The 143,028-nt window shown below is 44.7% G+C and overlaps 1 protein-coding gene across 5 annotated transcripts; it reads right to left on the reverse strand.

The window, feature by feature from the left end:
• Positions 1–30,680: 30,680 nt before the first annotated feature.
• CD164L2 (CD164 molecule like 2) lies at positions 30,681–115,985 on the reverse strand. Of its 5 annotated transcripts, none has more exons than XM_075850566.1 (6): positions 115,908–115,985; positions 70,754–70,795; positions 63,304–63,429; positions 42,104–42,154; positions 36,177–36,321; positions 30,681–31,581 (listed from the first exon to the last, which is right to left on the reverse strand). In XM_075850566.1, exons 1-6 carry the CDS (start codon positions 115,975–115,977, stop codon positions 31,563–31,565), a joined length of 453 nt encoding a protein of 150 aa, XP_075706681.1. In that variant the 5' UTR covers positions 115,978–115,985; the 3' UTR covers positions 30,681–31,562. The 5 variants fall into 5 exon arrangements, with proteins under 5 accessions (XP_075706681.1, XP_075706680.1, XP_075706678.1 ...); XM_075850565.1 differs by having other exon boundaries at positions 63,352–63,429; positions 70,703–70,795; XM_075850563.1 differs by having other exon boundaries at positions 70,703–70,795.
• Positions 115,986–143,028: the final 27,043 nt, after the last annotated feature.

The raw sequence follows: 143,028 nt of genomic DNA on the forward strand, positions 1-143,028 counted from the left end.
TATAAACATCCACTTCTAAGCAATACTTACCCTTACTCTCGAGCTTTTCAAGCAGCTATATGGGTGACTGGAGTTTGGCTACAGACTTGCATATTGTTCATTACTTTACACTAGTGTCATTGCACTTTGTTGCCTGTTAAATAACACCAGTTTGGAGCTTTGTGCAGACCATACAACAATGTAATCAGTCTGGTTGCTACATTCACTGGACTTTGTCCCCATTTTTTCTCGTACCTGTACTCCCTGCGATTTTTGAACGTTTTTATTTTTCATGCTCTGTATGACTCATTTTTAAATGTTTGTGATATATGTCAATAAAATTTATATTTTCTTCGCTACACTTTTTTGTGTTAATTGTACCCGAAAATCTATAGGTTATATACTAGTCATTGAGGGTCAATGCACCAAGTCAACTTGGTTTTACATATAGATCTTGCCTCAAATATAGCATTGTCCGCTACACTGCGTTACATTCTGTAGCAAGATCGTTTCCTGTCTGTACCAATAGGTGTTTTGTTTGTTAATGCAGGGATTATCGTCCGATTTGGTTTTAGGCCTTCCCTGGTTACAGTTGCATAATCCCACGTTTGACTGGAATTCTGGGGACCTTACCAAGTGGGGTAATGAATGCTTGACGTCATGTTTTTCTGTTAATTCTATTTCTCCCCCTGAGGTGGTGAACACGCTACCTGAGTTTGTTCAGGACTTCGCCGATGTTTTCTCTAGGGAGGCCTCCGAAGTGTTACCTCCTCATAGAGAATATGATTGCGCAATCAATTTGGTACCAGGAGCTAAGCTCCCTAAGGGTAGGATATTTAATCTCTCTTGTCCCGAACGTGAAGCCATGAGAGAGTATATCCAGGAATGCTGGCTTCTTCTTCGTAGGGAAGAAGGATGGTGGTCTTAGGCCATGCATTGACTACCGAAGCTTGAATAAGGTCACTGAAAGGAACCAGTATCCCCTTCCTCTGATTCCTGATCTCTTTAATCAGGTTCAGGGGGCCCAATGGTTCTCTAAGTTTGATCTACGGGGGGCTTATAACCTTATCCGCATCAGAGAGGGGGATGAGTGGAAGACTGCGTTTAACACGCCCGAAGGTCATTTCGAATACCTCGTCATGCCCTTTGGGTTGTGTAATGCTCCCGCGGTCTTCCAGAATTTCATAAATGAGATTTTAAGAGACTACCTGGGGGTATTTCTTGTAGTGTACCTTGATGGCATACTTGTGTTTTCCAAGGACTGGTCCTCCCACATTGAGCATGTCAGGAAGGTGCTCCATGTCCTTCGAGAAAACAAACTGTTTGCGAAGACCGAAAAATGTGTGTTTGGCGTGCAGGAGATACCATTTTTGGGCCAAATCCTCACTCCTCATGAATTCCGCATGGACCCTGCCAAGGTCCAGGCGGTGGCGGAATGGGTCCAACCTGCCTCCCTGAAGGCGTTACAGTGCTTCCTGGGGTTCGCTAATTATTACAGGAGGTTTATTGCTAACTTCTCGGTCATCGCTAAGCCTCTTACGGATCTCACTCGCAAAGGTGCTGATCTCCTCCACTGGCCTCCTGAGGCTGTCCAGGCTTTTGAGGTCCTTAAGAAGTGCTTTATCTCGGCCCCGGTGCTGGTTCAGCCCAACCAAATGGAGCCATTTATCGTGGAGGTTGACGCGTCCGAGGTGGGAGTGGGGGCTGTCTTGTCCCAGGGTACCAGGTCCCTCACCCATCTCCGTCCCTGTGCCTACTTCTCCAGGAAGTTTTTACCCACTGAGAGTAACTATGATATTGGCAACCGCGAACTCTTAGCCATTAAATGGGCATTTGAAGAGTGGCGCCACTTCCTGGAGGGGGCTAGGCACCAGGTAACGGTTCTTACCGACTACAAGAATCTGGTTTTCCTAGAATCTGCCCGGAGGCTAAACCAGAGACAAGCTCGTTGGGCGTTATTTTTTACCAGATTCAACTTTGTGGCTACCTATAGGGCTGGGTCTAAAAATGTTAAGGCTGATGCACTGTCACGTAGCTTCATGGCCAGCCCTCCTTCGGAGGAAGATCCTGCTTGTATTTTGCCTCCAGGTATAATCATTTCCGCTATTGATTCTGATTTAGTCTCTGAAATTGAGGCTGATCAAGGTTCAGCTCCCGGGAGCCTTCCTGAGAACAGGCTGTTTGTTCCCCTGCAATTCCGGCTAAGGGTACTTAGGGAAAATCATGACTCTGCACTATCTGGCCATCCAGGCATCCTGGGTACCAAGCACCTCATTGCCAGAAACTATTGGAGGCCTGGGTTGCCTAAAGACGTTAAGGCCTACGTTGCCGCTTGTGAAGTTTGTGCTAGATCCAAGACTCCCAGGTCCCGACCAGCGGGCTTACTATGTTCTTTGCCCATTCCCCAGAGACCTTGGACCCATATCTCCATGGATTTTATCACCGATTTGCCTCCATCTCAAGGCAAGTCGGTGGTGTGGGTTGTAGTAGACCACTTCAGTAAGATGTGCCATTTTGTGCCCCTCAAGAAACTACCCAATGCTAAGACGTTAGCTACCTTGTTTGTCAAACACATCCTGCGTCTCCATGGGGTCCCTGTCAATATTGTTTCTGATAGAGGGGTACAATTTGTTTCATTGTTTTGGAGAGCCTTCTGTAAAAAGTTGGAGATTGATCTGTCCTTCTCCTCTGCCTTCCATCCTGAAACTAATGGCCAAACTGAGAGGACTAATCAGTCTCTAGAACAATATTTAAGGTGTTTTATCTCTGACTGTCAATATGATTGGGTCTCATTCATTCCCCTCGCCGAATTTTCCCTTAATAACCGGGTCAGTAACTCGTCAGGGGTCTCCCCCTTTTTCTGTAATTTTGGGTTTAATCCACGGTTCTCTTCCGTTTCACCTGGTAGTTCCAACAATCCCGAGGTAGAGGTCGTTTAGAGTCTGAGCTCAGGTTCAGAAGAACCTAGAGGCGTCCCAGAGCATACAAAAAACTCAGGCAGATAGAAAACGTTCTGCTAACCCCTGGTTTATGGTCGGGGATCTGGTGTGGCTATCGTCTAAAAATTTGCGCCTTAAGGTCCCGTCTAAGAAGTTTGCTCCCCGGTTTATAGGGCCGTACAAGGTCATTGAAGTCCTCACCCCTGTCTCCTTCCGACTGGAGTTGCCCCCATCTTTTCGAGTACACGACGTGTTCCATGCCTCCCTCCTTAAACGCTGCTCCCCATCCTTGGCTCCCTCGAGGAAACCTCCGGTCCCTGTTCTCACCCCTGAGGGGGCAGAATTCGAGGTGGCCAAGATTGTGGACAGCAGGATGGTCCAAGGCTCCCTCCAGTACCTAGTCCATTGGAGAGGATACGGGCCTGAGGAGAAGACTTGGGTACCCGCTCGGGATGTTCACGCTGGGATATTGGTCAGGAGGTTTCACCTTCGTTTCCCCAGTAAACCAGGTCCACTTAGAAAGGGTCCGGTGGCCCCTCATAAAAGGGGGGGTACTGTAAAGGATCTGCCAGGCACAGCTTCGGGGTTAACGCCCATAGATAATCAGTCTGCACCTGCCTCTATGTCTGTGAGACTGACTCCATCTTCCACCACTCAGGGTGGCAGGCTTAGGAGTGGGAGAACCTATCACAGCCTGGCCAGACGGAGCTAGCTCCCGCCCTCTGTCTATTTATACCTGCCTTTCCTGTTCCTCCTTTGCTTGTGATTCTTCTCGTTTAATTTCCTGGCCCTGCTGCAGCTTCTTGTATTATTGTCCTTGCTTCATATTGACCCCGGCTTGCTGACTACTCTCCTGCTCTGCGTTTGGTACCTTGTACACTCCTGGTTTGACTCGGCTTGTTTACTACTCTTCTGCTCTGCGTTTGGCACCTCGTACTCTCCTGGTTTGACTCGGCTTGTTCACTTCTCTTGTTGCTCACGGTGTTGCCGTGGGCAACTGCCCCTTTCTCCCCCTAGCTCTGTGTACCCTTGTCTGTTTGTCTGTCGTGCACTTATTGAGCGTAGGGACCGTCGCCCAGTTGTACCCCGTCGCCTAGGGCGGGTCGTTGCAAGTAGGCAGGGACTGAGTGGCGGGTAGATTAGGGCTCACTTGTCTGTCTCGCCACCCCCGCCATTACAGTTTTTCATCCGTCTTGAAGTCCTGGTGTCGTTACTACGTTCTATGTTGGTATCTATATATATATATATATATATATATATATATATATATATATATACACACACACACATAGTATACACATATACTAGCACCTTTAGACTTGGATTCCGGGTTGGCACTGTGGAACCAAACTGAATAATAGCGATTAGTAAACTGTGGTGTATGGCCCACCTGAAAATGAGTCTCTTGTAAGAACAAGATATGTACCCGCTGTTTGTGCATGTTATACCGTACCTGTGAGCGTTTTTCAGGGACATTAAGCCCTCTAACATTAAAGGTACAAACTTTAAACTGTGCCATCTCCACCGCACTCAGAAGGATCAAGCCAATAAGACGCACTAAAGCAGCGAAGAAAAAGACAAGACAGACAAGGAAGGGAAACCACGACAACAAAAGACACAATCACCCACTCCTTAATCTAATCAAGGAGAAACAATCCAATATACACCGGATACAACCAGTGAGTCCCTAAGAGAAGTGTCAGGACAAGGTGTAGCCAGCGCCCCGCGCCCCCCAACCCAGCAATAATATAAAACATAGCTAAATGAAGATAGCAAATAAAAAAAGGAAAAGAAACCAAGGTATTTGGAATTATATCCCGAGATAAATGACAAAGGGTATATGGCATTATCAGGAGCATAGATAAACCCCAACAAAGAACCCCCTAAATACATTCATTGTCAGCATAAATGCACATACAGGTATATAAAAAAAAACTGGGTAGTTTGTTTGACATATCCGAAGGAATACCTATACAGTTTGATAAGTCGATGCCTTCTGTAGGAGGTATATGTCAGGACTCCTACCGATGTATACCTCTGAAGGAAGAAGGAAGAAAAAAACTTGGGTTCCCACGTAGCATAAACGCTGCGGAATTTCCGCAACAGAATTCCGCTGCATTTACAGTAGAAGCAAAGTGAATGAGATTTTGAAAATCTCATGCCCACGCTGCCAAAACAAAACGCAGCGTAAACGTGAATAAATTGACCTGCAGTGTGGAATTTAATGCTGCGTTTTTGTTACCTTTCTATTGCGGGTTTTACCCATTGAATTCAATGGGGATGCAAAACTCGCAACAGAAAGTCAAGTGTCGCAACTCACGAAAAAAAATAAAAAATCATAATTATCCAGGACTCCCTGCTTCTTTCTGCAGTCCAGCTTCCTGGAATGATGTTACATTTTTTTCGGACGGAAAGTGCTGCGGGTTCCAGGTCGGATACGCTGCGTAGTTTTGATATAGAGTATCAGACCCATGGGAACCCGGCCTTACACTCTATAAAAAGCTAGAAGAGAGTGTGCCTCTAGGTTTTCAGATTTTCTCCCACTCTTCAAAAATATACTGATAGTTTAATTGGCTTCCTATGAAATTGTCCCTAGTTTGCGTGTCTGATACAGGGAGATTATATTGTTATTTTTATGGGGGACAGGGACTGATACGGGTAATTAACTGTGTACAGTGTGTACAATATGTTGGCGCTATATAAGCAACAGGAAATAAATATAAGGGAACTAACCGCTTAATGACCTAACAATTTTTTTTTATCCTTACATTCCATAACTTTTTTTACTTTGTCTTTGATGTAGCTGTATTAGGGCTTGTATTTTTCTATGGCGCCATTTGGGGTATATATAATTTATTGATTCCACTATTTTTGCTTTTCATTTCCACTTTTTACTGTGCAAAAAAATATTAACTTTATATTACATGTCGGTACGAATGCACAATACCAAATATATATAGTAGGTTTTTGTTTTTTTTTACGTTTCGTACTCAAATGCACAATTAAAACAAGACAAATTTATTATAACTTACGCCAGAAAGCTATAGCAAACGTATGTGGGGCATAGGAAGGTAAAGGCCTATGCCGGACCTCTACCTTGCTTCGCACCAGTCTGACTTCCCCTGTCCCCACTTCCCCATCAGTCACATAAAAAAATAAATGTTTTATATATATATATATATATATATATACACACACACACACACATACTTACCTCACCGCTTTGCTTCTTTTCCCTCTTCATGCCACAGAGTCGGTACCTATGCAACGTAGCACTCGGTCATCAGTGCTGCTTCATCGCATAGGTACTGACGCTGCCCAGGGTCAGCACCTTGAATGAGCTGCGGCATGAAGTGGAAACCAGAGGGGAGAAACGGAGCAGTGAGGTATGTATTTTTTTTTATTTTATGTGATGCTTCATGGATGTGGCACGGTCATTATACCACAATTGTGGCACAGGGCCAGTGCAGATATGCGACACCGCCTCTTACTAAATGTTTTGCATCTTAAGTCAGCTAATTGGTTAATAAGACTGGCATATGAAATGCCAGTCTTAATAAATATGCCCCATTGTTTGAGGACAGATCTGCTGTAAGCAGGGGCGTAACTAGGAAAGACTGGGCCCCATAGCAAACTTTTGACTGGGCCCCCCCCCCTCTGCTGGGTATCACACAACCCCCCCCCCCCCCTTGTAGATAGTGCCTCCCTATAGATTCCACCACACAGCGCCCCCCTATAGATAGCACCATACACAGCCCCCTGTAGATAACGCCATACAGCCCCCTCTGTAGATAACGCCATACAGACCCCCTCTGTAGATAACGCCATACAGCCCCCTCTGTAGATTACGCCATACAGCCCCCCCCCAAAAAAAAAAGCGGCCTATAGTTTGTCCTACAAAAGACATGCATCCCCTATCCACAGGATAGGGGATACATGTGTGATCGCTGGCAGCGATAAGGAGACCGAAAGTTCCCCGAAGTTCTCCATGACTAACCTCGGACTTCTGGCGTCTGCGCAGTTCAAGAAAAATGAAAGGAGCGCTGGTCACGCATGCGCACAAGCACGACCGGTGCGCAAGTCATTTCCATGGAGCTGCAGACAGACTACGGAAGTCCGAGGTTTGCCATGGAGAACTTAGGGGGGACTTTCGGTCCCCCGTTCTCCTCATCGCTGGGCGTCCCAGCGATCCCACATGTATCCCTATCCTGTGGTTAGGGGATGCATGTCTTTTGTAGGAACAACCCCTTCAGTGGCGTCTCGCTGTAGCAGCCATAGCGGCTGCTAGCGGAGCCTGCGGCCATGGGAGGGGCCGTGCCGGCGGGTGGCACGGGCCCCCTCATGCTGCAGGCCCCGTAGAAGTCGCTACGGCTGCTATAGCGGTAGTTACGCCACTGCGCATAGGTTTGTACGGCATAAAACTACAGCTCCCAGCATGGCCGAAACAATGATAAGGATATGCTGGGAGATGCGGTTTCACAAAAAAAAATCATACCACCATCATCTCGCTGCAGATCATACAGTGACTACAATACTGATTAGAGGCAGAATAAACATTTACATTAAGTGACTCACCGGTGACGTCTCAGATTCTAGTTCTTTTCTTCTCACTCCGGTTCAGACATCTATGATGGATTTCTCCCGGCCATGACCCATTTCTGCAGTTTTCCGTTTAGATGTCTTCAGCTTCTCACTTTTAAAACATTTCTGCACCTGTAAACAAAGTTAAAATTCTCAACACCTCTAAATATAACTGTCACACACACACACACACACACACACACACACACACCGTGCCCCCTGTAGATAGTGCCCCCTGTAGATAGTGACCTACATAGAAGCCCCTGTAGATAGTGCCCCCTGTAGATAGTGACCTACATAGAAGCCCCTGTAGATAGTGCCCACATATGGACTCCAGAGCTGCAAGGCAATAGTGCTAACCACTGAGCCACCGTGCTGCCCTACATATAGCTTCCCCTATAGTTAGTGCTCCACGTATAGCCCACCTCTGTAGATATTGTCCCACATATAGCCCACCCCTGTAGACTGCGCACTACATATAGCCACCCTGTTGCTAGTGCCCCACAGGTAACCCACCCCTGTATATAGTGTCCCACACATAGCCCACCCCTATAGAAAGTACCCTAAAAAATAGCTCCCCTATAGATAGTGCTCTACATATAGCCCACCCCTGTATAGTGTCTCACATATACTGCCCCACATATAGACCCCCCTGTAGATAGTGGCCCACATCCCCACATACAGACCTCCCCTGTAGCTAGTGCCCCACATATAGACCCCCCCTGTATATAGTGGCCCACATATAGACCCCCCTGTATATAGTGGCCCCCACCCCCACATATAGACCCCCCTGTAGCTACTGCCCCACATATAGACCCCCCTATATATAATAGCCCACATAAAGACGACCCCCCCTGTAGATAGACCCCCCCCACTATAGATAATGCCATTCACATTTTTATGAGGAAAAAAATATATAAAGTTGACATACTCACATTCTCCGGTTCCCACGCTGTTCACTGGCGATGCAGACATGCTCTCTTCTGAGCATGTCTGCAGGAGCTGAACGAGCGTCCTCCAATGACGCTGATTGGCGGGGCAGAATGACTTGCCCCGCCAATCAGCACCTTCCAAGCATGGAAGCGGCGCGATGATGTCATCGCGCCGCTAGCCAATCATTGTCATTGTAAGGCACTGGATGGTCAGGCACGGAACATGCCCGGCCATTCAGTGCTAATACATGTATTTGGCTGCCGCTAGCACCGGGGCCCCCTCCGGTGCTAGCGACACCTACAGGCATGAGAGTGCCTGTGTAAGGCTCGTTGGCGCGGGCCCCACAGTAGCGGTGCTACCCCTGTAGCAGCCATAACGGCTGCTAGCGGCGCCACCGGGCATTTGGGAGGGCGTGTCGGCTGGCGGCACGGGCCCCCTCAAGCCCCGGGCCCCGTAGCAGCCGCTACTGCTGCTACCGCGGTAGTTACGCCACTGTCTGCAATGCTGTAATTGCTGCAAATGGAGCATTCTTTGACAAAAGCAAAGTTTGAAGGAGAAAATTATTATTTCAAATAAAAATCATTATTTCTAACCTTGTCAATGTCTTGACTATATTTTCTAGTCATTTTGCAACTCATTTGATAAATATAAGTTTGAGTTTTCATGGAAAACACAAAATTGTCTGGGTGACCCCAAACTTTTGAACGGTAGTGTATATATATATACAGTGAAGGAAATAAGTATTTGATCCCTTGCTGATTTTGTAAGTTTGCCCACTTTCAAAGACATGAACAGTCTAGAATTTTTAGGCTAGGTTAATTTTACCAGTGAGAGATAGATTATATTTAAAAAAACACAGAAAATTACATTGTCAAAATTATATATATTTATTTGCATTGTGCACAGAGAAATAAGTATTTGATCCCCTACCAACCATTAAGAGTTTAGCCTCCTCCAGACCAGTTACACGCTCCAAATCAACTTGGTTCCTGCATTAAAGACAGCTGTCTTACATGGTCACCTGTATAAAAGACTCCTGTCCACAGACTCAATTAATCAGCCTGACACTAACCTCTACAACATGGGCAAGACCAAAGAGCTTTCTAAGGATGTCAGGGACAAGATCATAGACCTGCACAAGGCTGGAATGGGCTACAAAACCATAAGTAAGATGCTGGTTGAGAAGGAGACAACTGTTGGTGCAATAGTAAGAAAATGGAAGACATACAAAATGACTATCAATCGACATCGATCTGGGGCTCCATGCAAAATCTCACCTCGTGGGGTATCCTTGATCCTGAGAAAGGTGAGAGCTCAGCCGAAAACTACATGGGGGGAACTTGTTAATGATCTCAAGGCAGCTGGGACCACAATAACCAAGAAAACCATTGGTAACACATTACGCCGTAATGGATTAAAATCCTGCAGTGCCCGCAAGGTCCCCCTGCTCAAGAAGGCACATGTGCAGGCCCGTCTGAAGTTTGCAAATGAACATCTGCAACAGTTGCCAAGCGACAGCCTCGAAATCTTAATGATTTACAGATGATCTGCAAAGAGGAGTGGGCCAAAATTCCATCTAAGGCTGGGTTCACACGTGGCGGAATTTCACTTAAATTCCGCTGCGGACACTCCGCAGCGTTAATCCGCAGCGGAGCCGTTTGTCCATTGACTTACACTTTAATTTAGCAGTGTTCGTTTAGACGAGGCGTAAAATTCCGCTGCGGAGCATAGGCTGCGGAGCGGAATTTGGTGTCCGCAGCATGCTCTGTCTGTTGCGGAGCAGTGGCGGACTCATGGCGGAATTTCTCCATTGACTTCAATGGAGAGTCAAAATTCCGCAATGAAGTCCGCAGATCTTATGTGTGCTGCGGAGCGTATTGGTTTTACTACCATGACATTTCTTCATTCTGGCTGGACCTATGTATTTCTAGGTCTACAGCCAGACTGAGGAAGTCAATGGGGCTCCCGTAATGACGGGAGCGTTGCTAGGAGACGTCTGTAAATAGTCACTGTCCAGGGTGCTGAAAGAGTTAAGCGATCGGCAGTAACTGTTTCTGCACCCGGGACAGTGACTACCGATCTCAATATACATGTATCTGTAAAAAAAAATATAAGTTCATACTTACCGAGAACTCCCTGCGTCTGTCTCCAGTCCGGCCTCCCAGGATGACGTTTCAGTCTAAGTGACGGCTGCAGCCAATCACAGGCCAAGCACAGGCTGCAGCGGTCACATGGACTGGCGCGTCATCCAGGGAGGTCGGGCTGGATGCCGAAAGAGGGACGCGTCACCAAGACAACGGCCGGTAAGTATGAAAATCGTTTACTTTCACTAGGGAAAGTGCTGTCCCTTCTCTCTATCCTGCACTGATAGGGAGAAGGGAAGCACTTTTCCCGCAGTCCGCAGCAGATAGTCCGCATCAATGTACTGCACATTTTGTGCAGATCCGCAGCAGAATCTGCAACGCAGATTCTGTGCGGCATTGATGCGGACAGTTGCGGAGGAAATCCGCCACGTGTGGTCATGCTCTAACATGTGTGCAAACCTCATCATCAACTACAAAAAACGTCTGACTGCTGTGCTTGCCAACAAGGGTTTTGCCACCAAGTATTAAGTCTTGTTTGCCAAAGGGATCAAATACTTATTTCTCTGTGCACAATGCAAATAAATATATATAATTTTGACTATGTGATTTTCCTTTTTTTTTTTAATATATAATCTATCTCTCACTGGTAAAATTAACCTAGCCTAAAAATTTTAGACTGTTCATGTCTTTGACATACAAAATCAGCAAGGGATCAAATACTTATTTCCTTCACTGTATATATATATATATATATATATATATATATATATATATATAGTGTATGTATGTGTGTGTGTATATATATATAATATATATATTTCTGCAGCAATTCCGCAGAAACTAGCAGAAATTCCGCTGCAGAAAAAAAGCACCATTTCCTGCGGTTTTTACTGGAGAAAATGGTGCGTATTTTGCTGCGTTTTTCACAATGTTGCGGAATGGTGACGTCTCAGCAATTCAGTCCACTATCCGCAGCAGGAATTGACATGATGCGGCAAGAAAAATACGCACTGCGGGACAAAATTTCTGGTCACTCACTTTGCTGCTACTGTATTCTGCGTATTTTCCGGGCAGAAAATTCGCAGCAATTCCGTTAAGTGTGTACAAGCCCTAATACAGTAGCAGCAGAGTAGATTAGATGTGAACAATTCTCATCACACGCTGCGTAAATGATAAGCGGAAGAAAAAAAAGCTCAGAAATTGACCTGCGGTGCGTTTTCTTATTCCGCAGCATGTCAATTGTATTTGCGTAAATACTGCTTATTTGTTTCGGGTTTTCCCCATTTAATTCAATGGGGAGGTAAAACCCGCAACAGATAGCAAATGTTATGTAAAAGCGCAATTTAGAAAAAATAAAAATCTTATACTTGCCCAGAATTCTATTTCTTCGTCCAGGCCGGCCTCCTGGGATGACGTTTCACCCCATGTGACCGCTGCAGCCAATCACAGGCCAATCACAGGCTGCAGCAGTCATATGGGATAAAATGTCATCCCAGGGCTGCAGTGTAGCAACGCTGTGTAGCACTATATACAAGTGGGGGGGGGGGAGCACTGTGTGGCACTATATATAAGGAAGGGAGCACTGAGTGCCACTATATATAAGGAAGGGAGCACTGTGTGGCACTATATATAAGGAAGGGAGCGCTGTGTGGCTCTATCTATTGGGGGCTGTGTGGCGCTATCTACAGGGGGATGTGTGTGTGTGGCGCTATCTACAGGGGGATGTATGTGTGTGGCGCTATCTACAGGGGGATGTGTGTGTGTGTGTCTGTGTGTGTGTGGCGCTATCTACAGGGGGATGTATGTGTGTGGCGCTATCTACAGGGGGATGTGTGTGTGTGTGTGTGTGTGTGTGTGTGTGGCGCTATCTACAGGGGGATGTGTGTGTGTGGCGCTATCTACAGGGGGATGTATGTGTGTGGCGCTATCTATAGGGGGATGTGTGTGTGTGGCGCTATCTACAGGGGGATGTGTTCGTGAGGCGCTATCTACAGGGAGATGTGTGTGTGTGGCGCCATCTACAGGGGGATGGGTGTGTGTGGCGCTAGCTACACGTGTGTTTTGTGTGTGTGTGGCGCTATGCACAGGGGGGGTGTGGCACTATCTACATGGGGGTTGGCGCTATCTACAGGGGGCACTGTGTATGTGGTGCTTTACTTTACAGTGTGTGACACAATTATAGTCAGGGGCGCAGTGCATGGTGATATTATATTTAGGGGCTGCAGAAATGAGTCATGGCCGGGAGAAGTCCTCATGAGTGCTGGATCGGATGGAGAAGAAAAGAGGAAAAAAACCACTACAAGAATCTGAGACCTCGTCACGCGTGAGTCACTAGATATATAGAGAATCTGTCACCTCTCCTGACATGTTTATTATAGGAAATCCTTGTATTTCACAAAGTCTTTCTGAAGTCCTGGACTGATAGACAATTCCCCTTGTCAGGAGGACGTGTCCCTGCACAGTGTGATACTGTCAGAATGTAGGGACACAGCCCTGTGACCAGGGCCGCCATCAGGGGGGTATTACTGGTACTCCCGTCAGGGGCCCGGCCACATGGATGAAGTAAAAGGGGCCCGCCGGGCTGCCGTCGCCCCCCCCCCTCGGACTGTTGCCCCCCCCCCTCGCAACGCTCACGGGCCTCCCTCGCAACGCCCGCGGCACCCCCCTAGCGACACCCCCCTAGCGACACTCCCCTAGCAACACTCGCGGCAGCCCCTGCATACCTGTTGTAGCTTCACTGGAGGGGAAGATGCAGCATGTGCTGAAGCTGCGTGTGGAGATCCCGCCCCCCAGCTCCTCTACACTGCCGACAGGACATGCAGGCTGGTGAGTATGTTCCCCTATCCATTCTGATTCCCATCCCCCTGACCCCATTTGTAGATTGTATAAAGTTGGTCAAAAAGTTTTTGGGTATTTTTTCGTTTTCCTAGCGCTTTTTTGCCGCGATTTTCATAATCGCGGCAAAAATGGCGCAGTTTTGCCGCGATTATATAAAAATCGCGGCAAAACCGCGTGATTTGTGCCGCAATTACGAAAATTGCATAAAAAAAAGATACAAAACATGAAAAGTGCTGTTAGGCTATATTCTCACAGTGCGGTCAAGTCACGTTTTTTTGCAAAAATTGTGGCAAAAAAATGGGATTTCATCGCACTGTGTAACTAGACTAAGGCCTTATTCAGACGGCCGCATTCGGTCCGTGACATACGGAGCGTGTGTCGGCTGTATCTCACAGGCTGACCCCAATTCATGGTGCCGGACTCCTAGCATCATAGTTATCAGTGTTGCTGGGAGTCCCTGCCTCTCTGCGGGAATACTGTCCCATACTGTAATGATGCTTTCAGTACGGGACCGGGGACAGTATTCCCACGGGAAGGGAGGGACTATGATCATAGATAACTGTGATGCTAGAAACCCGGCTCCCTGAACTGTGGTTGGTCCGGGAAATATGGCCGATACATGCTCCGTATATCACAAACCGAACATGGACGTCTTAATAAGCCACTTACTTGCCTCCTATTTTTGGTGCGGATTGTGCACTGAAAATTCACTACAAATGACAATATAAGGCCTTATTCACACGAACAGGTTATACGTCCGTGATACTTATTACGTCGCACGGACTTATGTTAGTGAATGGGGCCGTTCAGACTGTCAGTGAATTTCACGCAGCGTGTGTGCGCTGTGTAAAACTCACGACATGTCATATACTTGCCCGTGTTTCGCGCAGCACACACCCATTGAAGTCATTGGGTGCGTGCAAATCGTGCAGGGCACATGGAAGCACTTCCGGGTGACGCGCGTGATTCGCGCTACACAGGGCCGCCATCAGGGGGGTATTAGGGGTACTAGTGTAGGGGGCATGGCCAAACTTAATTGAAAGGGGGGCCCGGCAACTGCCGCGACTTGCCTTTGGTAGAAAAAAACAGGCCCCTGCAATGGGGCCTGTTCTTTTCACCAAAACAATGTCGTGAGCTGCGGGCCCACCTCTCGTCAAACACCGCCGTGAGCTGCGGGCCCCCCTCTCATCACCGCTGTGAAACACCGCTTGCGCGCGCGCGCGAACGACCGCAAGCTCGCACCCGCGCGCCCACGCCCGCAACACAAGTCCGATCTACGGGGAAGGACAGCCACACAGGGACAACGACGCACAGTTTACTTACCTGCTGGCCCGCCTCCGACTCCGCCTCCTCGTCCTCCGCCTCCTCGTCCGACTCCACCTCCTCGTCGTCCTCCTCGTCCAACTCCGCCTCGTCCTCCTTCTCCAGAGCGTAGCTGCGTAAGGAGAGGGGGAGGAGTCTAGTTGTTGCGCGGCGGCAGGAGTTCTACGATCCCCGCCATTTTCTGGAGCCTGGAGGTCAAGGACGACATCTGGACCGAAGACATCACCTGAAGAGGACTGGAGTGGGAGCAGCTCTTCTGACACGGTGAGTAAAGTGTCTCAAAGTGCTGTTTATGTATGGCCCTGTTCACACAGAGTATTTTGCAGGCCGAAAAAATCTGCCTCAAAATTCCTTAAAGAATTTTGAGGCAGATTTTGACCTGCCCACACTATCTTGCCGCGTTTTTTGCTGCGTTTTTTGCCCGCTGCGATTGAGGACAGCAGACAAAAAACGCAGCGAAAAATGCATTTTCTGCCTCCCATTGATTTCGATGGGAGGTCAGAGGCGGAACCGCGGCAAGAAAGGACGTGCTGCTTTTCCTTTTTTCCGCGACTGGCTCCCATTGATTTCAGATTAAATCAATGGGAGGTGGTTTTGGAAGTTTTTTGGTGCTGATTCTGACGCAGTGTCCGAGTCAATATCAAGGCCCAAAAACTCTGTGAACTGGGCCTTATTGTTAGGGCTTATTCAGACGAACGTGTAATACATCCGTGCAATGCGCGTGATTTTCACGCGCCTCGCACGGACCTATGTTACTCTATGGGGCCGTGCAGACTGTCAGTGATTTTCACTCTGCTGCGACTGTAATACGCTGCGGATTTTCCACAATAAAATGTGTTGCATAAAATCCGCAGTGTTCATGCCTAGTGTGTTCCTACCCTAAGGCCGGATTTACACGAGCGTGTGCTTTTTTGCGTGCGCAAAAACGTGGCGTTTTGCGCATGCAAAAGGTCCATAACAGCTCCGTGTGTCAGCAGCGTATGATGCGTGGCTGCGTGATTTTCACGCAGCCGCCATCATTATGACACTCTGTTTGTATGTTTGTAGCACGTGGTGCTTTTTTGTTTTCATTCATAGTTTATACGGCTGCGGAAGTGCTGGGCGTGATTTTCACGCACCCATTGACTTCAATGGGTGCGTGATGCGCGAACAATGCACAAATATAGGACATGTCGTGAGTTTTACGCAGCGGACACACGGACACACGCTGCATGAAACTCACTGACAGTCGGCACGGCCCCATAGAGTAACATAGGTCCGTGCGAGGCGCGTGAAAATCACGCACGTTGCACGGATGTATTACACGTTCGTCTGAATAAGCCCTAACAATTATGCCCAGTTCACAGAGTTTTGGGCCTTGATATTGACTCGGACACTGCATCAGAATCAGCACCAAAGAACTTCCAAAACCGCCTCCCATTGATTTAATCTGAAATCAATGGGAGCCAGTCGCGGAAAAAAGAAAAAGCAGCACGTCCTTTCTTGCCGCGGTTCCGCCTCTGACCTGCCATCGAAATCAATGGGAGGCAGAAAATGCATTTTTCCCTGCGTTTTTTGTCTGCTGTCCTCAATCGCCGCGGGCAAAAAACGCGGCAAGATAGTTTGGGCAGGTCAAAATCTGCCTCAAAATTCGGTGCGCAGTTCGCGGGTGCGCATGCGCGGGAGTTTGCGGGTGTGCGCGATCGGTCGCACGGGCGGCAGTGTTTGACGGCCCCCATGACGACCCCCATGCTACCCAGGGCCGCCATCAGGGGGGGTATTATGGGTACTGATGTGAGAGGCCCGGCCAAACCTAATTGAAAGGGGGGCCCGCAGCTCACGACATTCTTTTGGTGAAAAAAACAAGCCCCATTGCAGGGGCCTGTTTTTTCTACCAAAGGCAAGTCGCGGCAGTTGCCGGGCCCCCCTTTCAATTAGGTTTGGCCGGGCCTCTCACATCAGTACCCATAATACCCCCCCTGATGGCAGCCCTGGGTACCATGATATGGTGCTGGACGGAGTACCGTTAACAGGCGGTGCCACGGTAGGGGGGCCCAGAAAATTTAGCTGTAGGGGGCCCTGAAATTCCTGATGGCGGCCCTGCCTGTGACAAAGGGAATCGTAACACTCATTTGTTAATGCTTGCCCAAAAAGGTAGTCTTAAAAATAGTTACGGCGCGGCACGGCAGCGGTGCGGAAGGGGGGCCCAAGTTTAGGTAAAAGCCCAGGGCCCATAGTCTACTTAATCCGCCACTGGGCAGCTCTGTTCATGCGTTCGACAGCCAGCAACATAGAGGACCGGGTCTGTTGCCAGATTTGCAGACAGTCCCCAAATGCAGAGTCAGCAGCGGGTACCTGAGAAGTAGTAGACACTGGAAGAGGGACTCTAGGATGTTGACTGTATACAATGTAAAATTGACTGGAAGTGGTGGACTCGCTTGTGTGGTTGTTGTACGAGAACTCGGCCCATGGAAGAAGCTGTACCCAGTTATCATGCTTTAAGGAGATTAAGTGACGGAGATAATTCTCCATGATCTGGTTGCTCCTCTCGACTTGCCCATTGGGCTGGGGGTGATAGGAAGAGGAAAAGTCCAATCTCACATCCATGAGTTTACAGAAAGCCCTCCAGAATTTCGAGGTAAACTGAACCCCCCGATCGGATACAATGTGAAGAGGCAAGCCATGCAAGCGAAAGATGTGCTGAATGAAGAGACTCGCCAGTCGGGGAGCAGAAGGTAGGCCGGTCAGCGGGATAAAATGTGCCATCTTTGAAAACCGGTCCACCACCACCCAGACAGTGTTGCATCTTGCTGAGGGAGGAAGGTCAGTGACCAAGTCCATCGCAATGTGCTGCCAGGGGGCACTGGGTACAGGCAGAGCTTGAAGCAGGCCGGCAGGCTTGGAGTGAGTAACCTTGTTAGAAGCACACACCGTGCAAGAAGAGACAAAGTCCACAACATCCTTGGGCAGCGTGGGCCACCAGAAGTGACGGGCAATCAGGTCTCGGGTTTTACGAACACCAGGGTGCCCAGCCAGTTTAGCACTGTGTCCCCATCGGAGAATTCTTCTCCTGTCTGCCAACCGAACAAAAGTCCTCCCCGGAGGGTTGTCTCTAACCTGCAAAGTATTGACAGTGACAATGCAGGACGTGTCTATGATACTTTGAAGGGGCTCCACCGTGTTATCCGTCTCAAATGACCTGGACAGGGCATCGGCCATCACATTCTTGTCAGCGCGACGGTAGTGGAGCACAAATTGGAAACGGGTGAAAAACTGTGACCACCTGCCTTGACGGGGATTTAGTTGTTAAGCGGACTGAAGGTAGGTGAGGTTCTTGTGGTTGGTGTAGATCAGGATGGGGTGAGCTGCGCCCTCCAACAGATGTCTCCACTCCTCCAGAGGCAATTTGATGGCCAGTAGCTCCCAATCTCCAATAGAGTAATTGTGCTCTGCAGAAGAAAAAAGTCTTGAGTAGTAGCCACATACTACTGCCTTTCCTTTGGAGCTCATCTGGAACAGTAGTGAACCTGCACCAACAGAAGAGGCGTCCACCTCCAAAGAAAACTGCCGAGATACGTCAGGATGATGGAGGATCAAGGCTGAAGTGAAGGCTTTTTTTAGACTAATAAATGCAGACTCTGCCTCTGGGGTCCACACCTTGGCATTCACACCCTTCTTGGTAAGTGTGGAAATGGGAGATGTCAGTGATGAGAAGTTTGGGATAAACTGCCGGTAGAAATTGGCGAATCCGAGGAAACGCTGTATGGACCTCAGGTCTTGAGGATGTGGCCACTCCAGGACAGCTCTCACTTTCTCAGGATCCATCTTGAGACCTTCATCCGAGATGATGTAGCCCAGGAAGGGCAGAGAACTCTTCTCAAAGACGCACTTCTTCAGCTTCTCGTATAAATGATTCTCCCTTAATCGTATTCATAGTGCCTTTCTCGAGTGTTGAACGCCGTCTTCCACTCGTCACCTTGACAGATTCGGATCAAATTATAAGCCCCACGCAAGTCTAGTTTAGAAAAAATTCTGGCTCCTCGTATATAGTCGGTCAAACAGTTCAGATATAAGTGGCTACGGGTATTTGTTCTTGACCGTGATCTGGTTGAGACCATGGTAGTCAATGCAGGGTCGAAGGGATCCTTCTTTCTTTTTAACGAAGAAGAACCCAGCCCCGGCCGGGGAGGAAGATTTTCATATGAAACCCCTCTCCAAATTCTCCTTGATAAAGCAAGGAGTGAGGATATACTCGGCCACGGGGGAGAGAGGCATTAGGAACCAGTTCAATGGGGCAGTCATAAGCCCGATGTGGAAGCAGCGTCTCAGCCTCCCTTTTGCTGAAGACATCTGCAAACTGAGAGAACTGGGGGGGCAGTCCCGCCAATGACTGAGGCAGAAGAGGCTGGACAGGAAGAATCTGCATTAGACAACGACCAAGGCACTTGGAGCACCATTGGAGAACCTCTCCAGAATTCCAGTCCAGGACTGGTGCATGCAGTCGAAGCCAAGGCAGGCCCAGCAGAACAGGATTGATGGCTTTGGGCAAAACAAGGAAAGAAATTAGTTCAGAATGAAGGACTCCAACCTGGAGCTTCAACGACTTGGTTTTAGAAATTATGGGATCAGGCAGAGGCAGTCCATTCAATGAGGCAACAGCCAAAGGTATCTCCAGGGGAACTGTGGGCAACTGAAGATGATCCACTAGCTCCTTTTAGATGAAGTTTGCCGCAGAACCAGAGTCAAGATAGGCAGAAACTTGATGCGTCTTCTCGCCGGATACTAGGGTCCCAGGAATAGTCAGCTTGGAACAGAATGCTTTATTAGGTACCGTTCCACCTAGGGTTGTCCCTCCAACCAATCCTAGGCAATGGAGTCTCCCTGGCCTCTGGGGACCCAGACACACAATATGGCCTCCGAGGCCGCAATACAGACAAAGTCCAGAAGTGCGTCTGCGTTGTTTCTCCTGGATAGACAATTTGACATGTTTCATCTGCATAGGATCTTCTGGTGGGACGACTGAGGAGGATAGTAAGGATTGCTATAAAGTAGAATCCAGCCTAGGAAGTTCTCTGTCCCGGAGAACCTCTTGGGAACGCTCCCGGATCCTCATGTCAACCCGGATGGCAAGTAGGATAAGATCGTCCAGGGTAGATGGCAGATCGCGAGCGGCCAGCTCGTCCTTAATCCCTGAAGACAGTCCCTGCCAGAATGTGGCCACCAAAGCCTCGTTGTTCCAGATTAACTCAGCAGCCAGGATACGGAACTGAATGGCATACTCGCCCACGGAGAGGTCTCCCTGGTGTAGGATCATCAGAGATGCAGCAGCCAAAGAAACTCTCCCATGTTCCTCAAAGTTCGAGTGGAAGCACCGTAAGAAGCACTGCAAGTCACGGGTCTCTGGTCCCTGATGTTCCCACAGAGGTTTTGCCCATGCCAGGGCTTTGCCAGTAAGGAGAGAGATGATCAAGGCGATCCTGACGTCATCCGAAGCGAAGGAACGGGAAACACTAAGGGACCATTTGCAAGACAGACTTGGGAATTACTAACAATGCTCAGGCAAAGATCAGAAGGGCTGGGGCCTTCTTATAGTCCAGGAAATCATGTGTATTGATGATGATTTTCTTCATGTGCGCACGCTGGCCCTTTAAGAACGGGCACGAGCGTGCGCGTGCACCCAACAGGACACATCTCCTGGGAAGGAGATGGGGACCAGCGCTCACAGATCCATCGCTGTGGGCGTCAGGAGGTGAGTAGACCCGACAGCCCGCGGCCATGAACGCTACAAGCAGAAGGTGGAGAATATAATGACAGCTGCCATCTTCCGTTTTTTCCTTCAGAGTGTTAGCCGTATTTTTGACGGCTAGCACCCTGACTGTAAAGGATCTGCCAGACACAGCTTCTGTGTCAACGCCCATAGGTAATCAGTCTGCACCTGCTTCTATGTCTGTGAGACTGACTCCATCTTCCACCACCCAGGATGGCAGGCTTAGGAGTGGGAGAGCCTATCACAGCCTTGCCAGACGGAGCTAGCTTCCGCCCTCTGTCTATTTATACCTGCCTTTCCTGTTCCTCCTTTGCTTGTGATTCTTCTCTGCTGGTTTCCTGGCCCTGCTGCAGCTTCTTGAACTACTGACCCTCTGCTTGTATTTGACCTTGGCTTTACTGACCACTCTTCTGCTCTGCGTTTTTGTACCTCGCTCATCTCCTGGTTTGACTCGGCTCGTTCACCTCGCTTGTTGCTCACGGTGTTCCCGTGGGCAACTTCGCCATTTCCCCGGCTTCTTTGTACCCTTGTCTGTTTGTCTGTCGTGCACCTATTGAGTGTAGGGACCGTCGCCTAGTTGTACCCCGTCGCCTAGGGCGGGTCGTTGCAAGTAGGCAGGGACTGAGTGTGGGTAGATTAGGGCTCACCTGTCTGTCTCCCTTCCCCGACATTACACTGACCTATTCATTTCAATTGGGCCATGCACACTTCAGTTTTTTTGACGGTCCCGTTGTTCCGTTCCGACAAAAGTAGAGCATGTCCTACTTTGTTCCGAGATTCCGTGACAGTGGGGCCCATACAAGTCAATGGGTCCGTCAAAAAAACTGAAGGCACACGGAAGGCATACGTATGCCGTCCGTGTGTGATGGAGCCGTTGCCTATCAACGGCCGGGCGGGCAGAATTACAGAAGAGATATTGCACTGCACTAATCGGCAGCCCCATCTCTCTATCAGTGCTGGATAGAGAGAAGGGGCAGCCCTTTCGGGCAGAGCATCCGCAACGATAGAAAGAAAAAGCAGTTCATACGTACCCCGGCGGTTGTCTTGGTGACGCGCCCCTCTTCCGACCTCCCTGGATGACGCGGCAGTCCATGTGACCGCTGCAGCCTGTGATTGTCTGCAGCGGTCACATGGGATGAAACGTCATCCCAGGAGGCCGGACTGGAGGAAGAAGCAGGAAGTTCTGGGTAAGTATGAACTTATTTTTTTCTGAGTTGGGGTTTTTGTAGGAAACTTTAGAAATGTATATTGTGAGCGCCGCGCATGGTACTCACTGTCCAGCGGTAGCCACTGTCCAGGGTGCTGAAAGAGTTACTGCCGATCAGTGCAGTCCCTTCTCTCTATCCAGCACTTAACTCTTTCAGCACCCTGGACAGTGACTACCGCTGGACAGTGATTACCATGCGCGGCGATCGGAAATAGAAACACGGAAGTGTACACGGAGTTCACACGAGAACCACACTGATCCAATCACGGACACACGGATCCGTGAAAAACGGCTGTGAAAACGGCGATGGAAGGGTGCATGAGGCCTAAGGCCTAGATAAGGCAGGATAGCAACACTATAAACAAAGATAACACTCTGTATGCAGCTCCCCTTCCACTCTCCGGGGGAGCGGGCTGTACTCCATCACATGCTGGAGGCTGTAGTAACCTATAGCATTTCTCTCTTAAAGCGGTTGTCCGAGATAAAAAAAAATTGTACATTTAAAACCACATTGCACATATTTACAATTGCATAATATACTTACCCGTGCAATCTTGCTTTTGTTTTCCGCTCTGTCTGCTTTTTCTTTCTGATCACATGAGCTCTGACGTCACGTTTTTCAGCCTCATCCACTGTCGTGTCGTATCCCGATCACATGGTCTCGTACAAGAGAGACCTCGGATGGTATACGACACGCCACTTGTCACGTGGTGTATATCGGCTTGTTCTGCTTTACAGCCCGTAACGCGCATACGGTGTCACTGCTGTTCTCGCGGTCCCTGCTGTTCTCGAGATAACATCAGGGGCCGCGCATGCGCGTTACAACAGAACAAGCCGATATACACCACGTCACAAGTGACGTGTCGTATACCCGGCAGAGAATTCGAGATCAACAAAGCGGCAGAGCCAGATCAGAGAGTGACGTCGCCAGCAAGTTCCCCACGGCAGGATCTGAAAACGGGGCCGCTTTGGAAAACGTAAGTATATTACAAATGTATTTACATTTAGAACTTACATGCATTAAAGGGGTTTTTGAAAATATGATGGTATCTCGGACAACCCCTTTAATTACCGGCCATGCAATGCAGCTACCATAAAGCAGATACAACCTGCTGCACTGTATGTAAATTAAATACAGGAAAGCAGTGTGCACGAGATTTATTAACTCCTTGCTACCGCATTCCATTTTTCATATTTTTTCTTTTTTTTCTTACCTATCTTCCAAAATCCATGACTTTTACATTTTTGCATTGACCAGGGCTTGTTTTTTGCGGGACAAGTTGTATTTTATAACAGTCCCTTTTATTGTACCATGTGATTTAAAAAAAAAATGTTGTGGGGTAGGAAAAGTTTTAAACTTTATTTAACTTTTTTAATTTTATTTTACTGAACAAGCAATCATTAGAATACTTGTACAATACACTGCAATGCTTATGTTTTGCAATGTGCTGTGATCTTTACCAGCTCCTATTAAGCCATGCCAGGGCTTAATAGGGGCACCAAGATGGCAGACATGAGGGCCTTCATTAGGCCCCAAGGCTGTCATGACAACCATGGAGTGACGGAGGGGACTCCCGCCATCTTTTTAAAAGCTTAGAGTCCAAGGTTGCTATTGACCACGGCATCTAAGTGGTTAAACAGCCGGGATCGGAGTTATCTCAAGGTGTGAGCTGTAATATACAGTTGACACCCACGGCGTATGGAGCGAGCTCAGTCCATGAGCCTGCAACATGCTCCCCATCTACCAACTATGATTTACAGTTACATCAAATGTCAGTATGAGGTTAATGACGTGCCTGATTTTTTTTGCCACAAATGGTGTTAAGTTTGCCAACTCAGAGGTGGCATAAGGAAGAGAAAAGTGTCTAACATGATAGCTGGTTCAAGTCCCCTAATGGGACTAGTAGATAAAAGTAAAAATCAGTTAACTAATATTTATTATGTACAAAAAAAAAGAAAATATGAAAAATTGGAAAAATATATTTTCCCCCAAAAGCATTGTAAAAAAACTATAATAATAATAATAAACATAATTGATATCGCCATGTCCATAAAAGTCTGAACTATAAAAAAAAATTTAAAACATCAGAATCGCTGTTTTTTGGTCACCTCATTGGCCGCAAAAATTTTCCTTCTGCATCTTTAGAAATAGCGTTCCATTCCGACCGCTCGTTGCCCCTTCCCTGCAATGCGATCACAGGGTGCCAATGGCGGTCATAGCAGCCCACACAGAGGCCTGACCTCATCCCCATCAACCACCTATGGGATGAACTAGAACAGAGATTGCGAGCCAAGCCCTCTCATCGAACATCATTGTCTGACCTCACAATTGCTCTCCTGGATAAATGGGCAAAAATTCCCACTGACACTCTCTAAATCTTGTAGAAAGCCTGACCAGAAGAGTAAAAGCTGTTTTAGCTGCAAAGGGGGGGGACCAACTTCATATTAACCCCTTCCCGCAAATGGACATGCCCGATGCAATCCGATGTACTAGGCACATCCTTCAAGTCCCCTAGTAAGTGTAAAAAAAAAGTAAAAAAAAATGTCTAAGAAAAATAAATAGATAGAAGTTTTATGTAATAAAAACGATAATCGCTCTGTTTCCCTGATGAAGTCCTTCATAATTGGAAAAAAATGAAAAAACTATACATAATAGGTATTGCCATGTTCGGAACTATGAAAATATCATGTATGTAGTAGTTCAGATCGCACTAGACTTGTCTGGTGCACAAATAGGGTCCCAATCCAATCGTGATGAACAAAAGTATTCGGCACACAATGTTGTAGTTAGAAGAAAATCTTGTTTTATTAGAAATATGCCAATGACTAAGGCCCCATACACATGACCGTGCCCGCAATCACGGCCCGCGATTGCAGGCACGGCCGGCCGCCGACTGACAGCCGCATTTTTGGGCCGTGCTCCCATACAAAGTATGGGAGCACGGCCCGCAAAATGCAAAAGAACGGACATGTTCCATAATTTACGGAACATTTCCACTGCACGGACACCCTTCCGTAATGCTACGGAAAGGTATCCGCGTTCAATGAAAGTGAATGGGTCCGTTTTTGCAGACCGCGTTTGCGGTCCGCAAAAACGGAGGTTTTTTACGGTCGTGTGCATGGGGCCTTGGTGTGACGTTTCGGTCATTATGACCTTCATCAGGCACTGTGGAGACAATATGGATGATTGTAAGAAAAATATATTGTCTACATAAAAATATATACATGTCAAAACATAGTATAATAAACATGAACAGTACCAGAGCATGTACGCAGACATGCCTAAGCAGTGGCAACAGTTGCCATCAAGTTTAGATAAATCCAAATAAGGAAAATCAATAGAAAAAAAAGCATGAAATAAAATTTGATGAATACCTATATAGAACCAGACCCAACGATAAACGTTATAGTAAACGTCCACACATATCAAGGAAGAACAGACAGTAATTACCTATAACTGTATGTGAGGACAAATCAAATCTCCCAAAAGGGAAAAATAACACCAAATACAATAAGTGACTTGCAAAAAATATAAATTCTTTATTACAATATACATAAGAACATATTGGCCATCTGGACCTAAAAACCACAAACAATTAAAATATACAATGTGGAGAACAAGAGGCTACTCGGAATGACATATATTCAACATTCAATAATACCAAGCAGGGTCACTCTGACAGTCATGCTATAAATGTACAGTACAAGGATAACCGACACCACAAAATGTGTCTCCAAAAAGCATGCTGAAACAGAACAATGTAATACAGACCCTGTAAAAAATAGTATACAAGAGAAACTGGTAACCAACACTGAAATATCAGTGTAGATAGAGTGGTATAGAGACCAGGGTATCACCAAAAATCAGAGTAGGTCCCAGAAGCCATACCAACCCGTGTATTGCATATCAAGCCAAAAAATGTGCACCCCTTGAAAAAACTACCGCGAAACGCGCGTCGGGGCTCTTGCTGTGGAGCACATTTTTGGGCTTGATATGCAATACACGGGTTGGTATGGCTTCTGGGACCTACTCTGATTTTTGGTGATACACTGGTCTCTATACCACTCTATCTATACTCATATTTCAGTGTTGGTTACCAGTTTCTCTTGTATACTATTTTTTACAGGGTCTGTATTACATTGTTCTGTTTCAGCATGCTTTTTGGAGACACATTTTGTGGTGTCGCTTATCCTTGTACTGTACATTTATAGCATGACTGTCAGAGTGACCCTGCTTGGTATTATTGAATGTTGAATATATGCCATTCCGAGTAGCCTCTTGTTCTCCACATTGTATATTTTAATTGTTTGTGGTTTTTAGGTCCAGATGGCCAATATGTTCTTATGTATATTATAATAAACAATTTATATTTTTTGCAAGTTACTTATTGTACTTGGTGTTATTTTTCCCTTTTGGGAGATTTGATTTGTCCTCACATACAGTTATAGGTAATTAATGAAATAAAATTTGTTTGCAGTTGGCAGAACCAATCAATATGAAAAATATAGATTTCAAATGTACATAGTCAGTCAGGTATACAACTAAAGGGATTTAGTTATCAGAAATGTCAGAGCATATAGTGGTATATTGCATCATATCCAGTACATGGAAATTGGTGACGAGCAATATCTGTCAGATAACAGATTTAGGCACACGTGTACAAGTGTTGATAATTATTTGGTATGTATATCTATATCCTCATTCCATCAGTTGCCTTGGCATTTTCCTTATACCATGTATACAGATAACTAACGGATATGATTAAGTCGCCTGGCCTTGTATCCCATACACAAGCCGTTTTACCGACAGTGGACGGCCACACGCCATATATTAGTATCTGTAGGTATGCCCACATTTTTGCATTTTTTGCGTACTGCCAGGTACTATTGCCCTGTATACACCTGATCTCTATCGATCATTATGTTGCCTAAATGTGTTATCTGACAGATACTGCTATTCACACTGCAAACAAATTTTATTTCATGCTTTTTTTGCTATTGATTTTCCTTATTTGGATTTATCTAAACTTGATGGCAATTGTTGCCACTGCTTAGGCATGTCTGCGTACATGCTATGGTACTGTTCATGTTTATTATACTAAGTTTTGACATGTATATATTTATATGTGGACAATATATTTTTCTTACAATCATCCATATTGCCTCCACATTGCCTGATGAAGGTCATAATGATCGAAACGTCGCACTAAGTCATTGGCATATTTCTAATAAAACAAGATTTTCTTCTAATTACAAAATTGTGTGCCGAATATTTTTGTTCATTATGAAAATATCATGTTATTTTTACCGCACGGTGAACACCTTAAAAAAATTCAATATTGAACAATGACAGAATTTCTTTTTTTTGTCATCTTGTCAAAAAAAATGGCGCAAGTACCCCAAAATGGTACCCACCTAAACTACAGTTCGTCACGCAAAAAACAAGCCCACCCACAGCGATATCAACTGAAAAAAAAAAGTTATGGCTGTCAGAATATGGCAACACTAAAGTGTATTTTTATAGTGGGAATATAGTAAAATGTAAAAAAACACAATATAAATGTAGTTTCGCTGTAATCGTATCGACCCACAGTTAACTGTTTATACTGCACGATGAACACTGTAAAAAAGAAAAATCAAAACTGTGCTAGAATTCCTATTTTTTGGTTTCCTCGTCTCCCAAAAAATGGAATAAATAGTGATTAAAAAAAATGCGTGTACCCCAAAATAGAACCAATAAAAATTACAGCTCATTCCACAAAAACCAATCCCTCACACAGTTCCGTCAATGGAACGCAATGATGCAAAATGACGGCCCAGACAAATTTTTTAGGTCCAGTAGTTTTTCACTAAAAACCCCACAACATCATTTGCTAGACCCCACAGGTGGACCCCGTAGATGCAGCAGAGATGAGGAAACTTTAGGGCCTCGTGCTGCTTATAGGGCTAGTGAAGAAGTCAAAGATTTGGCAATAGTGGAGCGCAGATATTTTGTATAATACCCAAAAAACCTGGCCTATCCATAAAGTAATGGTTCAAAGGGTACCACACCAATCCATGGATTATTAATTTTATTAATCATTCACCCCATTATTACATCATCCTATTATGCCCTGATGCACTCCGTTCAGCTTACATATACCCGGATATACTCCGCACAGCTTACATATACCCTGATGTACTCCTCACAGCTTACATATACCCTGATGTACTCCGCACAGCTTACATATACCCTGATGTACTCCGCACAGCTTGCATATACCCCGATGTACTCTGCACAGATTACATATACCCTGATGTACTCCACACAGCTTACATATATCCTGATGTACTCCGCACAGCTTACATATACCCCGATGTACTCTGCACAGATTACATATACCCTGATGTACTCTGCCCAGCTTACATATACCCTGATGTACTCTGCCCAGCTTACATATACCCTGGTGCACACCGCCCGGCTTATATATACCCTGATGTACTCCGCACAGCTTACATATGCCCCCACATTATAAGCTAAAATATCAGTAAAACCCAAAACAAAACCTACTACCAAGCAAAATCTGCGCTCCAAGAGACAAATGGCAGTCCTTCTGAGCCTGACAGCAGTTTATGACCACATATGGGGTATTACTGTACTCTGGAGAACCCGCTTGGTGTGTGTCTCCAGTGGCACAAGCTGGGCCCAACATATTGGGCACTGAAATGGCATATCTGTGGAAAAATGGCAGTATTCAATCTGCAACATCCACGGTGCACTAATTTCTGCAAAACGCTTGCGGGGTCAAAATGGTCACGATACCTCTAGATGAATTCCTTGAGGGATGTAGTTTCCAAAATAGGGTAATTCTTTGGGGGTTTACACTGTACTGGTACTTCAGCACAATGCAACATGGTGTCCGAAAACTAATCTTGTAAAAACTCCACTCCAAAAAAAAAAATTGCGTTCCTTCCATTTAGAGCCTTGCTGTGTATCCAAATAGCAGTTTACAACCACATATGGGGTATTGCCTTACTCAGTAGAAATTGCGTAACAAATTTTGTGGTGCATTTTCTCCTGTAGTCCTTGTAAAAATGAAAAATGTTGACGTAAAACTACATCTTTTAGAAAAACTGTAGATTTAAAATTTCCCAGTTCCCAGTTCTAATAAAATCTATAAAACACCTGTGGGGTTAAAATACTCACTTACACCCCTAATTTAATTCTTTGAGGGGTAAAGTCTCGAAATGGAGTCACATCTGGGGAATTTCTACTGTACTGGTACCTCAGGAAGCTCTGCAAATGTGACATGTTGCCCAGAAACCAATTCAACAAAATATCCGCTCAAAAAAGCCAAATGGCGATCCTTCCCTTCTGAGCCACTCATTGTGTCCAAACAGCAGTTTGCGATCGCATATAGGGTATTGCTGTACTTGAGAAAAAATGCTTTACAAACGTTGAGGTGCTTTTCTCCTACAGTCATTTGAAAATGAAACATTTTGAGCTAGAACTACATCTTATTGTAAAAAGTTTTCTTTTTATAATTATAATAATTATATTTATATATAATTATATTATTATAATAATATAATTATATTTGTAGTTTATCAAATGAGGTCACCTTTCAAGGGTTTTCACTTTACTGGGCTATGTAAAAGCAACATGGCGACCAGGAATCAATCCAGCAAAATCTGCGCTCCAAAAGTCAAATGGCGCTCCTTCTCTTCCGAGCACTGCTGTGTACCCAGGCAGCAGTTTATGACAACATTTCCTTGTGGGGTGTAGTTTCCAAAATGGGGTATTTTTTTAGGTGTTTCCTTTGTTTTGGCACAACAAAACCTCTTCTAACCTGTCATGGTGCCTAAAATATATTCTAAAAAAAAGGAGGCCCCAAAGTCCACTAGGTGCACCTTTGCTTCTGAGGCCTGTGATTCAGTCCATTAGCACACTAGGGCCACATGTGGGATATTTCTAAAAACTGCAGAACTTGGGCAATAAATATTCAGTTGCATTTCCTGGGTAAAACCTTCTGTGGTACAATTTTTTTTTTATTACAAATGAATTTCAGAAAAAAAATTACATTTGTAAATATTACCTCTACGTTGCTTTAATTCCTATGAAATGCCTAAAGGGGTAATAAACTTTCAGAATGCTGTTTTCAATACTTTGATGGGTGCATATTTAAAATGGCGTGATTTATGGGGACTTTCTAATATATAAGGCCCTCAAAGCCACTTCAGAACTGAACTCGTCCCTGAAAATATAGCCTTTTGAAATTTTCTTGAAAATGTGAGAAATTGCTGCTAAAGTTCTACGCCTAGTAACGACCTAGAAAATAAAAGGACATTCAAAAAACTATGGAAACATAAAGTAGACATACGGGAAATGTTAACTAGTAAGGGTATGTTCACACACAGTGTTTTCAGACGTAATTCGCGCGTTTTACGCCTCGAATTACGCCTGAAAAAACGGCTCCATTACATCTGCAACATCTGCCCATTGCTTGCAATGGGATTTACGGTGTTCTGTTCCCACGAGGCTTAATTTTACGTGTCGCTTTCAAAATACGGCACGTAAAAAGACGCCTGTGAAAAAGAAGTGCATGTCACTTCTTGGGACGTTTTTGGAGGCATTTTTCATTGACTCCATTGAAAAACAGCTCCAAAAACGGCCCTAAATTATGCCGCGGAAAACGCAAGTTGCTACAAAAACGTCTGAAAATCAGGAGCTGTTTTTGCCTGAAAACAGCTCCATATTTTCAGACGTTTTTGGTCACTGCGTGTGAACATACCCTTACTATTTTGTGTGGTATTACTATCTGTTTTACAAGCAGATACAATTAAATTTAGAAAATGAAAATTTTTGCAAATTTTCTCAAATTTGTGGTGTTTTTCACAAATAAATACTGAATTTATCGACCAAATTTTTTGCCTAACATAAAGTACAATATGTCACGAGAAAATAATCTCAGAATCTTTTTGATTTATACACAAAACATATTTGGACCCTTCATTGCTTGTGATCTTCTGTGTATTGTGACACAAGGAAATATAATATGTGCCACCAGAAATATGATAAAAGTAAACAGAACAAACTCAGTCCATTTATTTGCAGAAATCGAAGTACATGCAGGAGAACAAAACGGCATTGTGTTTATGGAATTTTTGGAGGATTGGGCATGAAACATACAATAAACCAGAAGGCATACTTGTAGTTAGCCAGCTTGATATGAGACATACCTGCTAATCGGATTCCTTTTACAGCAAGACACTTCAATATGCCATCTTTTCCCACTAACTAACCATTTGCAGCCATTTAAAGCATAATACAACTAAAGCTATATTCTGAGATGTCACATCCCAGAAGATCACATGGTCTGTGAGATCAGAATTCCCCATTTGATATCACTCAGAGTTTAATCACTGGTATCTCTCATATAGATGTATGTCTGATCGGTGCTAAAGGAGTTTACAGGGGTCTGTATAGTTTTGGAAAATGGTGGAGGTCCAAACTGGTGCTTTACTTATCACTTCTTATCTAACACTTACTACATGGCAAATCTGCCATACTGAATCGGGAACTAGGAATCTATAATCAGTATATGGACCCTTGTGACTGGCAACCTATTGGACAAATGATCTATATGGTGATTATAGATGACTAGTAGCAGGATCCGGTACTAAAAAGATTTTTCAGCATGTGGATTGGCAGCAAAAAAGGCTCTATTGAACAGTGGGGAAAGCAGTACTGAGATTAATTAAACAAAGTTTTGTCTGAATCTAAAACTAAACTGTAGTCACACTGTAAAGTGATGTACAGATAAATACAGAATAAGAGTTTTTAGTGTTAACATATAGTTATGTTGTGTCTTCTGCTGTCCATCATATGACCAAAATGTTTCCTCTCTCTGAAGTGTAGAAAGTGACCAGATCAGATGATAAACAAGGATGTCCTACTGAGGAGTTTCCTCCCTGTCAAAACAAGAGAGCATAATAAATATAAGACATATCACATGACCTGATAATATTATAATAATGAAAACTAGGAAACCAAATGTATTCAATTGTTGCTCTTAATAAAACCTTTGTGCCAAATTCTGAATTATATACGAGGGAGTCACCAAACGTATTGGGTAGGCAAAAGAGGGAAATTTGTTCTGAGGAAGGTACTCCAAACACCACATTAACATTGGGGTGGAGAAACATTCTGCTGACAGTAGTAGTCCTCTGCCAGAATAAGTGATGTGTCCGTTCACAAAGAGAGCTATGCAACAGTTAGCTCCTTGGGGACACAGCTATTTTGGGTATGAGGATTCAGAAATTTTTTCAATTTTGTATCTCGGCAGTTCGAGACCCAAAATGTTTACATTTTTCTTTTGACGTATCTATATGAGGGCTTGTTTTTTTGCAGGATGAGTTGTATTTTTTATTGGTATCATTTTGGGGTACATATAAAGTATTGTTGTTTTTTTGTGTAGTGGGGAATGGAAGAAAAAACAGCAAACGCAACATAATCTGATCGCTCATATAATACACTGCAATACTTCAGTATTGCAGTGTATTATGCCTGCCCGTGTAAAACTGACAGGCAGCCTATTAGGCTTTCGTACATGGCACACCTGTTGGTCACTGTTAGGCCTATATATATATAATATATAGGCATATATATATATATATATATATATATATATATATATATATATATATATATATATATATATATATATATATATCTCAAAGGTGTGACTCCTTCCATTTTGAAATTCTATTCTCCATTCCAAAAAAGTGTTATTTTGCACGTAGTAGAAACTGCAAACTGCTTAAGTCAAGCGCAAGATGAGCTAAAGCTTGCTGAAGATTTAAAACAATATATTGAGATTGCTATTGTCTCATAGAGTAATGATTTCTGCTCTGACTGCTTTTTTTTGCTACTTCTTTTAATGTTTAAAGCGGACCTGTCACTAGGTAATATAAGTTGAACTGCTTAACTGTCATGAATATCGCTGTCTCCCTGATTCCATCGCTGTTTTTCTTTTTTTCCTGGACCCACCCCCCCTGTTCTAGAGATATGGCCCACTGTTGTGTTGGCTCCCTATATGCTAATTTGCTGTAGTTAGCCAATGGGGTGGAGCTAGTTTCCCTGCCTCTGATGTTGACCAAAAAGCGCAATGCAGCTTGAGGGTAGTTCATGACCTCTTGGCTAACTTCAGCAAATTAGCATAGAGGGAGTCAACACAACAGTGGGCCATATCTCTGGAATGGGGGAGCCAGGACAAAAAGAAAAACAGCGCTGGAATCAGGGAGATAGCGCTATTCAGGTCAGTAAACCAGTTCAACTTATATTACCTAGTGACAGGTCCTCTTTAAGGTAATAGACAGGATGTAGGTTTTAACTCATGACCGGAGTGTCAGTTAAACTTTGCTTAAAGAGTAAAAGATCTTATGGGGCAGTATTTCATTTATTATAGTTAGTGTATGTGCACACGATAACTGCATTTACGTCTGAAATTACGGAGCTGTTTTCAGGAGAAAACAGCTCCGTAATTTCAGACGTAATTGCATGTACTCGCGTTTTGCGAGGCGTCAATTACGGCCGTAATTTGGAGCTGTTCTTCATTGGAATCAATGAAAAACGGCTCAAATTACGTCTCAAGAAGTGTCCTGCACTTCTTTTGATGAGCCGTCTTTTTTACGCTTTGTCGTTTGACAGCGACGCGTAAATGACAGGTCGTCGGCACAGTACATCGGCAAACCCATTCAAATGAATGGGCAGATGTTTGGGGGTCTATGGGGTATGCGTGATAGCGCGACCCGCAGCGTACAGCACGGATGCAACTTGGATGTGAAAAACTGCCGTTCGTGTGAATCAGGCCTTAAGCATGCTCCTTCCTGTTTCTATCGCCATTTTTTTCCCTGCTCTCCCACTGTTCCCCCGTTCCCCCGTTCTTGAGTAGAATCCCCCGTTCTTTTGGCATCTGATATGGTAATTCACTGTAGTTAGCCAACGGGGTGTGAACTACAGTGACTTTCGCTAGGTGGAGCCATCTTCAGCGCAAGGCAGCTTATGACAAGACCACGCTGGGGGAAGATTTTTCAACAAGCACATCTGTCAGAAGCTGATTTGCGCTGATTGGACAGCGTCAGAGGCAGATGGTTCCTTCTGCAGAGAATCACTGAGGTCACCCTTTTATATTATTGAGCTAACTGCAGTAAATTATCATATCGGGCACCAAAATAACGGGCGACAATTACTCAGGAACGGGGAGGCAAAACAAAAAAAATGGTGATGAAAACTGAGGGAGCGTGCTTAAGGTAATATATGTGAGAGGTCTTCTTTAATTAAGTCAACAGTTTGCGTCTGCATCATTTTGTTCCCTACAATCCAAACAGAAACTCATGTCAAAACACTGATGGATGAAATTGGGTTTGGTGGATTCCAGGAGATATGCATACTCTATTTGATGGAGAAGGTATAATGGTCTAAAGCGGTTATCAGGGTTTGAACTAGGAGTCTTATTTCCAGTGAAGGGTAATGTTTAAAGGGGTTTTCCACTTAAAACTGAAAACTGATGACCTATCCACCGGATAGGTCATTAGTATATGATTGGTGCGTGTCCGACACCCGTACCCCGCGCTGATCCGGCCACCCCGGCTGCCTCCGGATGCTGGACGATTTTGCCGGAAGCAGATGGCTCCGGTCAAAGAATAGCGGCCGAGCTGCAGTATTGCAGCTGTGCTCCTATTCAAGTGAATAGGAGCACAGCTGCAGTTCCGCCGAACGGCCGCTATGCAGTGGTTGGAGACATTTTCTACTGGCTCCAACTACTGCATCCCATTCCAAACATCCAGTGCACGAAGGCAGCCGGAGTTGCGGATCGGTGCGGGGTCCGGATGCCGGACACGCACCAATCATATACTGATAACCTATCCGTGGATAGTTTTTAGAAATGGACAACCATTTTAATGGTACTGCATATAAAGACATCTTAGACAATTGTATGTTTACAACTTTGTTGCAGCTGCTTTAACTTCTGATCTACGATATATGGCCATTTTTATGGTTTGGGTAGAAATTCTCAACACCCATTTCTAACCGAGAAGGCTGATTCATGAAAATCATATATCAAGTCTAATAAATACAGATTATTGTTTCTGCCTTTTTGGCCCCACCCAGCCGCTTCCTAGCTTGTACCAAACTCTAGCAGCCAATCAGAATTTACTACAGGAAAGGAATGTAGCGTCCATGGCCACGGGCCGTCGGGTTTACTCACCCCCCGATGCCCGCAGCCATGGATCCGTGAACGCTGGTCCCCATCTCCTTCATAGGAGACACCAGCGCTCACTTCCGCTCCGGTCTGCTATGGCCCTTTAAAAGGGGGCACGAGCGTGCGCGCGCACCTGTAAAACAATCATCATCATCAACCACATGACTACCTGGTCTATAAGAGGGCCCCAGCCCTTCTGATCCTTGCCTGAGCGTTGTTAGTAATTTCTAAGTCTGTCTTGCAAATGGCCCCTTAGTGTTTCCCATTCCAGTTGTTACCCGTGCCCTGTTACCTATTCCTGTATCCCGTGCTTTGTTCCTGTGCCTACTAGTTGGAGTCGTGTCTACTGCATCTGTGTCATCCGCCATGTCCTGTGTCATCTGCCATGTCCAGAGGGATTCGTCACGACTGGAACAACCTGCGGATCTGTGTCATCCACCACGTCCTGTGTCATCTGCCATGTCTAGAGGGATTCGCCACATCTGGCGCAACCTGCGGCACCTGCTGTCATCTGCCACGTCTGGAGTTACCTGCTGCACCCATCTCCATCTGTGCCAGAGCTGAGGCCACTGTCTGGCCTATCCAGGTACCCTTGTGCGGGACTTTGTATTGCTGGGGTTCCCTGTTGTTTGGCCAGCTGCCTCCCCACTACGGCGGTACGGCCTAGTGGGTCCACAAACCCACATACCGTGACAAGGAACAAGATGAGCACTACCAATCAGATATCAGTTTCTGACAAATGTTTGAGATGTTTGAGCTGAATCCTGGATATTGGCTCAAACCTGGTGACTTAGACAATCTGGACATGAAGAAATTCAGAGTTCCCGAAGGTCATGTTCGAACTTTTAGAAGTTGCAGAGGATTTAGGCATGGATTTCCATGTCTAAATGCTCACCAACTCCGCAGACATTCTGAATCCAATGCAAGTTAATAGGTTTTTTGTAGCCTCTTTAAAATGCAGCAACAAAAATCCACATTATGTTTGTTATTTGTGTGGATTCCACTGACATATCCCTGGCAGAAATCTGAGTTTCAGTCTCGGATTTCTACCACCGATTCTTTGAAAAATCGGACACGTGTGAACATAGCCTAAGGCTTCTAGACAAAAAGGAATAACCTGAAAAATTCCCATTCCTCTTCATTGGGATAATAAATCGGTTTCAAATATTAGCAAAATACATGGGCATACAGGTAATACATTAATAACAGATACAATATTGTCCTTACTGAACCTCTACAACATCAGTCTACCATGGCCTTTTGAATATTGTTTTGCAAGAGAGAGATGAAAAATTGGCTCACATTGTCTGGTAGTCTCTTTCTGGTCCACGCAATTGTTTCAGAACTAGGTATCCAACAGCCTGTAATAGTATCACCAAGATCCCCCCTCCAATGAAACTGCCTGTGTGGAAAACTGGAGGGGACTCTGTCTTTGACTCAGGGGAATCTGAGAAGTAGAAACGCATTTATGAATAATACAATTTTCACATTTAGCGGCTATGATAATCAATGAGATAGTATAGGAGGGAAGCTATTCAAACTCCCAATGGCTTCCAATCAGCAGATAAGCTGTTAAATGGCTTCCTGGGGCAGAGATATCCATTTGTAGCAGCTGTAAAACTGGAGTAAACAAAGCTAAAAACCATATTAGGGTCTATTCACACTGTGTTTGCAGTGCATATTGGAGGTATACGTCACTAGTATTTCCTAATGTATACCTCCAACAGATGCCTCTGATGGATACCACTGTATAGGCATACAGTGACATCCATTGCCCATAGGCTCCCATGTTACAAAAATACCACAAAGTAACGTAACAGACTGACGCTATTCCATAAAGTTTAAAAAAAGGTATACCCACGAATACTAGCCCAATGGAGGCCAAAAGGACACTCTTTTGGACTCCGTTGGGTGAATGGGGGCCTATGATATGCCAAGCGGACACCTCAAATGCATTGAGAATTTAGAAAAACAATGAGATGTTTATATGTGCTACTCCTGCATCAGCAGCATCGCAAGTTAAGAACACATTGTTTTACTGTGTTTATTAAGCAATTCTATAGAAAGACATCACCGTTCTGTGTGTAAAAACTGCAATTAGATTTTTTAACATACATTTTTTATGTGGTGTTTTCTCCTTTTAAGTCAATGGAAAAAAAAACATGAAAAAAACTACTCAAAATATCAGCTGCATTTTGTAAATGTCATTTTTACAACCCTGTTTATTATAATTTAACATCTGGCCGCTGAGCTAATATCTGGCAGCAGCCAAAACACAAAAGAACCAATAGGTTTTAACATACCCTTGCTCGATACTAAAGAGTTGAGACACCTTTCACCATTTGAGGACAAGAACAATTTTGGCCTTTAAAGGGAACCTGTCACCAGCATTTCACCTATTGAACTTTACTTATCCCTCACTGGCCGCTGCTATAAAAAGTTCATTGATGTTATCCCCTCTCCTAAACTCCTCCTCCGACTGTAAATAACGGTCTACAGACATTTCGTGCCTTGTATCGTAATAATCCGGTGTCCCTTTGTGCGCACACACCAGAAGAGGACATCAATGCACAAGCACGGGATTTTGTGTGCTGGGGGAAGGTGAGGAGTTGTCAATCAAAAGTGAGGAGGCGGGGAAAACTCAGAAAGACTTGAGGAATGAATATATGACTTTTCAAACAGAGATATGACTCTTTTCAAACGAAGATTTGACTCTTTTATGCTCATTAGCATACGGTGTGGGAACACTAAAAAGCTGAATACTAAAGGAACAGAGCCGACTAAGGAGATAATTATAGGTTATATAGAAATTATTTTTCACCCACTTCCACCAGGTATTGCTGGTTTAATAGGTGAAATGCTGGTGACAGGTTCCCTTTAAGACATGAACAATTTTTTGATTTTGCTTATTTGCATTCCGTTGGTTATAACGTCCTGAGGACTTTATGCAGGTGCTATTAGGCAAATGCTAGGGCATAATTAAATTGATTTTCTCATAATAATCATTTGACACCTATTCACGGTCAGACCACCACTGATCAGAAATTTATCTTCTGTCCTGTGGATAGGTGATAAATCATGACTATAGGAAAACCCCATTAAGTATGCCTTATCAACAGGGAATATGGCCGGACAACTGTTTGTCTATACGGGTTCATATGGGCTCCGAATGTGGGGTTCCCTGTGATACGATCACAGGGGCGTCCCCCTAAATCTCTCCCTCTGTATGCTGCGAACAGCAGTGATCATGGCATACAAAAGGGTTAAACAGTGGTTTGTAGCTGTGCTACAAACATTGCCCCGCTAATAATCACATGAATAAATGGGCACAGTAGCAGAGCCCCCGTTATCATCATGACAAATAAGCTTGTCTGGATGCGGCTACTGCCTGGCGCTCATGATGAGCATACTCATCATGTGATGTCAAACAGTTAAAGGGGTTGTGTGAGAGTTTAAAAAATTACAGTAGGTGCAGGAAAGGTTATAAAATAAAAAACAACCAATACTCATCTGCTAAATCCCCTGCTGCTCCTGTGCCGATGTTCCGCTGGTTCCCGCCGGTCTTTGTTTATTTTTATGCAGCGATAACTGAGCTGTCATGTGGATGTATGGCATGTACATCCACTTGACAGCTGAAGCCAATTACTGGCCTTAGCGGTGATCAGGGCCGCAACCAGCCTGGCCACAAAGATACAAAAAATAGGGGTTCATCCGACGCCTTTGCCGCCCATCACTGCATATTTCTTAGAAACTTTGAGCAGCGCAACTGCGGTAGTTACTTTGGATTAAGGAACAGGCCCAGCAATGCAGTGGGGACGTTCCTTTCTCCAAGGTAACTACAGCTAGAACCTTTCTGACAGGGTCCTGACGCTACATACAAGGTCCTGATGCTGCACTAACGCACACAACGTCCTGACACTTGCCAGCGCCAGGACCTTATGAGCAAGGTGCCAGCAGTATGTACCTTGGAGAAAGGGATGACTCCATTATATTGCATTGTAGTTACCACTGGGGCCCTGCTCAAAGTTATGAAGTAACATGCATCAGGGGACAGCAACAGTGCAACACAGCAGTCGGACATTGGTGCAACTTCCTAAATACATTTTATTCCTCGTTGATGTATTCATGAAACAATGCTCATCATATATGAAGTAATATATGACATACAGCGATCTATGAAACAATAAATAAATGTTTCTTGCAAAATTCAATTTGTCTTCCTGTGTGTGCTGGGGTTCCAAGACCACATATTTCAGGGAATTCATCCCAATCCTACTACCACCACGCCGAGTATAGAGGAGTGCATCCCAAAAATTCTTTCTATTCACAGCTGCATTAGTCACCCACGGGTTCCCATGTTAAAAAAAAACGTATTCTACGCGGTCTACTACGTTACTTCAGGGTATGTTCACACGCATTGTTTTCAGCTGTTTTTCAGGCCATAAAACCAATTAAAGCCAAGCTGGAAGAGAAGTGTATTTAAGGGTATGTGCACACAGTTTTTTAGGCCGTAAAAGTCCCATAATATGGCTGAAAAATCGGAAGCAGAACGCCTCCAAACATCTGCCCATTGATTTCAATGGGAAATACGGAGTTCTGTTCTGATGAGGCATTTTTTAAGCCTCAATTTCCAGAAACGGCACGTAAAAAGACGCCCGCGAAAAAGAAGTGCATGTCACTTCTTGAGACGTTTTTGGAGCCGTTTTTCATAGACGCTATAGAAAAACAGCTCCAAAAACGTCCGTCAAAAATGCCGCAAAAAACGCGAGTATGATTAAAAAACACATGAAAATCAGGAGCTGTTTTCCCTTGAAAACAGGTCCATATTTTCAGACATTTTTAGTTAAAGAGGCTCTGTCACCAGATTTTGCAACCCCTATCTCCTATTGCAGCAGATCGGCGCTGCAATGGAGATAAGAGTAACGTTGTTTTTTTTTTTAAAACGAGAATTTTTGGCCAAGTTAGAACCATTATTATATTTATGTAAATGAGGCTTTCTAAAGTACAACTGGGCGTGTTTAACTCATTAACGCCGAAGGACGGATATATCCGTCCTCAGCAGCTGCTAGTTCGCGCAGGAGGACGGATATATCCGTCCTGTGATCGCGCGGGTACTGACAGCGTACCCATGCGATCAGCGGCAGGAGCCCGGCTGTTATACACAGCCCGGCTCCTGCTGCAACTGCCGGAATCGAAGCGCGCGCCGATTCCGGCAGTTTAACCCATTAAATGCCGCTGTCCATAGTGACAGCGGCATCTAATGTGTTTGACAGAGGGAGGGAGCTCCCTCTGTCACCCGATCGGCGCCCGCGCAAACAAAACGCGGGTCGCCGTCGGGTTTCCATGACAGCCGGGGGTCTAACAAAGACCCCCAGGTCTGCCTTCAGCATCTGCCTGTTAGGCGATGCCGGAGGCATGACCTAATAGGTTGCCTGTCAGTTTTACACTGACAGGCAATAATGCTTTGGTATACTAAGTATACCAAAGCATTATATATGCGATCAACAGATCGCATAGTGAAGTGTCCTGATGGGACTTAAAAAAAAAAATGACAATCAGTTAAATAAAGTTTGTGAAAAAAAAAATACAAAATTACAGTCAAAGTCAAATAAAACTACTTTTTTGGCCCAAAAAGTGGTTTTATTTAGTAAAACTGTCAAAACAAATCACAATACACATATATGGTATCCCCGCGATCGTAACAACTTGACCAATAAAATGAACACATTAATTAAACCGCTGGATGAACGGCGTCCAAAGAAAACGCAAAAAACAACGGCAAAATTCTCTCTTTTCCCCCATTCCCCCCATAAAAAATAAAATAAAAGTTAATCTAGAAGTCCTATGTACCCCAAAATAGTACTAATGAAAACTACACATTGGCCCGCAAAAATCAAGCCCACGTACGGCCACATCGACGGAAAAATAAAAACGTTACGGCTCTTGGAATGCGGCGATGCAAAAACAAGTAATTTTTTTCTAAAAGGGTTTTTATTGTGCAAACGTACGAAAAACATATAAAACCTTTACATATTTGGTATCCCCGTAATCGTGCCGACCCATAGAATAAAGTTAACATGTTATTTACGCTGCATAGTAAACGGCGTAAATTTATAACGTGAAAATCAATGCTGGAATAGCTGTTTATTTTCAATTCTCTCCTAAAATAAAGTTAATAAAAGTTAATCGATATATTATAAGCATCTAAAAATGGTACAATTACAAAATACAACTCGTCCCGCAAAAAACAAGCCCTTATACGGCTATGTCGACGGAATAAAAAAAAAGTCACGACTCTTGGAATGCGACCGTGAAAAAACAAAAAATAATCCAAAGGTCATTAACGTGCAAAATGGCCCGGTCATTAAGGGGTTAAAGTAAAGTACAACTGGGCGTGTATTGTGTTCGTTACATCGGGGCGTTTTTACTTCTTTTACTAGCTGGGCGTTGTGTATAGAAGTATCAGCCACTTCTCTTCACAACGCCCAGCTTCTGGCAGTGCAGACACACAGCGTGTTCTCGAGAGATCACGCTGTGACGTCACTCACTTCCTGCCCCAGGTCCTGCATCGTGTCGGCCACATCGGCACCAGAGGCTACAGTTGATTCTGCAGCAGCATCAGCGTTTGCAGGTAAGTAGCTACATCGACTTACCTGCAAACGCCGATGCTGCTGCAGAATCAAATGTAGCCTCTGGTGCCGATGTGTCCTCGCTGGTCCGACACGATGCAGGACCTGGGGCAGGAAGTGAGTGACGTCACAGCGTGATCTCTCGAGAACACGCTGTGTGTCTGTGCACTGCCAGAAGCTGGGTGGTAACGAAGAGAAGTGGATGATACTTCTCGTCAGAACGCCCAGCTAGTAAAAGTAGTAAAAACGCCCCGATGTAATGAACACAATACACGCCCAGTTGGACTTTTACGTAAAACATGCCCAGTTGTACTTTAGAAAGCCTAATTTACATAAATATAAAAACGGTCATAACTTGGCCAAAAATGCTCGTTTAAAAAATAAAAAAAAACGTTACTCTTATCTCCATTGCAGCGCCGATCTGCTGCAATAGGAGATAGGGGTTGCAAAATCTGGTGACAGAGCCTCTTTAAGCATGTGAACATAGCCTAAGGGTTATATTAACGCTCGTCTGCCCTATAATCGTCCTGTGTAAAACCCCCTTTACACTGACAGAATCCAATACCATTCTGGCCGCTAAATATTCGTCTCTATGCTCACCTTCAGGAGACACCTCCTCTGGCTCTGACGACCTGTTTTCAGGAGCCGACGCTGGAAAAGAGCAAGCAAGCAAAACTAAACTTAATACCTCTTAATATATATTTTTATTTCCTGATGTACAGAGATCACCAATCACATTAGTCCCTGTCCCCAATGGGGTTTACAATCTAATCTCCCTATCTAAGACACACACACATACACACTAGGGTCAATTTCATAATAAGCCAACAATCTTTTTTTTTGGAGTGCGGGAGGAAACTGGAAAAACCTCAAACATGCACTCCTCAACACTGAAATTGCAACACCAAGAAGGGCAAGCTGTAAGGTTATACAAATCTAGGAAGTAGCAGGCGTCGCTTAGGCTTCATTCACATCTGTGCCAGGGTACCGTTCCGATGTTCCGTTGGAGCTTTCCGTCAGAACGGGACCCTGACTGACACAAACGGAAACCAAAGGTTTCCGTTTCTATGACCATTGATTTAAATCCGGTGCCAATGGTTTGCGTTTGTCTTTGTTGTGTAAGGGTTCCGTCATTTTGACGGAATCCATAGCGTAGTCGACTACGGTATTGATTCCTTCATAATGACGGAACCCTTGCACAATGGAGACAAATGGAAACCATTGGCACCGGATCCGTCACCATTGCGATTAAACCTTTGGTTTCCTTTGGTTTCCGTTTGTGTCAGTCAGGGTCCCGTTCCGACGGAAAGCTCCAACGGAACATCGGAACGGTACCCTGGCACAGATGTGAATGAAGCCTAAGCGACACCTGCTACTTCCTAGATTTGTATAACCTTACAGCTTGCCCTTCTTGGTGTTGCAATTCCAGTGTTGAGGAGTGCATGTTTGAGGTTTTTCCAGTTTCCTCCCGCACTCCAAAAAAAAAGATTGTTGGCTTATTATGAAATTGACCCTAGTGTGTGTGCGTGTACCTATGGTTTCCGTTTGTGTCTGTCAGGGCTCCATTCCGACGGAAAACCTCAGACGGAACGTTGGAACGGAGCCCTAGCGCAGATGTGAACGAAGCCTAAGATCTGCAAATGATCAAATTTTCAAGCACTTAGCTCCAATCTGTGGCATGTCCGAGGGGCATAAAAGGCAAATCGGATAAAGTGGTGTGTGATGATTGTGCAATGCCTCCTGTTCGTCGACGTGCCGGTTATCGCCACTTGTCGCAAACTGAGAGGGACAGAATCCTTGAACTGAGAGACCTTGGTTTATAACACCGGCGGATCGCTACGCGCCTATGCCGAGATGTCAGCACTGTTCAACAATGCGTGTCCCGGAGGTTAGGAGAAGAACAACGAAGGGGAATGATAGCAAGAGGTGCGCGGAGTCGAACATCTGCACGGACAGAACGTCTGATTGGAAGAATGTCGCGCAGTGATCCAATCTGTACTGTAAGTGAAATTGGATGTCACATCCCAAACCTAGGGCGGCAACCAGTGTCAACACAAACCATCAGAAGGCACAACGTTGCATAACATTGGGCTACGAGCCAAACGTCCAGCTATAGGTGTTCCATTGACCACACTCCACCACTCTCAAAGGAGATCATGGTGCGCAGCAAGACGGCTATTGAGGCTGGAATGGAGATCTATACTCTTCAGCTATGAGTCCTGCTTTTATTCTCGGACGCAATGATAGCTGGAAATTGGTCTGGAGACCTCATGGGCAACGCCATGAAGAGGCCTTCACAAGGGAACGTCATACCGGTCCTACTCCCGGGATTATGGTGTGGAGTGGCATAATGTACGGTAGCCGGACCTCTCTAGTCTTCAATTTCACGTACACTAATAGCTCTGCGTTAAATTGATTTGGTCGTGGAACTAGTGGTACGGCAATTTCTCCAAAGTATCCCAGAAGCCGTATTTCAACATGACAATGCCAGGCCGCATGTTGCTCACGCTACTGTGAACAGCCCGCATGGACTTGTCTCCCATCGAGCATATCTGAGACGTCTTTGGTCAGCAATTGCAAAGGGAGCTGTCAGCAGCCAATCTTGATGATTTGCGTGCCCAAGTTCATTCAGCGTGGCATAACTTTCCTCAGACAACCATTTATAATCTCATTCATAGCATGACAAGGCGTGTAAGTGCGTGTATTTCTGCACGTGGCGCTCAGACTCAATACTGAATAATTAAAGATGTTTGAAATATTTTGTTTCCATTTCTTTATCATTTGCATATCATTAACATGTTTATCAATCCTGTGATTTCCACAATTCAAAATCTTTTACTTCCTGGTGTTGCAATTTCAATGTTGAGGAGTGTATAATGTGGAGATTATACAAACCCCATGCAGATGTTGCCTTTGTTTTTTTTTTGTTTTTTTGGGGGGGGGGGTTTAATGAAATTTCCAATAAAAAGTGGCCCTTTTCCGACAATCTATCTTTCAATATTTCCAGTTCCAAAAACCTAGATTGAACATTTACATACATATTTTTTATTTAAAAGGTTATTCTCATCTTCCCTCTTTATTTTTTTATACCCTAAATCTTTTTATCAAAAATAAATATATTACAGCCCTCCATTGTTTGATCTTACCCCCATAATAAAGTCTGCATGGTCCAGCACCTCGTTCCCTATAATTTCTGCTTGAGTGAGCAGTACAAATCCCTTTCCATTCACATAACCAGCAGATGGCGCTGTGAAAATATCACAGCACCCCATGCATTAGCATGCATGCTCCCGATGCAGCTATGTATTAACCTACATGCAGCATTGGGATTACAACATAGTGCCAAAATAACTTCTAACAGGTTTACTCGTTCCTCCCTCGTTATCATTCACTATTTGCTGTGTAAAAGTACAATGTCCTCTCCCCTCTTTCTCCAGTTCAGTGTTCTGGTCTCCTAAACATGTCCACAGTAATAAAAACACTTGTCGTTTGCTCCAAAGTCCATTCTGATATCTCTATATTTACATATAGACATAACAGAGCTTCAGAGCAAGCACAAGTGTGAGAGCCCTGATAATGGCTCTGCTGTAGTAGTCTTGGCAGCGATGTGCGGGGAACAGCTGAATAGGACAGCTCTCAGGCTACTGCGCATGCCAGAGAGCTGTCCTATTCACGTATACTGTAAAGGAGAGAGGTGACCGGGCCGGGAGTTTCTGCGCATGCGAGACCAAGGCGCGCTCCTGAGAACCCGGTCAAACAAAAAGAAAAATGTAGATGCGCATCTGCGCAAGCGTGGCCACTGCTGCAGGATCCTGGTGGAGGTCGTATCTATTGGAAACAGACAATATACAAAGAAGAGGACATTAGATCCAAGTGGAGGAATATCTCAGAAACGGTGAAAAAAATAAAAAATATGGGTAATTGCTAAGCTTTATTAATTTACATAAGGAACCTATTGAAGTAAGATCTTCAACTTGGGAATACCCCTTTAAGCTCTTTTAATACTGTAATAAATGTAAAAGCTAATTTTTGTAACATTGCCTCACCTTTACCTTTTTTTTATTGTTTCTGTTTTTACTTACTTATTCTTCTGTTCTCTTTACATGTACTGAAGGGAATTTATGAAGTGTGATGATACTCTGCAGACCAGCTGTGTAGAACTGATATCGGACAACTATATAGTCACTGTATGGTGGTATTATTGGTTATATTGATCTTTGTATAGTAGTAGTGTATACTTGTGCCTGACTGTAAGAGCGAGTGTATACCTCTCCCCAGGGCTGCACTGTCGATGAAGCAAGGTGAGCATCTTGCCTCAGGCGGCCTGCTGCCTCTCTCAGGGGGTGGTGGTGCCACTGAAATCAGCCGCCGCCACCCACTCCTGCGCTATAATTGTACCTGCGTCTAGGACGCAGATACAATTACATTATTAAGCGCTGAATGTCTGGGCGCCTTCAATGACATCATCGCGCCACTTGCGTAGTTGAAAGGCACTGATTAGCAGGGCAGAATGACTTGTCCTGCCAATCAGCACATTTCAATGACGCAAGCGGCGCAATGACGTCATCGCTCCACTTGCGTCGTTCAGACCCAGCAGACCTGCTCAGAAGCGAGCAGGCCTGCATTGCCACAGGACGGCGGGGAACAGGATCAGGTGAGTATGTCAAGTTTTTTTTTCTCTTAAAGTGTGAGTGGCATTATCTACAGGGGGCTCTATCTACAGGGGACACTATCTGCAGGGGGAGCTATATGTGGCACTATCTACAGGGTGGCTATAAGTGGGGCTCTATGTAGGGCAATATCTACAGGGGGCTATATGTGGGGCACTATCTACAGGGGTTGCTATATGTCGGGCACTATATAAAGGGGGGTTATATGTGGGTCACTATCTACAGGGGGGCTATATGTGGGGCACTATCTACAGGGGGCTATATGTGGGGCACTATCTACAGGGGGGCTGTATGTGGGTCACTATTTTAAGGGGGCTGTATGTGGGGCACTATCTACAGGGGGCTACGGATGTAGCCGTCTTTATCTTGACTCTGATAACTTGCTGCAGTGTGAGATCACAAAAAAAGCCATTGAAAAGTCATTGAAAACGTAAAGATAAAATATCTTGCCACTGTGTTTTTAATGCGTTAAAAGTCAAGATAAAGACGGCTACATCTGTATATTTAGGGCACTATCTACAGGGGGCTATATGTGGGGCACTATCTACAGGGGGGCTATATGTGCAGCACTATCTACAGGAGCTACTATCTAGAGGGGGATCTATAGGGGCCACTATCTACAGGGGATCTATGTAGGGCACTATCTAAAGAGGGCACTATGGAGGTCACTATTTACAGGAATATCTATGTAGGGCACTATCTACAGGGAGCTATATCTACAGGGGTCACAATATACAGGGGGCTCTATGGCGGCACTATCTACAGGGAGCACTGTGTGTGCGTGTGTCTGTGGGACACAGTGTATTGTGCTATTATAATTAGGGACACAGTGTATAGCGCTATTATAATTAGAGTTGCAATGCATGGCACTATTATATTTAGGGGCGTAGTGTGTGACACCATGAGAATTTTTATCTCTGTTTATAGGTGTAGAAATGTTTGAAAAGTGAGTAGCGGCAATCTGCAGAAATGGGCTGTGGCCAAGAGAAGTCATCATATAGGTCTGGACCGGATGGAGAAGAGAAGAGAAAAAGAACAACTATAATCTAAGAAGACATCACCTGTTAGTCACTTAATGTAAAGGTTTATTCTGCCTCTAATCAGTACTGTAGTCATTGTATGATCTGCAGCGAGATGATGGGTGGTATGATTTTTTTTGTGAAACAGCAACTCCCAGCATATTCTTACCATTGTTCGGGCCATGCAGGGAGCTGTAGTTTTACGCAGTACAAACCTATATGGCAGAGGTGGCCCTAAATGGAGCTGTATTTGTACTGGTGTTGTATTTATGTTATGAGCTTGGTTCTGGAGTTGAATTTATATACTGAGCTTGGGTTTGGTGCTGTATATATGTATTGAGCTTGGGTCTGGTGTTGAATACATGTACTGAGCTTTGTTCTGGTGCTGTATAGATGTACTGAGCTTGGTTCTGGTGTTGTATTTATGTACTGAGCTTGGTTCTGGAGCTGTATATGTGTATTGAGCTTGGTTCTGGTACTGTATATATGTATGAGCTTAGCCCTGGAGCTGTAATTATATAGGATATTTTTACAATAACAAAATTGCAGGGCAGATGGAGTTGTTTTCAATTCATTGTATATTTAATGGGAACCTGTCAGGTAGTTTTAACCCCATGAACCGCCACCATGCAGTAATACGTGACCTGCCAATATTTCCTAACAATCTCCTGTATGGTTTTTTTCAGATTCAGCAAAATCTATAAAATCAACTTTTAAAACGGCGCACACTATATGCTAATTACTCATAAAAGGGTCATGGGGTGGTGCCGCCATCCTGAAGAGTCACAAAGTCCTGCCTGCAAACCCAACTTTCCATGCTTGATTGACATCTCCCTGGCTGTTATACATCACTAGCAGCCTCCTCCAACTTTCTCAGATGCGGCATTGACTTGTACTACTTGGGCACGCACTGTGCAGCGAGGTGTATTCTGATCGGCTTCATCTCTGCACCGCGCATGCCAGGGGAGTACAAGGCAACGGCGCATCTGCAAGAGTTGGGGAAGGCTGCTAGTCTGGGGCGCCCAATTCAAATTTTCGTCTCAGGCAGCAGAACAGCTAGAATCGGCTCTGCCTCTCCCTGATTAGGGGATTAGGTGTTTCTGTATCCACATCAGGGCCGCACCATCCATGAGGCGAGATGAGCATCTCACCTCAGCTGTCGCCACCTCCTCCTGCACTATAATTGTACCTGCGTCTAAAGAACACAGGTACAATTACATGCATAAGCGGTGAATAGCGGGACACTTGCCCTGCCACTCAGTGCCTTTTGACGATGCAACTGGCTCGATGACGTTATCGTGCCGCTTGCATCGTTGAATGACCAGGCAAGGCAGCCTGCCAATCAGCACCTTTCAACGATGCAGCGTTGAAAGGTGCTCATTGGCCGGGCAGAATGACTTGTCCCACAACTCAGCGCCGCGTCGTTCAGCCCCAGCAGACCTGCATTGCAAGAAGAATGCACGGGAACGGGTTTAGGTGAGCATGTAAAGTCTTATTTTTTTTTTGCTAAAAGTGTGAGGGGCTATATGTGCAGCACTATCTACAGAGGGTAAGGCTGTATGTGGGGGGCTATATGTGCAGCACTATCTACAGGGGGTAGGGCTGTATGTGGGGGCTATATGTGCAGCACTGTCTGCAGGGGGTAGGGCTGTATGTGGGGGCTATATGTTCAGCACTATCTACAGGGGTAGGGCTGTATGTGGGGGCTATATGTGCAGCACTATCTACAGGGGGTAGGGCTATATGTGGGGGCTATATGAGGAGGACTATCTACATTGGGGCTATATGTGGAGCACTATCTACATCTACAGTGGGTAGGACTGTATGTGGGGGCTATATGAGGAGGATTAGCTACACAGGGTAGGGCTGTATGTGGGGGCTATATGAGGAGGACTATCTACAGGGGGCTATATGTGCAGCACTACCTACAGGGGTAGGGCTGTAAGTGGGGGCTATATGTGCAGCACGATCTACAGGGGTGTAGGGCTGTATGTGCAGCACTATCTACAGGGGGCTATATGTGCAGCATTATATACAGGGGGTAGGGCTGTATGTGTGGGCTATATGAGGGGCACTATCTACAGGGAGCTATATGTGGAGCACTATCTACAGTGGGTAGGGCTGTATGTGTGGGCTATATGAGGAGCACTATCTACAGGCGGGCTATATGTGGAGCACTATCTACAGGGGTGGGGGCTATATGTGGAGCACTATGTACAGGGTGGAGCTCTATCTGGGGGCTATATGTGGATCACTATCTACAGGGGTGCTGTATGTGGGGGCTATATGTGGAGCACTATCTACAGGGGGTGGGGGCTATATGTGGAGCACTATACAGGGGGTGGGGGCTATATGTGGAGCACTATCTACAAGGGGTGGGGCTATATGTGGAGCACTATCTACAGGGGGTGGGGGCTATATGGGGAGCATTATCTACAGTCGGTGGGGGCTATGTGTGGAGCACTATCTACAGTTGGCTGTATGTGGGGTCTGTATGTGGAGCACTATCTACAGGGGGTGGGGGCTATATGTGGAGCACTATACAGGGGTGGGGGCTATATGTGGAGCACTATCTACAGGGGGTGGGGGCTTTATGTGGATCACTATCTACAGGGGGTGGGAGCTATATGTGGAGCACTATCTACAGGGGTTGGGGCTATATGTGGAGCATTATCTACAGGGGTGGGGGCTATATGTGGAGCACTATCTACAGGGGATGGGGGCTATATGTGGAGCACTATCTTCAGGGGGAGGGGCTATATGTTGGGCTATATGTGGAGCACTATCTACAGGGGGCTATCTACAGGGGCTCTATGGGGGCTGTATCTATAGGGGGCTCTATAGGGGGGCACTATCTACAGGGGGCTCTATGGGGTGCACTATCTACAGGGGGCACTATCTACATGTGTGTGTATGGGACACAGTTTATGGTGCTATTATAATCAGGGACACAGTGTTATTATAATCAGGTACACAGTGTATGGAACTATTATATTTAGGGATGTAGTGTGTGACACCATAAGAATTGTATCTTCGTTTATAGGTGCAGAACTGTTTGAAAAGTGTGAAGCTGAAGATTTCTGAGCAGAAAATTGCCGAAATGAGCCATGGCCGGGAGAAGTCATCATAGAGGTCTGGGCCGGATGGAGAAGGAAAGATAAAAAGAACAACTAGAATCTGAGACGTCGCCAGTGAGTTACTTAATGCAAATGTTTATTCTGCGTCTAATCAGTACTGTATGATCTGCAGCGAGATGATGGGTGGTATCTTTTTTTTTTTGTGAGGCTGCTAGTGATGTAGAACAGCCCGGGGGGGGGGGGGGTGTTTTAAATTTCGCCTCGGGCAGCAAAAAAGCTAGAATCGGCCCTGATCCACATATTTTATTGTCTTGTGTGGACTGCGTGGTTTACATATTTAAAGGAGTAGTGAAGGGCATTACCAGACATAGCAACATTTGTTGTGGGTCTTCCTATTCCCCTGTCCTTCTGAGAATTCAGTTCTGGATCCACCCCTTTCCTCAAAGTGCCTGCCACCACTGGCGTAGCTATAGGGGTCGCAGCGGTCGCAACTGTGCTGAGCTGTTGTCGTGCTGTGCTGCATTTCCATGCCGGCTCTGCTACTCCACGCCTGACGTCTACCTGCCGCCTGGTCCAAGCTGAGCCTGCCTTGCTACTGTCTACATTGCCACAGGTAACCTTTCTGGACTATAGACTCTGTAACATACCTGTTTAGCCAGCTACCATCCTGCTATGCGGTACGGCCCAGTGGGTTCACACCCGCATCATGACACATACTGTGAACCACTGGCGTAGCTATAGGGGTCGCAGCGGTCGCAATTGCGACCGGGCCCCGAAGCCAGGGGGGCCCAAGGCCCCCCGCACCACATCAATAAAAAGTTACTATAGTAACTCGGGCCGCGGGCCCCTGTTACTATAGTAACAGACAGTACTTACCTTCCTGGTTCCGGATGGCAGCGGAGGTCCTGACGTCAAGCGCTGTGCGCAACGCATGACGTCACAGCGCTATGCGACGCGCACAGCATCGAGACGACAGAACTCCCGTTGCGGCCAAAGAGGAAGGTAAGGTTAGCCCTGACTGGCGGGGTCCGACTCCCGGGACCCGCCAATCAGCTGTTTTGAAGGGGCCGCAGCACTCGTACGAGAGCTGCTCCCCTTCATTCCTGTCACTTCATTCCGGTCACACTGTGAATCCGTGTCGGCGATTCACAGTGTGGGCGAGTAGTGAAATGAAGCGGAAGCAGCTCTCGTACGAGTGCTGCGGCCCCTTCAAAACAGCTGATTTGCGGGTCCCGAGAGACACATCAGCTATTGATGGCCTATCCTGAGGATAGGCCATCAATGTTTAGGGACTGTACAACCCCTAAGCCTACGATGTAGCAGGCTTAGGGGGCCCATGAGACAGGATCACAGATTGTGTGATCCTGTCTGCTGGGCCCTGTACCTAAGCCAATCACATGGTAGGCTTAGATACATGGCCCATGCGTGATCCTGTCTGCTGGGCCCTGTATCTAAGCCAATCACATGGTAGGCTTAGATACATGGCCCATGCGTGATCCTGTCTGCTGGGCCCTGTATCTAAGCCAATCACATGGTAGGCTTAGATACATGGCCCATGCGTGATCCTGTCTGCTGGGCCCTGTATCTAAGCCAATCACATGGTAGGCTTAGATACATGGCCCATGTGTGATCCTGTCTGATGGGCCCTGTATATAAGCCTACCACACTGTAGGTTTAGATACAGGGCCCCAGCACACAGTAATCTTAGGCCTCATTTACACGAGCGTATTATACGCGCGTGCGACGCGCGTGCTTTTCACGCGTGTCGTACGCACCTATAATAGTCTATGGGGCTGTTTAGACGATGCGTGAATTTTGCGCTGCGTGAGTGCGTTGCGTAAAACTCACGACATGTTCTATATTCTTGCGTTTTTCACGCAACACGCACCCATTGACTTCAATGGGTGCGTGAAAACAACGCATGCCACACGGACGGTCCTGCGTTGCATGCGCGAAAATCACGCAAGAGCTGTCAAAAGGATGAATGTAAACAGAAAAGCACCACGTGCTTTTCTGGTTACAAACATCCAAACGGAGTGTCAAATTAGAGATGAGCGCACCGAACTTCACCGGGTTCGGCCGAACTCGTTTTGACCGAACCCGGCAAAAAATATTCGGGTACGCGACATCAGGAGACAGTCACTGCCCACGGTGCTCAAAGACTTAAACTGTTTCAGCACCATGGACAGTGACTTTCGATCACAATATACATATACGTGTAAAAAAAAACAGAAGTTCGGACTTACCGATAAGTCCCGGCTCCTTCCTCCACTCCGACCTCCCGGGATGACAATTAAGGCCAAGTGACAGCTGCATCCAATCACAGGCCAAGCACAGGCTGCAGCCAATCACAGGCTGCAGCGGTCTCATGGCCTGCCGCGTCATCCTGGGAGGTGGGGCCGGATGACAAGAGAGGGACGCGTCACCAAGGCAACGGCCGGGAGACCGGACTGGAGGAAGCAGGCAGTTCATGGTAAGTTTGAAAGTCTTTTTTTATTCACAGGTTGGTGTATATTGTGATCGGCAGTCACTGTCGAGGGTGCTGAAAGAGTTACTGCCGATCAGTTAGCTCTTTCAGCACCTTGGACAGTGACGGGCGTTGACTAGCCTCATCTCTATGATGGCGGCTGCGCGAAAATCACGCAGCCGCGCATCATACACGGATGACACACGGAGCTGTCAATTGCCTTTTGCGCACGCAAAACGCAGCGTTTTTTTGCGCGCGCAAAACGCACACGCTCGTGTAAATGAGGCCTTATACTGTATAAGATTACTGTCTGCTGGACCCTGTATCTAAGCCTACGTTGTGGTAGGCTTAGATACAGGGTCCCACAGACAGTATCACAAATGGGCCCTGTATCTAAGCCTAACACACGTGTTACTAATCATTTTTTGTGTTTTCTTACATGTTCGGTCGTTGGACTACGTCGGATTCCAGGACTACTTCGATGACAGCTTTTTTTTTATTATCAATAAAATGGTTAATGAGGGCTGTGTGTGTTTTTTTTTTATTTCAATAAAATATTTTTTCTATGTCTGTGTTTTTTTTTAAACTATATTACTACCGCCTTAGTAATGGCCGCCGGCTGATTGAGAGCATCCATTGCTAAGGCGGGGCTTAGTGTTAGCCGATGCAGAGGCTAACACTAACCCCCTTTATTACCCCGGTACCCACCGCCACCAGGGGTGCTGGGAAGAGCCGGGTACCATCCAGTACCTGACCATCTGTAGTGATGGTCGGCCACTGGGGTGGCCGCAGGCTGGTATTATCAGGAGGGGAAAGGCCAAAAACAGTGGCCCTTCCTACCCTGGTGATGCTAGGCTGCTGCTGCTGCTTTATTATATCTGGCTGGTTATGAAAAATGGGGGGAACCCCACGTCATTTAAAAAAAAATAAATAAATAAATAATTGGAAAGAACGATGTGGGGTCCCCCCCAATTTTCATAACCAGCCAGATACAACACAGCAGCAGCAGGCAGCATTACAAGGGTGGGAAGGGCCACTGTTTTTGACCTTCCCCAGCCTAATACTACCAGCCTGCGGCCACCCCGGTGCCTGCCCGTCACTACAGATGATCGGGTACTGGTTCGTACCCGGCTCTTCCCAGTACTCCTGGTGGCGGTGGGTACCCGGGTAATAATGGGGGTTAGTGTTGGCCTCTGCACCGGCTAACATTAAGCCTCGCCTTAGTAATGGAGGTTGTCAATCAGCCAGCGGCCATTACTAAGGCGGTAATAATAAAGTTTAAAAAGATACAAGCACATAGAAAAAATATTTTATTGAAATAAAAAAACACAACCCTCATTAACCATTTTATAGAGAATAAAAAAAACGCCGTCATTGAAGTCCTCGAATCCGAAGTCCAACAACCGAACCTGTAAAAAAACACAAACACACAAAAATAATCAGTAACACATAAAGAAGCAAAATTATTATTCTTACCTATCCTGGGTCCAGCGCTGGAGACGCAATGTCAGCGAGCTGAGCCCTGTATCTAATCCAATCATGTGTGATACTGTCTGCTGAGCTGTGTATCTAATCCAATCATGTGTGATACTGTCTGCTGGGCCATGTATCTAATCGTATCTTGTGTGATACTGTCTGCTGAGCCCTATATCTAATCCGATCATGTGTGATACTGTCTGCTGAGCAACTGTATCTAATCCTATCATGTGTGATACTGCCTTCTGAGCCACTGTATCTAATCCTATGATGTGTGGTACTGTCTGCTGAGCCACTGTATCTAATCCTATCATGTGTGATACGGTCTGCTGGGCCACTGTATCTAATCCTATCATGTGTGATACTGTCTGCTGGGCCACTGTATCTAATCCTATCATGTGTGATACTGCCTTCTGAGCCACTGTATCTAATCCTATCATGTGTGATACTGTCTGCTGAGCCACTGTATCTAATCCTATCCATAGTTTATAGGGTCGTAGTGCTATAGATATGCTATGCTGTCTCATATACACACTTTTTTTTGGGCGGACACATATGTATTGGGGCTATTCCCTTACATTTTAAGCCCTGAGGGTATGTTCACACGGCAGCGTCTGTTACGGCTGAAATTACGGTGCTGTTTTCAGTAGTCCATGGAAAACTGCTCCATTTACGTCTGGAGAAGTGACAGGCACTTCTTTGACGCGGGCGTCTTTTTTACGCGCCGCCTTTTGACAGCGGCGCATTAAAAAAAATGACCGTTGGCACAGAACGTCGTAAGACCCATTCAAATGAATTGGCAGATGCTTGCCAACGCTTTCGAGCCGCATTTTCGGACGTAATTCAATGCTAAATCGCCCGAATTACGTCCGTAAATAGGGTGTGTGAACCCAGCCTTAGTGATGCCCCCGGCTGCTAGTGCTGCATTGTTGGGTCACTTAGGAGATCCAGCGATGCAGCTGAAGGCTGCGGACCGTCGGCCATGAGAAGTTTGCGGGGGGGGGGGGGAGGCCCAGTAAGAATTTTTGCATCGGGGCCCATGAGCCTTTAGCTACGCCCCTGCCTGCCACATATGGCCCCCAGGGAGCCTGCCACATATACTGGCCAGAATACCTGCCTCAAATGCTCCCTTTAGTGCCAGGCAGCCACAGATGCTCAAATTCCGATAAGTGAAGTCCCTTAGAATCCATCCCACGTTTACCTTCTTTCTGCATCTGATGTGTATCGGTCACGTTGGCACATCAGATGCAATAACTTTGCAGAGATCAGTTACAGTAAAGAGAACAGGAGAACAGGGAATCAGGCTGCGACCACATGACCTCAGCTGCTTCCCTGGATCTTCTATTCAGCTGTTTGATTTGGCAAAATTTAGAAAAATCATTTAAAGTAGTTCCAGGATTATTGGAGGTAAATTAAATAAATGTGGTAATATACCTCTAAAATTGGTCTGCTTGGAGAATATCCACTTCTTGCTTTGACTTAAAAAACTGCATCAAAAACTGAGTGTGTGACGCATTATAACATAAAGCAAACAATATTGACTGCAAACTGAAAGCGGACTCTGTCATCAGAATATTCTTCCCGATGTAAGGTCTATTTACATGTGCAGATGTTCCTATTAGCGATCTTTGAAACTATTACTATAAGCGATCATATAGCGATTAAAGTCTTTACACAACATTGTCATTTTAATAATCCTTAAAATGTATAGTTTGGCTGCCTATTAAACAATGTTACATATTGGCTATCAATTAAAAAATACATGTTTGTATGCCACAATATCATCTATTACTTGAACATTCAACGAGCGTTTTATTCAGTTGTTACATTCAAATTAAAGAGACTGTCACCACATTATAAGTGCCCCATCTCCTACATAAGGAGATGGGCGCTATAATGTAGGTGACAGTAATGCTTTTTATTTAGAAAAACGATCTATTTTCACCACTTTATTAGCGATTTTAGATTTATGCTAATGAGTGTCTTAATGCCCAAGTGGGCGTGTTTTTACTTTAGACCAAGTGGGCGTTGTACAGAGGAGTGTGTGACGCTGACCAATAAGCATCATGCACTCCTCTCCATTCATTTAGGCAGCGCATAGGGATCCTTTTAGATCGCTATGTGCTGTCTTATACTAACACATTAACGATACTGAAGTGTTTAGACAGTGAATAGACATTCCACGGGATGTCTATTCACAATCTCTGCACTTCGTTAATGTGTCTGTGGTAGTTACAGCAGAGCACAGCGTAATCTCGTTGTAACCTGTCATCTACAGCGTAATCTCGCGAGATTACGCTTGCTCTGCTGTAACTACCTCAGACACATTAACGAAGTGCAGGGATTGTGAATAGACATCCCGTGGAATGTCTATTCACTGTCTAAACACTTCAGTATCGTTAATGTGTTAGTATAAGACAGCACGTAGCGATCTAAAAGGATCCATATGCACTGCCTAAATGAATGGAGAGGAGTGCATGACGCTGATTGGTCAGCGTCATACACTCCTCTGTACAACGCCCACTTGGTCTAAAGTAAAAACACGCCCACTTGGGCATTAAGACACTCATTAGCATAAATCTAAAATCGCTAATAAAGTAGTGAAAATAGATCGTTTTTTAAAATAAAAAGCACTGCTGTCCCCTACATTATAGCGCCGATCTCCTTATGTAGGAGATAGGGCACTTATAATGCGGTGACAGAGCCTCTTTAAGTGAATATTGTTCACGATGGCTTTTTAGCGTTAGAATCTGACTGATTATCTGTTTGTGTAAATGGGCCTATAGTTATGAGTTTGCAGTATCCATGAGGGGAGCGCTACACCCACCACCCTTACCAGTGATTGATGGTTGTTTGCTGTATATGCAGATACACAGCCACCCCACAATCACTGTTGAGGCAAAGGCAAAATAATTCTCAGCATGTGCTCCCTCTTAGGCCACTTTCACATAGCAGCATTTTGGTCAGTATTTTGCATCAGTATTTGTAAGCTAAAACCAGGAGTGGGTCCAAACACGGAAGAGTATTTGTCATCTGTGTGCTGTCCATTTTAACAACGGACAGCACGCTGACTCATACAAGTCAATGGGTCCATTGCAAGAAACTTTGGTCCGTTTTTGCGAACCAGTCTCGCCCATTGAAATCTATGGGTAAGTGAAAATAACAGACAGCTCACAGATGACATCAAGCAATGCATAAAAAAGTGAAACCAGGGAGTGCTTGCAGAGGAGAAAAACGGATGACATACGGAAGAAAAAAAGGACTCTGACACACGAACGCAACAAGGATATTCTTACGGACAAAAAACATTCCATTTTGTTTACAGATGCAAGTTAGACATACTCATGTGAATAAGGCCTTATACTTTTTCGCTGTGTAGGTTCCACTTCTGGTTTTGGCTTCCGAATACTGATGCAAAATACTGACCAAAATACTGCAGTATAAGGGCTTATTCAGACGAACGTGATATACGTCCGTGCAACGCGAGTGATTTTCACTGGCCTCGCACGGACCTATGTTAGTCAATGGGGCCGTTAAGACAGTCCGTGAGTTTCACACAGCGTGTGTCCGCTGCGTAAAACTCACGACATGTCCTGTATTTGTGCGTTTTTCGCGCATCACGCTCCCATTGAAGTAAATGGGTGCTTGAAAATCACGCGCAGCACACGGAAGCACTTCCGTGTGACGCGAGTGATTCGTGCAACAGCAGTAAAAACTATAAATGTAAACAGAAAAGCACCACGTGCTTTTCTGTTTACAAACATACAAACAGAGTGTCATAATGATGAAAATCACGCAGCCACGCATCATACGCTGTTGACACACAGAGCTGTTATGTACCTTTTGTGCGCGCAAAACGCTGAGTTTTTTGCACGCGCAAAACACTCCCGCTCGTGTGAATCTGGCCTAAGGCCTTATTCACACGAACGTGTATTATGTTGCACGGACCTATGTTAGTGAATGGGGCCGTTCAGACAGTCTGTGATTTTCACGCAGCGTATGCCTGCTGCGTAAAACTCACGATATGTCCTATACTTGGCCGTTTTTCGCGTATCACTCACCCATTGAAGTCAATGGGTGCGTGAATATCTCGCACGGCACATGGAAGCACTTCCGTGTGACGCGCGTGATTCGCTCAACAGTAGATAAAGAAATGGAGGAAAATATAAAAGCACTTCCTTCATTTCTTTTTCTAAACTTCAAAACCGCGTGTCATAAGAATGGCATATGCGTGATAATCACGCAGCCACGCAGCAAACACTGATGACACACGCAACTGCAGCGCGCAAAAAGTACACGTTCGTGTGAATAAGGCCTGAAAGAGGCTTTTAGGCAAGAGAGGTCCCCCTTTTTGGTTTGCTTACTACAGGATTTTTTAGAGTTCCGTAATGTTTCTTCATGAAGACAAAGCAAGCCCAATAAACAGCTTCCTAAACACGAAGTTGATCAGCTGTTATCACTAGGGAGTAGCAAAGAAGTATTCGGCACACAAGTTAGTGATTTTTGAAAATCTTGGCATGTATTTAATCAATAGTTGATGGTACTTTATTAGAGTCGGTTTATTAAGACTGGCGTTTCATATGCCAGTCTTAATATAAAGATTGCTGGATCGAGATGCCCCTCATTTATTAAGAGGCGCACACCTCTTAAAAGGGGTTTCGAGTCCTAAAAAATGTATTGACTTGAATGAGAGAAGGCTGTAATACTGTATCGTCTATGGCCGCGGTCCGTCGTTCTAACTTACCCCTCGACGACCGCGGACATGGACATCCTGCTGCTGTGCTGCGTCATCCCCCTGTGAGGCGCCGGCACTTACTTCCGGGTATCGAGACTGTCTCCCGGAGGGTGCGCGCACGCGCTCTTGCCCGCTCTTAAAGGGCGCGCATGAAAATCATCATAATCAACTCACATGATGTTCTGGACTATAAGAAGTGTCTTCCAGCTTCCCAGTGTTCCCTGTACCTGTATCCTGTATCCCGTGCTATCCAGTACTATCCTGATCTACTGCTGTGCTGAGCTGTTGTCGTGCTGTGCTGCATTTCCATGCCGGCTCTGCTACTCCACGCCTGACGTCTACCTGCCGCCTGGTCCGAGCTGAGCCTGCCTTGCTACTGTCTACATTGCCACAGGTAACCTTTCTGGACTATAGACTCTGTAACATACCTGTTTAGCCAGCTGCCATCCTGCTACGCGGTACGGCCCAGTGGGTTCACACCCCGCATCATGACACATACTGTGAACCACTGGCGTAGCTATAGGGGTCGCAGCGGTCGCAATTGCGACCGGGCCCCGAAGCCAGGGGGGCCCATGGCCCCCCGCAACACATCAATAAAAAGTTACTATAGTAACTTGGGCCGCGGGCCACTGTTACTATAGTAACATACTTTACTTACCTTCCTGGTTCCGGATCGCAGCGGAGGTCCTGACGTCAAGCGCTGTGTGCAGCGCATGACGTCACAGCGCTATGCGCCGCGCACAGCATCGAGACGACAGAACTCCCGCCGCGGCCGAAGAGGAAGGTAAGGTTAGCCCTGACTGGCGGGGTCCGACTCCCGGGACCCGCCAATCAGCTGTTTTGAAGGGGCCGCAGCACTTGTACAAGAGCTGCTCCCCTTCATTCCTGTCACTTCATTCCGGTCACACTGTGAATCCGTGTCGGCGATTCACAGTGTGAGCAAGTAGTGAAATGAAGGGGAAGCAGCTCTCGTACGAGTGCTGCGGCCCCTTCAAAACAGCTGATTTGCTGGTCCCGGGCGACACATCAGCTATTGATGGCCTATCCTGTGGATAGGCCATCAATGTTTAGGGACTGCACAACCCCTAAGCCTACGATGTATCAGGCTTAGGGGGCCCATGAGACAGGATCACAGATTGTGTGATCCTGTCTGCTGGGCCCTGTATCTAAGCCAATCACATGGTAGGCTTAGATACATGGCCCATGCGTGATCCTGTCTGCTGGGCCCTGTATCTAAGCCTACCACACTGTAGGTTTAGATACAGGGCCCCAGCACACAGTAATCTTATACTGTATAAGATTACTGTCTGCTGGACCCTGTATCTAAGCCTACGTTGTGGTAGGCTTAGATACAGGGTCCCACAGACAGTATCACACATGGGCCCTGTATCTAAGCCTAACACGTGTTTCTAATCATTTTTTGTGTGTTTTCTTACAGGTTCGGTCGTTGGACTACGGCGGATTCCAGGACTACTTCGATGACAGCTTTTTTTTTATTATCAATAAAATGGTTAATGAGGGTTGTGTGGGTTTTTTTTTTATTTCAATAAAATATTTTTTCTATGTCTGTGTTTTTTTTAAAACTATATTACTACCGCCTTAGTAATGGCCGCTGGCTGATTGACGACGCCCATTGCTAAGGCGGGGCTTAGTGTTAGCCGGTGCAGAGGCGAACACTAACCCCCTTTATTACCCCGGTACCCACCGCCACCAGGGGTGCTGGGAAGAGCCGGGTACGATCCAGTACCTGACCATCTGTAGTGATGGTCGGCCACTGGGGTGGCCGCAGGCTGGTATTATCAGGAGGGGAAAGGCCAAAAACTGTGGCCCTTCCCACCCTGGTGATGCTAGGCTGCTGCTGCTTTATTGTATCTGGCTGGTTATGAAAAATGGGGGGAACCCCACGTCATTTAAAAAATAAAAATAAAAATTTGGAAAGAACGATGTGGGGTCCTCCCCAATTTTCATAACCAGCCAGATACAACACAGCAGCAGCAGGCAGCATTACAAGGGTGGGAAGGGCCACTGTTTTTGGCCTTCCCCAGCCTAATACTACCAGCCTGTGGCCACCCCGGTGCCTGCCCGTCACTACAGATGGACGGGTACTGGTTCGTACCCGGCTCTTCCCAGCATCCCTGGTGGCAGTGGGTACCGGGGTAATAATGGGGGTTAGTGTTAGCCTCTGCACCTGCTAACATTAAGCCCCGCCTTAGTAATGGAGGTTGTCAATCAGCCAGCGGCCATTACTAAGGCGGTGATAATAAAGTTTAAAAAGATACAAGCACATAGAAAAAATATTTTATTGAAATAAAAAAACACAACCCTCATTAACCATTTTATTGAGAATAAAAAAAACGCCGTCATTGAAGTCCTCGAATCCGAAGTCCAACAACCGAACCTGTAAAAAAACACAAACACACAAAAATAATCAGTAACACATAAAGATGCAAAATTATTATTCTTACCTATCCTGGGTCCAGCGCTGGAGCCGCAATGTCAGCGAGCTGGGCCCTGTATCTAATCCAATCATGTGTGATACTGTCTGCTGAGCTGTGTATCTAATCCAATCATGTGTGATACTGTCTGCTGGGCCCTGTATCTAATCGTATCTTGTGTGATACTGTCTGCTGGGCCCTATATCTAATCCGATCATGTGTGATACTGTCTGCTGAGCCACTGTATCTAATCCTATCATGTGTGATACTGCCTTCTGAGCCACTGTATCTAATCCGATCATGTGTGGTACTGTCTGCTGAGCCACTGTATCTAATCCTATCATGTGTGGTACTGTCTGCTGAGCCACTGTATCTAATCCTATCATGTGTGATACTGTCTGCTGGGCCACTGTATCTAATCCTATCATGTGTGATACTGCCTTCTGAGCCACTGTATCTAATCCTATCATGTGTGATACTGTCTGCTGAGCCACTGTATCTAATCCTATCCATAGTTTATAGGGTCGTAGTGCTATAGATATGCTATGCTGTCTCATATACACACTTTTTTTTGGGCGGACACATCTGTATTGGGGCTATTTCCCTGACATTTTAAGCCCTGAGGGTATGTTCACATGGCAGCGTCTGTTACGGCTGAAATTACGGTGCTGTTTTCAGGAGAAAACAGCACCGTAATTTCAGCCGTAATGGCATGTGCAGGCGTCTTTCGCTGCGTCCATTACGGACGTAATTGGAGCTGTTTTTCTATGGAGTCCATGGAAAACGGCTCCATTTACGTCTGAAGAAGTGACAGGCACTTCTTTGACGCGGGCGTCTTTTTTACGCGCCGCCTTTCGACAGCGGCGCGTAAAAAAAAATGACCGTCGGCACAGAACATCGTAAGACCCATTCAAATGAATGGGCAGATGTTTGCCAACGCTTTTGAGACGCATTTTCGGACGTAATTCAATGCTAAAACGCCCAAATTACGTCCGTAAATAGGGTGTGTGAACCCAGCCTTAGTGACGCCCCCGGCTGCTAGTGCTGCATTGTTGGGTCACTTAGGAGACCCAGCGATGCAGCTGAAAGCTGCGGACCGTCAGCCATGAGAAGTTTGCGGGGGGGGGGGGCCCAGTAAGAATTTTTGCATCGGGGCCCATGAGCCTTTAGCTACGCCCCTGCTGTGAACCGTGCTACAAGTGTGTTGGCGATTCACAGCGCGAACAGTAAAGGGAATGAAGGGAAAGCAGCTCTACAAAACAGCTGATTTGAGTCGGACCCCGACCGGATCAGATATTGATGGCCTATCCTGAGGACTTTTTAGGACTGGAAAACCCCTTTAATGAATTAGGTGCTTCTCTGGCCGTCCGTGTGCCAGAAAGTCAAATCTAAAATAGCTACGAGCTGAAATAGATTTGCGCTATAATTGATATCAGTTTCTGATATAAATTATAGCAAATTTGTCAGGCTGTGTTAGTCCTGCCCCCTCGTGCGATGCTCCACCCACTTTTTAGAAAAGAGTAGTGAGAAAACATTTCCTAGTCAAAAAACGCTGAAAAGGTATTAAGTTTCTGCTTTAGTGTTTATACATGAGGTCTATTAATACTATATTTGAACTACCATCTTGAATGTTGAGTGAGCTTTATATACTTTTCCAGGACTATCCGTTAATGCAGAATATTTGATAATCCGTCACCTATTAGATCCCATTTATATTAATCTGAAGATATTTTCAATATTTATAAAAATTTGTAGTAACTTGTAAAAAAATTTATCATGCTCTTATTTATACATAGTGCTTCTAAATTTACATTTATAGTGAGTATTTTTTACTATTTACATTTTTACCAATAATGATAGTAAAAAAAATATAGATTGCTCTACACATAATTATTCAATGCAATTGATTTTTCCCATATACCTGATCTGTTTTCCCCACCATTGCCACTTCCTCCATATGGACGTTTACCTGTACACATGCTGCTACTGTTTGTTACTGTACAGGATTCATGTTCATATTCTTTTTTGGAGACACAGCTGCTGTTTTCTAAAAAGATAAAAATAACAGAAAATACAAAATCTTGAAGAGCAAGAAATGACTGATTTGGAAGTAAATCCTACGTATCACAAACTTTTTTAAAGAAAGCTCCACATATATATGGATAGATGTTAGTGAAAACATTCCCTGTACACAATGTAAGTTGGTGCTTAATACTCCCTTCTTATTAGGCTCTGTTCATATCAAATTTGAGCCCTCCATGTGATGTATTGCCCGGCGTATACCTCTGACATAAGCCCACTCTATAGGCATACAGTGGCATACGTCGCCCATAGGGTCCCATGTTAAAAAACATGCGAGGGATGCCTCTGCACAGAAAAGCGTAGTAGACTAAGGTTTTCTATGCAGCAAAAAAAAAAAGTATACTGACGTATATTAGCCCAACGGAAGCCAAAAGGACATTCTTTTGGCCTCCGTTGGGTAAATAGGGCCCTATGGATAAATTTGGCGTGTATGCTGGGAGCTTTTACCGACGTATATGCCATATGTAGGGCTCAAACATGATGCTGACATGGTCCTATACCCTTTCAAGAGGCCGACTCTTGTTTTATGATTGTTTTTTGCTTCTGTAAAACAAGAAAACTATGGATTCTGGATTTTCAAATGTATTAAGATGTGGCATATTCACTACAAAAAAAAATTGTGTCTGAAATCCATTCCACACATCCGAATAGGGGGAGAGACTAGGTGGGCAGGAGCTCTATGGGAGAAGATGGCTAAGAGAGGGGAAAGTGGCAGGGGCGGAAGTGGGGCCAGGAAGATACGCACCCTGACAGGAGCTTTATGGAGTGGCAGGGGGAGACAGATGGGCAGGGGCTCTGTGGAAAAAGTCAAGGGGGCGACAGTAAATGTGCAGGGGGCAAAGTAAATAAAATCATTGCACTAAAGCTGCTGCCTTTTCTGGTTCCTGCAGGCTCTAAGATCTTCCACCGCCGAGGCATGCCTGGATAAAGTTTCCGCCTCTTCGCACGTAGCACTCATGTCGCATGTGTAAACCCCAGACCAGATGACAAAATAATTTAGACCCCTAAATCAATTTAGACCCTCGATCAGACCCCTTAATTATAACAGACCCCAGACCAGACCCCGTAATTTATTCAGATCCTGACGAGATTCCTAAGTAAATACAGACACCCGACCAGACCACTAGACAAATACAGACCCCCGACCAAACCCCTACAATAATTCAGATCCCAGACTAGACTCTTAAATCAATACAGACCCCAGACCATAGCCCTAAATAAATACAGACCCCAGACCAGGCCCCTAAATTAATACAGACCCCAGACCAGACCCCTAAATTAATACAGACCGTAAACCCCTAAATGAATACAGACACCAGACCAGACCCACCAATTCAATACAGACCCCAGACCAAAGCCCTAAATAAATACAGACCCCAGACCAGGCCCCTAAATTAATACAGACCCCCAGACCAGGCCCCTAAATTAATACGCACCCCCAGACCAGACCCCTAAATTAATACAGACCCTAAACCCCTAAATGAATACAGACACCAGACCAGACCCACCAAATCAATTTAGACCACCAGCCAAACCCCTAAATTTATTTACACCCCAAACCAGACTTCAAAAAATTTTTTAGGCCCCAGACCAGATCCGTTATGTACTTACCCCTTCCGATTCTTCTTGCCTCCACTTCTGGCCTGGTGACTCTTTTTCTTTGGGCACCTCATGGTTCTGATGCTGGGGTCCTGCTTTACGTTGTATGCACTGCTGCACAAAATCTGGACACCAGCGTCAGGACCTTGGAAAGCAGGGCCCCAGTGATAGTTAGTTTGGAGAAGGGAACGGGCTCTGCAATAGAATGCAGCCCATTACTTTCTCTAAACGAAATGCCGCTGGGTAAAACTTTGATTGAGGAGGCGGCAGCGGGTGGGCGGTCGCCGGCAGGGCCTCTTTTTTTTTTTTTTTGTGGCCGGGCCCTATTAGATTGTACTGCAGGTACTGCCCTAATGGCGGTCCTGTCTGGAGGAATCGCATAAACAAGCCATTGCTGTGGTCAAACAAGATGTCGCTCATTTTGGCCACAGGTTGGTGGACTTGGAGTCATCCCATGAAATAACTCAGCAAAGGCTGGATGATAATCTTTTAATACTGCAGAAGCATACCTCCCAGCTTATGGACATTCATTCCCACTTGGAGGACATTGAAAATTGTTATTGACGGAATGAGCTTAGAATTAGGGTGCTGACTGAGGAGGTGTCTCCCCAAGATTTGGAGAAAATTCTCCGGCCACTTGGACCTAAATCTTTAGATCCTGGTAGAGACCAGGGATGTCATTTGGCGGATGCATTTTTATAACGAAAAAGAAGCCATTTTGCAGGCTGCCAAGAGTAAACACCCTGTCACATTCAAAGACTTAATTGTCTATTTTTACAGATCTGCAACGTTGTACTCTATAATTGTGCAGGGCCCTGAGACCTCTCACCCAATTGCTACGACATAGTAGGATTCCTTACAGATGGGGGTTTCCCTTTCAGCTTATTGTCCGAAAGGACGGGCGATCAGCTATTTTTAAGAATATTGGGGATCTCCCATCCTTTTTTAGGGACTTTTGAACTTCCACAGATGACCTTGCCAGATTCGACTTCTCTGCTTATCCTGCCTCCTCTGCCTGCTCGAGATCTTTGGGAATGTGTTCCTACTCCTTGACCTTAAAGAGCGCCTGGACAGTCACCTCCATCGTAGACCACAAAAGCTGGGCTGAGATGAATCTCTAGTGGCACAGTGTGTAATTATCCATAATTACTCGTTCCTGCACTGTCAGGGCATATACTGACTTCATATTAATGCCTTTTTTCCCCTACAGATACAGGGTAGTTGTACCTAGAGCCCTGGATTTGACCTGAACTTATTTGTTAGATTCACTCTTGTTATATGTTGTCAAATGCCTATTATTATGTGCTTCAATACAGACCTCTCATGATAGCCTTCCTTATTACCGTACTGTTGGTCCGATAGAGATGACCTTTTTTTTCTCCTCCTTTTCCGCATACTTGCCCTATCCCCTCATTGGTGATACTACTTTCAGGGTAATTTAATAGCCTGTTAGCTATGTGCCTTAAGCTGTGGGTTTGTTAAGGGACCTGCACTACCTAGGCTCCCTCCTCTTCATATTATTAACCTCCTTCCCTCGTAGGTTTCGGTCATGTTGCACATACCCAAGAGGTTCCACATTGGAAACACTTCTAGAAAGTTGTCTATTCATTTAATGTTGATATTTGAGGTTTTTCCTCAAATTCACCTATTTGTATTACTACTAACTGCACCTCCCCTGTCTGTTGTTGTGCTAGTCTTCACTTTTTCCTTCTTATTCCTATCTGACCATGGCAAAGCAAAGTTTCAGTTACAATTCATGAGGTTTGGATAGTCTTGAAAAGCGCAGCCAGAAACTCTATGACAATAAAAATCATGTCTTAAAGGAACAGTGTCATCACAATTTTTTTTTTAATATGTTAAAGATGTTAGTGCTTTATTAAAAACGTTTATATTTATTTGTGTGTTTGTGTTTTACTTTTTCTTATTTTTACACTTTTTCTTCCCTATGGGGGCTGCCATTTTTTTTTCCATTTCTGTATGTGTCGATTAACGACACATACAGACATGGAATACGGCAGCCACAGTCCCATAGGGACTGCGAACGGGGGCCTGTTCCATCCACTAACATGTACGCCGTCTGTGTGGGAACTGCGCATGCGCCGCTCCCACACAGTCCAATTTGAAATGCGCGCCGTCCGGCGCCATTTTCCTGTGGACCGGAAGTCGCGGCCGGACAGTAAGATTACTACTTCCGGTCGCGGCTTCCGGACTTGTGCACTTGGACCAGCGGCAGCAGACGGAGCGGACGGGCCGGAGGGAGCCGCGGCGGCAGGAGCAGGTAAGAGATTTCTATGTATGTTCGTGTTTGTGTACGTTTACTACTGTATGTAAACCTACTACACTGTGTGTTAGCTCAAAAAATGGCGACACACAGTGTAGGAAGTTAGACCGTTCAAACCCCTCGTTTATCCCGGCACTAGCCAGGATAAAGGAGGGGGGGGATGCTGAGAGCTCACTAGAGCGAGGGCTTTTTACCCAATTTTGCAATGCTGCAATTTTGGGAATAGCTCCATCTAGTGACCAGCAATGGGAAATATTATAAATTAGAATTAATTTATAATATTTCCTGACTCGTGAAAAAAATAAAAAAAATTTGAACAATGTTTAATCACCTACACACTAAATGTTTAATTAAAAAAAACAAAACATGTTTTTCTGGCAACACATTCCCTTTAATCTCAATGTTTTAATAAACCTATTTCAAATCCTCCTCAGTTCCTAAATGTTTTAATAGGTATTACAACTCTTGGCATCATTCCACTAGTTCAATCCACAAACCCAAAAGCTGTGTTCATTGCATTTCACAAATCCTTCTCTCCTCAGGTGTTAAAGTCTATGGGCTAGTTCACACTGAGTATTTTGGCGCTGTTTTTGACGCGGAAACCGCATCGGAAGCAGCGCCAAAGAACACCCAAAATCGCCTCCCATTGATTTCATGCCCGACATGGCCTTTTTCCGGTGTTTCTGTCTCTGACCTAACATTGACATCAATGGTTGGAAGAGATCGTGTTTTTCGCGGCTGTTTTTATCCGCGCCGCTCAATGAACGTGGGCGAAAAAACACCATAAAAAGCGCAGCAAGTGTTCTGCCAGCACATCAAAATCTTTTCCTGAAGGAATTTTGAGGCAGATTTTTCTGCCTGCAAAACACTCTGTGTGAACTAGGCCTAAAATTGATACTGATGGGAGGTTTCTGTTATTGAGATGTTCTTTCTAACCAAGTGTATACTGTTGCTAACATTTACTTCGAAATACAGGTCAGACTCAATTTGATGTTTGAGTTCCTTGAAAGCTAGCTACATTTGAGACGGGCTCATAGTTTATTCTGTGGAAGACTTGATCCAACATGACCCTTGATCCAACTCTTGACACCTCATCTGTATCCTACTCAGCAATCCATAGGGTAAAAGCATATTTGACAAAACTTAATTTAGTAGATCTGTGGTGTGTACTTCACCCAGGTCCAAAAGCTGTTATTCAGCAGTTCATAATTCCTTTAGCAGGATAGATTTCCATTTTGTGTCTCATAGCCTTCTTGACCTCGATCCAACTAAGTTGATTGATATAAGTTTATGGTCAGATCACGCTCCTATTCTGGGATGTTTAAGACTGCCCAAGCTCCTTTCAGGGGATTTTCATGGTGTCTTAATAATAACTTGCTTGGGATGAGGTTTATTTGGGCGAGGTCAGCAAAACGGCGGCCGCCGGTGAGCACCACCCACCATTTTCCAAATATGAGGAAAAAAAGGGAGAAGAAGAGGGTATTCAAACAAAAAAATATACCATACTCATCACCTTCCCTGGTCTCCCGCAATGGCGCATCCTTGAGATGACGTTGTTTTGTCCCATGTGATTGCTGCAGCTAATCACAAATGACGTAATCTCAGGATGCCTCCAGGGACGCATTGCTTAGCGATAGGCTACAATGGTCAAATGTGACAAAACGACGTCATCTCAGGAAGCCAACAGGGACACGGCGCTAAGAAAGGTCAGAGTATGGTATTTTTTTTATTTTAGTTTTTTTTAATTTTAGGGGTGGAATAGCAAGTGCCCCGATTGCAATGTCTTATTTTCTGATGTTATGGAATCACCAGTTAAGCAATTCCAAGGGTGGAAGTTTATGGAATTGCTAGGTGAGTGATTCCCCAAAGGCTGCTGGAGACCGTCAGGAATGAGTGTGGAAATAAATCTGCAACCCCAAATCTGTCACAACTCTGATCGACAGAATCCAAGGCTACTCTGTGGATTTCGCCAGAGCCCACCGCAAGGCAGGTTGGACTTTGAAGCATAGAACCCAGGTTGTTTTAACAGAGTTTGGTGTTGGATAACAGGTGCAATGCAGGCAGATACCAGAGCAGATAACAAGACAGCCCGAGGGTAAACAGAAAGTCCAAATCCCAAAGCTAGTGGATACTAGGGATTGCAGAGGTCAAAATCAGCCGGGAGCAGAAAGTCCAAATCAGTAAGCAAAGGGTAATCCAGGGACAAGCCGATGTACAGTTCCAAAAAGTGCAAATAGTCAAAGGTGCAGGGTATAGTCAGTAGCTTGATCAAACACATGGAAACAAGGAAAATCACATGCAAAGAAAACAGAACCAACCCAGATTTAAATACTCCACCCTTCAATCTGATAGGAAGAAAGACAGAGAAGTGTAATAGGCTCAACAACTAAAACCAGAACCGCCCAGAAGCTAGACTAATAGTCATGGTAATCTTAAAGGGACGGACGTTTCCTAACATCTGATGTCTACTAAGACTTTATCCAAGTTGCGATCCGCAGCTAATTTATTTGGGCCGGAAATTTGCTCATCTTTAGTCAAATTTTTTAACCAAATCATACAAATGGAGGAACTTGTAGTTCTAAATAATCTAGAAAATCCAGACACATTCTTTCCATGGCATTTGGTTGCCTTGGACTTCATTTAGGAGTTCTCCACGATTTAACCACTAGGTGACGGAAACTTGAGTTACCCCAATTTATATAATTGCCTTTAAGTTCAACTATAGATAGGTACTTTCTTATAACAGACACTCTCTTTCCCCCAAATTATTGTATCGGCCTTATGTTCTCCCTTTCCCCACCTTCCTTTTCCTTCATGTCTTCCTTGTGTCTCCAGTTTGCTGTCTTGTCATGTCACAACAGTGTTTTATTTTGACTACCCTTGCTGGGCAACTATTCTCTGGATTCTGTGTTCTACTTTAGGAACTTTGTTTATATGTGCAAGAGTATTACATCCTTATTACTTATGGGGAATCTCGAGCAATGTACAGTTTAATGCGATAAAAAAAAACAAAGCTAGCATGCAAGCCTTAGAAACGGCAAAGTGCTTTTATTTTTGCACATGTCATACGCACAATGGGGGAGATATATCATAACTGGTGTAAAGGAAAAATAGAATAGTTGCCCATGGTAACCAATCAGGTTGCTGCTTTTATTTTCCAAAAGGCCTTAAAAAATGATCGGTGGAATCTGATTTTCCTTTTCACCAGTTTTGCTATATCTTCTCAAATGTTTGCAAAGAGCCATACAGATTTTGATTCCACTATAAGTGAATAAAATGTATGCATAATCTGGAATCCATACCTAAAGGAAAGTATGAATATAAAAAGCCATTCACTTTTTTTTTCAGCAATTGTTACCTGAGGTTCCACATGTCACCCACTCACAGGAGATATTCAGACTTGGCTCACCTTCAATACAAGTCCCACAAGAGTTCAACTGGCTACAGCGCTCTGTGAAAAAACAACAACAAGATAAGGCTTTAACTTTTGTGCGAGTTTTATTATAATAACCCATTAGCAAACCTATTGTATAACGTTACCATCAAAAAGGCTACACTTAAAGGGAACCTGTCACCAGCATTTCACCTATTGAACTCTCCTCACCCCTCGTCAGCCTCTGCTGTCAAAAGTTCATTGCTGTTATCCCGTCTCCTAAACTCCTCCTCCAACTGCAAATAACGTTCTGCAAACATTTTGCGCCTTTTATCGTAATAATCCGGCAGTCTCGTTTGTCCCTCTTCTTATGCCCGCCCACTGCCGAAAACTGGCCTGCCCTGAATGTCGAAATCTCATCTAAGATAGCGCCCATGCTCCCGTCATATATTGTCCGACACCCTTCCGTGCTTCACCGGGCCTCAAATCTAGTTACTGCGCATGCGCCGCTATGGTGTCCCGTAATGCGTTCGCACCAGAACAGGAGATTGATGCGCAAGTGTGGGGTTTCGCGTGTGTGCTGGGGGGAGGCGAGGAGCTGTCAATCAAAAGTAAGGATGCAGGGTTAACTCGGAAAGGCTTGAGGAATGAAGATATGACTCTTTTCAAACAAAGATATGACTCTTTTATGCTCATTAGTATACGGTGTGGGAACACTAAAAAACGGAGTACTAAAGGTAGAGAGCCGACTAAGAAGACAATTATAGGTAATATAAAAATGATTTTTCCCACACTTACACCAGGTATTGCCGGTTTAATAGGGGAAATGCTGGTGACAGGTTCCCTTTAAGCTTCCTATATTTGGCCAAACCCAACGATTTTATCAGGATCAGACAAGGATGCAATATGTATAGGGGCAGTCTAACAGTCCTGTGAGACCTGTACTCGGGTGGAAAAAAGAACGGACACGTCTCATTCCCCTCTCTGTATTGAAATGTACATGCACGCTTGGCTGCGTCAAGCATGAATGCTTATGGGAGAGTTCGAATAGATCGCCGACGGCAGACAGCTATCTAATATGTATGGCCATCGTTCGCCTTTGGAAGCCTTCTAATAATAACAAGAGCTCCAAAAAGTTTCTTGTGGCTGCAATATGGAGGGGGCAGGGGGCGACGCTGCACAGTTAAATTGCAGCAACTTAAAGAGGCTCTGTCACCAGATTTTGCAACCCCTATCTGCTATTGCAGCAGATAGGCGCTGCAATGTAGATTACAGTAACGTTTTTATTTTTAAAAAACGAGCATTTTTGGCCAAGTTATGACCATTTTTGTATTTATGCAAATGAGGCTTGCAAAAGTACAACTGGGTGTGTTTAAAAGTAAAAGTACAACTGGGCGTGTATTATGTGCGTACATCGGGGCGTTTTTACTACTTTTACTAGCTGGGCGTTCTGACGAGAAGTATCATCCACTTCTCTTCAGAACGCCCAGCTTCTGGCAGATCACGCTGTGACGTCACTCACAGGTCCTGCATTGTGTCAGACGAGCGAGGACACATCGGCACCAGAGGCTACAGTTGATTCTGCAGCAGCATCGGCGTTTGCAGGTAAGTCTATGTAGCTACTTACCTGCAAACGCTGATGCTGCTGCAGAATCAACTGAAGCCTCTGGTGCCGATGTGGCCGACGCTCGTCTGACACAATGCAGGACCTGGGGAATGACGTCACAGCGTGATCTGCCAGAAGCTGGGCGTTCTGAAGAGAAGTGGATGATACTTCTCGTCAGAACGCCCAGCTAGTAAAAGTAGTAAAAACACCCCGATGTACGCACATAATACACGACCAGTTGTACTTTTACTTTTAAACACGCCCAGTTGTACTTTTGCAAGCCTCATTTGCATAAATACAAAAATGGTCATAACTTGGCCAAAAATGCTCGTTTTTTTAAAAATAAAAACGTTACTGTAATCTACATTGTTTCCGTCGAAAAAACAGAAACCTTATGGAACAGAAACAAACGGAAACCAGTTGCAATGGAAGCATTATCATTGATATCAATAGTAATGCAAATGGAAGCTATGGTTTCCATTTGCCTTTCCGTTGATGGGTTCCTCCGACGGAAAGGTCTAGCAGAACCCATCAATGGAACCTCTGATGTGAACAGGCCCTTGGGTAATATACACATTCTGTGGATAATTAGTATATATTATTAAGGAATTGCTGTGCATGCAATTCCCTTATGTCAAAGTATAAAGATCAATACCACATGGTCATGTGTATGTTAATTTATTGAATCCCAATTGAACCCCATTCTTTTACGTAAGGGAATTGTGTGCACAGCAATTCCTTAATAAAATATACGAATTACCCACAGAATGTGTATGCTACTTTATTGTACCCCATCCTTTTAAATAAATGAAGCATGCACAGCAATCCCTAAACTATATGAATGATTCTCTACTTTTACTTAAAGGGGTTTTCCAGCCCCTAAAAATTCATGGCCTATCCTCAGGATAGGCCATCAATAGCTGATGAGTCGGGGTCCGCCTGTCGGGACCCACGTCAATCAGCTATTTTGAAGGGGCCGTAGCGCTCATACGAGTGTTGCTTCCCCTTAATTTTTAGTTGCTCACTGTGAATCGTCGACACGGAAGTAGCACCGATTCAAAAGTATTGCAGCCTTTTCTTCCATTGCAAGAATCCAGTACTGTGAACCGCTGCAGCTGCTGTGTCGGCGATTCACAGTGTGAGCAAGTTAGGGGAATTAAGGAGAAGCAGCGCTCGTACGAGCGCTGTAGCCTCTTCAAAACAGCTGATCGGTCAGGGTCCCGACAGTCAGACCCCAACCCATCAGCTATTGATGGCCTATCCTGAGGATAGGCCATCAATTTTTAGGGGCTGGAAAACCCCTTTAATGGGGCTGCATAAAGCTCCGATGCACCATGCACAGTTCAGTGACTTGGTGCTGGGAGGAGTCCGATATATTCTGTGTGGACTTCATAATCCTGCCACCATTTAGGATGGCAGTGTCTTCATTATTGTTAATTATAGCTGGGTGGCAGAACAAGGAAGCCTGTATCAAATATATCTGACCCCATCTTCCGGCACCAGCTAACTGAACTTTTTTTAGTGTCTTTATGCCAAAAAAAACAGAAAATCAAGATTAAAATCGAAAATGCCTATAAACTTGAAAAAGAACCAAGATTTAATTCATAGGCTATATCGCCCAGCCCTAAATATACACTACCGTTCAAAAGTTTAGGGTCACTTAGAAATTTCCTTATTTTTGAAAGAAAAGCACAGTTTTTTTCAATGAAGATAACATTAAATTAATCAGAAATACACTCTATACATTGTTACTGTGCTAAATGACTATTCTAGCTGCAAACATCTGGTTTTTAATGCAATATCTACATAGGTGTATAGAGGTTCATTTCCAGCAACCATCACTCCAGTGTTCTAATGGTACATTGTGTTTGCTAACTGTGTTAGAAGGCTAATGGATGATTAGAAAACACTTGAAAACCCTTGGGCAATTATGTTAGCACCGCTGTAAACAGTTTTGCTGTTTAGAGGAGCTATAAAACTGACCTTCCTTTGAGCTAGTTGAGAATCTGGAGCATTACATTTGTGGGTTCGATTAAACTCTCCAAATGGCTAGAAAAAGAGAGCTTTCATGTGAAACTCGACAGTCTATTCTTGTTCTTAGAAATGAAGGTTATTCCATGCGAGAAATTGCCAAGAAACTGAAGATTTCCTACAACGGTGTGTACTACTCCCTTCAGAGGACAGCACAAACGGGCTCTAACCAGAGTAGAAAGAGAAGTGGGAGGACCCGCTGCACAACTGAGCAACAAGACAAGTACATTAGAGTCTCTAGTTTGAGAAATAGACGCCTCACAGGTCCTCAACTGGCAACTGCATTAAATAGTACCCGCAAAACACCAGTGTCAACGTCTACAGTGAAGAGGGTACTCCGGGATGCTGGCCTTCAGGGCAGAGTTGCAAATAAAAAGCCATATCTGAGACTGGCTAATAAAAGGAAAAGATTAATATGGACAAAAGCACACAGACATTGGACAGAGGAAGATTGGAAAAGTGTTATGGACAGACGAATCGAAGTTTGAGGTGTTTGGATCACACAGAAGAACATTTGTGAGATGCAGAACAACTGAAAAGATGCTGGAAGAGTGCCTGACGCCATCTGTCAAGCATGGTGGAGGTAATGTGATGGTCTGGGGTTGCTTTGGTGCTGGTAAAGTGGGAGATTTGTACAAGGTAAAAGGGATTTTGAATAAGGAAGGATAGCACTCCATTTTGCAACGCCATGCCATACCCTGTGGACAGCGCTTGATTGGAGCAAATTTCATCCTACAACAGGACAATGACCCAAAGCACACCTCCAAATTATGCAAGAACTATTTAGGGAAGAAGCAGGCAGCTGGTATTCTATCTGTAATGGAGTGGCCAGCGCAGTCACCAGATCTCAACCCCATAGAGCTGTTGTGGCAGCTTGACCATATGGTACGCAACAAGTGCCCATCAAGCCAATCCAACTTGTGGGAGGGGCTTCTGGAAGCATGGGGTGGCATTTCTCCCGATTACCTCAGCAAATTAAAAGCTAGAATGCCAAAGGTCTGCAATGCTGTAATTAATGCAAATGGAGCATTCTTTGCCGTAGCAAAGTTTGAAGGAGAAAATTATTATTTCAAATAAAAATCATTATTTCTAACCTTGTAAATGTCTTCACTTTATTCTCTAGTCATTTTGGAACTCATTTGATAAATATAAGTGTGAGTTTTCATGGAAAACACAAAATTGTCTGGGTGACCCCAAACTTTTGAACGGTAGTGTATATAATTATTATTATGTGTGAGTAGTATAGTTTAATTTCTACACAAGCATCCACAAGTACATAAAGACATGCACATAAACAGGCTTTAGTAAAATTTTACATATTATATAATGGCCATAAAGTATTCGTATTAAAAACCTCTATAAATGCCACACACCTTAAACCAAAACTAAAACTCCATATACAAGATATGTAACTATGTAACTAAGATGACAGAGAGTAGCTCTTGGACAATATACTTTTAAGTTATTTGTAACAAGAGACTGGACCTATCCGGAGCTGAAAGTTTTCAATGACCCTAATTCTATGTATTATAGAATTATGTATTATGCAACATATGTACGTTTTCCGTCCCTCAAGAGTCTCCTAAGAGCTTTAACAATTACATTGCTGAGTAATATCAGATTTCTCACAGTGCAAGTTTGTCTAGTTTCAATAATTAAGTATTTAATGCTTAAGTAGTGAGATATTATTACATGAATAGAGTGACTAATAAGAATACACACCTCTTGTAAATACAGAGCAAGGCCCCATGCACACGACCAAAAATGGGCCATAATTACGGGCCCATTCAATTCTATGGCCTGACGGACACCTTCCAGTATGTCTACGTAGAAACCTGCCGAAAAAAATAGGACATGTCCTATTTTTTTATTTTGTGAACCGTGCTCCTATACTTTATAATGTGAGCACGGCTCGTAAAAACGGATGGGTCGTAATTACGGGCACGGTCGTGTGCATGAAGCTTACAAGTCTCCACCATTCGGAGTTACTGACTAGGTACCTACCTGCATCACAGAGAGACAAGGCAGCGGCTAGAAGCACAGCAATGCAGAGTTGATACTTCATATCTAAGTGTAGAGCTAACAATCCTTAGAAAGGAAAATGTAACTACTATGCACAACAACTAGGCAAAAAGATGCTCTGCAGGATTTGGAAAGGGGGCTCTGTGTAGGAGCGATTTGTCTCTGACCCGGTAACTGATCAGACAAGAAGAGGAAATTGAGCTGATGACAGAAACCCGAGACAGGAGCAGCACATTGCACCTGAAGAGACAGAATCCTGCACACGTCTACATTGGAGATACACAACAGCCCTATATAGTATCGTATAATGGCGTGACAGGTAAACAATCAAGCAGTATAATATTTCACCACTTCTAAAAACATTATTTTAGTATAAAATTAAAACCTAAGCTGAGCTGCCACTTTTCGAAGCATGTAGTTTATTGTAGGCCACAATTTCACATTCAAGCCATCATTAAATTTTTAGATTTGCTTTTATTATATTTTTTTACAGATATTCCTATAACCCAATTATTAAAAGAAGGATTCTGTTTTTAGTTTTATCCGGGGCCGACAATAAAGAAATCTGCCAACATAACATACATATTCTGGGGAATTTAGTACAGATTCTAGCACCAAACACCACTGCTATAGGGAATAGAGTCCAATCTGTTATTCTTCCTGGAAATGTATGAATAAATTGCTCTTTGGGCAGAGTGTGAAGAGACATACTCCATTGACAAGGGGTATGTATAACACCCAGTCACCCACACTTATTTGTACAGTCAGGGATAGGCTCATACTCGCGACAAGCACACATGCAGTTCATACATACACATCTACTTACACACCATGCTTACCTCCAGGGAATTTCCAAGGGGTGTGATAAGTGACGCACAGAATCTTTATTCACATATTCCCGCCCATTTGGATAGGCCACGTCCCCAAACACCACCAACCTAATGCGTTTGAATCACAGGTGTCACGAAGGGTCTGTGGACCCACTGGGCCGTACCGCCTTGGCGGTAAGGCAGCTGGCCAACAGGGTGCAGGACAATGTCTATAGATCATATATAGGATACCTGTGGCAGCACGGACAGTAGCTTGGCAGGAACTAGGCAGCAGATGGACGACAGGCGTGGGTAGGCAGTCAAGCGTGGTATCCGGCACGGCAATAGCAAGCACAGCATTAGATCGGGATATAGGAGCAGGAACTGGAAACACTGGGAGTAGGAAACACTAAGGGACCAATTTCCATAGACAGACTAAGGGATACACTACAATGCTCAGGCGTCGAACTAGGGGGCTGGACCCCTCTTATAGTCCAGGGTACTCACGGGTCATAGGTCGTCCATGAAGTCCGGTGCGCGTGCTACCCCTTTAAGAGCGGGGACGAGCGTCTACAGCTCCTGTACACGATTGTGCATGTAGGGAACATTGCACATCAAAGATTTCTCACAGTTTTTGCAGTTGCAAAGTTAGGGTTAGGGTTGTCTGCAGTTTACTGCAACAAAATGTAACTAGATCACAATGTGCATGAAACACTTCAAGGCACAAATTTGTGCAGAAGTCCAGGCTAAATGAATGCCCCCTGCAGTCCTCGTAGCTCGGCGCCTGAGGCAAGATGTTCATCCCACCTCATGGGCAGTGCGGCGCTGAGCTGGAAGCATTTATTTTAGATAATGCCATGACATGCAAACATTATAAGCCTGAAATCCACTTAAAGGGGTTATTTTAGGTAGGGACTGCAAATCATCCAGCCTGAACGTCATGTGTATTCAGAATCCTGACACTTCTGACTCTTTTCTTTGAGATTTCTAGCAAGGGAAACGAAATCTCGCGAGATTACGGAGGTAAACGAGATTTAGTTTCCCTTGCTGGAAATCTCAGAGAAAAGATTCATTCAGAAGTGTCCTGATAATGAATACACATGATCATCCAGCCTGGACGTCATGTGTATTCAGAATCCTGACACTTCTGAATCTTTTCTGTGAGATTTCCAGCAAGGGAAACGAAATCTCGTTTACCTCCGTAATCTCGCGAGATTTCGTTTCCCTTGCTAGAAATCTCAAAGAAAAGAGTCAGAAGTGTCAGGATTCTGAATACACATGACGTCCAGGCTGGATGATCATGTGTATTCATTATCAGGACACTTGATTAACGTTAATCTCTGTTTATGCGGCTGCACATCGCTGCTGTGTAAATAAATTTAGAGGAGTGTATGATGCTGACTGGTCACTGATTGGTCAGCGTCATACACGTAAACACGCCCAGTTAAAAACACAATACACGCCCAGTTGGACATAACGGAAAAAAAACGCCCAGTTGTCCATTTCAAACCTCATTTGCATATATATATAAAATAGCTCATAACTTGGCCAAAAATGAAAGTTTAAAAAAAAACAAAAAACTTTACTGTTATCTACATTGCAGCGCCGATCACATGCAATAGGAGATAGGGATTTGAGAATCTGGTGACAGAGCCTCTTTAAAAAACGGCTGAAAATCAGAGGCTGTTTTCCCTTGAAAACAGCTCCGTATTTTACAGCCGTTTTTTGTTTTGCGTGTGAATATACCCCAAGGCTTAAAGGGCCACAGGATATGTCATAAATGTCAGATAGATGCAGGTCCCACCTCTGCGAGCCGCACCTATCTGTAGAACGGGGCCCCTATACCCCGTTCTACTGCTCTGTGTTGTGGCTAAATAGTGTGATTTCCGACCTCGCTGAGCTATGCTATTTTCGTAAGTCCCATAGAACTAAATGGTAGTTACGGAAACAGCGTAGCTCCCATGCTACACTGTTTCCGTAACTGCCATTCACTACTATGGGAGTTACGGAGACAGCGTAGCTCAGCAAGCTACACTGTTTCCGTAATTCATGGTCAGGAATCACACGCAGAGTCACAACACAGAGCAGTAGAACGGGGTATAGGGGACCCGTTCTAGAGATAGGTGCGGCTCGCAGAGGTGGGACCTGCATCTATCTGACATTTATGACATATCCTGATGGGAAAACACCTTTAACCCCTTAGCGTCTAAGCCTGTTTTGGCCTTGTGGACACAGCCGATTTTTGCAAATCTGACATGTGTCACTTTATGTGGTAATAACTCCAGAATGCTTTTGCCTATCCAAGCGATTCTGAGTTTGTTTTCTCGTGACATGTTGTACTTTATGATACTGAAAAAATTTTGGCGTTAAATTCAATATTTATTTGTAAAAAACGCCAAGATTTAGAGGAAATTAGCAGAAATTAGCATTTTCCTAAATTTAAATGTATTTACTTGTAAAACAGATAGTAATACCACACAAAATACTTACTAGTTTATATTTCCCATATGTCTACTTTATGTTTGCGTCGTTTTTTGAACATCCTTTTATTTTTCTAGGACGTTACAAGGCTTAGAACTTTAGAAGCAATTTCTCATATTTTCAAGAAAATTTCAAAAGCCTATTTTTTCAGGGACCAGTTCAGTTCTGAAGTGGCTTTGAGTGCCCTATATATTAGAAAGTCCCCAGAAGTCACCCCATTTTGAAAACTGCACCCATCAAAGTATTCAAAACCACATTCAGAAAGTGTTTTAACCCTTTAGGCGTTTCACAGGAATTAAAGCAAAGTAGAAGTGAAATTTACAAATTACATTTTTTTTCTTCGAAATTTCATTTGTAATACATTTTTTCTGTACCACAGAAGGTTTTACCCAAGAAATGCAACTCAATATTTATTGCCCAGATTCTGCAGTTTTTAGAAATATCCCACATGTGGTCCTAGTGTGATAATGGACTGAAACACAGGCCTCAGAAGCAAAGAAACACTATCCAAGGAGACCATGTAGACGTGTATTTTACCACAGCTGCCGGGGAGTGAGCCACCAAGTGTTCCATTCGCTGTATCAAGGCAACTTCCCGAAACCACTCATCTAATGTTGGGGGTATTGCCGTTTTCCACCTGCGCGGGATCACTGACTTTGCCGCCTGAAGGAGATGTCTAGTTAGGGAGCTTTTATAAACGTGTATTGGCATCGGTAACATGAATAAAAGAGCTGCTTCCGGAGAGTTGGGGACAGAGACTCCAGTAACCTCCAATATCAATTTAAGTACCGCATCCCAAAAACTCCTCAACAAGGGGCAACTCCACCAAACATGAGACATGGAACCTCCGACAGCACCACAACGCCAACAATTGTCAGGCACAGACGGATACCATTTATGAAGCGCAGCCGGGACCCGATACCATCTAGAGACAATTTTATAACTAGTTTCCTGGGCCCTAATGGCTATAGAGGCTTTTTGTGAGAGGGAGAAACACCGCTTCCATTGTGTATCAGTAAATGTAGTATGTAATTCTCTCTCCCAGGCCCCGCAGAAGGAGGGGAGTTGTTGGGAACGCTGTGAAAGGAGTAAATTATATATTGTGGATATGGTATGGGTAGGGGGCTGGGAGGAGACACATAGGCGCTCAAAGTCCGTCAACAACCTGTGAAGATGTGCGCGTCGGTTAACTGCTCCATAAAAATGTTTTAACTGGGCATATTCATATATATGGCGAGTGAGGGGCACGGCATCGGGGCAGATGGAGGTTAGAGGGAGAAGAGAGGAAGCGGAGGACCTGGGCAAAATACATGGGGCCGGTGGACGGCCTGCCTAGGAAGGAGCGACCAGCTTTACCAGCAGGAAAGGCTGGATTATCTGTGATAGGAGTTAAAGGACCCAGGGGGTCTATAAGCGTACTTCCAGGCCCTAAGGACCTCAACGCCATGAGAGTATGGTAAACAACAAAGGAGGCTTGAGTCGATCTGTTCCCGGACAGGGTCCACGGCAGGGATGATAGGGTACTGGGACATAGTTGTTGAGCCAAACGGACCCAAAGTTTTGATTCACGGTTATGAAAAAAATCTAAAACACGTGCGTGAGTTGATGCCAGATAGTAGAGCCAACAATCCGGCAGACCAACCCCACCCGTACCCCTGGAACGAGTCAGAAGAGCCCGGCTCAGACGTGGACGACCAGTCGGCCAAATGAAGGAGCCGAAGCATCGCTGAAGCCGCAACCAATAGGAGGATGGGATAGAGATGGGGATCGTCTGCAGGAGATAAAGCAAGCGGGGGAGGAGAGACATCTTAATAATATTGATACGGCCAAACCAGGAAAACTCAGTCTTATGCCAGGAATTAAGGTCAGTGCGAAACTTGGCCAGTAGGGGGATAAAATTATTTGTAAAAAATTGTGTAAGGTCCCCACTTATACGGGCACCCAAATATGTAATACCTCTGGAGGGCCATGAAAAGGGGAAATTACTTTGGAGAAGCGACACTAACGGGCCCGGGAGAGAAACATTTAGCGCCTCAGACTTAGAGAAATTGATTTTGAAATTAGACCATGTTCCAAAACGAGACAACTCGGACATCAGTGAAGGGAGAGATACATGAGGGTCTGTGAGATAGACCAATAGGTCATCAGCAAATGCCGAGCACTTGTATTCCTTCCTCCCAATGTTAATACCCTTAATATCCGTGTTGCTCCGAATGGAGGCCATGAGATGTTCCATAACCAGGACATACAACAGGGGGGATAGGGGACAGCCCTGTCGTGTGCCATTGTAAATAGGGAAAGGTGCCGAGAGGGAGCCATTTATTTTTATTTGGGCCGAGGGCGTACGATACAATGCCATAATTTTTGCCAAGAGAGAGGGTCCTATTCCCACATGCCGAAGGGTTTGGTAAAGGGCAGGCCACGATATTCTGTCAAACGCCTTTTCAGCATCTAGGGACAGGATCATGAGCAGGATTCGGTTAGTCTGGGCGTGGTGAATGATATCGAAAGTTTTAAGGGTGTTGTCACGGGCCTCCCGACCAGGCACAAACCCCACCTGGTCCGGGTGAATTAGATCTGGCAGGTATTTATTCAGTCTATTGGCGAGCAATTTAGCGTAAATTTTTAGGTCTACATTGAGCAAGGAGATGGGACGATAACTGGAGCAGAGTTGAGGATCCTTACCCGGCTTAGGGATAACCGCGACATGAGCCAAGGTGGAGCTAGGAGGAAACAGGACCTCCGGGGAAATAGAGTTAAAAGCTGACAACAAAAGCGGTAGCAACCGGTCCGCCAACACCTTGTAAAACTTGACAGTGTAGCCATCCGGGCCAGGACTCTTTCCCCCAGGAAGATCGGTTATAACCATGAGGAGCTCCGAGGGAATGAAGTCCGTATCAAGTTCCTCAGCTATCTCCCCAGACAACGGTGTGAAGGGAGATGAGAAAGAGTCCCGTCCTGGCCGGGGTGGGAGGGTCAAGGTTGTAAAGATCAGAGAAAAAGCTATGGAAGCACTCCGCTATCTCTGGGGTCGTGTGAACAACTTGGCCAGAAGGAGCCTTAGTATTTGGGATGTGTGACTGGGCAATTCTGGTTTTTAAAGCTCTGGCCAACATACGTCCGCTCTTATTGCCAAACTCGTAGAATTTACTGCGACAGACTTGACGAGCGTGCTGCTGGGCAGAGTCCAACAGCCGTCTGGCGTCCTGTCGGGCAACCTGTAACTCACGTAAAATCGGAAGAGACAGCGCACGTTTGTGAGCCAGTTCAAGAGCGCTAATTTTTTGGAGAGCAATTTTAAGGGAGTGGGCCCTTTCCCTTTTAAGGCGCGCCCCGTGTTTTATGAGGACCCCCCCTGAGAACACATTTATTTAGAATATATTTTAGGCACCATGTCAGGTTTGAATAGGTCTTGTGGTACCAAAACAGTAAAGACCCCCAAAAAGTGACCCCCTTTTGGAAACTATACCCCTCATGGAATTTATCTATGGGTATAGTTAGCAATTTGAACCCATAGTTTTTTTGCTAAATTTATTTGAATTAGTATGTGAAGATGAAAATCTACTTTTTTTGTGAAAAAACTTAGAAATGTTAAATTTTTACAAGGAATAAAGTCGAAAAAACACCCGAACATATGTAAAGCAATTTCTTCCGATTATAGCAATACCCCATATGTGGTAATAAACTTCTGTTTGGACCCACAGCAGGCCTCAGAAGAGAAGGAGCACCATTTGGATTTTGGATTTCTGATTTTGCTGGAATAGTTTTCAGTGCCATGTCACGTTTGCAATGCACTGGAGGGATGAAAACCGTGGAGACCCCCCAATAGTGACCCCATTTTGGAAGCTACACCCCTCAAGGAATTTTTCTAGGGGTAAAGTTAGCATTTTGACCCTACAGTTGTTTTGCTGAATTCATTGGAATTAGTCTGTAAAGGTAAAAATCTACTTTTTTTCTGTAAGAACTTAGACATTTTTAATTTTTACAAGGAATAAAGTAGAAAAAGCACCCCAACATTTGTAAAACAATTTCTCCTGATTACGTAAATACCCCATATGTGGTAATAAACTGCTGTTTGGACCCACACCGGGGCTTAGAAGGGAAGGAGCGCTATTTGGCTTTTGGAGCTCAAATTTAGCTGGAATAGTTTTTGGGTGTCATGTCGAATTTGCAAAGCCCCTGAGAGACCGAAACAGTGGAAGCCCCCCAAAAGTAACCCCATTTGGGAAACTACACCACTTAAGGAATCTATCTAGGGGTATAGTGAGCATTTAGGCCCCACACGTATTTTGCAGAATTTATTAGAATTAGGGCGTGAAAATTAATATCAACATTATTTCCACTAAAATGTTGAATTTTTTCAATTTCACAAAGGATAATGGAGAAAATGCACCCCAACATTTGTAAAGCAATTTCTCCCGAGTACGGCTATACCCCACATGTGGTCATAAATGCTTTTTCATTAGAAACTAATTAACCCTTTACGAACTGATTCATGTTTTGCTTTTTTTTTTTTAGTTTTTCCTTCCCGCTTTCCGAGAGCCACAACTTTTTTATTTTTCCGTCAATAGAGTGGTGTGAGGGCATATTTTTTGCGGGACGAGCTGTAGTTTTTATTGGTACCATTTTTTGGTACATAAGACTTTTTGAGCACTTTTTATTAAATTTTTTGATAAAGCCAGGGTGACCAAAAAACTGCGATTTTGCCATTTAAAATTCTTTCTTTTTCACAGCGTTCACCGTGCGAGTTCAATAATGGTATATTATAATAGCTTGGACTTTTACGGACGCAGCGATACCAATTTTGTGTATTTTTTTTTTTTTTTTTTACATTACTTTAGAGAAACAATGTGAAAAGGGTTTCTTTTTGACTTTAAATATTTATTTAATTTTTTCCACTAATAATAACTATTTACTTTTGTTTTTACATATTTTATTAGTCCCCCTGGGAGACTTGAACCAGCGATCGTTAGATCACTGGTAGAATACACTGCAATACTAATGTATTGCAGTATATTGGCATTTTTACAGGTTCCTGTAACAGCGTGATCGCTGTTTCTGTCCGTTAGTCCCGGGTGTCAGCTGTAATACACAGCTGACACCCGCAGCGTATGGTGCGGGCTCAGCGCGTGAGATGCTCCATATATCACCCCCCTCACCACGACATGCTATTAAGTCATGGTGCGCGAAGGGTTTAATGCGCAGCGGATGGTGCAGAGTTAAAATTAAAATTTTTCACTGATGTGCCATTTTAGTGCACTATATGTTGTGCCCAGTTTGTGCAACAAATACCACATAAAATATTAACCGGGTTCTCCCGGGTATGGCGATGCCATATCGGTGGACGTAAACGGCTGTTTGGGCACGCTGTAGGGCTCAGAAGTGAGGGGGTGGCATTTGGCTTTTGGAGCGCATATTTTGCTTGGTAGTAGCTCTGGCGTTTTGCTGGTATTTCAGTTTATAATGTGGGGGCACATGTAGGCTGGGCAGAGTACATCAGGGGCATAATAAGAGGGTATAATAATGGGGTAAATAAATAATAATCCACAGATATGTGGCCAGTGTCGCACTTATAAATGGCACCCGATCCTGTCCGCTTTTGGAACGCTCTGCACATTTTGCATCGCCATAATCTGGGAGCCGGAACTTTTTTTATTTTTTCACCACCGGAGCCGTGTGAGGGCTTATTTGTTGCGGGACAATCTGTAATTTTCATTGGTACTATTTTTGGGTACATGTGATTTTGTTGATCACTTTTTATTCAATTTTTCGGCAAGCCAGGTGACCAAAAACCATCAATTCTGACAATGATTTTTATTTATTTTTTACGGCGTTTACCCTGGGCTATAAATGACTATTATACTTTATTCTGCGGGTCGGTACGATTACGGCGATACCATATGTATATCGTTTTTTAATGTTTTGCAGCGTTTGCGCAATAAAATAACTTATTTAGAAAAGAAATTATTTTTTGTGTCACCATATTCTGAGAGCCATAACTTTTTTATTTTTCAGTCAAAAAAGCTATGTAAGGGCTTGTTTTTTGCGGGACGGGCTGTAGTTTGTATCGGTACTATTTTGGCGTACATGCGTCTTTTTGATCACTTTTTATTGCATATTTTGGGAGGGGTGGTGACCAAAAAATAGTGATTCTGGCATTGTTTTTCGTTTATTTTTTTTGCGGTGTTCACCGTGTGGGAAAAATAATATTGTCGTTTTATAGTTGGGGTCGTTACGAACGCGGTGATATCAAATATGTGTAATTTTTTTTTACGTATTCATTTTTTTTCCTATAATAAAAGACTTATTATAGGAAAAAAAGCAGTTCTTGTTTATATCACTTATAACTTTTATTTTTACACTTTTTTTAAAACATTTTTATTCTTTTTTTTACTTTTTTCACTTGTCCCACTAGGGGACACTTAGACTTGCAGCTCTGATCGCTGCTGGAATGCATTACACTACACACGTAGTGTAATGCATTCCAACTGTCATTGTGACGTGGCAGTCACACTGACAGGAAGCCTACGACGACCACCCTGCGGGTGGTCCTCATAGGCTTCTGTACATGGCAGCCCGGAAGCCATTGTCTGGCGTCCGGTTGCCATGGGTACGATCGCCAGCCCCCGTGATTTCACGTGGGGCTGCCGATCGGCGCTAAACACCTTAATTGTGGCGTTCAAAATCGAGCGCCGCAATTAAGGGGTTAACTGCCGATATCAGTGGCGATGGGCCGCTGATCGGCAACAGGGAATGCAGGGCAGACACCCTGCACAGTTAACCGCCGCTGCGGTGTAGCGCCGCGCGGCGGTTAACTGTCAAAGCACAGACGTAACTGCACGTCAAGTTGCGCAAACTTACTGCTCACCTCGACGTACAGTTACGTCAAGGTGCGTTAAGGGGTTAAGTCTCATGCACACAGTCTATTATGTATTCTTGTTATACAAATCCGTAATAGTCCACTCTGCCAATAGACTGCTATCGGCCCATACTGTACCTCCATTTGTCTCCAACATACAGACACGTAGGCACTCTGTGTACCACCATACAGGCAGGGGCGGATTTTAATGAGGGCAATCTGGGCAAGTGCCCGGGTCCCAAGGCTGGAAGGGGGCCCATTTCGCCCCGGTTCTCCCATACCGGCTGTTAAATTTACAGCCGGTTCAGAGAACCGGAGTGAAGCGGGACCTCTCACCCAATTATATTCGCATCCTTAGGATGCGGATACAATTGCTTACTGTAGTGCTGGCGAGACAGGGAACTATCCCTTCCCTTCCTCCCATTCGGCGCTTTACTAATGACATAGTCGGCGCGATCATGTCATCACGCCGACTGCGCCATTACGCTGGATGACGCCCCCTGGTCTCTAACCAGTCCTGCGTCACTGTAGGAAGAAGCGGGAAAGGGGACAGGTGAGAATGTTTTTTTTGTTCTGGGCAGCGTTGGGGGTAAAAGATGCAGGGGGCATTATCTACGGAGGACATTGTAAGTGGTACAATCTACAGGGGTCATTATCTACTTAGGGCATTGTAACTGGCACAATCTACAGAGGACATTATCTAAAAAGGGCATTGTAACTGGCGCTATCTACAGGGGGCATTGTTAGTGTGTGTGGTGTTTTACTTTACAGTGTTTGACACATTTTAATTCAGGGGCACAGTGTATAATACTAATATATTCAGCACAGTGAATAGTATTATTATATTCAGGAGTACAGTGTATAGTACTATTATATTCAGGAGTACAGTGTATAGTACTATTATATTCAGGGGCAACAGTTTATGATACTATTATATTTAGAAGCATAGAGTGTGGCATCATGAGAAATTTAATCTTCATTTATAGGTGTGGAAATGTTGGAAACGTCAGGAGCTGAAGAAATCTGAGCTGCAAACTGCAGAAATGGGCCGTGCCTGGAAGAAGTCTGGACCAGATGGAGAAAAAAAGAGAAAAAGAATCTGAGACATCACCTGTGAGTCACTCAATGTAAATGTTTATTCTCCCTGTGACTGATCAGTACTGTAGTCACTGTATGATCTGCAGCGAGGTGACGGATGGTAGCATCCTTTTTTTTTAAATAGCAACTCCCAGCATATCCTAACCATTGTTCAGGCTACACTGGTAGCTGTTGTTTTATGTCGTACAAATTTGTACAGCAGGGGTTAAACCAGACATGGGCAAACTACGGCCCGCGGGCCACATACGGCCCGTTAGGCTTTTTAATCCGGCCCGCCGAACTTGTCCAAGATATATCCGTCCTCAGCAGCTGCTAGTTCGCGCAGGAGGACGGATATATCCGTCCTGTGATCGCGCGGGTACTGACAGTTTACCCACGCGATCAGCGGCAGGAGCACGGCTGTTATACACAGCCTGGCTCCTGCTGCAACTGCCGGAATCGAAGCACGCGCCGATTCCGGCAGTTTAACCCATTAAATGCCGCTGTCAACAGTGACAGCGGCATTTAATGTGTTTGACAGAGGGGGGAACTCCCTCTGTCTCCCGATCGGCGCCCCCGCAAACAAATCGCGGGTCGCCGTCGGGTTTCCATGACAGCCGGGGGTCTAACAAAGACCCCCAGGTCTGTCTTCAGCATCTGCCTGTTAGGCGATGCCAGAGGCATGACCTAACAGGTTGCCTGTCAGTTTTACACTGACAGGCAATAATGCTTTGGTATACTTCGTATACCAAAGCATTATATATGCGATCGGCACATCGCATAGTGAAGTCCCCTGGTGGGACTAAAAAAAAAAAAGTAAAACCGTTAAATAAAGTTTGTGAAAAAAAAAATAAAAAAAATTACAGTCAAAGTCAAATAAAACTACTTTTTTGCCCCAAAAAGTGGTTTTATTTAATAAAACGGTCAAAACAAATCACACATACACATATATGGTATCCCCGCGATCGTAACAACTTGACCAATAAAATGAACACATTAATTAAACCGCCGGATGAACGGCGTCCAAAGAAAACGCAAAAAACAACGGCAAAATTCTCTCTTTTCTCCCATTCCCCCCATAAAAAATAAAATAAAAGTTCATCTATAAGTCCTATGTACCCCAAAATAGTACTAATGAAAACTACACATTGTCCCGCAAAAATCAATCCCACGTACGGCCACATCGACGGAAAAATAAAAAAATTACGCCTCTTGGAACGCGGCGATGCAAAAACAAGTAATTTTTTTCTAAAAGGGTTTTTATTGTGCAAACGTAGAAAAAACATATAAAACCTTTACACATTTGGTATCCCTGTAATCGTGCCGACCCATAGAATAAAGTTAACATGTTATTTACGCTGCATAGTAAACGGCGTAAATTTATAACGTGAAAATTAATGCTGGAATAGCTGCTTATTTTCAATTCTCTCCTAAAATAAAGTTAATAAAAGTTAATCAATATGTTATAAGCATCTAAAAATGGTACAATTACAAAATACAACTCGTCCCGCAAAAAACAAGCCCTTATACGGCTATGTCGACGGAATAAAAAAAGAGTTACGACTCTTGGAATGCGACCGTGGAAAAACAAAAAATAATCCTTGGTCATTAACGTGCAAAATGGCCCGGTCATTAAGGGGTTAATGTGGCGCGTATTTCTCTTTATTTCACTTTAATTTTCACTTCGTTTCACGTCACCATTAAGCCCTTCGGTTTTCAAAGAGTACAATATCAGCCGTCACTTTGCCACGAAGCATGCAAACTATGCTAGCAAGCAGTCAACACAAGAACGGGCGGCTACTGCTCAGAGGTTGGCAGCTAATTTACAGAGTCAACAGAACTTTTTTCTTGATAAATCACAGTGCGTATGTTATTTTAATCTATTTACATTTCCTCCTCCCAGTATCTGCGAAATAGTATGTAAATGCCATATCTTGCATATTCCTTGAGACAAATTTATTAACTGATAAGGGCTATTTTTCACATTTGAAAGACAGTTAATAAATTGGGTTGTAGTGTTCTTACTGTGCTATGAGGTTTGCACACACTACATTTAATGCTTTAGTATATCCGGCCCAAACACTCCCTCCAAATGCTCCTGGCCCGGCCCCTCTGTCAAATTTTAGAACCCATTGTGGCCCGCGAGTCAAAAAGTTTGCCCACCCCTGGGTTAAACTGTATAATGTATCTGTACTGTATTGAATTTGTTCTGGTGCTGTATATATGTACTGAGCTCGGTTCTGTTGCTGCATATATGTTCTGAGCTTGGTTCTGGGTCTGTATAGTTGTACTGAGCTTGGTTCTGGGGCTGTGTATAGGTACTGAGCTTGGTTCTGGTGTAGTATATATGTACTGAGCCTGGTTGTGGGGCTGTATATATGTACGGAGCTTGGTTCTGTGGATGTATTTATGTACTGAGCTTGGTTCTGGGTCTGAGAAGGTAAATACATACAGTAAAAACAAAACCCAAAAAACCATGGAGGAATCTCAGTTTTTTCCAATTCACCCATTGTATGGTACTTCACATGGTGCCAATAAAAACTACAACTCCTCCCGCAAAAAAATAATCCTTCACACACCACTCCATTGACGCAAAAATAAAAAAAGTTATTGTTATCGTTGCGGATTTGACACAGATTTTCAGCGCAGATTTTACATTTTGCAATGCAAAATGGTGAGATCTGCGTCAAAACCGCAACAAAATCTGCGACAAATCCGCAACGTGTGAACTCAGCCTAAAGCTCCTGACCACTTTAGTGTCTCAAAATATTCTGCTTCCTCTCTTCTGTATGGCTCATTCTGCTTTTACAGAAAATTCAAAACCGTGCCAGATCTGTGGCCGCCTAAACAGAAATCTGCAAATATACACGGTACAGCGTCTTCAAAGTTCTGTCTTCAGAGTTGGGGGGGGGGCAAGACTTGAAAAAGTGCCCGGGGCCCATGGTACCCTTAATCCGCCCCTTGGTCTATGCATGAAGCAAGCAATGCTTTGTGCATGGATCCTTAAATTGTTCTTGCCTTTTCTTCAGGTATAGTAATAATAATTATGTTTATTTACATAGTGTTAACATATTCTGCAGCATTTTACAATTCAGAGGGTACATGTGCGGACAAAATCAGATATTACATAGTGAAATAGGTATGTAGCAGTTTGCCATAAATACCATAATATACAAAACCAGACAAAAGTACGTAGAAGTTAGAAGTTAGGCCGCATGCACACGAACGTAAAAACGCCGTAATTACGGCCCGTAATTACGGGCCCATAGACTTCTATTGGCCACGAGTACCTTCCCATTTGCTTATGGGAAGGTGCCCAGGCCATTGAAAAATATGGAACATGTCCTATTTCAGGACGTAATTACGGCACGGGCAGGCCCATAGAAGTCTATGGGACTCCCGTAATTACGGGTGGCTACGTGTGTGCACCCGTAATTACGGGAGAGTTGCTAGGCGACGTCAGGGGATAGTCACTATCCAGGGTGCTGAAAGAGTTAACTGATCAGCAGTAACGCTTTCAGCACCCGGGACAGTGACTACCGCTGGTGTTAATAGTATTAAAAGTTAACTTACCTAGAACTCCTTGCTTCTTCCTCCAGTCCGGCCTCCCGGGATGACGTTTCATCCCATGTGACCGCTGCAGCCAATCACAGACCAATCACAGGCTGCAGCGGTCACATGGACTGCCGCGTCATCCAGGGAGGTCGGACTAGATGTCAAAAGAGGGACGTGTCATCAAGACAACGGCCGGGGTACGTATGAACTTTTTTTTACTTTCAATCGCTGCGGAAACTCTGCCCGAAAGGGCTGCCCCTTCTTTCTATCCATCACTGATAGAGAGAAGGGGCTGCCGATTAGTGCAGAAAAAACGGGTCCGTAAATACGGGTGGAATACTGGTGACAACGGACCCGTATTTACGGGCACGGGTCCATAAATACTGGTGGAATACGGGTAGAATACGTGTGACAAAGGACCCGTATTTACAACAGTATTTACGGGAGGAAAAAAATATGTTCGTGTGCATGGGGCCTTAATGAGTATAAAATTCTAGGGGAAAAAAGTGATCCATATACATAGGACAGGTAAGTAATCCAAAGCAAAAGATTCAGTTAATTATCATACCCAAAACATTTTAGGATTTCACTGGAATTACCCTTTAAACAGCACAAGCTGAAAGCAATTTCTAGATTATTCTGTGGTTAGAAATAAATAGCTGGACCTAAACATCCCAAAGGAAATGGGTTTTAACTGTTACTGCATCAAATTCATTTGCAATTAATTATTGAAACTAAGCTACGGGAATAGGCAATGCATTAGATGTTGACTCTGCTTTGTAGTTTGCTATAATAAATATATTTCTGTGACATTTCTTAGTTTTTGTTTTTTGTTCCAAAAAGATTCTGTCTAGAATTTTCAGACATTTTTGCAACAAATCTGCCACATATAAATTCACCCTAAGGCTTCGTTCACATCTGTATTGGGGTCCTCTGGTTTCCGTTCATGTCAGTTTGTGTCTGTTCAGGGTCCCTTTCTGATGGGAACCTCCAACGGAATGTCAGAACGGGACCCCAACGCAGACGAAGCCTAACACATTTTATTTTTTAAGTTTCCCAAAAATGTATTCTGAATGTTGGATACTTGAATATGCCACTGATCATCGATGTGTGGACGGATTTAGAGGGGCAATTGGGGCATTTGCCACCCTAGACCATTAAACTGCACTGATTTTTTTAATTGGCAGCTATATATTTGATTTCTCCAATTTCATTTATACTTACCTTCCTTGCTCCTTGACTCCTCTTTAGTGTCAGAACAAAGTGTGGGATAGGTCTGATCTGGCTCTGATTCATTTAGAGGGTCTGAAATAGGGTCTGGTTTATTAAGGCGGTCTTATGTGGGGTTTGATTAATTCAAGAAGTCTGATCTGGGGACTGATTAATTTAAGGGTCTGGTCTGGAGTTTGAATTTATTTGTGTTTCTACAGAGGCTGGGGATGGCTGTAAAAGAGAACAGGCCAAAGATGTCTCAGCAGCAAATGAAGATTGCAGCCTGAAACCTAGTGCCACATTTTAACTCCAGATAACCATTAATATATATATATAAAAAAAAAATCTCTATGTCAAAGGTGTCCATAGTCTAACTTTGATCTGAAAATAACTTATAGATTAAATATATGTTTTTGAAAGTTAGAGAACTTGGATCTAGGGGAGGGATAGGATTTGGGTGGGTTAAGTTTAATAATATAGGGTCAAAAGCAGAGTTTTTAAAGGGGGAGTTCCAAGTGCTTTGGAGCTCACCGTGGAAAGGGCAAAATTTTTCTACATAAATTACATCTCACATTTTTACATAGAGAGGTTTTGTGTTAGCGATAGTATTACTGGTCAATAGTGGTTTAACAGTTTATACCTAATATCTCTGATGAAGGGGTTAATACTACATTATACATACATTATATATAGAATATACATAGTGGTCTATAGGTTAATATCTAATATCCCTAAACATCTTGGGTGGTTTAGTGATTAGCTCCTAAAGGGGTTGTCCAGTTTTAGCAAATTAACGTTATTTTTTATATAATTAAAAATTATACAATTTCCAATATACTTTCTGTATTATATCCTCACAGTTTTCAAGATCTCCCGCTGTTAATAGCATTCAGAGATATGTTTTACAATAGCTACATGGACCATAGAAAACAATAGTCTGGAGCTGACCCATTGACTCCTATGGAAGAGTTTTCTAGGCATGCCCTGTGACCTGTGCAGAGGTCATTGTGAAGGGACAGGAACCGTGACTATCAACTACAGATCCTCAACATTGAAATTGCAACACCAAGAAGGGCAAGCCGTAAGGTTATGCAAATCGAGGAAGTAGCAGGTGTTGCTAAAATCTGCAAATTATCAAATTTTCAAGCACCTCGCTCCAATCTGTGACATATCAGAGGGGCATAAAAGCCAGATTGAAAGCAAAGCCACATGAAACCTCAAAAATTGGGTCAAGTGGTGTGGGATGATTGTTTGATGCCTTCGGTTCATCGACTCACCAGTTATCACCACTTGTCGCAAACTGAGCGGGACAGAATCCTTGAACTGAGAGACCTTGGTTTATCGATCCGGCATATCGATACGCACCAAGGCCGATATGTCAGCACTGTTTAACATTACGTGTCCAGGAGGTTGGGAGAACAGTGAATGGGAATGACACCAAGAGGTGCGCAGAGGCGAACCACTGCATGGAAGGATCGTCTGATTGGAAGAATGGGGTTTAGTAATCCATTGTGTACTGAAATTGAACGTCACATCCCAAGCCTAGGGCGACAACCAGTGTCGACACAAACCATTAGACAGCATTTGCACGGCATTGGGCTAGGTGCCAGACGTCCAGCTACAGGTGTTCCATCGACCACGCACCACCACTCTAAAAGGCTATCATAGTGCACAGCAAGACAGTAATGTAGGCTGGAATGGAGGTCTATCCTCTTCAGCGATGAGTCACGCTTTTGTCTCGGAGGCAGTGATAGCCAACGATTGGTCTGGAGACCACGTGGACATGCATAGGCCTTCACAAGTGTCCTACTCCTGGGAGTATGGTGTGGGGTGGCATAATGTATGGTAGCCGGACCCCTCTAGTCTTCATTTCAGGTACACTAACAGCTCTGTGTTACATTGATTCGGTCAAGAAACGGTCATTTCTCCAAAGTGTCCCAGAAGCCGTTTTTCAACATGACAATTCCAGGCCGCATGTTACTCATGCTACTGTGAGCAGCCTGCGTGGCCTAGACGAGCTACTATGGCCTGCAGCTTTGCCATCGAGCACATGTGGGACGTCTTTGGACGAAAACTGAAAAGGGAGCTGCCAGCAGCCAATCATGATGATTTGCGTGCCCAAATGCATTCAGCGTGGCATAACATTCCTCAGACAACCATTAATAACCTCTTTGATAGCATGCCAAGGTGTGTAAGTGTGTGTATTTCTGCGTGTGGCGCTGGTACTCGATACTGAACAAATCAAGATATTTGGAATATTTTGTTTCCATTTTTTTTATCATTTGCATATCATTAACTTTTCCTTCTTGGTGTTGCAATTTCAACTTTGAAGAGTGTAATATGGATCCTGTATTATCTGCCTCCAGCTTTATGATTGAGGTGTTAGCTTTTCTTGTAATCCTGCCTGTGATAATAATAAGATGACTACAGAAAAGTATTCGCTATAGAACAGGAAGTGGCAGTCTATTATAAGTCTCCAAAGTGAAAACTGCACAATTTCAGGATTTTTTTTTAATCTAGATATTGACATGGGAAAAAAAAAATACAAAATGTCACCAACAATTTTTAAAGAGAACCTGTCAGCTCTATTTTAGGAAAGACCTTACATTATATTTCTCATAAAATAAAGATTGTGTAGCATCACTTATCCCTACAAATTTATAAATAAATTGTCAACTGGGTGTTACCAGTTGGGGGGGGGGTGTCCCTACAAAGACTGACACTATCCAATCAGTGATAACAGTTCTAGACTGTGTAGGGATATGCCCCTTTGACAAAGGAAATGTTTAAAAGCCAGTTGTCAATTTATGCATAAATTTGTAAAAGGAATAACAGCAAAACGGCATAATGCAGAATCCTAAGAAAATTTGCTCCAGAATTTTTATTTTATTAGAAATACAAGTGTAACGGCCACGGTCGCGGACTGCAGACCCCTTTCATCCTGCCGACGTCTCCCTCCCTGGAGATGCCAGCACATGCAGCCGTCCTGCCCTGCAGTGACCACTAGGGTGAGTGCGCAAGCTCATTCCTGGCCTTAAAGGGCCAGCGCTCGCACATGTAAAGAATTTACTAATTACTCCCAGATCACCCTGGACTATAAAAAGGGCCCTGCCCTTTCACTCCTTGCCTGAGCGTTGTTTGTATTCCTATGTTAGCCTTGCATCTGGTCCCTTAGTCGTATCCTGTTCCCAGTGTTCCCGTGCCCTGCTACCTGTATCCTGTACCCCGTGCTGTATTTGTTCCTGTGCCCTCTCTAGTGTTGGAGTTGTGTTGTGCCGTCTGCTACGCCTGCTGTCTTACACCATGTCTGGTGTTATCTGCCACGCCTGGTACTTCCTGCCATGTTTTGCATCCCCTGTCGTGAAAGTACCATCTGTGCCTAAGCCGCTGCTACTGTCTGGACTATTGCAGGTAGCCTTGTGCTTGGAGTTTGTATAGTCTTGATACACGGTTGTTTGGCCAGCTGCTACTCCACTACAGCGGTGCGGCTAGTGGGTCCACATACCCACAAGTCATGACAACAAGTATTCACTAAAACAGACATGTCAGGATTGGTGACAGGTCCTCTTTAATATAAAAACTTGAGTTAAACAATAGTTAATTTTCTGATGATACATTCCCTTTAATATAAAGTATAATGATTTTGTCAAAAATATTTTAATTATCTTTATATGTGTGAACATATATTGCTTTTGTGAAAGTGATTAGAATATGTTTAAAAGATAACATTTTGCATGGATTCCATCTTGTATGGTAGGCGTCCATTTTGGATCGTTGGAATCCATCTTTTGGCCTGAAGGAGCCATCTTGAGATTAATAAGTAAAAAGTAAATGTCAGCAGATGTCCTGAAGCAATTCTATGTTATGTGTTCTTGAATTGAGTGTTTTATTACTCTTGTAAGGAGCAGATCAAATAGCCTTGGCCGAATGGACAATGACATTGTTTACCAGAGGGAGGGGATTCAGCCCTGGAAAAGCGCTCTGTTTAATTAATTTAAACTTATCTGCAGTCTCCATTCTCTAGTGAGATAAGAAGTAGAGACAAATTAACTTGTGTATCTGAAATGTGTGTCCTTCCCATGGGACAAGGTTCAGGCCACCTGGGGCTTGGAGGGTGAAGAATTATTATAATGCATTGAAATAATTCTTATTGGCTGAATCAGAGTCATTATCATATTGTAGATGATTGGCTGAAACTAAAGCCTACACCTTTCCTGTCATTATACCATATGTGGCGTTTTGGGATATTACCATATATAGAATGTTTATGTTTGCAAGTATAAGGTTACCACCTACTCTCATTTTCCTATAAATAAAGATGGATCCGCCCCCTAGGGCAGAGATCGTTTGAACACTGAAGCTGCGTGTCATGGTCTCTCCGGCCGGCCTCTCTCAGATCCACCATTGAGAGAGCATTCACTAATTTGGAGCTCATAGACAAATGTAGATAATGTCCAACGTTAATGGACATACTAAATTCTGCAGCGACAGTTTACATTAATTTTATACAATAAAAGCAAATAAGATATTCATAATATAATTATTTTTTTTTTAACTACACATGTGGATAATAGATATCACTGCAATTATTATGAAAAATGATATAGGCCTGCAGGTGTATAACCGATGGGCCTTAGACTGTAGCATTTAGGCAGCGGTTAAATATCTTAGAATGAGGGCTAAGAATTAAAAAATTATGCAGCTCCGGATACAGCCAATGGCATGGTCGCATTGGCTGTGCTGCGATTGGTACGCTAGTGTAAAGGAGGGGTGGTCTATAGCCCATTCCCACACCTCCATTAAACAAAACCCCTGAGCTTCCGCTCCCCAGCCTCTTTTGCGGCCGCAACATGTCCCGCCCTCCCACCCCTAACTGCTTGTGGTTTATTGGAATATATGTATTTGTTGCTAAAAAATAAAAAAATTGACAAAAAGAATAGTGGAGCCATTTAAAAAAAAAAAAAAAAAAAAGAAAAGACAAATGAGGATTAGTGGATTATATAGCGATACCCACAGGAGATGGATGGAACGTACATGTTTTTAGTTGTGTGACTGCTTAAAAAAAACCTGAAAAAAAACAAAGATACTTCATTTGTCTTGTTGATTACCAGTCTTTTATTTGTCTGAAAATTTTATGTAACATTTACTGTCACAGCTGGCGTTTGTTCCATAGGGTGGTCTTACTTACATGCCCACTTATTTAGTTGGTCGGCATACGGGTTTTACCTAAATTGTTATATTTGTTGATAATTGAGTATTTAAATAATAAATAAAGCTGTGGCCGACCCCGAGTCAACCCACGTTTAAAAAATAAGCCATGTGTCCTATGTTAAGTTACTTTTAACCCCTTTAGGACACAGCCTGTTTTGGCCTGGTGGACACAGATGATTTTTTCAAATCTGACATATGTCACTTTATGTGGTAATAACTCCGGAATGCTTTTACCTATCCAAGCGATTCTGAGATTGTTTTCTCGTGACATATTGTACTTTATGTTTGTGAAAAAATTTGGTCGATAAATTCAATATTTATTTGTGAAAAACTTCAAATTTTAGCAAAAATTTGCAAAAATTAGCATTTTTCTAAATTTAAATGTATTTGCTTATGAAACAGATAGTAATACCACACAAAATAGTTACTAGTTAACATCCCCCATATGTCTACTTTATGTTTGCATCATTTTTTTTCACATACTTTTATTTTTCTAGGACGTTACGAGGCTTAGAACTTTAGCAGCAATTTCTCATATTTTCAATAAAATTTCAAAAGGCTATTTTTTCAGGGACCGGTTCAGTTCTGAAGTGGCTTTGAGGGCCTTATATATTAGAAAGTCCCCATAAATCACCCCATTTTGAAAACTGTACCCCTCAAGGTATTCAAAACCACATTCAGAAAGTATTTTAACCCTTTAGGCGTTTCACAGTAATTAAGGCAAAGTAGAGGTGAAATTTACAAATTTCATTTTTTTTGCCGAAATTCATTTGTAATAAAAAAAAATCTGTAACACAGAAGGTTTTACCAGGGAAACGCAACTCAATATTTATTGCCCAGATTCTGCAGATTTTAGAAATATCCAACATGTGGCCCTAGTGTGATAATGGACTGAAGCACCGGCCTCAGAAGCAAAGGAGCAGATAGTGGATTTTGGGGCCTCCTTTTTTTAGGAATATATTTTAGGCACCATGTCAGGTTTGAGGAGGTCTTGTGGTACCTAAACAGCCGAAACCCCCCAAAGTGACCCCATTTTGGAAACTACACCCCTCAAGGCATTTTTCTAGGGGTATAGTTAGCATATTGACCCCACAGTTTTTTTGCAGAATTTAGTGGAATTAGTCTGTGAAGATGAAAATCACCTATTTTTCTGTGGAAACATAGAATTTTTTCATTTTTACAAGGAATAAAGGAGAAAAAGCACCCCAAAATTTGTAAAGCAATTTTTCCCAATTACGGCAATACCCCATATGTGGTCGTAAACTGATGTTTGGGCCCACAGCAGGGCTCAGGAGGGAAGGAGCGCCTTTTGGATTTTGGAATGCAGATTTTGCTGGATTGGTTTTCAGTGCCATGTCGGGTTTGCAACGCCTCGGAGGGACCAAAACAGTGGAAACCCGCCAAAAGTGACCCCATTTTGGAATCTACACCCCTCAAGGAATTTTTCTAGTGGTATAGTGAGCATTTTGGCCACTCAGGATCTTTTTTAGAGCTAGGGTGACCAAAAAACAGCGATTTTGGCGCTTTAAATTCTTTATTTATTACAGCGTTCACCGTGCGCAATAAATTACGTTTTAATTTATTCTGCCGGTCGGTACGATTACGCCGATACCATATGTGTATATTTTTTTTTAAGTTTTGCAGCGTTTGCACAATAAAATTAGGTTTCTATAAAATAATTTATTTTCTGGGACACGCTATTCCGAGCCGTAACTTTTTTATTTTTTCGTCAAAAAAGCTGTGTGAGGTCTTGTTTTTTGCGGGACGGGTTGTAGTTTTTATTGGTACCATTTTGGGGTAAATGCGACTTTTTGATCACTTTTTATTCTATATCTTGGGAGGGGTGGTGACCAAAAAATAGCGATGCTGACAGTTTTCCGTTTATTTTGTTTGCGGCGTTCACCGTGCGGAAAAATGAACATTATAGTTTCATAGATTGGGTCGTTACGAACGCGGCGATACCAAATATGTGTACTTTTTTTTAACGGTTTCATTTTTTCCCTATAATAAATGACTTATTATAGGAAAACAAAACCTTTTATTTTTACACTTTTATAAAACATTTTGATTAACTTTTTTTTACTTTTTACACTTTATATTTTTGTTTAACTTTTTTTTTACTTTTTACACTTTATTTTTTTGACCTGCAGCTCTGATCGCTGCTAGAATACATTACACTACCTAGGTAGTGTAACGTATTCCAACTGTCAGTGTGACGTCACAGTCACTCTGACAGTTGGTCTACGAGGATCAGCAGAGGCTGATCCTCATAGGCTGACATACATGGCAGACCCGGGGGCCGTTGTCTGGCCCCCGGGTGCCATCACAAGCATCAGAAGCCCCCACGATTGCATGGGGGCTGCTGATGCGCTACAAACCCGCTACATGCGGAGATCGCAATCGAGCCCCGCATGTAACGGGTTAATTGCCGAAATCAGCGGCGATGAGCCGCTGATCGGCAACACTGGAGAGTGTCAGCTGTCGGGGACAGCTGATCTCCAAGTTCCCGATGCACACTGTCGCCGACAGTGTGCATCGGGAACGGCACAGTGACTTTCTGTCACTCTGACAGGAAGCCTATCAGGACCAGCCGAAGGTAAGTCCTGATGGGCTTCCGTCCATGGCAGACCCGGAAGCCATTGTTTGGCTTCCGTTTGCCATACTAACTATCGGCAGACCCCGCGATTTCGGACGGGGGTCTGCCGATATGTTAGAAACCCCTAAAATTCGGCGATTGCACCCGATCGCCGAATTTAAGGGGTTAATGCGCCTAAATCAGCGGCAAAGGACCGCTGGCCGGCAAGAGGGGAGTGTCAGCTGTCGGCGACAGCTGACCTCCTGGTTCCCGGTGCACACTGTCGCCGACAGTGTGCACCGGGATTAACTCAGTAACTGTACGTCCTCGTGCGGGAAGTAACTTCCCGCAACGACGGACAGTTACGTCCTGGTGCGGGTAGGGGTTAAGGTATATGCATTCCTAGCACAGGTTATGGTTAGATGTTAGTTGTTTTATGCAGACAGTCTGTGTGATCCAAATGAAAGTGGTTGCATTCCTGCCACAGTTAGCTACATTATCTATTTGTATTTAGTGTTAAGCTTTGAGTAAATATAGATATTAAGGTATTGTGTGGTCACATTATACAATTTCTTAGCATAGACTTATCAATAATCTATGTTGGGAAATTTACTGAGCAACTACTACATAGAGTACATGTTTCATGTGGATTGTTTGTGTTACTAGAGCCACTTCAATTCAATTCAGTTATTCAATTCAATTCAATTAATACCTCACTAGGAAAGTTCCTATCTGACATTCCTTAGGTATAAGTCTTATTTTACTACCTGGCACTATGTTGTGCCACAGTTATGTTCTTCTGTTGTGATAACAACGATACATTAACCCCTTCCCGACATTTGCCGTACATGTACGTCATGGAAAGCATTGACTTCCCGCATCTTGCCGTACATGTACGCCGAATGTTTGGGACCGGCTCAGAAGCTGAGCCGGTGCCATCATCACCGGATCTCAGCTGTATCTTACGGCTGACATCCGGCTGTAATGGCGGGGACCGAAATTAGCTTCGATCCCCGCCATTAACCCCTTAAGTGCAGCGCTCAAACGCGATCGCTGCACTTAAGGTGTTTGCAGCTCATCGGAACCCCAGTAATGAAATTGCCGGGGTTCCGGTGGCTGCAATGGCAACCGGAGGCCTAATACTGGCCTCCCGGTCTGCCTAGCACCGAAGCCGGTCAAGATCCGCCCGGCGGCGGAGCCTGATCGGCTTCCGTAGCTGCCGGCAAGATGGCGCCGGGTCAGGAGCTGATCCGGCGTCATCAGCGGTGGAAGTCAGCTGTACTGTACAGCTGACATCCACCTGTAACGGCAGGAACCGGAGCTAGCTCCGATCCCTGCCATTAACCCCTTCGATGCAGCAATCGAAAGCGATTGATCTTAGCGGTTACTAGCAGATCGCCAGCCCTGACAGGCAATCAGGACTGGCGACTGCTGTTATGGCAACAGGAGACACAATGGTCTCCTGCTCTGCCATTACGGAAGCCGATTTAGGCCCCGCCGGGAGGCGAAGCCTAATCGGCTTGCTGTCAGTGAATGACTGACAGATCTAATACATTGCACTACATAGGTAGTGCAATGTATTAGAAAAAAAAAAATCTGACCGTTGGACCTTCAAGTCCCCTAGTGGGACTTGAGAAAAAGTGTAAAAAAAGTATAAAAAAGTGTAAAAAAAAGTGCAAATAATAAAAGTTTGAAAACAATAAAAGTTTCAAGTAATCAAATAAAACACAATCCCCCTTTTACTCTTATCAAGTCCTTTATTATTGAAAAATAATAATAAACCATATGTATTTGGTATCGCCGCGACCGTAACGACCTGAGGTATCAAAATATTATATTATTTATTGCACGCGGTGAACAGCGTAAAAAAAACGTAAAAAACGTTACCAGAGTTTCTGTTTTTTAGTTACTTTGCCCTACAAATGTTAGAATAAAAAGTGATCAAAAAGTTGCACATATCCAAAAATGGTACCTATAAAAACTATAGCTCGTCCTGCAAAAAACAAGCCCTCATACAGCTCCGGCGACAAAAAAATTAAAAAGTTATGGTTCTCACAACTTGGCGACAGAAAAAATACATTCTTTTTACAAAAGTAATTTTATTGTGCAAAAAGTTGTAAAACATAAAAAAGGTCTATAAATTAGGTATCGCCGGAATCGTACTGACCTGCAGAATAAAGTTAACATGTAGTTTATAATGCGTGGTGAACGCTGTATAAAAAAAACCGAAAAAAGCTGTGCCAGAATTGGGTTTTTTTTGTTTACCTGGCATCCCAAAAAATAGGATAAAAGGTGATCAAAAAGTTGCATGTACCCCAAAATGGTACCAATAATAACTACAGCTCGTCCCGCAACAAACCAGCCCTCATACCGCTACGTCTATGAAAAATAAAATTAGTTATGGCTCCAATAAGTCAGGAAATAAAAAAATATGCAGTTGTGCCCGAGGGGAACATTTCTTCTGTTTGAAGAGGCGATTTATCAAGGACCTAAAATTAGGGAACCAGGAAGGGGAGAGCCCAAACATATCCGCTGGAAGCGAGGGTGTCCGTATTATACCAGGACAACACTTCCCAGCAAAATTCCCCAAACTACAAAAGGTGCTGAGTGTGGACCAAAAGGGGGATAAGAAATGACACCATTTATCAGTGCGACACCGGCCTGTGCAGAAAGGATTGCTTCACAGCGTAACACACATCTATGGATTATTTTATTGTTTTTTTTACCCCATTATTATACCACCTGACTATGCCCCTTATATACTCCGCCCGGCTTACATATGCCCTACATTATAAACGGAAACACCAGTAAGACTCCAAACAAAACTACTACCAAGCAAAATCCACGCTCCAAAAGCCAAATGGCATTTCCTCCCATCTGAACCCTACAGCGTGCCCAAACAGCAGTTTCCTTCCACATATATGGCATCGTCATACCCGGGAGAACCCTTTTAACAATTTTTGGGGTGTGTGTCTCCAGCGTCATAAGCTGGGCACGACATATTTGCCACTGAATGGCATATCTAGGGAAAAATATACATTTTTAATTTGCACCATCCACAGCGCATTTATTTATGGAAAAGACCTGTGGGGTGAAAATGCTCACTACACCCCTTAATAAATGCCTTGAGGGGTGCAGTTTCCATAATGGGGTCACTTCTCAGGGGTTTATTTTTATTATTTCACATCTGAGCCTCTGCAGTTGTGAACCAATACTTTGTAAATCGCCAAATTAGGCCTCAATTTTACATGGTACGCTTTCACTCCTGAGCCTGGTCGACTGTCCAGGCAAGAGATTAGGACCACATGTAGGGTGTTTCTAAAACCAGGAAACCCAGCATAATAATTAGAGAGCTGTCTTGTTATGGTGGCACAAGCCGGGCACCACATATTGTCCACATATCTGTGGAAAAAATCCCATTTTCACTCTGCAACATCGAGTTCACACTAATTTCTACAAAACACCTGCAGGGTTAACATGCTCACTACACCCCTAGGTAAATGCATTGAGGGGTGTAGTTTCCAAAATTGGGTCACTTCTGGGGGGTTTCCACTGTTTTGGGCCAACAGGCGCCCAGAAACCAATCCAGCAACATCTGCACTCCAAATGGCGGTCCTTCCCTTCTGAGCCCTGCCGTGTGCCCAAACAGCAGTTTATGACCACATATGGGGTATTGCCGTACTCGGTAGAAATTGCTTTACAAATGTTGGGTTCTTTTTTTTCCTTTATTTGTTGCGAAAATGAAAAAATTCTTCTTCTTATTGAAGAAAAAGGATTGTTTTTATTTTCACTGCCCAATTCTAATAAATTCTATGAAACATCTGTGGGGTCAAAATGCTCACTACACCCCTAGATGAATTCCTCAAGAGGTGTAGTTTCCTAAATGGTGTCACTTTTTGGGCGTTTTCATTGTTTTTTCCCCTCAGGGGCTTTGCAAATGTGACATGGCCGCCGCAAACCATTCCTGCTCAATGTGATCTCCAAAAGCCAAATAGCGCTCTTTCCCTTCTCAGCCCTGCCATGTCTCCAAACAGCCGTTTATTACCACATGTGGAGTATTGTTTTACTCGGGAGAGATTGGTTTACAAATTTTACGGTGCTTTTTCTCCTTCAGTCCTTGTGGAAATGAGAAAAAATTAGCTAAACCTACATTTTCTTTGAAAAAATTTAGATTGTCATTTTCAGGGCCTATTTCCAATAATTTATGCAAAAAAACCTGTTGGGTCAAAACGCTCACTGTACCCCTAGATAATTTCCTCAATGGGTGTAGTTTCCAAAATGGGGTCGCTTGTGGGGGGTTTCCACTGTTTTGTCCCCTCAGGGGCTTTGTAAATGTGACATGGCCTCTCAAACCATTCCTGCTAAACTTGAGCTCCAAAAGCCAAATAGCGCTCTTTCCCTTCTCAGCCCTGCCGTGTCTCCAAACAACCGTTTATTACCACATGTGGGGTATTGTTTTACTCGGGAGAAATTGCTTTACAAATTTTACGGTGCTTTTTCTCCTTCAGTCCTTGTGGAAATGAGAAAAAAATCGCTAAACCTACATTTTCTTTGAAGAAATGTTGATTTTAATTTTCACGGCCTACTTCCAATAATTTCTGTAAAAAACCTGTGCGGTCAAAATGCTCACTGTACCCCTAGATAATTTCCTTGAGGTGTGTAGTTTCCCAGATGGGGTCACTTTTGGGGGATTTTGACTGTTTTGGCACCGCAAGAGCCCTTCAAACCTGACATGGTGCCTAAAATTTATTCTAACAAAAATAAGGCCCCAAAATCCACTAGGTCCTCCTTTGCTTCTGAGGCCGGTGCTTCAGTCCAGTAGCACGCTACGGCCACATGTGGGATATTTCCTAAAACTGCAGAAACTGGGCAACAAATATTGAGTTGCATTTCTCTGGTAAAACCTTCTGTGTTATAAAAGAAATTGTACTAAAAATTTATTTCTGCAAAAAAATATGAAATTTGTAAATTTCACCTCTACTTTGCTTTAATTCCTGTGACATGTGTAAAGGGTTAAGACATTTTCTAAATGCTGTTTTGAATACTTTGAGGGGTGAAGTTTTTAAAATGGGGTGACTTTTTGGGGGTTTCTAATATATAAGGCCCTCAAAGCCACTTCACAACTGAACTGGCCCCTTTAAAAATGGCCTTTTGAAATTTTCATGAAAATGTGAGAAATTGCTGCTAAAGTTCTAAGCCTTGTGATGTCATAGAAAAATAAAAGGATGTTCAAAAAACGATGCCAATCTAAAGTAGACATATGGGGGATGTTAATTAGCAACAATTTTGTGTGGTATAACTGCCTGTCTTCCAAGCAGATACATTTAAATTGAGAAAAATGCTAATTTTTGCAATTTTTCGCTAAATTTTGGTGTTTTTCACAATTAAATACTGAACATATCGAGCAAATTTTGCCAGTAACTTAAAGTCCATTGTGTCACGAGAAAACAATCACAGAATCGCTTGGATAGGTGAAAGCATTCTGAAGTTATTACCACATAAAGTGACACATGTCAGATTTGAAAAATGAGGCTCGGTCAGGAAGGTCAAAAGTGGCTAAAGAGGGAAGGGGTTAACTTTTGAATGTTGACTAATTAAAATTGCAATCTAATCTGCAGAGCATAATGAATAAGAGCCTTCAAGAATAGAAAACAATGTTGATGAAGACCATATTTAAAAATGTTATTTATAAATTAGTCTTGTTTTTTGGAAATATGTATAATGCAAACTGTCATTGAATTATCATAAATTTAATTTAAAAGACACTTTATTCTAGATGTTATTAGGGAAAAATTTATTTGTGATTCACAATTGCCTTTTCATCTAAAGAGCCTATAAATTCAACATGCCTAGCACCTTCACCACTTACCATAAAGCTACGCCAAATCATGTAAATAAACATAACAATAACTTGAATGAAAAGTCCCCTCCTATCAGTGCTTTCATCATAGAACTACATCACATGTATATAATAAGTATTGAACTTATACCAACTACTACCGCATACATTATAATCCATCCCTGACACTGAGGAGCAGATGAGGTGTCCTGCAGAGGTGTCCATAGGCGTTCAGAACGCCAGTCCTGTTGCACATTTCTGATGACCAACTGCCTGAATCTCAAATAACTGAGCAAAGGTACCCGTGCCGCCCTTAAAGGAGTTGTCGGTTTAGAAAACATTTTTAAATACCCTATCTCAGAATTTGGGAGTCCCCTGTTCAGGATTCTAATCAGTTAGCCTGAGTGGAAAGCGACTAGAAAATACATATTTTGCTCTGAAGCACCCAACACTCCTGTGTATTACACGGACAGCCCATTGATTTCAATAGGAACAGTGTAATGCTTCTTTTCCCCTGCATTGGCGCTGCAAAGGAATTGAACATCTGCTGCCAGTTTTCACCAGGATCCAGTGTCAAACAACGGTTCTTGCTCTGGAAGACTAGGCTTAACCATGTATTATATGGACAGCTATTCATTTTCTGCCGAGCATATAACAGCTGATCGCCTGGGATTTAGAAAGCTGGACCTGCAACAATCTGCTGATCGCCAGGCCAGCTTCAATATCAGTTGAGACAACTCCCTTAATATGATCCTTCCTCTCCATCCTTCTGATGGCACACAACTGATGACCTATCCACCGGATAGGTCATCAGTATATGATCTGTGGGGGTCCGACACCGGGACCCCACACCAATCAGCCGCTCCGGCTGCCTCTGGGCATCGGACGTCCATGTCGGAAGCGGATGGCTCCGGTCACGAAATAGCGGCCAAGTTGCAGTACTGCAGCTCTGCTCCTATTCAAGTGAATAGGAACAGAGATGCAGTTCTGCTGTTAGGAAACATCCGTCACTTTTAGGTTGTCATGACTACTAGCCAAGCTTCTGGGTGGCCCCGGTTTGAAATTAAGAGCCAAACTGTTTTCTCTGTCAGCAAACTATCAGGGCTAAGGGTGGAGTATTTGAGTCTGTTCAGTTTCTTGTTTGTTGCTTGTGATTTTCTTGTGAATACATGTTACTGATCAAGCTCCTGGTTACACCTTGAATTACCTTGTCTACTTTGACTCTTTGAACTGGACTTCAGCTTTGTCTTTGGATTTACCCTCTGCTCATTTATTTGGATATTCTGCTCACAGCTGGTTTCGACCTCTGCTGCTCCTGGTATAACTTCTATTTTGCTATTTGGACTTTTAGTCTCTCCTGGTTTGAACTCTGATTGTTTACTACCCCTCTGGCTGTCTGGTTATCCATTCTGGTATTACCTGCAAATACACCTCCTGTCCAACCTGGGTTCTATGCGGCCAAACCCAACCTGCTTTGCTAGGGCTCTGGTGAAGACCATAGAGTAGCCTTAGACTCTGCTGACCATAGTGGTGATGGACTTGAGGTAGTGGATTTACTTGTACATTTCATCCAGGCAGTCTCCAGCTTCCTTTTGGAATTGCTCGTATAGCAATTCCATAAACTTTCACTCTGGGGATTTGCTCAAATAGTGGTTCATTGACATCTGCAGCACGGTCGCTATGCAATGTACGAAGCCAACTGCTTTCGGCTCCATACACTGCATAGTGTGCAATGACATCCGGTGCATGCAGGCAGCAGAAACAGCTGATAGGTGCGGGGTCTTGGTGTCGGACTCCCCCAGATCATATACTGATGACCTATCCGGTGGATAGGTCATCCGTTGTCCGGTAGTGGACAACCCCTTTAAGTTTCTTCAACAGAAATTGTACTTAGAGCATATATCAAACCATCAGGTATGACAATGATTATCAGAAATCCAAAAATATACCTGATGTAGAAAATAACACCAAGTAGGCAAAAAATAAAATATGTAAATCTTTATTATCCCATACGGGAGAAGTTACCCACAAAAAAAACATACATCTAAAATACCAAAAACTAAAAACACCCCAGATTGGAATGTGCATCAAGTCCCACGGAAATGACAATATGATATAACAAGATTATAGCATGAGACATATGAGTAGAATAGCCAGAAGATCCAATATCTAGAATGATCAACTAAGACGGCAAGATATGACTCAATAATGCAAAAGTGTATCAAAGTCTACAAAAGTCTAAATAGATCGTCATTTACCTGAAGTGGACATGATAAGAAAACACACTGCGATCCAAGGACCACCTCGACGCGCGTTTCGCTTCCTTCGTCAGGAGCTGAAGTATGCCTGATGATTCCCCTCTTAAGTACACCTCCAAATGAGGTGATGTGAAGCGGCGCATGACAGGTCACGCCCATCTCCACGCGTCAGACCATCCGCGTCACGGCCGGAAGTTCGTACCTGGAAACCAGGACTCGTTCTCAGACCTGGAGACAACTTCCGGTCCGACGCATGAGAGATCACGCGACCCGCATGCGCACCCATCAAGTACCCAACAGGTGAAGCAGGAAGCATACTGTCAATAGGGGAAAGTGTCCTAAATCCGATCCTTGGAACTGTCAAAAGCTATCAATAATACATATGTATATGCACAAGATAACGTATTATTAATTTAATCTTAAAAATGATTTATTTTATTGTAAATATATTATATATTTATTAATTTATGTGTATGTAATGTAGTGTTATTTTATTTCACTTTATTTTTGGATCCGTGCTGCTCATCCTGGTCGGTACCCGTGATTTAATGTTATGGGTTTCGTTTGGGATCAGCATCTATGAATCCAATTACTTACTACTGTGCACTTTACACTTATATATAATTAAGGGTCTGGTCCGTTTTTGGTCCTCTTAAATTATTATTTATATTTTTTATGGGTGGTTTTAATACACATGATATGTTATGTTGGATCCTGTATGTTACGTTTAATTACATCTAATCATTATGTGCATGATACATTATAAGTAATGAAATTCTTAGTACTATAATGAGGATATTTGTGGTCAGTCATGTATACTTATTTATATATTTATATAATTATTTGTTGAGCAATCTAATTTGGATTTAATGTTACGCTTATTAATGATATTTTCGCAATATTCCGGTTTATTATCTTGTGCATATACATATGTATTATTGATAGCTTTTGACAGTTCCAAGGATCGGATTTAGGACACTTTCCCCTATTGACAGTATGCTTCCTGCTTCACCTGTTGGGTACTTGATGGGTGCGCATGCGGGTCGCGTGATCTCTCATGCGTCGGACCGGAAGTTGTCTCCAGGTCTGAGAACGAGTCCTGGTTTCCAGGTATGAACTTCCGGCCGTGACGCGGATGGTCTGACGCGTGGAGATGGGCGTGACCTGTCATGCGCCGCTTCACATCACCTCATTTGGAGGTGTACTTAAGAGGGGAATCATCAGGCATACTTCACCTCCTGACGAAGGAAGCGAAATGCGCGTCGAGGTGGTCCTTGGATCGGAGTGTGTTTTCTTATCATGTCCACTTCAGGTAAATGACGATCTATTTAGACTTTTGTAGACTTTGATACACTTTTGCATTATTGAGTCATATCTTGCCGTCTTAGTTGATCATTCTAGATATTGGATCTTCTGGCTATTCTACTCATATGTCTCATGCTATAATCTTGTTATATTATATTGTCATTTCCGTGGGACTTGATGCACATTCCCATCTGGGGTGTTTTTAGTTTTTTGTATTTTAGATGTATGTTTTTTTTGTGGGTAACTTCTCCCGTATGGGATAATAAAGATTTACATATTTTATTTTTTGCCTACTTGGTGTTATTTTCTACATCAGGTATATTTTTGGATCCCTTTAAGTTTCTTACCTTCACATGTACTACTGTTTTATGAAGAAAAAAAATAGCAACACTCTAAAATTATATGTTTAAACCTAATGAACTAAACTAATATTTATGGACTTGTAGTTTGCATCAGAAGGCTAACTACTTATTGTAAATGGTCTTTTATCTCTCGTAAATAAGCTATTATAGGATAAAGACTGACAAATACTGAAACATGGCCTGGACGTATGTGGTAATTACGGGGAAAGAAATGTTCCTTCACAAAACGCCATATTTTGGACTTAGGACTGGCTGAGAGCTGGAACACATGCAAATTGTATACATCAAATTATTTATTATTTTTTTATTATCCTTCTTCAAAGGATGTCTGGGGCCCCACAGACAGGCAGTAGAATAGACTGTACTGCCAGGTAAATGCCAGTCGTGTGCACAGCCAATTGGAACAGCTCAAAAGTCGCATATCCTTACCATTATTCAGGCCACACTGGGAGCTGTAGTTTTACACCGTACAAGTTTATATCCCGGGGCTTACCTAACTTTGAAAATGATCTTGGAACTAAGCTGTATTTGTGCTGGTATTGTATATATGTACTAAGCTTTGTTCTGGTGCTGTATTTATGTATTGAGCTTTGTTCTAGTGCTGTATTTATGTACTGAGCTTAGTTCTGTTGCTGTATTTGTATCCTGAGCTTAGTTCTGGTGCTGTATTTATGGACTGAGCTTGATTCTGGTGCTGTATTTATGTACTGGGCTTGGTTCCGGTGATGTTTGTATGTTCTGAGCTTGTTTCTGGTGCTACATTTATGTACTGAGCTTGGTTCTTGTCCTTTATATATGTACTGAGCTAGGTTGTTGTCTTGTATTTATGTACTGAGTTTGATTCAGGTGCTGTATAGATTTTACTGAACTTGGTTTGAGTACTGTTTCTATGCATTAAAGGGGTTTTCCGGAAGCAACAAATTACATTTAGTTAAACTAAACAATGGAAAACATCTAACTTTGCAATGTACTTACGTTTGATCAGATGAATGTAGCGGCGTATCCCATCTTCCGTCACGTGACCGCTTGTTAATCCAAAATCTGCACTTCCTGTGCAGACCCGTCCATTCGCTCCGCTAGCTAACTTCCTGTTTCCGGCTTTCACAATGTACGGTTACGTCACAAATGACGTAACTGTACCACGTGTTTTCCCCCATCTGCTTAGAGCATGCGTGGTTGACACACACTCCACCACGCATGTAGTGTTAAATGATATGGCTGCGTCTTCAGCAACCGTGCATTTTCCATTGCGCATGCGCACATTTTAACTATTTGGTGTCGGTGTGTAGTGTGACGGATGTATCTTCCGTCGCTCGCTCTCACCTTCTCCTCCTCACAGTGCGAAGTGCATGTGAGGAGGAGGAGGGTGTTCTTTTGCTGCCTGTAAAAAATGGAATCCCCAATTCCAGGCCACAGCTTCGGCAACGCTGTGGCCGGGGATTGGGGATTCCGCTCCAGGAGAAGTCCCTGACTTCACTGTGTCCATATATCGACACAGTGACGTTAGGGACTTCTGAAGCAGAATTCCCGGCGATGTGGCCGAGGATTCCGCTCCAGGAGAAGTCTCTGCCTTCACTGTCCATATATGGACACAGTGACGTCAGGGACTTCTGAAGCGGAATCCCCAGCGATGTGGCCGGGGATTCCGCTCCAGGAGAAGTCCCTGCCTTCACTGTCCATATATGGACACAGTGACGTCAGGGACTTCTGAAGCGGAATCCCCGGTGATGTGGCTGGGGATTCCGCTCCAGGAGAAGTCCCTGCCTTCACTGTCCATATATGGACACAGTGACGTCAGAGACTTCTGAAGCGGAATCCCCGGCGATGTGGCCGGGGATTCCACTCCAGGAGAAGTCCCTCACTTCACTGACCATATATGGACACAGTGACGTCAGGGACTTCTGAAGCGGAATCTCCGGTGATGTGGCCGGGGATTCCGCTCCAGGAGAAGTCCCTCACTTCAGTGAGGGATTTCTCCTAGAGCCGTCCTCTACAGGAAAGTAGGGGCAGCGCAATCTATGGGGGGGTGACTATGTACAATGGGGCTGTGTAGCACTACCTACAGCTGGGCTATGTGGAATTCCCTACAGGGTGGCTGGCTGTGTGGCATTACCTACAGGGGGCTATGTGGCACTACCTACAAGGGGGGCTGTGTGGCATTGCTTACAGAGGGCTGTGTGGCATTACCTACAGGGGGGCTATGTGGCATTACCTACAGGGGGGGTTGTGGCATTATCTATAGAAGGTAGTGTGTGGCATTACCTACAGGGGGGCTGTGTGGCACTACCTACAAGGGGGGCTGTGTGGCATTGCTTACAGGGGGCTGTGTGGCATTACCTTCAGGGGGGCTGTGTGGCATTACCTACAGGGGGGCTGTGGCAGTATCTATAGAAAATTAACAAATGAAATTCATCCGTTTTCAAAATGGACAAGGAAAAAACGGATGCAAAACGGGTTAAAATCAGAAGAAAAATGGAAGCATGGCCCGGAACGGAACCGGTGCAAAACGGCCGAGAAAACTGACCAAAATTGCTGTTTTTATTGGCCGACACTCGGACCCAGTCGTGTGAATAGAGCCTAAAGATAGTTGATGACGCTATGTGTCTCTACACAGTCGGAAGTGCTGTCTTAGCAAAGACACGGAGCATCATCAATCATAGTACACATCCCCCTCCTCCTATCTTGTCATCCACACCTCCTCTTCCTTCACTGTAGGATTTTCTCTCCTCTAACACGCCCCCTTCTCCGACAATCTCGTCGTCCATGCCTTCTCATCCTTCTTCACACTTGTAGTTCCCGCACTGCCTGGCCGCCTTGTCTCTCCTCTAAAATGCCCCCTCCTATGTGTGTGTGTGTGTATATGTATGTATATATATATATATATATATATATATATACATACATATACACACACATACACATATGCACACACAAAATATATATATATATTTAGTAAATAATAGTGAGACACACTAAGGCCTCATGCACAAGACCATAGCCATGTGCACGGCCGTGATCTTCGGGTCGGGCGGCCGCGGAGTATCACCCGCGAGCCGCCCGCAAATCGCGGGTCGGGCACATGGCTGCGTCTATTATTTTCTACGAACCTGGACCACACAACATGGCCGTAATAAGACATGTCCGTTCTTTCTGCGGTTCAGGCTCCTGGGCCATGCACGGACCTTGGAAACCACGGTCGTGTGCATGGGCCCATAGAAATGAATGGGGCCGCAATTCTCCCGTGGATTTTCGAGGGAATTGCGGCCACAAAAGCACGTTCGAGTGCATTGGGCCTTACATACATTTATAGTAAATTATGTAAAAAAAGAAAAGTTTTACCATTGTTTGGAGTAGTGTTTTTTGTTTGCTTCACTGTAAGGCCCTGTTCACACTGAGTTTTTTGTAGACAGAAAATTCTGCCTCAAAATTCTGCTTGAATTTTGAGGCAGATTTTGATCTGCCTGCACACCGTTTGCCACGTTTTTCGTGGCGTTTTTCGACGCAGCCATTGAGCGCGAAACGCTGCGAAAAACGCTTTCCCTGCCTCCCATTGATGTCAGTGGGAGGTCAGAGGAGTAAACACCCGAAGATAGGGAATGTCGCTTCTTTTTCCCTCAATGGCCGCGGGCAAAAAACGCGGCAAACGGCGTGCAGGCAGATCAAAATCTGCCTCCAAATTCAAGACAAAATTTTGAGGCAGAATTTTCTGCCAGCAAAAAAACTCAGTGTGAACAGGGCCTAATACAGGATCTCTTGGAACAGATCCAGCAGCAGGTGAGGAAAATGTGCTGACTGGATTGTGTGTACCAAGATGTCTGACATAGGTGGAGTGGGCAGACTGAGGGTATGTTCACACGGCTTATTTACGGACGTAATTCGGGCGTTTTACGCCTCGATTTACGTCCTAAAATGCGGCTTGATAGCATTGGCAAACATCTGCCCATTCATTAGAATGGGTCTAACGATGTTCTGTGCACACGGTTATTTTTTTTACGCGCCGCTGTCAAAAGGCGGGGCGTAAAAAAGACGCCCGCATCAAAGAAGTGCCTGTCACTTCTTCAGACGTAAATGGAGCCGTTCTCCATGAACTCCATGGAAAACCAGCTCCATTTAACGTCCGTAATGGACGCCGCAAAAAGCGCCTCAACATGCCATTACGGCTGAAATTACGGTGCTGTTTTCTCCTGAAAACAGCCCCGTAATTTCAGCCGTTACGGATGCTGCCGTGTGAACATACCCTTACATTTATCAGGCTGTGAAAGGGGTGGGGGAGGGAGATGGGTGCCTGTACTTAGATCAGGGATAGATGGAGGCCAGGGCCGCCATCAGGGGGGTATTAGGGGTACTGGTGTGAGGGGCCCGGCCAAACCTAATTGAAAGGGGGGCCCGGCAACTGCCGCGACTTGCCATTGGTAGAAAAAAACGGGCCCCTGCAATGGGGCCCGTTTTTTTCACCACAGAATGTCGTGAGCTGCGAGCCCCCCTCTCGTCATGGGGGCCGTCGAACCGCCCGCCCGCGCGCGCGACCGATCGTGCGCACAAGGAAACTCCCGCACGTGCGCACTCGCGAGCGTCCGCAAGAACGCACCCACGAAAGCCTGCACTCGAGACCGCCCGCGCGCGCACCCGCAAAAGCCCGGAAGCGCGCACCCGCGGAAGCGCGCACCCGCGGAAGCGCGCACCCGCGATCGCCAGCGCGCGCTCCCGCGATAGCCAGCGCGCGCAAGAAGCGGACACACACATGGACACAACTTACCTGGAGCCTGGCTGGAGGTGAAGGACTAGACGTCTGGACCGAAGACATCGCCTGAATAGGACTGGAGTGGTAGCCAGCAGCTCTTCAGACACAGTGAGTAAAGTGTCTGAAAGTGCTGTTTATGTATGGCCATGTTCACACAGAGTATTTTGCAGGCAGAAAAAAATCTGCCTCAAAATTCCTTACAGTATTTTGAGCCAGATTTTGACCTGCCCACACTATCTTGCCGCGTTTTTTTGCTGTGTTTTTTGCCCGCGGTGATTGAGGACAGCAGACAAACAATGCAGCGAAAAATGCATTTTTCTGCCTCCCATTGATTTTGATGGGAGGTCAGAGGCGGAACCGCGGCAAGAAAGGACATGCTGCTTTTTCTTTTTTCCGCGACTGGCTCCTATTGATTTCAGATTAAATCAATGGGAGGCGGTTTTGGAAGTTGTTTGGTGCTGATTGTGACGCAGTGTCCGAGTCAATATCAAGGCCCAAAAACTCTGTGAACTGGGCCTTATTGTTAGGGCTTATTCAGACGAACGTGTAATACGTCCGTGCAACGCGCGTGATTTTCACGCGCCTCGCACGGACCTATGTTACTCTATGGGGCCGTGCAGACTGTCAGTGATTTTCACGCAGCGTGTGTCCGCTGCGTAAAACTCACGACATGTCCAATATTTGTGCATTGTTCGCGCATCACGCACCCATTGAAGTCAATGGGTGCGTGAAAATCACGCCCAGCGCTTCCGCAGCAGTCTAAACTATGAATGAAAACAGAAAAGCACCATGTGCATGTACAAACAGAGTGTCATAATGATGGCGGCTGCGCGAAAATCACACAGCCACGCATCATATGCTGCTGACACACGGAGCTGTTATGGACCTTTTGCATGCACAAAACGCCACGTTTTTTGCGCGCGCAAAAAGCACACGCTCGTGTAAATCCGGCCTTAGGGTAGGAACACACTAGGCATGAACACTGCAGATTTTATGTAACACATTTTATTGTGGAAAATCCGCAGCGTATTAGTCGCAGCAGAGTGGATGAGATTTGAACAAATCTCATCCACACGCTGCAAAAAAAAATTGACCTGCAGTGTGGCTTTTTAAGCCGCAGCGTGTCAATTTATTCTGTGGAATCGCTGCTCATCTGTTGCAGAAATGCTGTGGTTCTGCCGCAAAAATCACAAATGAGAAAAAATAAAAAGGCACTATTTTAAATTGATAAAAAAGTTTAGACTTACCCCGGCCGTAGTCCTGGTGACGCGATCCTCTATTCTTAGCGCAGCCCGGCCTCCTGTCATGACGTTTCATCCCATGTGACTGCTGCAGCGGTCACATGGTTTACAGCGTCATCCCAGGAGGCGGGGCTACGTTCAGAAGAGAGAGATGCGTCACCAGGACTACGGACGGGGCAAGTCTAAACTTTTTTTTCCCTGCAGGATTCCCGCAGCGGACATGCCTCACGAAACCTGCTCCGCTATTTGGTGCGGTTTTGCTGGCAGAATTCCGTGCGGCTACCGGGGCGGATAAGCTGTGTAGTTTTACTCGGCATATCCGCCTAGTGTGTCCCTTATGATGTCGCTCCTGGAGCAGCTTCCTGTCTCTAAATAGGCAATTGGTCCAGTAGAATTTGGAATTATTTTTTTTTGTGAACCAGCTTAAAAAAATACAAAACTTTTGTGTTAGGGCCTGTTCACATCACCGTTCGCTTCCGTTCCGGGGTTCCGTCTGAAGTTTCCGTCGGGTGAACCCTGCAACGGAAAGTAAAAGTGACAGCACAGCTTCCGTTTCAGTCACCATTGATCTCAATGGTGACGAAAACATCGCTAATGGCTTCCGTTCGTCACCATTCCGGCTGGTTTTCGGACGGAATCAATAGCGTAGTCGACTGCGCTAATGGTGACGGAAACGGAAGCTGTGCTGTCACTTTCACTTTCCGTTGCGGGGTTCACCCGACGGAAACCTCAGACGGAACCCCGGAACGGAAGCGAACGGTGATGTGAACAGGCCCTAACACAAAAGTTTTGTATTATTTTTAAGCTGGTTCACAAAAAAAAATAATTCCAAATTCTACTGGACCAACTGCCTATTTAGAGACAGGCAGCAGCTCCAGGAGCGACATCATAAGGGTAGGAACACACTAGGCGGATATGCTGAGTAAAACTACACAGCTTATCCGCCCCAGTAGCCGCAGGGAATTCCGACAGCAAAACCGAACCAAATAGTGGCGCAGGTTTCGTGAGGCATGTCCGCTGCGGGAATCCTGTAGGGAAAAAAAAGTTTAGACTTGCCCCGGCCGTAGTCCTGGTGACGCATCTCTCTCTTCTGAACGTAGCCCCGCCTCCTGGGATGACGCTGTAGACCATGTGACCGCTGCAGCAGTCACATGGGATGAAACGTCATGACAGGAGGCCGGGCTGCGCTAAGAATAGAGGATCGGTCACCTAAACTACGGCCGGGGTAAGTCTAAACTTTTTTTATCAATTTAAAAAAGTGCCTTTTTATTTCTCATTTGTGATTTTTGCGGCAGAACCGCAGCATTTCCGCAACAGATGAGCAGCGATTCCACAGAATACATTGACACGCTGCGGCTTAAAAAGTCACACTGCAGGTAAAAAAAATTTGCAGCGTGTGGATGAGATTTGTTTAAATCTCATCCACTCTGCTGCGACTAATACGCTGCGGATTTTCCGCAATAAAATGTGTTGCATAAAATCCGCAGTGTTCATGCCTAGTGTGTTCCTACCCTAAGGCCGTATTTACACAAGCGTGTGCTTTTTGCGCGCGCAAAAAACGTGGTATTTTGCGCATGCAAAAGGTCCATAACAGCTCCGTGTGTCAGCAGCGTATGATGCGTGGCTGCGTGATTTTCGCGCAGCCGCCATCATTATGACAATCTGTTTGTACGTGCACGTGGTGCTTTTCTGTTTTCATTCATAGTTTATACTGCTGCGGAAGTGCTGGGCGTGATTTTCGCGCAGTCGCCATCATTATGACACTCTGTTTGTATGTTTGTAAACAGAAAAGCACGTGGTGCTTTTCTGTTTTCATTCATAGTTTATACTGCTGCGGAAGTGCTGAGCGTGATTTTCACGCACCCATTGACTTAGGTCCGTGCGAGGCGCGTGAAAATCACGCGCGTTGCATGGACGTATTACACGTTCGTCTGAATAAGCCCTAACAATAAGGCCCAGTTCACAGAGTTTTTGGGCCTTGATATTGACTCGGACACTGCGTCAGAATCAGCACAAAACAACTTCCGAAACCGCCTCCCATTGATTTAATCTGAAATCAATAGGAGCCAGTCGCGGAAAAAAGAAAAAGCAGCACGTCCTTTCTTTCCACTGTTCCGCCTCTGACCTCCCATCGAAATCATTTGGAGGCAGAAAATGCATTTTTCGCTGCATTTTTTGTCTCCTGTCCTCAATCGCCGCGGGCAAAAAACGCGGCTAGATAGCGTGGGCAGGTCAAAATCTGCCTCAAAATTCGGTGCGTGGTTCCAGTTGGTCGCCGGTGCGCGGGCGGGCGGTCGCGGGTGCGCGCTCGCGGACGCATGCGCTGTCGGTTGCGGGTGCGTGCGGTCGTGGGTGCGCCCTCTTGGACGCTCGCGAGTGCACACGTTCGGGAGTTTGCGAGTTCGCACGCGTGGGAGTTTGCGGGTGCGCGCGATCGGTCACGCAGGCGGTGTTTGGCGGCCCCCATGACGAGAGGGGGGGCCCCGCAGCTCATGACATTCTCTTGGTGAAAAAAACGCAGGGGCCTGTTTTTTTTTTTCTACCAAAGGCAAGTCGCGGCAGTTGCCGGGCCCCCCTTTCAATTAGGTTTGGCCGGGCCCCTCACATCAGTACCCTTAACACCCCTCTGATGGCGGCCCTGGGTAGCATGATATAGTGCTGGACGGAGTACCGTTAACAGGCGGTGCCACGGTAGGGGGGCCCATAAAATTTAGCTGTATGGGGCCCCGAAATTCCTGATGGCGGCCCTGATGGAGGCACAAAGGATAATGATTATTATATATTTTCCTGGACAACCCCATTAATTAAGCTTGAAAATGATACTGTATTTGTACACTAAACGTTTGTATTTGGTGGTTGTGGCAAATAACCGGGGGCCAGTGTGAGGATGCAGCGTAGCCACGCTGATCTAATCCTTTCTGCTGTTATGGCATAGAAATCCTTCTAACTAAGATGACGTTCGGGTCGTTTCTCCAGATGCTAAATAATTTAAAGCAACAGTAGCCAGCCATCATTGCCTGAACCTGCCAATACAAATACTCAGTGAGAACATAACATGGGATATGCATATGTTGTACAACACAAATCTTAGGCCTCATGCACACGAACGTATTTTTGTCCTCCCGTAAATACTGGCGTAAATACGGGTCCTTGGTCACACTTATTCGACCCGTATTGCACCAGTATTTACGGACCCGTGCCCGTAAATATGGGTCCGGTGTCACCTGTATTCCACCCATATTTACGGGCACGTTTTCGCTGCAAAATTACACTGCAGTAATCGGCATCCCTTCTCTCTATCAGTGCAGGATGGAGAGAAGGGGCAGCCCTCTCCGAGGTAAAAGTAAAAGTAAAGTAAAAGTAAAAGTAAAAGAAATTCATACTTACCCGGCCGTTGTCTTGGTGACCCGTCCCTCTCTTGACATCCAGCCCGACCTCCCTTGATGACGCGGCAGTCCATGTGACTGCTTCAGCCTGAGATTGGCTGCAGCGATCACATGGGCTGAAACGTCATCCCAGGAGGCCGGACTGGAGGAAGAAGCAGGGAGTTCTCGGTAAGTATGAACTTCTATTTTTTTTACATGTTGATCTATATTGTGATCGGAAGTCACTGTCCAGGGTGCTGAAACAGTACTGCCGATCGTTTAACTCTTTCAGCACCCTGGACAGTGACTATTTACTGACGTCGCCTAGCAACGCTCCCGTAATTACGGGTGCACACACGTAGTCACCCGTAATTACGGGAGCCCCATAGACTTCTATGGGCCTGCCCGTGCAGTAATTACGGCCTGAAATAGGACATGTTCTATATTTTTCAACGGCACGGGCACCTTCCCGTAAGCATACGGGGAGGTACCCGTGGCCAATAGAAGTCCATGGGCCCGTAAAAACATGCCGTAATTACGGGCGTTTTTATGTTCGTGTGCATGGGGCCTTACTCTGGATTAACACTACTGGGAATGCATTTTAGCGCAAATATAAATTGACAGTGCAAAATAAAGTACACCACATTCTAGAACAACATAAAACATAAATACACCACCACTTCTGACGCCTTTAAGGGATTGGAATTATCCCACATTCTTACTGAGCCACCCAGAAAGTGTCATATGTTCACCACAAACATTGTTTTACATATGTCGCTCTGACAATGGATGCTATAGGTATTTTTGACTGGAGGGTATGTGTCTTGATATTTATCATATAAAATAAGCATAAAAGGAAATCCTCTTTAATAATGAAAAACTTTACTACATATAATTGACTTTTACTCCACTCTTACTGGGCTTTCTTTCAGTGGACATAAGGTAGGAGCAGCTAGAAGCTCAGAGAGTGGGTATTGAGGTGTGTCGGGCCAGCCCGGGAGAGCATGTATCGTGGGAGCATGCCTACTTTAGACCCGCCTTGTACTTAGCTGGGCGCACACTAATCTGCAGTGCACATACACATATTATGCATGTATATAGGGATAACTGTTTTCCTAGTACAGATGTGTATGGTGTGACACATACACTAATCACACATAAAAATGAGATAACTTGTGGAGCTCTACTATTGTCAGGAAATATCAACATTAGTATTTAAAATAAAACCCCATTAACATTTTTGCTGTTTTCACAATTTAAAGTCAATTTTTACTCTTTGTAGAAAAAAAAATTCTCCTGTTGCTAATGGAGAAATAAACATTGTAAGGATCTGTTCATATTAGCGTCATGTACGCCATAACACTGTGAAAGTTTTGTTGTCCGACAAATGCAAACAGCCAATGATGGACCTCATTGGCTTATAATAGCGGTCTGTAAAGTTCTGGTATTTTTGATGGCAGGAATAGAGTTTTCCGTATTACCAGTATGCAGAATGCATGCAAGGGGTGGGAAGAGGGGGAAGTCTGTGGGGGGAAGCTTCAGCCAATTGCTGCAAAGCACTGAGTGATGTCAGATAAGAGGGGCGTCATTTTGGCAACTTCTCTTGTGTATCCCAGTGACAAACAGCCATTTTATTTCCTGTGGACCTATAGTGCACAGACCACCTCACAAACTTACATTTGAGGGACCAGAGTGAAAGAATTGACAGCCCGAGTATGTTAGCAGTGTCGGACTGGAATACCTTGGGCCCACCAGATGAAATAATTCTTGGGGACCACACTTCAGCTATATAGAAATAATGCAACCACACTTGAGTGTGTAGTAAAACGAAGACCAATATTACCACTATATTGTGACCATATAGTGGTAGATACTAGTTTTACACAGGCGCTCTGTAAACCATATAAGTGAATATAGTACAGTGAAACCCAGAGACTCACTGGTGACGTCTTCTCATATTGGAGTCATTCACTGTCTCTTTTGTTCTTTATCCAGCCCAGAACGTTATGACGACTTCTTCCAGCCACAAATCGCCTCTGCAGATTTGAGCAACACAAACATCTTTGGCTTCTCGTTTTCCAGCCCCCTCCTCACCTATTCCCCACACTCATCAAAAACTCACCATTTATAGTGCCCCAGATGGAAATAATGCCCCCTCTTGGTGCCACACACTATAATAGTGACCCATTTTTGGCCTCATCCACTATGCTGGGATTTTTGCACATGCTCTTCACTGGATAGCTACAGAAAAATTACAGTCTAATCTTTCTGAAAAAAGAATCATGGGCATTGGCATAACCTGTTAAAGAACTTTAGGTGGTATCATCACAGTGAGGAACCATCTATTTGCTTGTCAAGGGATCATGTAAACTAGCAAGTGTTAAAAAATGTACAACTGCAGGGTTTAAAGGTGTCCTTGTGTCCAAGTTCAGAGAGATCTCTTATTTTTGTTTGTCCTCATGGGATAAGTTAATAGTTGTCCTGTGTAGCTTCGGCAGATGCCTCGCAGTCGGAGACACATCTGCTCGTCTTTGGACCCCACTGCACTGTAAGTCTAGATGAACAATTTATATTCTAACAGCTGTAATAAAATATAGTGAAAGCTTAGTAGAATCCTTTCTCCATTTTATTAACAGCACTGTAATGAGAGTTGTTACTATTATCGTTATCATCATCCATTAATTATTTTGCACCACCATATTCCACAGATCAAAACACAGAAGGGGAGATATATCAAAACTGGTGCAAAAAAAACCAAGTAGGTCACTGCTTTCATTTTAGAAAAGGCCTCTTAAAAAAGAGGTGGAATCTGATTGGTTGTCATGGGCAACTACTCCACTTTTCCTTTGCACCAGTTTCGATACTTTTCCCTGATTGGACTCACAGTCCAACCGCTGCACTGCTGTTTCTGTAACTCCCATAGAACAGAATAGAAAAAGTTGCGCCCATGGACGGCCCTTTCTCCACCTGTGCTTACCTGGAATCTGCAGCCAGCTGCCGCCTCACCAGGCAAGAAAGGTGTCGGGTGATCCCCATTCTTGCTGGGTCCCACATCTATCAGACATTTATGGCATAGCCTGTGGATATGCCATAAATGTCTAAGTTGGGAATACTCCTTTAACCACCCTACGTAAAAATGTGTGATTTAGTACATGTAGAAAGTTGGCAAAGTGAGTATAATCGGGAGTGGAGGGTGAGGGAGGGAAATTTTAACCATCTCTTTCGAAAGCACCAACACACTTGGAAACTCCCCTTTAAAATCCTAATTTCTCTCAAACTCTCCCTCTATATTGGGCATCAAACTAGGTCCAGAATTATTTGGACAGTGACACAATCTTCATTATTTGGACTCTGCATGCCACCACATTGAATTTGAAATGAATGAAACAACTGAGATTCAATTGAAGTGTAGACTTTCAGGTTTAAAGAGGCTCTGTCACCACATTATAAGTGGCCTATATTGTACATGATGTGATCGGCGCTGTAATGTAGATTACAGCAGTGTTTTTTATTTAGAAAAACGATCATTTTTGATGGAATTATGACCTATATTAGCTTTATGCTAATGAGTTTCTCAATGGACAACTGGGCGTGTTTTACTTTTTGACCAAGTGGGCGTTGTATAGAGGAGTGTATGACGCTGACCAATCAGCGTCATACACTTCTCTCCATTCATTTACACAGCACATAGCGATACAGCTATATCCCTATGTGCAGCCACATTCACAAACGCTAACATTACCGCAGTGTCCTCACAATGAATTTACATTGCTTCCAGCCAGAACGTGATGTGTATTCAGAATCCTGACCACTTCTGTAGCGTCTCTGTGATTTACAGCACAGCACGCGTAGTCTCGCGAGATTACGCTGTAAACTGACATACACAGCGAAATCTCGCTGTGCTGTGCTGTAAAGCACAGAGACGCTACAGAAGTGGTCAAGATTCTGAATACACATCACGTCCTGGCTGGAGGTAATGTATATTCATTATCAGGACACTGCAGTAATGTTAGTGTTTGTGTATGTGGCTGCACATAATGATATAGCTATATCGCTATCTGCAGAGTAAATTAATGGAGAGAAGTGTATGACGCTGATTGGTCAGCGTCATACACTCCTCTGTACAAAGCCCACTTGGTCAAGAAAGTAAAACACGCCCAGTTGTCCATTGAGAAACTCATTAGCATAAAACTAATATAGGTCATAACTCCATCAAAAATGATTGTTTTTCTAAATAAAAAACACTGCTGTAATCTACATTACAGCGCCGATCACGGATAGCGCCACACAGCCCCTCTCTTGTACATAGTGCCACACACAGCCCCCTGTAGATAGTGCCACACACAGCCCCTGTAGATAGTGCCACACACAGCCCCTTGTAGATAGCGCCACACAGCCCCTCTCTTGTAGATAGTGCCACACACAGCCCCCTGTAGATAGTGCCACACACAGCCCCCCTTGTAGATAGTGCCACACACAGCCCCCCTTGTAGATAGTGCCACACACAGCCGGCTTCCCCCCTTGTAGATAGCAGCACACTCCCCCCCCCCTGAAGATAGTGCCACACACAGCCCGCTTCCCCCCTTGTAGATAGCAGCACACCCCCCCCTTGTAGATAGTGCCACACACAGCCCGCTGCCCCTTTGTAACTAGCGCCACACCCCCCCCTTGTAAATAGTGCCACATTCCCCCCTTTTAAATAGCGCCACACTCCCCCCCTTGTACTTAGCGCCACACTGTGAACAGACCGGTGAGCGGTAGCCTACCTCTACCACTCTCCGCTCTGCCTGGTGTGACTTACCGGAGGAGCCGAGGAGGTCATGTGGCGCAGGCAGTGGCGGAGTTTCTTCTGACTAGGGTCGGTGACAGCCAGGGCCGGCCTTAGCTTGGATGGCGCCCTGTGCGGGACTCTCTATTGCCGCCCCTACACAAACCAAAAATAAACCACATATATGGACACGCTGGAACATATATACTGTACATACAAAAAGACAGATATTTAGACATACAGGCAAATATACATACACACATACAGGTAAATATATAGACATACAGACACATTATATATATATATATATATATATATATATATATATATATATATATACACACACACACACACACACACACACACACACCGGCAGATAAATACACAGACGGGGACACATACAAATACGTAAAAGGCACATATATAGAAGCACAAAGACACATTCACAAACAGACCCATATATACGCACACAGGCACATATGTACACAGCACAGATAATGTAGTAGATGTTACCTGCAGTCCTATGTAATACCATAGATAACACAGTGATAACTCTCTGAGTACAGATAATGTAGTAGATGTTACCTGCAGTCCTATGTAACACCACAGATAACACAGAGATAGCTCTCTAAATACAGATAGTAGTGTTACCTGCAGTCCTATGCAACACCACAGATAACACAGTGATAACTCTCTGAGTACAGATAATGTAGTAGCTGTTGCCTGCAGTCCTATGTAACACCACAGATAACACATTGTAGCAGAGCTGAGATTGTAATTTAGCACAATGTGTTATCTGTGGTGTTACATAGGACTGCAGGCAACAGCTGCTACATTATCTCTACTCAGAGAGTTATCACTGTGTGTTATCTGTGGTGTTACATAGGACTGCAGGCAACAGCTGATACATTATCTGTAATCAGAGTTATCACTGTGTTGTCTGTAGTGTTACATAGGACTGCAGGCAACAGCTGATACATTATCTGTAATCAGAGTTATCACTGTGTTGTCTGTAGTGTTACATAGGACTGCAGGTAACATCTACTACATTATCTGTACTTAGAGAGTTATCACTGTGTTATCTGTAGTGTTACATGGGACTGCAGGTAACATCTACTACATTATCTGTACTGTGTAGCAGAGCTGAGATTGTAATTTAGCACACAGTACAGATAATGTAGTAGATGTTACCTGCAGTCCTATGTAACACCACAGATAACACAGAGATAACTCTCTAAATACAGATAGTAGTGTTACCTGCAGTCCTATGTAACACCACAGATAACACAGTGATAACTCTCTGAGTACAGATAATGTAGTAGATGTAAGAGACAAACACATGCAGAGACACAGAGGCACACACACACACACACACACACACACACACACACACACACACACACACACACACACACAGTAACATATACACACACACAGACACTCACCATGTCTTCTTGCTGACAGGTCAGGACCGGCTGTGTGTGGGCGGAGCTTCCTCTCTGCTTCTCGGCAGAGCACAGAGCACAGAGTAGAGGCAGATGCAGGGAGGCTGCAGCACGGGAGTGGACCTGTCCCCTGACCTGAGTCATCTGACCTCATGTCACTGACGTGAGGTCAGGTGACTGGACTGGTCCACTCCCTGGCCGTCACAGACCCCAGTCAGAACGCCGTAATGTCCTGGCTCTTCCTAAGCTGCTGCAGGTGTCAGCAGCGATCAGCTGCTCTTCGGCGCCCCCCTTCCCTATCCTCCGGGTCGCGCCCGGGGCACATGCCCCCCTGCTCCCCCCTAGCTACGCCCCTGGGTTGGCACGATTACGGGGATACCAAATATGTAAAGGTTTTATGTTTTCCTACGTTTGCAAAATAAAAACCCTTTTAAAAAAAAAACAACTTACATATTTTTGCATCACAGAATTCCAAGAGCCGTAACTTCAATGTAGCCATATGTGGGCTTGTTTTTTGCGGGACAAGGTGTAGTTTTGATTGGTAGTATTTTGTGGTACATGGGACTTATTGATTAACTTTTATTTTATTTCTTATGGTAGGAATAGGAGGAAAAAAGGAATTTTTCCATGTTTTTTGCTGGGTTTTTTTGGACGCTGTTCACCCGGCGGTTTATTTAATGTGTTAACTTTATTGTTTGAGTCATTACAATCGTGGCAATACCATATATGTGTATGTGTTATTTTTTTTTTACACTTTTACTAAATAAAAACACTTTTTCGGGAAGAAGTGGTATTATTTTATTTTTAATGTCATCTTTTTTTTCCCCTAAACTTTATTTAACTGTTTTACTTTTTTTTTTTGTCCCACTAGAGGACTTCACCATGCAATCTGCTGATTGCTTATATAATGCTTTAGTATACTTAGCATACCAAAGCATTATTGCCAGTCAGTGTAAATATATGAGGCCATGTCTCTGGCATGGCCTAATAGGCCGTTGCTGAAGGTAGACCTGGGGGCCTTTGTTAGGCCCCCGGCTGCCATGGAAACCCAACGGCGCCTCGCAATATCTTTGCGGGGGCACCGATGGGGTGACAGAGGGAGCACCCTCCCTCTGTCAAACACATTAGATGCCGTTGTCGCTATTGACAGCGGCATCTAATGGGTTAAACTGCCGGAATCAGAGCGCGCTTCGATTCCAGCAGTTGGGGCAGGAGCCAGGCTGTGTGTAACACATTGTAGCAGAGCGGATATATCCGTCGCTATGCGGGAACTAACACCTGCTTGCGACGCTCGTCGTTAAGAGGTTAAGCAAGTGAAATGCATGCTCGATCGGGTTGAGATCTTGTGATTGACTTGGCCATTGCAGAATATTCCACTTATTTGCCTTAAAAAACTCCTGGGTTGCTTTCAGAGAATGTTTTAGGTCATTGCCCATCTGTACTGTGAAGCGACGTCCAATCAACCTTGCTGCATTTGGTTGAATCTGAGCAGAAAGTATATCCCTGAACACTTCAGAATTCATCCGGCTGCTTCTGTCTTCAGTCACATCATCAATATTCCCTAGTGACCCAGTGCCTTTGGCAGCGATGCATGCCCATGCCATCACACTGCCTCCACCATGTTTTACAGAGGATGTGGTGTGCTTTGGATCATGAGCCGTTCCAAGCCTTCTCCATACTTTCTTCCTCCCATCATTCTGGTACGGGTTGATCTAAGTTTCATCTGTCCAAAGAATGCTGTTCCAGAACTGGGCGGCTTCTTTACATGTTGTTTGGCAAAGTCTAATCTGGCTTTTCTATTTTTGAGGCTGATTAATGGTTTGCACCTTGTGGTGAACCCTCTGTATTTGCTCTCATAAAGTCTTCTCTTTATGGTAGACTTAGATACTGATACCAAAAACTGAAAATAGCAACATGAATCAGTATATCCCATTAAAGAACGTATAAAGGTAAAATGTATCTGTACTTTAAATGGGCTGATTCAGGGGTGTAAAACCCATACAGCATCACTACAATACATATAGAACCAAAAGAGAAAGAATGGACGCTGGGAACCAAGGAAATATCGAAAATACAAAAATACTTTGTTCACATAATTAATTTATACAATGATAAAAGAATCCATACACCAACAATAAAAACATGGATGCTCAGCTGAAGGATTAGTCTAAATATGCACAAATAGTGCATGGAGAATATAGGGGTCTAACAAGATAGAGATGGTACAGGATATGTATACTACCGTGTTTCCCCGATAGTAAGACACCCCCGATTGTAAGACGTATCGGGGGTTTCAGGGGGGTCGGCTAATATAAGCCGTACCCCGAAAGTAAGACATATGTCTTACTTTCGGGGAAACACGGGGGTATTGCCGCCTCCTGCCCACTTCCGCGCCGCCCCCCTCTCCATACGTCTCCATCAGCGGCAGGAGCACAGCTGTTATACACAGCCTGGCTCCTGCTGCAACTGCCGGAATCGAAGCGCGCGCCGATTCCGGCAGTTTAACCCATTAAATGCCGCTGTCAATAGTGACAGCGGCATTTAATGTGTTTGACAGAGGGGGGAGCTCCCTCTGTCACCCGATCGGCGCCCCCGCAAACAAATCGCGGGTCGCCGTCGGGTTTCCATGACAGCCGGGGGTCTAACAAAGACCCCCAGGTCTGCCTTCAGCATCTGCCTGTTAGGCGATGCCGGAGGCATGACCTAATAGGTTGCCTGTCAGTTTTACACTGACAGGCAATAATGCTTCGGTATACTAAGTATACCAAAGCATTATATATGCGATCGGCACATCGCATAGTGAAGTCCCCTGGTGGGACTAAAAAAAAAAATGTAAAACAGTTAAATAAAGTTTGTGAAAAAAAAATAAAAAATAATTCTACAATTTTTTTCCAATATAAGACATACCCCGAAAGTAAGACATAGTGGGGCTTTTGGGGATAAAAAGAAAGTAAGACACTGTCTTACTTTCGGGGAAACACGGTATGACATTATGGTAGGGTCAGCCTAGATCCATAAGAAGGGTGTCACAGAAGCAAAGAAATTTATGTAATAGGTGTCATAAACACAAAAATTAGCAGCTAATTTACATTAGCGACACCTATTACATATCATTATTACATAATGTCATAGTATACATATCCTGTACCATCTCTATCTTGTTAGACCCCTATATTCTCCATGCACTATTTGTGCATATTTAGACTAATCCTTCAGCTGAGCATCCATGTTTTTATTGTTGGTGTATGGATTCTTTTATCATTGTATAAATTAATTATGTGAATAAAGTATTTTTGTATTTTCGATATTTCCTTGGTTCCCAGCGTCCATTCTTTCTCTTTTGGTTCTATATTTAGATACTGATACACCTACTTCCAGGAGAGTGTTCTTCACTTGGGTAGATGTTGTGAAGGGGTTTTTCTTCACCATGGAAAGAATTCTGCGATCATCCGCCACTGTTGTCTTCCGCGGACGTCCAGGCCTTTTGGAGTTCACGAGATCACAGTGTACTCTTTTTTTTCAAGAATGTACCAATTTGTTGATTTTGTCACTCCTAACATTTGTGCTATCTCTCTGATGTATTTGTTCCTTTTTTTTAGCCTAACGAGGGTCTGTTTCACTTGCATTGAAGGCTCCTTTGACCTCATGTTGTGGGTTCACAGCAACAGCTTCCAAATACAAATGTCACACCTGGAATCAACTCCAGACCTTTCACCTGCTTAATTAATGATGGACTAACGAGGGAATAGCCCATGCAGCCCATTAAATAGCTTTTGAGATAATTGTCCAATTACTTTTGGACCCTTGAAAAAGAGGCAGCTACACATTAAAGAGCTGTAATTCCTAAACCCTTCCTTAAATTAGATGTGAATACACTCAAATTAAAGCAGAGAGTCTGCACTTTAAGCCCATATTGATTATATAACTGTATATTCAATATGTTTTGGTAAACAGCTAAAATGGCAAAACTTGTGTCACTGTACAAATAATTCTGGACCTATCTGTATATTTTTATAGTGGGGAAAGAAACTGTAGAAACTGCATGCCTACATAAACTCCGGGACAACATACAAATTCTATGAATCAGGTTAAAAAGCATTTCCACTCAAAATGTAAAGATTGCTATATATAAGAAAATCAGAAGTTAGAGCAACAGTCAAAGCTTGTCAGTATAGCACTAATTCACAGATAAACAAACAATATGGCTGCACTTCCTGTGATCACTTATTTTTCTTAAAGGCCCTTTTACAGGGGCTGATTATCAGGCGAATGAGCGCACTTTCGAACACTCGTTCCCGATCCTCAGCCCTTGTAACATGCCCATCGAGCAGCCGATAAATGAGCAAACGCTCGTATGTCGGCTAATGAGATCTTTTATGCAGGCATTAAAATCATCGGTGGTTGGCAGCACATCTCCCCATTTTAACAGGGCGGTGCTGCCAACAATAATGAAACTGTTAGTGCCCGAACGATCTCACTAATAATGATTGGTCTATGAAAATGAAGCTAAACTATTCACCTGCTGTATTGTCAATCGGCGCTTGTTACAGGCACAAAATCTACTAGTGTATGTCATGACCATGGCCGCGGGCCGTCAGGCTCACTCACCTCCTGACGCCCACAGCCATGGATCTGCGAGCGCTGGCCCCAGTCTCCTCCTCAGGAGACGCCAGCGCTCACTTCTGCTCACCTCGGCCGGGTCCCGTAGGGTGCCCACGCACGCCTGTGCCCGCTCTTAAAGGGGCAGCGCACGCACCGGATTTTCATGTTTAATTAGCCCATAGCACCCTGGACTATAAGAAGGGCCCAGCCCCTTCCTCCCATGCCTGAGTGTTGTTGTCGTACCCTAGTTTATCTATGCAAATGGACTCCTAGTGTTTCCCAGTTCCCAGTTTCCCTGTTCCTGTATCCTGTATCCTGTATCCCGTGCTATCGTGGTCAAGTGCCGTGCTGAGCTGAAGTCGTGCTGTGCTGTATACCACGCCTGTCCTGCTACTCTACGCCTCACGTCTACCTGCTGCCTAGTCCCAGCCGAGCCTGCCTTGCTACTGTCTGAGCTGCCACAGGTACCCTATACGAACTATAGACTGTAACCTGCGCCCTGTTGGCCAGCTGCCATGCCGCCAAGGCGGTTTGGCCCAGTGGTTCCACGGACCCAACGTGACAGTATGCTCAGGCCATGGACCCCGCTGGTCGATCCAAGACCAAGATGACGTCACAAGAGATGCGGACGGATATGCTGGACCTCCGGTCTCGACAGGACCAACTCCTCCAGGCCTTGAACATTCTCGCACGTCGGCAGGAGGCACAACCTGCCATTCCTGCTAGTACACCTCCTGGCAGTGTTGATCCCAGTTTTTCTTTGCCAGTTCCTGACCGCTATGATGGAGACGCAGGTACCTGTCGTTGATTTTTGAACCAGTGCGAGATCCAATTCAGCCTGTATGCGAGGACATTTTCGTCTGATGGCGCAAGGGTCTCTCTCCTCACTGGCAAGGCTCTTGCTTGGGCGAATCCTATCTGGGAAAGACAAGGACCAGAGACCCGTGACTTCCAGGGCTTCATCCGGACTTTTCGCAGGGTGTTTGAGGAGCCTGGACGAGTCTCATCTGCAGCGGCTTCATTGCTAAACCTACGCCTAGGAGACACCTCCGTGAGCGAGTATGCCATCCATTTCCACACCCTGGCAGGAGAACTGTTGTGGAACAATGAGGTCCTGGTGGCTACATTCTGGCAGGGTCTTCGTCCTAAAATTAAGGACAAACTTGCCGCTAGAGATGTACTGTCTACCCTGAATGACTTCATCCTTCTGTCCGCCCGGATTGATATGAGGATCCGAGAACGGTTCCAAGAGGCTCGTCGGGAGGGAGGCCTTCCTAGTCTGGTCCCACCGTTGCAACAACCTCTGCTGTCCTCATGTGCCGATCCCCCTAAGGAGTCTGTGAGGATGGACCAGTGTAAGCTATCCACCCAGGAGAAACAACGCAGACGCACTTCGGGACTCTGTCTATAATGCAGCCTCGGAGAACATTATTGATCCATCTTGCATTGTCTCTGTCAACCCCCTGCAAGTTGGGGACATTCCTCCATGGAGGACTTTTGTGCACCTGGCTGACAGAGGGAGAATCCTCCGCTGGGGACACTCCTCTAGACTGGCAGGTAACATGGGTACCCGTGAGACCCGAGATCTGATTGCACACCATTTCTGGTGGCCCACGCTGCCCAAAGACATTATGGACTTTGTGTCTTTCTGTTCAGTGTATGTAGCTAACAAGGTCGCTCACTCCAGACCTGCTGGCCTGCTCCAGTCATTGCCTGTGCCTGATGCTCCCTGGCAGCATATAGCTATGGATTTTATCACTGACCTGCCTCTCTCTTCGGGATGCAGTACTGTCTGGGTGGTGGTGGACCGATTTTCATAGATGGCCCTCTTCGTTCCTCTGACCGGTCTTCCTTCTGCTCAACTGGCCAAGCTTTTCATCCAACACATCTTCCGCCTGCATGGCTTGCCACAGCATATTATGTGTGATTGGGGGGTTAAGTTCACCTCAAAGTTCTGGAGAGCCCTCTGCGGACTCCTAGGTGTAAAGTTGGACTTTTCCTCAGCCTACCATCCTCAGTCCAATTTTCAGGTCGAGAGGATCAATCAGATCTTGGAGAACTACCTACGCCATTTCATCTCCAAGCAGCATGATGACTGGGTGCAGTTGCTCCCGTGGGCTGAATTTTCTTACAATAATCACACCAGCGAGTCCACAAGGAAGCCACCGTTCTTTATTGTCTATGGCCAACACCCACGAATTCCTCTCCCGGTGCCTGATACATCCGAGGTACCAGCTGCTGACACTGCTTTTAGGGACTTTTTTGCAAATCTGGCAGCAGACTCGTTCCTCCATCCTGGTGGCAGTCGACCGCATGAAATGGAAGGCGGACACAAGGAGAAGACATCCCCCTCAGTTTCTCCCTGGCACCAAGGTCTGCTGTCCTCCAGGAATACCCGACTGAGGGTGCCATCTTATAATTTTGCTCCCAGGTTCCTCTGACCCTTCGAGATCCTGCAGCAGATCAACCCTGTCACCTACAAGCTTCGGCTGCCTCCTACCCTCAAGATTCCCAACTCCTTCCATGTCTCCCTCCTTAAGAGGGGGGATAATGTCATGCCCATGGCCGCGGGCCATCAGGCTCACTCACCTCCTGACGCCCGCAGCCATGAATCTGCGAGCGCTGGCCCTAGTCTCCTGCTCAGGAGACGCCAACGCTCACTTCCGCTCACCTCGGCCGGGTCCCTTTGGGTGTGCACACACGCTCGTGCCCGCTCTTAAAGGGGCAGTGCGCGCACCAGACTTTCATATTTAATTAGCCCATAGCACCCTGGACAATAAGAAGGGCCCAGCCCCTTCCTCCCATGCCTTAGCGTTGTTGTCGTACCCTAGTTTGTCTATGCAAATGGTCTCCTAGTGTTTCCCAGTTCCCAGTGTTCCCTGTTCCTGTATCCTGTATCCGATGCTATCCTGGTCAAGTGCCGTGCTGAGCTGAAGTCGTGCTGTGCTGTATACCACGTCTGTCCTGCTACTCCACGCCTGACGTCTACCTGCTACCTAGTCCAAGCCGAGCCTGCCTTGCTACTGTCCGAGCTGCCACAGGTACCCTATATGAACTATAGACTGTAACCTGCGCCCTGTTGGCCAGCTGCCATACCGCCAAGGCGGTACGGCCCAGTGGGTCCACGAACCCAACGTGACAGTGTAATAGACCCCATAAAAATATTTTTGGGGATAATATATTGCCTTTCAAATTAATTGATTAATGCATAATATGACATTTGACCTTGGATTTCTCTTCTGGCCAAAGAGCAGTTGGACACAGTTGTTGGCTGTAGTCACACCCTTGCTCATCGATTAATTTTATGAGGCATTTCTATACCTTGTTTATCCTCGTAGGTGTTGCCACACTTTGACCTGTTCCAACTCAAGTCTCTGAAGATTTTATATATCAGATAAGTGCGAGGCTAACTTTATAAGGCAGATCAACCTGATTTTCTTCTTTTGTATTAACAATGTGCTTTTCTGTATTGTGCAAGTGTAAAATTGGTGAGATGTTTTGTAGTTTAATTACATATTGCAATTTTTTTACACCACAGACTAATAGGGTTGGACTGGCCCACCAGGGAAATTCAATGCAACACTGCCGATTAGCAATGGCCAACCCCCAATATTGCTACAACCACAAGGTGGATGTTAACATCTTTGGACTAGGAAAGATTTCTTTCATATAGTTGATTGTAGATTGTAAGCCCTTGCGGACAGGGCCTTCAATTCTTCCATACCAGTTTGCCGCTCAGCAAGGTCATGTTTATTGTACTTGTTGTTTTTATTGTCTCATTTTATGTATCTAAAACCTTCTGTATTTCCTATGTACAGCGCCCTGGAATTAATAACATTTTAAAATAAATAATAATTGTATAATAATGCAGTACAGTATAGACAGATGATAGCCATCAAAGGTAACTATTCCACGGTAATACACAAAAGAGAATATTAAGTTTTATGTATATAAAAATAAATTTCACCAATGATGATCTGTATTTTTTTTCTAACTTCCAGAATTTTATTAATGTTTAAAGAGATGCTGGGAGCAATACACAAGTAGAAACGTTGATGAACTTTATTTTTATCATTCACTGATTGTTTTGACACTGCAATACACACCTTAGCTGCCACAGAAACGACTTTTAAAGAGGAAGAGGGCCATACATATTAGACACGGTTCACCCAGCCTGCAGCACTATATTCAAAACTACTGAAACCGCGATGGAATCTATTAAACATCAATGGGGTTTGTCGGGCACCGCTGGTATCTGTCATACGTTACGAATGAAACACTGCGCCTCATATGTAAACGGAGCCACTTCAAAGGCAGGGCCGCCATCAGGAATTTCAGGGCCCCCTACAGCTAAATTTTCTGGGCCCCCCTACCGTGGCACCGCCTGTTAACGGTACTCCGTCCAGCACTATATCATGTTACTCAGGGCCGCCATCAGGGGGGGTATTAGGGGTACTGATGTGAGAGGCCCGGCCAAACCTAATTGAAAGGGGGGCCCGGCAAACTGCAGCGACTTGCCTTTGGTAGAAAAAAAACAGGCCCCTGCAATGGGGCCCGTTTTTTCACCAAAAGAATGTCATGAGCTGCGGGCCCCCCTTTCAATTAGCTTTGGCCGGGCCTCTCACATCAGTACCCCTAATACCCCCACGGATGGCGGCCCTGGGTAGCATGGGGGTCGTCATGGGGGCCGTCAAACACCGCCGCCCGTGCGACCGATCGCGCGCACCCGCAAACTCCTGCGCATGCGCACCGGCGACCGGCTGGAACCGCGCACCGAATTTTGAGGCAGATTTTGACCTGCCCACACTATCTTGCCGCGTTTTTTGCCCGCGGCGATTGAGGACAGCAGATGCATTTTCTGCCTCCCATTGATTTAGATGGGAGGTCAGAGGCAGAACCGCGGCAAGAAAGGACGTGCTGCTTTTTCTTTTTTCCGCGACTGGCTCCCATTGATTTTAGATTAAATCAATGGGAGGCGGTTTTGGAAGTTTTTTGGTGCTGATTCTGACGCAGTGTCCTAGTCAATATCAAGGCCCAAGAACTCTGTGAACTGGGCGTTATTGTTAGGGCTTATTCAGACGAACGTGTAATACATCCGTGCAACGTGCGTGATTTTCACGTGCCTCGCACGGACCTATGCTACTCTATGGGGCCATGCAGACTGTCAGTGATTTTCACGCAGCGTGAGTCCGCTGCATAAAACTCACGACATGTCCGATATTTGTGCATTGTTCGCGCATCACGCACCCATTGAAGTCAATGGGTGCGTGAAAATCACGCCCAGCACTTCCGCAGCCGTATAAACTATGAATGAAAACAGAAAAGGACCACGTGCTACAAACATACAAACAGAGTGTCATAATGATGGCGGCTGCGCGAAAATCACGCAGCCGCGCATCATACGCTGCTGACACACAGAGCTGTTATGGACCTTTTGCATGCGCAAAACGCCACGTTTTTGCGCGCGCAAAAAGCACACGCTCGTGTAAATCCGGCCTTAGGGTAGGAACACACTAGGCATGAACACTGCGGATTTTATGCAACACATTTTATTGTGGAAAATCCGCAGCGTATTACAGTCACAGCAGAGTGGATGGGATTTGAACAAATGTCATCCACACGCTGCAAAAAAAATGGACCTGCAGTGTGGCTTTTTAAGCTGCAGCATGTCAATGTATTTTGTGGAATCGCCGCTCCTCTGTTGCGGAAATGCTGCGGTTCTGCCGCAAAAATCACAAATGAGAAAAAAAAAAAGCCCTTTTTTAAATTTATAAAAAAGTTTAGACTTACCCCGGCCGTAGTTTAGGCGACGCGATCCTCTATTCTTAGCGCAGCCCGGCCTCCTGTCATGACGTTTCACCCCATGTGACTGCTGCAGTGGTCACATGGTCTACAGCGTCACCCCAGGAGGCGGGGCTACATTCAGAAGAGAGAGATGCGTCACCAGGACTACGGCCGGGGCAAGTCTAAACTTTTTTTTCCCTACAGGATTCCCGCAGCGGACATGCCTCACGAAACCTGCGCCACTATTTGGTTCGGTTTTGCTGTCGGAATTCCCTGCGGCTACTGGGGCGGATAAGCTGTGTAGTTTTGCCCGCGGCGATTGAGGACAGCAGACAAAAAACGCAGCGAAAAATGCATTTTCTGCCTCCCATTGATTTAGATGGGAGGTCAGAGGCAGAACCGCGGCAAGAAAGGACGTGCTGCTTTTTCTTTTTTCCGCGACTGGCTCCCATTGATTTCAGATTAAATCAATGGGAGGCGGTTTTGGAAGTTTTTTGGTGCTGATTCTGACGCAGTGTCCGAGTCAATATCAAGGCCCAAGTACTCTGTGAACTGGGCCTTATTGTTAGGGCTTATTCAGACGAACGTGTAATACATCCGTGCAACGTGCGTGATTTTCACGCGCCTCGCACGGACCTATGTTAATCTATGGGGCCGTGCAGACTGTCAGTGATTTTCACGCAGCGTGAGTCCGCTGCGTAAAACTCACGACATGTCCGATATTTGTGCATTGTTCGCGCATCACGCACCCATTGAAGTCAATGGGTGTGTGAAAATCACGCCCAGCACTTCCGCAGCCGTATAAACTATGAATGAAAACAGAAAAGCACCACGTGCTACAAACATACAAACAGAGTGTCATCATGATGGCGGCTGCGTGAAAATCACGGAGCCACGCATCATACGCTGCTGACCCACAGAGCTGTTATGGACCTTTTGCATGCGCAAAACGCCACGTTTTTGCGCGCGCAAAAAGCACACGCTCGTGTAAATCCGGCCTTAGGGTAGGAACACACTAGGCATGAACACTGCGGATTTTATGCAACACATTTTATTGTGGAAAATCCGCAGCGTATTACAGTCACAGCAGAGTGGATGGGATTTGAACAAATGTCATCCACACGCTGCAAAAAAAATGGACCTGCAGTGTGGCTTTTTAAGCTGCAGCATGTCAATGTATTTTGTGGAATCGCCGCTCCTCTGTTGCGGAAATGCTGCGGTTCTGCCGCAAAAATCACAAATGAGAAAAAAAAAAAAAGCACTTTTTTAAATTTATAAAAAAGTTTAGACTTACCCCGGCCGTAGTTTAGGCGACGCGATCCTCTATTCTTAGCGCAGCCCGGCCTCCTGTCATGACGTTTCATCCCATGTGACTGCTGCAGTGGTCACATGGTCTACAGCGTCACCCCAGGAGGCGGGGCTACGTTCAGAAGAGAGAGATGCGTCACCAGGACTACGGCCGGGGCAAGTCTAAACTTTTTTTTCCCTGCAGGATTCCCGCAGCGGACACGCCTCACGAAACCTGCGCCACTATTTGGTGCGGTTTTGCTGGCAGAATTCCCTGCGGCTACCGGGGCGGATAAGCTGTGTCGTTTTACTCAGCATATCCGCCTAGTGTGTCCCTTATGATGTCGCTCCTGGAGCTGCTGCCGGTCTCTAAATAGGCAGTTGGTTCAGTAGAATTCGGAATTATTTTTTTTTTGTGAATCAGCTTAAAAAAATACAAAACTTTTGTGTTAGGGCCTGTTCACATCACCGTTTGCTTCCGTTCCGGGGTTCCGTCTGAGGTTTCCGTCCCAAAATTACAGAAAAAGGGAGAGACCCCTGACGAGTTACTGACCCGGTTATTAAGGGAAAATTCGGCAAGGGGAATGAAGGAGACCCAATCATATTGACAGTCATAGATAAAACACCTTAAATATTGTTCTAGAGACTGATTAATCCTCTCAGTTTGGCCATTAGTTTCAGGATGGAAGGCCGAGGAGAAGGACAGATCAATCTCCAACTTTTTACAGAAAGCTCTCCAAAACAATGAAACAAATTGTACCCCTCTGTCAGAAACAATATTGACAGGAACCCCATGGAGAGGATGTGTTTGACAAACAAGGTAGCTAACGTCTTGGCATTGGGTAGTTTCTTGAGCTGCACAAAGTGGCACATCTTACTGAAGCGGTCTACTACAACCCACACCACCGACTTGCCTTGAGATGGAGGCAGATCGGTGATAAAATCCATGGAGATATGGGTCCAAGGTCTCTGGGGAATGGGCAAAGAACATAGTAAGCCCGCTGGTCGGGACCTGGGAGTCTTGGACCTAGCACAAATTTCACAAGCGGCGACGTAGGCCTTAACGTCTTTAGGCAACCCAGGCCACCAATAGTTTCTAGCAATGAGGTGCTTGGTACCCAGGATGCCTGGATGGCCAGATAATGCAGAGTCATGATTTTCCCTGAGTACCCTTAGCCGGAATTGCAGGGGAACAAACAGCTTGTTCTCAGGAGGGTTCCCGGGAGCTGAATCTTGATCAGCCGCAATTTCGGAGACTAAGTCAGAATTGACAGAGGATATGATTATACCTGGGGGCAAAACACAAGCATGATCTTCCTCCGAAGGAGGGCTGTCCATGAAGCAATGCGACAGTGCATCAGCTTTAATATTTTTAGAACCAGCCCTATAGGTGACCACAAAGTTGAATCTAGTAAAAAAACAACGCCCATCGAGCTTGTCTCGGGTTTAGCCTCCGGGCAGATTCTAGGAAAACCAGATTCTTGTGATCGGTAAGAACCGTTACCTGGTGCCTAGCCCCCTCCAAGAAGTGGCGCCACTCTTCAAATGCCCATTTAATGGCTAAGAGTTCGCGGTTGCCCACGTCATAGTTACTCTCAGTGGGCGAGAACTTCCTGGAGAAGTAGGCACAGGGACGGAGATGGGTGAGGGACCTGGTACCCTGGGACAAGACAGCACCCACTCCCACCTTGGAGGCGTCAACCTCCACGATGAATGGCTCCATTTGGTTAGGCTGAATCAGCACTGGGGCAGAGATAAAGCACTTCTTAAGGATCTCAAAAGCCTGGACAGCCAACGGAGGCCAGTGGAGGAGATCAGCACCTTTGCGAGTAAGATCCGTAAGAGGCTTAGCGATGACCGAGAAGTTAGCAATAAATCTCCTGTAATAATTAGCAAACCCCAGGAAGCACTGTAACGCCTTCAGGGAGGCAAGTTGGACCCATTCAGCCACAGCCTGTATCTTAGCAGGGTCCATGCGTAATTCATTAGGAGTGAGGCTTTGACCCAAAAATGGTATCTCCTGCACCCCAAACACACATTTTTCGGATTTTACAAAGAGTTTGTTTTGCCGAAGGGTCTGGAGCACCTTCATGACATGCTCAATGTGGAAGGACCAGTCCTTGAAAAACACAAGTATGTCATCTAGGTACACTACAAGAAATACCCCCAGATAGTCTCTTAAAATCTCATTTATGAAATTCTGGAAGACTGCGGGAGCATTACACAACCCAAAAGGTATTCGAAACGAGGTATTCGAAATGACCTTCGGGCGTGTTAAACGCAGTCTTCCACTCATTCCCTTCTCTGATTCGGATAAGGTTATAAGCCTCCCGAAGATCAAACTTAGAGAACCATTGGGCCCCCTGAACCTGATTGAAGAGATCAGGAATCAAAGGAAGGGGATACTGGTTCCTTGCAATGAACTTATTCAAGTTTCGGTAATCGATGCACGGCCTAAGACCACCATCCTTCTTCCCTATGAAGAAGAAGCCAGCACCTACCGGAGAAGAAGAGGGGCGAATGTAACCCTTGGCCAGGCTTTCCTGGATATATTCTCTCATGGCCTCACGTTCGGGACAAGAGAGATTAAATATCCTACCCTTAGGGAGCTTAGCTCCTGGTACCAAATCGATTGCGCAATCGTATTCTCTATGAGGAGGTAACACTTCGGAGGCCTTTTTAGAAAAAACATCATCGAAGTCCTGAATAAACTCAGGTAGAGTGTTCACCTCCTCAGGGAGAGAAATAAAATTAACAGAAAAAATGGACGTCATGTATTCATTACCCCATTTAGTAAGATCCCCAGTATTCCAGTTAAACGTGGGATTATGCATCTGCAACCAGGGAAGGCCTAAAACCAAATCGGACAATAATCCCTGCATCACCAGTACATAGCACTGCTCCAAATGAATGAAGCCAACAATGAGTTCAAAAACAGGGGTATTCTGCGTAAAATAACCATTAGCAAGTGGAGTGGAGTTGATACCCACTACCGGGACAGGTTTAGGCAAATAAATCAATGGCATAGCTAGAGACATAGCAAATTCCACAGACATAATATTAGCAGAAGACCCTGAATCCACGAAGGCACTGCCGATGGCAGACCTACCCTCAATAGAGACCTGAAAGGGAAGCAAGATCTTATTAGGTTTCATAATTACGGGAAATACCTGTGCGCCCAAGCGACTTCCCTGATGGTCACTTAGGCGCTGAAGTTTTCCGGCTGCTTATTCTTACGCCTAGGACAGTTGTTCACTTGATGCTTGTCATTCCCACAGTAGAAGCAGAGACCATTCTTCCTGCGGAGCTTTCTACGTTGTTGGGGAGACACGGAGGCCCCGAGTTGCATTGATTCATCCGAGTTTTCCATGGAAGAACGAAGCAACGGAACCTTGGGAGCCATCATGGGGGAGCCAGAGGAGAAGGCACAAAAACGTTCAAGTCGTCGTTCCCTGAGACGTCGGTCAAGACGTACCGCTAAAGCCATAACCTGATCTAGAGAGTCAGAAGAGGGATAGCTAACTAATAGGTCTTTCAGGGCGTTCGACAGACCCAATCTAAACTAGCACCTCAAGGCAGGGTCATTCCACTGAGAAGCTACACACCACTTCCTAAAGTCAGAACAGTACTCTTCAACGGGCCTCTTACCCTGACGTAAGGTTAAGCTGACTCTCGGCAAAGGCAGTCTTGTCAGTCTCGCCATAGATGAGTCGGAGAGCCGAAAATAAAAGGTCAACAGAAGAGAGTTCAGGGGCCCATTCCTTACGGCCGTCCTGGAGCCGGGACATAATTATACCCACTCGCTGCCTCTCAGAACCTGAGGAGTGGGGCCTTAGACGAAAATAGAGCCTACAACTCTCCCGAAAGGAGAAAAAAGTCTTCCAGTACCCTGAGAACCGGTCAGGCAACTTGAGGTGGGGTTCAAGATGTGAGGTGGAGGGCACTACCTGGTTAGCATCGCGCTGGCTGCACTTCTGAGCCAGGGCATGGATCTGTAGGGAGAGACCCTGCATTTGCTGAGCCAGGGTCTCAAGGGGGTCCATAGTTGAGTAGGAACCAGGGTCTCAAGGGGGTCCATAGTTGTGTCAGGGACCAGGGTAGAAAAGGTATATGGGCCTGTGATTATGTAATGTCGGGGTAGGGAGACAGACAGGTGAGCCCTAATCTACCCGCCACACAAACCAGGAGTGTACTAGGTACCAAACGCAGAGCAGGAGAGTAGTGAACGAGCCGAGTCAAACCAGGAGTGTACGAGGTACAAAACGCAGAGCAGGAGAATTGTCAGTAAAGCCAGGGTCAAAATGAAGCAGAGGACAAAATGTTCAAGCAGCAGCAGCAGAGCCAGGACGCAGACAGAATCACAGGCAAAGGAGGAGCAGAAAATGCAGGTATAAATAGACAGAGGGCGGGAGCTAGCTCCGTCTGGCCAGGCTGTGATAGGCTCTCCCACTCATCAGCCTCCCAGCCTGACTGGTGGAAGATCGTGTCACTCTCTCAGACTTAGGAGCAGGTGCAGACTGATTACCCACGGGCGTCGACACAGAAGCTGTTTCTGGCAGATCCTTTACATTCTCGACATTTGACGTATCCACACGCCAAAGTCGGGTAGGGGAAGTATGGAACGGGCTCACGTAGTGAACCTGCTCCATTCGATGCGGGTGCCGGCTGTTTGTTACAGCCGACACTTCAGAGTAACGAGCTTGAGCGCGATCCCGCTCGTTTAACTCGTTAAATGGTGCAGTCAATAGCGACCGCAGCATTTAAATCGTTAGGAAGATGGGTGACCCCCTCTAACAGCTCATCGTGCCACCCGCAACGCAATCGTGGGGGGGCGATGGTTGCTATGGCTGCCTAGGGGCCTAATGAAGGCCCCCAGGTCCGCCATCTTTGTGCACCTATTAAGTCCTGCCTCCGGCAGGGCTTACTAGTTGCCTATCAGAATCACGATATACTGCAATACATTAGTATTGCAGTATATCGTGCAAGTGATCTAACGATCGCTGGTTGAAGTCCCCTAGGGGGACTAATAAAAAAAAGTAAAAATGAGTTAAATAAAGTTTGTTGTTTGTGTAAAAAAAAATGTAAAGTTCAAAAAAAAACCTTTTCTAATTTTCCCCCTAGGGAATAGTAAAAAAATAAAAAAATAAACATAATTGGTATCGCCACGTCCGTAAAAGTCTGAACTATTACAATATATCATTATTTAACCCGCACGGTGAACGCCGTAAAAAAAAAACAAATTGTAAACGCCAGAGTCTCTATTTTTTGGTCACCTAATCTCCCACAAAAAAATTAAATAAAAAGTGATCAAAGCGCACTTAATCGACGGAAAAATAAAAAAGTTTGGTCTCTCGGAATTTGGCGAAACAAAATAAATTTTTCTTTTTTACACTTTGGTTTTTACTTGTAAAAGTAGTAAAATATAGAAAAAACTATATATATTTGGTATCGCCGTAATCGTATTGACCCACAGAATAAAGTTAACATGTTGTTTTAATTGCACAGTGAATTCTGTAAAAACGGCGCGCAAAAAACCATGGAGGAATCGCTGTTTTTTTTCATTTTCTAGCCCACAAATATTTTTTTTCCCGTTTCCTAGTACATTATATGGCGAAATAAATGGTGCTACGAAAAACTACAACTCGTCCCGCAAAAATCAAGCCCTCATAGTACTATATCGACGGAAAAATAAAAAAGTTATGGCTATTGGAAGGTGGGGAGGAAAAAACGAAAATGAAAATCTGAAAAAGGGCTGCGGCGGGAAGGAGTTAAACAGGGCTGTGCTGCTGACAATGATGAAACTGTTAGTACCTGAAATAATGATTGCTCTATGTAAATGAAGCTAAACTATTCACCTGCTGTATTGTCAATCGGCG

This window comes from Rhinoderma darwinii, chromosome 2 (genome assembly GCF_050947455.1).
Source record: "Rhinoderma darwinii isolate aRhiDar2 chromosome 2, aRhiDar2.hap1, whole genome shotgun sequence".
In the NCBI taxonomy this organism is placed as follows: domain Eukaryota; kingdom Metazoa; phylum Chordata; class Amphibia; order Anura; family Rhinodermatidae; genus Rhinoderma; species Rhinoderma darwinii.

What these genes read in the sequence shown, in the direction of transcription:
- CD164L2 (XM_075850563.1), bottom strand. Translation starts at nt 115,977, where the DNA reads ATGAAACGTCATGACAGGAGGCCGGGCTGCGCTAAGAATAGAGGATCG. An exon ending in TGGTGGGGAAAACAGATCAG is followed by an intron (nt 42,155 to 63,303) that starts GTATATGGGAAA and finishes GCTCTTTTCCAG; the next exon opens with CGTCGGCTCCTGAAAACAGG. An exon ending in AGAGGAGGTGTCTCCTGAAG is followed by an intron (nt 36,322 to 42,103) that starts GTGAGCATAGAG and finishes TCTACTTCTCAG; the next exon opens with ATTCCCCTGAGTCAAAGACA.